Source organism: Coptis chinensis, chromosome 1 (genome assembly GCF_015680905.1).
Source record: "Coptis chinensis isolate HL-2020 chromosome 1, ASM1568090v1, whole genome shotgun sequence".
Lineage (NCBI taxonomy): Eukaryota > Viridiplantae > Streptophyta > Magnoliopsida > Ranunculales > Ranunculaceae > Coptis > Coptis chinensis.
Genome location: NC_141456.1, coordinates 13,266,636 through 13,410,814, shown reverse-complemented (window position 1 = coordinate 13,410,814; position 144,179 = coordinate 13,266,636). Strand labels below are relative to the sequence as shown.

Sequence of the window (144,179 nt, the reverse complement as noted above, 5' to 3'; positions counted from 1 at the left end):
TTCTGTCTCTAATTATCATTTCTCCCTGTGGCAGCTGCCTACTTATCCTGCTGCGATTTTCCTTGGTGATAGTGATGGGGAAGGAATGAGCCTTGTATTATACTTCAAAGTTTCTGAGACCTTCGATAAAGAAATCTCCCCTTCTTTTCAGGAAAGCATAAAGGTATGGTAATGGGGGGAATGTTTCTTCAGTACGATGTGATTTTTCTATCTCATAAGTGCCACTGTTCTTATTTCATTTGATACTAAAAGGCATGGATAATGGCTACTCATAGTTGTCTGTTGTTCTCATTGAAATGTTTGCCTAGTATGTTGACGGAAGGGTCATAACATGGGAAGGATGCCTATTATCCACATTGCATCTGAGTAGGCTCTTCACTGTTTTTGCCCCCCCTGTATGTAATGTAAAATACTAGACAGCCAACTGCAGCTTCAAAATATCTAAATTATTTTTCGTAACTGTGCTTTGGAATCTGTAGAAATGAGTGCAAGCAGAAATAATCTTTGTTAAAGGTAGAGGGATTGTAAAATGGTCAGCCAGGATGAAGAAAAGATAGGAAGAAGCGAAGATATGTTAAAACATTTTTGCTTCATAAAATATAATAGCTATTACCTTAGAAGGTTTCCACACTCCATGTCGACCCTGGTATGGAAATCCGTCATCCAAGCGTACAAGTCATATTGTGGGCCCAAATGACCAATATTACTTATTCATTTTCTATTTTTACTTATCTCCTTTTATTTATATTCATCCCAATTCTTCGTTTTAAGCATAAGAGTTTACTTGATCTTTTCAAGTTCAGATCTTATGATTTGTCAATTATTCTAATTTGTGGTTATCTGCAACAGAGACTGGTGGAGGATGACACAGAAAAGGTTAAAGGTTTCGCAATGGACTCCACTGTTCCTTTTAGAGAAAGACTGAAAATTATGGCCTCAGTGGTTAACCCAGAGGGCCTTCACTTGAGCTCTGCAGAAAAGAAGCTGCTAAACGCGTACAATGAAAAGCCTGTGCTCTCTCGCCCACAACACAATTTTTATAAGGTAAACACAGAAGTTACCAGTTGTTTATTACTATTGTTTTTTTTCAAACTATCATTCTAGCTTATTTAAATTTGAAAAGAAATAAGTAGTTATTAATTGGAATTCCTAAGGGAATTATTCTCTCTGGAGTTGATATTTAACTATTTAAGATATCCTTGTCATATGGCACTTCATTCTTTTCCAGTAGTTGTTTACCATTGATCGCGTGCAATAGACGAATCCTGATTTTCATTACATTATATTTCTTGAAGGGAACCAATTACTTTGAGATTGACCTCGACATACACCGGTTCAGCTACATATCAAGGAAGGGATTTGAAGCATTTCGGGACCGTTTGAAAAACGGGATACTTGATCTTGGTCTAACCATTCAGGTATAACCTTCTTTTCAAGTTCTACTTTTCACAAAATGAAAATAGAAATTAGACCAGCTCTCTCAAATGTTGGCTAAAGCTATCATTAGATAGTGGAGTAATGCCCGGCTGCCAGCAAGGCTGGAGGGTATGTTGGCTGACAAGTTAGGGACTGGTTTTGTAGATGCATGTAAGCTTTAGTGGGCATTTAGGATAACCAAATGTCTGCCTGAGTGTGCAATTAACTTTGATCAGTACTGTGGTTAACAGGCACAGAAACAGGAAGAATTGCCGGAGCAAGTCTTATGCGGCCTTAGATTGAACAAGATTGATTTTGTTAACCATGGCCAGATACCCACGATCGTAACCGTTGATGATGATTGATTCAGACAGAGGGATCTGCCTCTATCACGTGGAACATTAATCTGAAAAGAATGGTTCCCGTTAACTTTGACGCTTCCATAAAGATTAAATTATTATAAGAAGTTACGGATATCGGTTCTGTACTTGTCTTGATTCATTAACCACCATAGTTTATGAAGAAGTTTACATATATAGTTATCTAGATAAACCTTTCCTCTACATATCCATAACTCCATAAGTTGGTTTGAGACACTGAGTTATAACTTATAAGGGTGTCTGAAGAAACCAACAGAGGATCAGAATAAGTACCCACCAAAGGTTCTGTTGCTTCCAACATGATCAGATCAGTTGAGAAGTACATATCCAGAATTTAACTGAAAGTTTCTTTTTCCTATGAAGGTAATTTTTTTGCAGCAATACATAGATTCCAGAGGGTATTTTTCTACCTTTCCTTTTACTACTGCACCGCTATATTGTGAACAAAAACCAAAAAAGTACATGAACTAATACTAAAGATTAACTGGTACTTATGCGCTTCCTTTTCCTATCTTTGATGGAGTTCTAGTTCGCTGCTTCTTCTCCCATTGTCCTTGTGTGCTCGCCCATAGCCTTTAGTGTGCATGAAAGTGGTTTATGTTGTAAGCAGATAGAAGAAAACAATAGAAGACAAGGACAGAATAACATATAATAACCAAGGCGCGGATTAGGCTGTCCTTAAGGAAAGATTTCGCCCCTTCCAATGGTGCAGAAAGGCAACAGTGGCGTCTTCTTCACAGGATTCAATGGTTAACAGCAGCCTGACTTTACTCTTCTTCACAGGATTCAATGGTTAACAGCAGCCTGACTTTACTCTCTCTGGCAACTGACAGTAAGAATAGAAGAAGAAGAATAAGACAAGTACTGGTTTCTGTATAGGGTGGATAGAAGGTTGTCAATTTCTCTCTCTCTATGCGTCTGGTCTGTAATGGATTTGCTGGTGTACTCGAGTTCTAGACACAGCAGTGTTTATATATAGAGGCATCAGGCAATTGGTAAGCCACTACCCACTAGACAAGCCCAAGCCCAAGCCCAAACCCGACAATAAGCCCAAGCCTGAAAGCCAAACCGGGCGCGGGACTTCGGGTTTTGGGGTGAGTCCTCCCTCCTAACACAAAAGCCTTTGTACCCTAAGGGCACGCCCTTATGATAGAGGAATTTCTCATATACCTCACTTGCTAGTGGTGGTTCACCAATGTGGGGCTAAACACAATGCACTAAAGTGGAGAGAACACACATAGTTCATCTCCTCCACTTTGCACACACACACAAGTATTTTGAAATACTCTTGGAGATTCCAACAATTTAAGCCTGTATGTCCGCTTCACTTTGATGGTCGGCTAGAAAACAAGGATCATAGATTATGTCGTGCCAAAACTTGCAGACACACCTACTCCGAGAGAGTGAAGCGGTGGGTAGTTTCGAGAGTATTTTTTTAACTGTTTCTCAAGGTAAATTCTCCATCTTCACTATCAAGATTTATTGTGTTTTGCTTAAATAAATTATATCTACTGTATATGATTTTCTCTCTCCTATGTGGCACTTTAATATGAAAGTTAGTTTTTTCTGACACTCTAATATGAAATATAGTATTTTCTAATAGCCTATAATCCTACATACATGTAACCTCTTTGGAGAGTTTGAATGTATTTCTAATTCTTATAAAATTGCTAAAAAATAGGTGATTTATAAAAGGAAAATTACTATTATAGCATCTTTAGGAGAGCAACCAAAAAAACACCAAAATTTTGAACAAAAAAAACACCAAACCAAAAAAACACCAAGCAACTTTAGGAGCAATATAAAAAAAACACCAAGCAACTACGCGGTTTTGCCAAAACCACGCCATATAGCCCACGCGGTTTTGGTAAAACCACACCACTAAAGCCCAACTAACAGGCCCAAGGTCACGCGGTTTTGAGAAAACCGCGCCATGTATCGCACATAAACTTTTTTTTTTTTTTTTCAATTTTTGGCGCGGTTTTGTGAAAACTGCGCCATATAAGCCCAAGCCCACGCGGTGTTGGCAAAACCGCGTGAGTGATTTGATACAGCACCAAACCTGGAACCAAATATTGGTCGATTTGGTGTTTGGTTTTTTTTTTGGTGTTTTCATCAACATGTAGTTCTCCTAAAGTTGAAAAAACACCAAAGAGAATTTGGTGTTTGATGCTAGGTTGATATCACTGCTAAAGATGCTCTTACGAATCAAACACTTTTAGTGTTCCAATTCTTATATATTTGATCAAATAAAAAAAAATTGCTAAAAAATATGTGATTTGTAGAAACTAATTCCCTATTATAAATCATACAATTTTAGTGTCTATAATAAAACACCAGCTTATTTCAAATATCCTTAACACGGCCTCAAAACATAGTTAAAAACAATTATACAAAAAATAGCATCACAAAATATATAATAGAAAATGAAAAAAAAAAATAATAACGGCAAAGTAATAATGACAAATATTTTAAAAAATATATAATACTGAATGAAGCTAACGTCAAAAAACAATTAATGGGGAACCAAAAACTGGATGCAAATGCATCGAACTAACCTCAAATAATATTTAACGGGGAATCGAAAACTAGATGCAAATGCAAGCATTAAACTAATCTTAAAAAGTAATTAAAAAAAATTGGAATATAGATACTGTATTAAACTAACCTCAAATAATAATTAACGGAAAATCAAAACTTAGATGCAAATACATCAAACTAACGAACGTAAAAAAATAATTGTCGGAAAATCGGAAATTGGATGCAAATGCATTGAACTAACCCTAAAAGATTAAATTAACGAGAAATTGGAAACTGAATGCAACTGCATTGAACTAACATCAAAGAAAAATTAATTATAAATTGAAAACATTATGCAAATGCGTGGAACTAATCTTAAAAAATAATTAACGGGAAATCGGAAACCGGATGCAACTGCACTGAACTAATCTCAAAAAATAAACTAGATGCAAATGCATTGAACTAACATCAAGAAATAATTAACGGGAAATCGAAAACTGGATGCAAATTCATTGAACTAACCTTAAACAATAATTAACAGGAAATCGGAAACCAGATGCAAATATAACTTTATCAAATAATAAACGAGAAATCGGAAATCGGAAACTGGATGCAAATACATTAAACTAATCTCACAGAATAATTAACGGGAAATCATAAACTGGATGCAAATGCATTGAACTGACCTCAAAGAACAATTAACAGGAAATTGGAAATTGGATGCAAAAGTATTGAATTAACCGAAAAAAATAATTAACGAGAAATCAGAAACTAGATGCAACTGCATTTAACTGATCTCAAAAAATAAATAACGGGAATTGGAAATTAGATGCAACTGCATTGAACTAACATCAAAATATAAATAACAAAAAATCAGAAACTGAATAAAAATGCATCGAACTAACCTCAAAACATAGTTGGGTTATATGTTGTATGAATGTCTCGATAAGTATAGTTTTGCATTTAAAATGGTGTTTATCTTATCTCTTTCCTTATGATGGGGAACTCCTTGCTATTCAAATAACTTTAATATATATGAACTTCACCTTATTAGGCAGTCTCACAAAACTTTAATCAAACTTCTTTTAATAAACAACAAAATGAAGTTGAAAGGTTTTATCAAAGGCGAGTTCTTTTTTTTTAATGGAAAGTGAGGTTTTCACGTTATAAGAAATTTGGTTGAGTGATCAATATAATATTAATATATAATAGTTATGCATATTTGCAAATATTTTTCAGAATAATTAATATAACAACACTCGTTCGTAGATTATCTTTGAAGATTCCACATAGTGAGTCATGCATAATTTAAAAAATAATTAATGAGAAATCGAAAACTGAATAATCTTCGATGATCCCACATAGTAAATCAAACCTAATTTACTTTTTATGTCATGTTTGCAAGGACACTACAGATGGATCAATAGAAGTTGGTATTACACACCACATTGGATAATTATAAGAAAATCGAAAACTAGATTCAAATACATAACTGAGCTCAAAGAGTAATTAATTAACGGGAAATCGAAAATTTTATGCAAATGCAATAAACTAAACTCTAAAAGTAATTAACTAGAAATCAGAAACTGAATGCAATTGCATTAAACTAATGTCAGATAATAACTAACGGGATATTTGAAATTGGATACAAATTCTTGAAAAATATTTAACGGGAAATCGAAAAGGGTATGCAAATACATAAAACAAACCTCAGATAATAATTAATGGGAAACCGGAAACTTGATGCAAATGCATTGAACTAAACTCAAAAAATAATTAATATAAAATCAAAAACCGAATGCAACTGCATTGAACTAACCTCATGGAATAATTGGTGGGAAATCGGAAACTAAATGCAAATGTATTGAAATAATCTTAGAGAATAATTAACGGAAAATCAGAAACCGGATATAATTGCATCGAACTAACCTCAAAGCATAAATAATCATAAACTAGATGCAGATCTATTGAACTAACCTTAAAGAGTTATTAATGGGAAATTGGAAACAAGATCCAAATGCAATGAACTAATCTCAAAGACTAATTAACGAAACATTGAAAAATGGATGAAACTGCACTGAACTAACCTAAATGAATAATTAAGGGAAAATTATAAATTTGATGTAACTGCATTGAACTAACCTAAAAAAAAATTAATGGGAAATCGAAAACTTGATGCAAATGCATTGAACTAACCTCAAAGAATAATTAAAATAAAATCGGAAATTGGATGCAACTGCATTGAACTAACTTCAAAGAATAATTAACGGAAAACCAAAAACTGGATCCAACTGCATTAAACTAAAATAAGAGATTAACTAACGAGAAATCAGAAATTGGATGCAAATGCATTGAAATAACCTCAAAAAATAGTTAACTGAAATCGAAGTCTTTATTGAATAATAGCGATGAAAAGAATAATAATAAAGCTTTTGGTGGATGTAATTGCATCGCACTAACCTCAAAGCATAAATGTCCATTTTTTTAGCCTTCTCACATGAGTAATTACGAGTAATTAGGAACCCAAAACGAAAGTGAGTTTATAAAAACAGACTCTTACATGTATGCAAATTGTATAGAAATTGTAAACTATTGAACTAACCTAGAAAAACAATTAATCGCAAATCAGAAACTGAATGCAGATGTATTAAACTAACATCAAAGAATAATTAACGGGAGATTGGAACCTGGATACAAATGCAATGAACTAATCTCAAATACTAATTAACGAAACATCGAAAACTGGATGCAACTGTACTGAATTAACTTTAATGAATAACTAACGATAAATCATAAAGTGGATGCATTTGCACTGAACTAACCTCAAATAATAATTAACGAGAAATCAGAAACTTGATGCAACTTTGAACTAACCTCAAAGACTAATTAATGAGAAATTGGAAAATGGATGCAACGTACTACATTAAACTAACCTCAAAGAATAATTAATGGAAAATCAGAAACTTGGTGCAAATGCATTGAACTAATAATCCTAAAATATATGCGTATTATATATATGGAGAATAATTATCTCGACAAATATAGTTTTGCATTAAGTAGTGTTTATCATAATTCTATTATCATGATTGGGAATGCTTTGTTATTAAAAGTAGGGCATAGACAAATAATTATATTATGGTTTCAATATTATCTTCGCCACATTGAGCATTCTCATAAAAACTTCATCAAACTTCTATTGTTAAACCTAACAATAAAGAAGTGAACATGAGTTTTAGAAAAAGGTTTGATGCTTTATGCTTTTTTATAGAGAGTGGTGCAAGAAATTTAAATGAGTAATTAATATAATTTTCATATCTCATAGCTATGCATAGTTGCTAATATTTTTTAGAATAATTTAATATAATGACACCTGTTCGTAGGACACGTTTATGTGATAAATCTTTTCAAGTGGGAGTAGTGTATTCTTTGAGGATATAGAAACAATCAATCTGTTTTAGTGATTTGTACACATTAATAAAACGTAAACCGAAGGTGATGATTTCATTCTTTGAATCACCGAATGTAAATCTAATAAAACTATTATACAAGCTAGATCGAGTTTAAGATAATTTTATTTAAAAATTACAGATTAATATCCTAAACCACAAAGTGAAGAGGCTATCTCAATTTGATCCCTTAGTTTCCAAATACTTATGCACCATAATCGCTGCTCATTAACGTATTTCGGTTTATTTTCAATAAAAATATATTCTGATTCAAAAATTTGCCACTAAATCACCATAAATCTAAGAAAATTATTATACAAGCTAGATCGAGTTTAAGATAATTCTATTTGAAAATTTCAGATTAATATCCTAAACCACAAAGTGAAATGGCTATCTCAATTTGATCCCTTAGTTTCGAAGTCCTTATGCACCATAATCGCTGCTCATTAACGTATTTCGGTTTATTTTCAATAAAAATATATTCTGATTCAAAAATTTGCAGCTAAATCACCATAAACCTAAGAAAACTATTATACAAGCTAGATCGAGTTTAAGATAATTCTATTTCAAAATTATGGATTAATATCCCAAACCACAAAGTGAAGAGACTATTTCAATTTGATTCCTTAGTTCCCAAGTACTTATGCACCATAATCGCTACTCATTAATGTATTTCAGTTTATTTTCATTAAAAATATATTCTGATTCGAAAAATTGTGTGAGACATTTTGTAAAGCCTTTTCAGCACACAAAATATTTTGTAAAAAGTAATTTCCTATTACGAATCAAACACTTTTAGTGTTCCAATTCTTATATATTTGATCAAATAAAAAAAATTGTAAAAAAATAGGTGATTTGTAGAAACTAATTTTCTATTACAAATCATACAATTTTAGTGTCTATGATAAAACACCGACTTATTTTGAATATATCCTTAACACGACCTCAAAACATAGTTAAAAATAATTATACAAAAAATAACATCACAAAATATATAATAGAAAATGAAAAAAAAATAACGTCAAAGCAATATTGACAAATATTTTAATATATATATAATACTGATTGAAACTATCGTAAAAAAACAATTAATAGGGAACTGAAAACTGGATGCAAATGCATCGAACTAACCTCAAATAATATTTAACGGAAAATCGAAAACTAGATGTAAATGCAAGCATTAAACTAATTTTAAAAAGTAATTAATAGAAAATCGGAATATGGATAGAACTGTATTAAACTAACCTCAAAGAATAATTAACGGAAAATTAAAACTTGGATGCAAATATATCAAACTAACATCAAAAAATAATTGTCGAAAAATCAAAAACTAGATGCAAATGCATTGAGCTAACCTTTAAAGATTAAATTAACGGAAAATCAGAAACTGGATGCAACTGCATTGAACTAACTTCAAAGAAAAATTGATTATAAATTTGAAACATAATGCAAATACGTGGAACTAATCTTAAAAAATAATTAACGGGAAATCGGAAACCGGATGCAACTGCACTGAACTAATCTCAAAAAATAAACTGGATGCAAAACCTCAAGAAATAATTAACGAGAAATCGGAAACTAAATGCAAACTCATTGAACTAACCTCAAACAATAATTAACGGGAAATCGAAAACTGGATGCAATTGCATTGAATTGATCTTCAAAAAATAAATAACGGGAATTGAAAATTGGATGCAACTGCATTGAACTAATCTAAAAATATAAATAACGGAAAATCAGAAACTGGATGCAAATGCATTGAACTAACCTCAAAACAAAGTTGAGTTATATGTTGTGGGAATGTCTCGATAAGTATAGTTTTGCATTTAAAATGTTATTTATCTTATCTCTTTTCGTATGATTGGGAACTTCTTGCTATTCAAGTAGCTTCAATATATATATAAACTTCGCCTTATTAGGAAATCTCACAAAACTTCAATCAAACTTATATTATTAAACCTAACAATAAAAAGAAGTCGATGAGTTTTATCAAGGTTTGATGCTTCCTTTTTGTAGAGAGTGGTGCAAAAAATTTAAATGAGTAATTAATATAATTTTCATATCTCATAGCTATGCATAATTGCTAATATTTTTTAGGATAATTTAATATAAGGGCACCCATTCGTAGGACACGTTCATGTGATAAATCTTTTCAAGTGGGAGTAATGTATTATTTGAGAATATGGAAATAATCAATCTGTTTTAGTGATTTGTATACATTAGTACGTAAGCTGAATGGTGATGGTTTACTGCTAAATCACCATAAATCTAATAAAACTATTATACAAGCTAGCTAGATCGAGTTTAAGATAATTTCATTTGAAAATTACGGATTAATATTCTAAACCACAAAGTGAAGAGGCTATCTCAATTTGATCTCTTAGTTTCCAAATATTTATGCACCATAATCGCGCGCTGCTCATTAACGTATTTCGGTTTATTTTCAATAAAAATATATTCTGATTCGAAAATTTGCCGCTAAATCACCATAAATCTAATAAAACTATTATACAAGCTAGATCGAGTTTAAGATAATTCTATTTGAAAATTACGGCGACAAATTTTAGAATTAGAATATATTTTTATTGAAAATAAACCAAAATACGTTAATGAGCAGCGATTATGGTGCATAAATACTTGGAAAGTGAATATGCTATCTCAATTTGATCCCTTAGTTTCCAAGTACTTATGCACCATAATCGCTGGTCATTAACGTATTTCGATTTATTTTCAATAAAAATATATTCTTATTCGAAAATTTGTGTGAGACATTGTGATGGTAGGATAAGGGGACCCTGGAAATCAGCGGACGGCGGCACCCAGGTCAGCATAAGATACATAGCCGCGGTTCACAGGATCGAGATGAGACATCTGTCGCTGTACGGAAACCCTACACGTGGAAAGAAGAGGACCGCGAGATGGATGAACAGGTGGAAGGCTAGGATTGAGAGAGGGAAAGATATAAAGGAAAAGAAGGGAGAGAGAAAAAGGGGAGGGGTTCCAAGAGAGGAGACCAAAGAAAGAGAGAGGCGACCCAAAGAGAGAGAGAGGAATAGTGTTAGGAGTTGTAATAGTGTTTGAGAAATAGTGAACTTTAGTCTGAACTGTATTTGGGGGTGAAACATTTGGCACCGTCTGTGGGGAAGAGAGTATAGAAATGGCACCAAAGAAGGCAGCGGGTAGACCAAGGAAGGTGAGGGCTCAAGAGCAGATGCCGAAGGCAGGGGAAGAGCGAGAGGAGGAACGGGCAGCGGAAGAAACATGGCTGATGCGAGAGGAGATTTGAGAGGCTGAGGGAGGAGAACGAGGAGTTGAGAAGAGAAAGAGAAAGGGTGGAGGAAGAGATCGGGGAAGAGATAAGTGAGGAGTCGGAGAGCGAGAAAGCGGTTGACGAGGAGGGACCAGGACCAACTCTGGTGGAGAACCCAGTGACCAGGTTAACAATGGAGCAAGTCCAGGAAATGAGAAGCAACAACTGGGAGGCAAATCTTTAGCAGACAAAGACTCAAATGGGCGCGGCCAGTCAGGTGGTGGCGGGGCTGAATCGCAACCCACTGGCGGATGCGATATGGACTTCGGAGATACCAAAACTTTTCAATCAGCCAAGGTTCGAGAGATACGATGGAACAGGAGACCCAGCAGATCACATTCATCACTTCAGGCAGCAGATGCCTATTTGGCAAGAGGCGAGGTACGATGGGCTGCGGTGTATGATATTCCCGGCCAGCTTGAAGAGGGGAGCTTAAGACTGGTATTATCGGTTACCTTCGAAGAGCATAACTAATTTCCAAGAATTGGAACAGGCGTTTGTAGATCACTTTATACATCAGAAAAGGCGGGTGGTGGATATCGCGGCCTTGTTCAATGTTAGACAAAGGTCTGCGAAGTCTGTCAGGGAGTATCTGTGTCGATTCAAGGCCGAGACATTAAAGGTGGAGAATTTGGATGAAAGGACGGCAGTGATAGCGTTCGAAAGAGGTCTGCGACCCGTTGCAAAAAATGAGATTGCGACCTTGCACGAGTTATATCCGCGGGTAGAGAAGTATATTAGATATGAAGACACCATGCAAGAGGAATCTAAGAGGGGAGCCAAGGCAGTGTCATCGATAAAGAAAGGCGGGGACCGCAAAAGATAGAGGCATGGGATAAAGGTAGCGAGCGGTACCGCGGACATTCATCGTGTCCGAAAAGGAGTAGAGAAGTAGCGCGAAGAGAACAAAGGGAGAGGAAGCCATACCGCGAGCTGGAACACGCACCTTTAAAAAGGCCGTTGAGTGAGATACTGCCATTGATAAAAAAAGTACAAGGTACGAGGGTCCGCGAACCGTCCCTGCTGAAATGCCAAATAAGCCGTAATGTGAGTATCACTAGGTACGCAATCATGAAACCAATGATTGTTATGCATTGAAATGGTTGGTCCAGAGGTTGATAGAGAAGAGAATGATGAGGGAATGTATAGCAGAACCCCAAATGGGGAGCCGGGGCCAGCTCTAGGGAGAATATTGGAAACCATAAATGTTATTTTCAGCGGAGAAGTTCTGAGCAGTGTTTAGAAAACCGGACCAGACCGGTGGTTGAACCGGGGTCCGACCAGAACCGGTAAATTTTCGGTTCGGTTCAGTTAAAACTTGAGTTTATGGTTGGACCCTCAGTCTAACCTTAAACCGTGGTTAAACCGGCAAACCGATTGAACCGGTTCAGTTCTTAACCGGATCACCCTTATATATATATATATATATTTTATATAAAAATTGATAATGTGATAATGTGGAGAGTTGAACCTAACACCTAAACAAGAAAATCCAAACTCCAAACCAACATACTACTATGTATTTCTTGTATAAGAAATTTATTTTGATATATAATACCAATTAATATTGAATTAAAACATGTATTTATTCATTTTATTATTGTAATTATTAAAAAATTTGCTATATAAACATCAATCGGTCCGACCGAGTCGAACTATGGTTGAACCATTTTAACAAAAAATCGGTTCGATTACCGGTTTGGTTTCAAAACATTGGTTCTAAGTCACAATGCCCATAGAGATAAGATAAGGAGAACAGCGAGTATTCAGCAGGTCAACGAGTCGCCCAGAGGACAGCGATACAGTGCAAAGTCAATGAGCGAGGAAGACAAGATTACATTCTCCAGGGCAGATCTCCGAGCCGTCGATACCCCACATGAAGATGCGTTGGTCATTCCAGTGGCGATGGGTAATTACATGGTCAAAAGGGTACTGATTGATTGTGGCAGCGCAGTGGACTTGCTGTTTAGGGGAGTGTTGGAGGAGATGAGGATTGATCCGGGGCAACTAAGGCCGCCGTGGTCCAGCTTGTATGGGTTTAATGGGAGCATCACGGAGCCTATATATGGGAGAACTTCTATTACTAGTGATGATAGGGCCCGTGATGGTGTTCTCAAGATTTATGGTGGTTGATTCCAACTCCCAATATAACGCAATCCTGGGGAGGAGATGGATACACGAAATGAAGGTGGTGCCTTCGACCTATTATCAAGTTATTCGATTCCCCACCCCAACAGGAATGTACGAGGTCCGCGGAGATCAGGTGGCATTGAAGAACAAATACCGTGATTACGATTAAAAGGATGTTCCGCTGCCCCGAGGCTTAACCAAATAACCCCAAGCAAAGGCAAGCATATCAATTATAATGCGGGGCAGTGGAAGGGGCGGAGGAAGCCGTGGTGGGCCCAAAGACTTTGGATGAACTGGAAGTAGTAAATTTGGGAAAGGGCAAAGAAGAGAAGTTTACATCGGTTGGGTCTAATCTGATGGAGGAGTGGAAGGATGCAAAACCAGTGAGACAGAAGATGATCGGGGGAGTGAGACCTAAGTACGCGGAAGGAATCCGGGAGGAGGTTGCCAGGCTGAAGGGAGTGGGAATCATAAGGGAGGTGGAGTTCATGGACTGGCTATCCAATATAGTCACGGTCCCAAAGAAAAACGACAAGGTGCGAATGTGTGTCGACTTCACGGACGTAAATTTGGAGTGTCCCAAGGACAGTTATCCTATGCCGCGAGTAGATGAGTTGGTGGACAAGATGACGGGGTTCAGAATGTTCTCATTTATGGATGCATCCATGGGATACAACCAGGTTGCTATGTATGGACCTGATCAGGAAAAGACATCCTTCGTAGTGGAAGGGGGTACTTACTGCTATACAAGAATGTCGTTCGGGTTAAAGAACGCAAGATCCACTTTCCAACGGTTGGGGGAGAAAATATTCGAAAGTAAAATTCGAAAGAGCATTGAGATATACATAGATGATATGGTGGAGAAAAGCATGTCAAAGGAAGAGCATCTGGAGGGGTGAGGGAAACATTCAGGATACTGCGAGCCCACAATTTGAAACTCAACCTAGAGAAGTGCACATTCGGAGTCACCACGGGAAAATTTCTGGGGTATATAGTCACACAGCGGGAAATAGAGGCAAATCCCAAACAGATAAGGTCATTGGTGGAGATGCCGTCGCCGCAGACGGTGAAAAAGGTGTAGCGGTTGGCTGGAAGAGTCGCGGCCTTAACAGATTCATTTCAAAATCATCTGACAAATGTAGGCCGCTGTATAGGCTACTGAGAAACACCACAGATTTTGCATGGACAACGGAATGTGAAGGAGCATTTCAGGAGTTAAAAAGGTATATGGGGGAAGCACCTCTGTTGTCGCGGCCCAAATTAGGAGAGAAGCTATATTTGTATCTGGGGGTCACGGATTATGCAATCAGCTCGGTCCTCATTCGCGTTGTGGATAAAGTGGAAAAACCAGTGTACTTCCAAAGTAAGACTTTGTTAGATGTGGAGACTAGATACAGCCGAGTGGAGAAATATGCTATTGCCTTGATATTCTCAGCCCTGAAGTTGAAACCGTATTTCGAAGCCCACGTAGTGATCGTGGTGACGAATTTGCCCCTTAAACAAGCTCTGAGGGCGGAGAAGTCAGGAAGAATGCTGAAATGGGTCGTGATGTTGAGTTCATATGAGATCCAATATCAGATTAGAACGGCAGAGAAAGATCAGGCCGTGGGAGAGTTTTTGGCAAAGTTCCCGGCGGAGGATCCTACATGGGGGGAGGAGATGGTTTTGGAGCCTGAGCGAGAAAAGGAACTAGATCGCCTAAACCCATGGGATGAGAGGAATGGTTGGAGGATATTCGCGGATGGCTCAGCAACGGATGCAGGCAGTGAAATAGGCGTGGTGCTGGTTACGCCAGATAACAATAGACTCAAACAGACAATGAAGTTGGGATTCGCAGCGTCAAACAATGAGGCAGTGATTGCTGGCATAAGGATGGCTGAGAGCTTAGGCGTGAAGGAACTTATTGTTTACTCCGACTTAAATTTAGTGGTATGCCAAGCAAATGGAGGGTTCACGGCAAGATGCCCCAGAATGGCAAAGTATTTGGGAATCTTACGCAGTTGGGCGGCGAAATTCACACAGATTCGATTTGTTCATTTGAATCGTGGGGAGAATCGCCACGCAGATGCTCTGGCCTATGTGGCCGCAACCATTCCAGGATCCGAGGAGAGGGCCATCGAAGTGAGGAAATTGGATAGACCGAGTACCGAGGAGTCTTTGGAGATACTGAATACCGCGGGGGAGGACGAAGGTTGGATGGAGCCCTTCAAGCAGTTCTTGTCAAGGTGTGAGGTGATGGACCCAAGAGAGAAACGAAGACTGGAACAGGCATCCCAGAGGTATACGCTGATAGGAGGGGAATTGTACAGAAATAATTTCAATGGACCTTTATTGAAATGTTTGGGACCGAGGCTAGCGCAAGAGGTGCTCGGGGAGCTACACGGGGGAGATTGTGGGAGCCATTCAGCGGGTAAGACAATGGTACACCGGTTGTTAATGCAAGGATACTTCTGGCCCCACATGAAAAGAGACCCTGTGGAGTTTGCCAAAAAATGTGAGAAATGTCAGAGATTTTCTCAACTGATATTTGCCCCAGCAGAGCCGCTGCACAATGTGTCTAGTCCATGGCCATTCGCGATGTGGGCCCTCAATATAGTGGGACCGCTGCCCATGGCCAGAGGTAAGAGGAGATTCATGTTGGCCGCAACCCACTACTTTACAAAGTGGATTGAGGCCGTGCCGCTGCAACAGGTGAAGGAGGTACAAGTGGTCAAATTCTTGTGGGAGAACATTATATGTCGGTTTGGGTTGCCCTATGCTATTATCGCGGACAATGGAACCCAGTTCACGGGATCGAAAGTGAAGAAGTTTTTGCAAGCCTATCATGTTAAGCAGGGGTTCTCGGCCTCATACAACCCCGAGGGCAATAGACAGGTTGAGTCTTCCAACAAAATCATACTTAACAATCTCAAGAGGAAACTGGAAGACAAGAAGGGGTCGTGGGCCGACGAATTAAACCATATGTTGTGGGCCTATCGGACTACACCGCAGACCACTACCAAGGAGACTCCCTTTTCGTTGGCATATGGTGTAAAGGCTGTGATACCTTCAGAAATGGTGGCGGCGACCACTCAAACTCGAGCTGTCGAGGATGGATCAAACTGGGGAATCCTGTCCAGGGACATAAATTTGGCTGAAGAGAGAAGAGATACCGCACGCATTAAACTGGAAGAGTATCATCGCCGCCTTCAAAGGCAGTACAACAAGAGGGTGAGACTGAGGAGATTCAAGGTAGGAGATCGGGTGCTCCGCCGAGTGATCCCCAACACAAAGAAAATGAGCGAGGGGAAATTGGGTCCAATTTGGGAGGGACCCTACACTGTGGTTGACGTGGGAGGGACATGCACCTACAGGTTACAAACCTTGGAAGGGAAAATGGTGGAGAGACCGTGGAATGTAAGGTTGTTGAAAAAGTTTCATGAATGAATGTAATGGGAGAAGCTGTCAGCTGCATGAGCTATTTGTATATATATAAAACCATAGCACTTTTGGGATGGATAATGTTACATGAACTTTGCTTGTCCTTCAGAGTGAAGGAAATGGAAGGGAGGAGCCATTCACAGACAAGAGGTCCGAGCTCAACTGGGGCAAAATGAGTTGCCCCATGGCGGATATGAGGTCATAGGCAAGTGGAGGCGAAGGGGTTTCCACCTGTCGCGGACAAGGGGTCCGACCTGAGTAAGGAGAAGGAGTGGAGCCCCGGCATAGGCAGGGGCAATCAAATCACCGAGTCAAGAGAGGGAAGGCAAATCGAGTTGCTCCCAGTAGGAGAGGCAAAAATATAAACATGAGTTTCACTGCTAATTGAGCCCATAAACAGATAAAGCATAGACGACAACATATTGGACAAGTAGATAACACAACCATCACATTCAGTCCTCCGTAACATCAGGAGGGGAATTAAAACAAAATATAGCATAATCAGTGTGGCAAAAACATCAACAAATGAAACCAAGAAAGGACATAACAAAACAACTCCCAACACAAGGGACACTTAAACATTCTCACGAATCACTGCATTAGCGGCCTCCTCAATTACTGCATCCGCAGCCACGTCAATGGCCCTAGGGACCAAGTCAGTTACCTCAGCTACCTCAGAAGCGGGTTCCATGGGCGCCACCGCGACCTCAGACACAGGGGCAGCGACAGGTGCTTCAGGAAGGAGGTGGCCTTCTTTGATAAGCATGTCATGCTCCTCCTTGACCTTCTTGGCCACCCTCTTGTCGCTTGGGCCCGAAATTGATCCTGGAGCGCATCCATGTCAGATTCATGTTGTTTGAGGAGACGATCGCCCCCGGTGCTACGGGAGAGATCGCGATGGCTGCATTATGCTGCGATAAGAGGGTTTCGCGCTGATGACTCAAGCGGTCATTAACCTTATCCATGTAAGCAAGGTGGGAGGCCTCAGCAGTCTTGAGCTCGTCCTGGGTTCTGAGCTTATCTAGTTCTGCGACACTATTTTGTTGTTCAAGACGGGCGGCTTCTTTATCCAGCTGTTCAATTTTGGACCTTGCGCCAAAGAAGCCGCGGATCATGTAGGAGACGTCCAAGCTCATCTAAGAGAGAGAACAAGAGTCAGGTTACTTGGAAAAGAAGAGGGGAGATACATAATGCGAGGGAAAGGGTACCTTCTCCCAGCTAGTGTAGAACGAAGTTCAATGACTATCAAAGGAGCCCCTTTCAGCATACAGATATCTTTGGGGAGGTGGGACCCATAGAACAGGGAGGAAGCCACTCCAGGGTTGTCCAAGGCCGAATTGTTGATGTTGATGGTGCGATTCCGGACCTTGAGCGGCGGGCGAGGGGGTGGATTGTGGTGACCCCTTTGCCCCGTCGGGAGCCACCTCCTTCCCAGCCGCTGCGGCGAGGGGGGGGCAGTAGGTAGGGAAGTAGACAAATTGGCTGGAGTCTCATCAGACACAGAAGTCCGCGGACGCTTAGAGGCCAGGCCAGGAGACGAGCGGGCGACCGTGGAGGGAGCCACTTCGGTGACAGATCCTCATCCGAGTCACTGTCAAAGAGCATGCACTTGTTAGCACCCATATCGGAGTGGGGGGAAGTTGCAGAGGGAGAATGAGGGGATAGGTATTGATCTTCCCAAGTGGTCAGGGATTGGTAAGAGGGACGGACTGCAGAATGAGAAGGGGAGTTGTTAGACGGAGGTGGGGGACGGCGGAAAGGTATTGGGTGGTGTGGAGATTTCTTGGGGTGGTGTCTTTTCCGGGGAGGCGGGGAGTTCCGCGGCTTTCTCTCCTTGGGGTGAGGGGGACGGAAAAAAGGGGCACTATACCCTCCAATAACCTTCAATTGGGGGTCCGACAGTAGTGGAGTGGTTGTGGTAGGATCAATTCCAAGAACCGCAGACTGAGAGGGTCCAAGATCGCGGAGCTTCTGGAAAATTGTGGAGGAGATGTGGTCGTAGGGTCGCGACTTCGAGTCCGGTCGCCAACCTGTAGAAAAGAAGTGCAAGATTAGATGAGGAACCATTGAAGGATAAATAAAAGGGGTACTCACCATCGAAGGAAAGCGGATGAGATAAAGTAAGATTGGGCCGGAAGGAAGATCTGCGGATAGGAAGTTTCCGGAGATGTACAACAGATAGTGGTGCCACACCTTGTCTGATGAGGTGACACAGAGGACAAAATGTTGCTTCCTAGGGTGGACACAGAAAGAATGGTAGCCCACGCTGACATCCTTTGTGCTCTTTTTGATGTAAAAGTGGGCAGTCATGTCACGAACCGTTATCTTGGGGATTCTAGATTGGTTGTAATGGTTCGTGGAATACATAACCCTCCAGAAATTGCCAATGCCTTGGCAAAAGGGGATGTTAAAATGGTTACACACCTCGACGTCAAGACGGGTGAGGGGTAAGCGGAGGCCGGCAACAATCTGCCCTACCGTGGCCACGAGACACCCTGGTTTGTAAGGAACTAAGTAAGGAAAGTAAGTTAGGTCAGGCACATGCTCTAAAATGACATCAGCAGGTATACCGTACGCCGCCTTAACAACTTCTAGGTTAGGTCTACGGCTGCGCGGGGGAGGCGGCGGAAGGGCAAAGGGATGCCTGGAAGTGGATGGAGCCTCGGTCGGATCTAGGGGAGGGGAAGGGGAAACACCGCGGGAAGGGGAGGAGGAAGAGGCGTTGGATTTGGAATCCGACATTGAAGAAAGGAGTCAAGGAAGAATACACACCGTCACGACAATTGGAGATGGGGAAATCTTTAGTTCAAAGGAGAAATGCACAAAACAACAAGTAAAGGGAAATAATGGGAGAAGAAGACCAACATGAGGAAGGGGGAAGAGCAGTGGGTACAAGAGCTCGGGCGTAAGAAAAAGAAACAAAGCACAACCACACACTTGATCGGAGTAGACAAAAGGAGGAGAGGGGTGAGTGGTGGTGAGAATAAATCTAGAGGAGAGTGAGAAACTAAATGAGCAAGAAAGAGAATCGAGCGGGCTTTTATAAGAGGGAAGGGTAGAAGCGTAATCTGGGAGGAGCTGAAATCGAGGAGACACCAAAAAAGCCAGCCCGGGGATGACGCGTGGATACATGAGAATCGAAGGAAAGTAGGCCACAGTCACGTGGGGGGCGCGTGAATCTAGCGGTACAAGGGTGGTGGAAGGCCCCGACTAGATAATGGAACCCGCCGGACTCTCGAGCCCCCGATCGTGTAACAATCGCGGACTCGAGAGGGGGCATCTGTGGTGGTAGGATAAGGGGATCCTGGAAATCAGCGGACGGCGGCACCCAGGTCAGCATAAGATACATAGCCGTGGTTCACAGGATCGAGATGGGACATCTATCGCGGTACGGAAACCCTACACATAGAAAGAAGAAGACCGCGAGATGGATGGACAGGTGGAAGGCTAGGATTGAGAGAGGGAAAGATATAAAGGAAAAGAAGGGAGAGAGAAAAAGGGGAGGGGTTCCAAGAAAGGAGACCAAAGAAAGAGGGAGGCAACCCAAAGAGAGAGAGAGGAATAGTGTTAGGAGTTGTAATAGTGTTTGAGAAATAGTGAACGTTAGTCTGAACTGTATTTGGGGGGTGAAACAGACATTTTATAAAGCCTTTTCAACACACAAAATATTTAATAGATCCCGGGCGTATGCCCGAGTCCAAAATCTAGTTATTATTAAGGTAAAAGACTTGGAAAAGGAATAGAGTCTTTGTTTAATTGGAATTAAGATTTCCAATTGCGTAAGAGATTAGAGATCACACGTGTTTTCACCGCAAATGCAACTGCACTGAACTAATCTAAAAAAATAAACTAGATGCAAAACCTCAATAAATAATTAACGGGAAATTGGAAACTGGATGCAAACTCATTGAACTAACCTCAAACAATAATTAACGGAAAATCAGAAACTATATGCAAATGCAATTTTATCAAATAACAAACGAAAAATCAAAAACTTGATGCAAATGCATTAAACTAATCTCACAGAATAATTAACGGGAAATCAGAAACTGGATGCAAATGCATTGAACTGACCTCAAATAACAATTAATAGGAAATTGAAAATTGGATACAAATGTATTGAAGTAACCGAAAAGAATAATTAACGAAAAATCAGAAACTGGATACAACTGCATTGAACGATCTCAAAAAATAAATAACGAAAATTAAAAATTAGATGCAACTGCATTGAACTAACCTCAAAATATAAATAACAAAAAATTAGAAACTGGATGCAAATGCATTAAACTAACCTCAAAACATAGTTGAGTTATATGTTGTGGGAATGTCTTGATAAGTATAGTTTTGCATTTAAAATGGTGTTTATCTTATCTCTTTCCGTATAATTGAGAACTCTTTGCTATTCAAGTAGCTTCAATATATATGAACTTCGCCTTATTAGGCAATCTCACAAAACTTTAATCAAACATTTATTATTAAACAATAAAATGAAGTTGAAGGGTTTTATCAAAGGCGAAGTTATTTTTTTTAATGGTGAGTGAGGTTCTCACGTTATAAGAAATTTGATTAAGTGATCAATATAATATTAATATATAATAGTTCTGGATATTTGCAAATATTTTTTAGAATAATTAATATAACAACACCCGTTCGAAGATAATCTTTGAAGATTCCACATAATGAGTCATGCATAATTTATAGAATAATTAACAGGAAATCGGGAACAGGATAATCTTCGATGATCCCACATAGTAAATTAAACATAATTTACTTTTTATGTCATGTTTGCAAGGACACTACAGATGGATCAGTAGAAGTTGGTATTACACACCACATTGGATAATTATAAGGAAATCGGAAACTGGATTCAAATACATAACTAAGCTCAAAGAGTAACTAACGGAAAATCAGGAACTTTATGCAAATTGCATTATACTAACGACAGATAATAACTAACGGGAAATTAGAAATTGGATGCAAATTCTTAAAAAATATTTAACAAAAAATCGGAAATGGTATACAAATACATCAAACAAACCTTAAATAATAATTAATGGGAAACTGAAAACTGGATGCAAATGCATTGAACTTAACTTAAAAAATAATTAACAGAAAATCAAAAATCGGAAATGGTATACAAATACATCAAACAAACCTTAAATAATAATTAATGGGAAACTGAAAACTGGATGCAAATGCATTGAACTTAACTTAAAAAATAATTAACGGAAAACCAAAAACTGGATGCAACTGCATTAAACTAAAATAAGAGATTATTAACTAACGGGAAATCAGAAATTGGATGCAAATACATTGAAATAACTTCAAAAAATAATTAACTAGAAATCGAAAATCGGATGTCCTCAAAGCATAAATGTCCACTTTTTTAGCCTTCTCACATGAGTAATTACGAGTAATTAGGAACCCAAAACGAAATTGAGTTTATAAAAATAGACTTTTACATGTATGCAAACTGTATAGAAAATTGTAAACTATCGAACTAACCCAGAAAAACAATTAACGGGAAATCAGAAATTGGATGCAGATGTATTGAACTAACCTCAAAGAGTAATCCTCAAATAATAATTAACAAAAAATCGGAAACTTGATGCAACTGCATTGAACTAACCTCGATCAAAGAATAATTAATGAGAAATTAGAAACTGGATGCAATGTACTATATTAAACTAACATCAAAGAATAATTAATTGAAAATCAGAAACTTGATGCAAATGCATTGAACTGATAACCCTAAAACATATTTGTATTATATGTATGGGGAATATATGTCTCGACAAATATAGTTTTTCATTTTAAGTATTGTTTATTATAATTCTTTTATTATGATTGGGAATGCCTTGCTATTCAAGTAGCTTAAATATTATTTTCGCCACATTGGGCATTCTCACAAAATTTCAATCAAACTTATATTATTAAACCTAACAATAAAAAGAAGTCGATGAGTTTTATCAAAGTTTGGTGCTTTCTTTTTATAGAGAGTGGTGCAAGAAATTTAAATGAGTAATTAATATAATTTTCATATCTCATAGCTATGCATAGTTGTTAATATTTTTTAGAATAATTTAATATAACGACGACACACGTTTCATAGGACACGTTCATGTGATAAATCTTTTCAAGTGGGAGTGGTGTATTCTTTGAGGATATGAAAACAATCAATCTGTTTTAGTGATTTGTACATATTAGTACGTAAGCCGAACGGTGATGATTTACCGCTAAATCACAATAAATCTAATAAAACTATTATACAAGCTAGATCGAGTTGAAGATAATTCTATTTGAAAATTATGGATTAATATTCTAAACCACAAAGTCAAGAGGCTATCTCAATTTGATCCCTTAGCTTCCAAGTACTTATGCACCATAATCGTTGCTCATTAACGTATTTCAGTTTATTTTCAATAAAAATATATTATAATTCAAAAATTTGCCTCTAAATCACCATAAATCTAAGAAAACTATTATACAAGTTAGATCGAGTTTAAGATAATTCTATTTGAAAATTTCAGATTAATATCCTAAACCACAAAGTGAAGGCTATCTTAATTTGATCCCTTAGTTTCCAAGTACTTATGCACTATAATCGTTGGTCATTAGCGTATTTCGGTTTATTTTCAATAGAAATATATTCTGATTCAAAAATTTGCCGCTAAATCACCGTAAGTCTAAGAAAACTATTATACAAGCTAGATCGAGTTTAAAATAATTTTATTTGAAAATTATGGATTAATATCCTAAACCACAAAGTGAAGAGGCTATCTCAATTTGATCTCTTAGTTTCCAAGTACTTATGCACCATAATTGTTGGTTATTAACGTATTTCGGTTTATTTTCAATAAAAACATATTCTGATTCGAAAATTTGTGTGAGACATTTTGTAAAGCCTTTTCAGCACACAAAATATTTAATAGATCCTGGGCGTATGCTCGGGTCCAAAATCTAGTCACATCTCTATATTAAAGCAGAGTACATATTATGTGGACAATCTCTTTCTTAGGTGGCGCATTCTTGAGACATAGGTATGCCACGTGGGCATTCTTAACTAATCATAAGAAGTTTCCTAATACAACATGAACTCTTAATCTTAAGAAGTTTCATAATACAACACAACTTTAATAAGTCAATCAATATTTGACAAAGAAATTTTATATGACTCAAATAAGAACACATTACTAAATCAACTCAAAAAACATATGTTAATGATTATCAGTCATTGAATTCCTCTCAAAAATTAAGGGGATGCGAATTTTAGAAATAATTCCGGCCATATGGGCTGGTCTAAAACCTTGTTAATATTAAAGCTCCACCACAAGGGGTATTTTTCTAGCTCTTTTAAAATTTCACGTCATCAACTTCTATTAAAATGGGAATTTCTCTTCTATTGAAAAAGAAATATATAGCACTCCTAATTAAAACGGGAATCCTTCTCCTATTAAAAATGGAAATCACACTTCTAAATTAAAACGGGATCCCTCATCCAATTAAAAAATGGAAATCATTATCTTATTATAATGGGAATTTTTCTCTGAAAAAAAATCTAACACTTCTAATTAAAACGGGAGTCCTTCTCCTATTAAAAACAGAAATCACACTTCTAAATTAAAATGGGATCCCTCCTCCAATTAAAAACCGGAAATCAATCTCCTATTATAATGAGAATTCTTCTCCTATTGAAAAAGAAAAATCTAGCACTCCTAATTAAAACGAGAATCTTTCTCCATTTAAAAACGGGAATTACACTTCTAAATTAAAATGGGGTTCCTCCTCCAATTAAAAAATGGGTTTTTAAAACTTAATTAAAATAATTTATTGATAAATTAAAATGACCACAAGAGGTATTTTTCTAGCTCTCTTAAAATTTCACGTCATTAACTCCTATTAAAACGAGAATTCATTTTCTATTGAAAATAAAAATTTTAGCACTTCTAATTAAAACGAAAATCATTCTCTTATTATAATGGGAATTCCTCTCTTATTGAAAAAGAAAAATCTAACACTTCTAATTAAAATAGGAATCACACTTCTAAATTAAAACGGGATTCCTCATCCAACTAAAAAACGGGTTTTTAAAACTTAATTAAAATAATTTATTAAGAAATTAAACTGGTTTTAAAGACTTGATCAAAACAATTTGTTAGGAAATTAAAATTGGTTAGCGGCGAAAACAAGAATCACAATTTGTTAGAAAATTGCTATATGTATAGTTATGATTATTGGGCAAGTTTTTAAAAAGTCGGTGCGTATGCACGGATCTACTTTTTAATATTAATATTAAATCTCCCACAAGTGGTATTTTTCTAGCTCTTTTAAAATTCTACGTCATCAACTCCTATTAAAATGGGAATTTCTCTCCTATTGAAAGAGGAAAATCTAGCACTTCTAATTAAAATATGAATCCTTATTCTATTAAAAATGGAAATCACATTTCTAAATTAATAAGGGGTCCCTCTCTCAATTAAAAAATGGGTTTTTAAAACTTAATTAAAACAATTTGTTGAGAAATTAAAATAAGTTTTTAAGACTTGATTAAAATAATTTGTTGGAAAATTAAAAGATTAGCGACGAAAACAGGAATCACGGTTTGTTATGATTGTTGAGCAAGTTTTAAAAAGAGCCGGTGCGTATGCAAGAGTCTACTTTATAGTTTTAATAATAAACCTCCTACAAAATGATATTTTTATAGCTCTCTTAAAATCTCACGTCATCAACTCCTATTAAAACAGGAATTCCTCTTCTATTGAATTTTTTTTTATAGCACTTCTAATTGAAACGGGAATCTTTCTCCTATTACAATGGGAATTTTTTTGTAATGCCCGTATTTAAAATACATATTTATTAATTAATTAAATTATTTATTTAAAAATCAGCTGGATTGGATTTGGATATGTGGGCCTGGTTTCTGGGCCCGAGTCTGTATTGGGCTTGGGTTTCAGACCCAAGTATATAAACACATTTTTCTAGAGAATAGGGTTTTGAAGATAATAAAAATAATGAAAATGGAGGCAGAGCTAGAAGCTCGTTTGCTGGAGGGTGGAGCGTGACAATTCGGGCTAGGAGGATTCGTCGAGCTGTTAATAAAGGTGAGTAGCTATTTTGCTATTTCACCGGATTTATAGTTGTCGCATATCGGTATACTGTTTAATGTTTATGTTTTTTATACTGTTCATTATATTGTTTTGATTCGTCGCCGAAGTCGAAGTTAAAACCCCGAAAGTGAAACTTCGGAGTTGATATAGAACTGTCGAAGTTATGAACAAAGCGTTCATGGAGGTATGACCATGAAACGACCGCCTTTGATTAGGTTGTTTTGTTTTGTGGGATCGGTTGTGGGGTTAGTGCGATTGCCATTGGTGGTGATTGAGGTCGTCATGGAAATTTGACCGTGAAGTTTGTTGAGGGAGGCCCAAGGAAAATCGCTTCGCTTTAAAATCACCGATAATAGTTTATGCAACTATTATTGTTGATTTTCGTTTTTTATTGTGGATGATGGGGTTAAGTATTGGAGATTGGTGGTGGTTGTTGGGATGGGTTGTGGAAAGCGGCGTCTTTGTCGTCATGGGTGTTGGAAAGGGCTGTTGAAGCTCGAAGCTCCATTAATGGCGGTTCGACCAAACCTCCGCCAGTAAAACAGTTTGAACTGTTTTTGGTTGATTTGTGAGTTGTTGATGTATGTGTGAATGTTGGAATTTGATGGGGGCTGTTTGAGAGCTTAGAGAAGCCATTAATGGCGGTCACGATTTTCAGATCTAGATTTAGAAAGAGTGTTGATTGTATGATTTTCGGTTTTGGCTTTTGTTAAAGTTTAAAGGGTTTTCATGAGGAGGGAAACCGACTTGATGAAATGGGAGATGGTGGTGGCCGGAAATTTGGGCTGCTGGTGGTGGAGGAAAATTGGAGAAGATGAACAGTAACCCATTTCGGGTTTGGGCTTGGTTCTTTGGGCCCGATTTTAGTTGTGATTAGTTGGTTTGTTAGCTGGGCCGAAATGTTTAAGTTTTTGGGCCCGGTTTGTTTTAGTTGTTTGGGCCAACCTTTTATTTGTTTTGTTTGGGCTCTTTTAGTTTAAGTTGTTTTAGACCGGACCACATTAGTTATTTTTGGACCGAACCACTTAACTGTTTTGGGCCAGTTTCTAATAGTGCTTGGGGCCAGTCCATAGGACTTAAAATAGATCTATATGGGTCTTTCAACTTTTGGACTTTCGGGTTATAAGGTTTGGGCTTGGCCAGTTGGGTCCGAACCATTACCTTGGTCATGAGCCTATGAGCTATGCACCTTTGACCTTAGCCATGAACCATGGCTATGACCCTGAACTTGTCGAACATGGAAACGACAGTTTGATTTTGACAATGACAGTTTGACTTCGACTATGACGTGTTGACTTTGACTTTGACCATGACGTGTATACTTTGACTTTGACCGTTTTGACTTTGGAATGTTGAATTTTTCCCGTTTTTCACATATTTAAGAATATGGACAAATATAATAATAAAATATTATCGAACATCATATAACGTTGTTTGTCATTATCGAATTAAGATTTGACGTGAGTAGTGTGTAAAGCTTATATATATTGGGCTTTGATTTTGATTTGGATCGCCGTTTAATCATTTGCATTATATGTTGTAAATTGTATGGACAAATCAAATGCTAAAATGCTGTGGAAGCTTGTATAAATTTGGTGGTCATTATCTAATTAAGATCTGGCGTTGATATTGTGACATTATATAATATGTTGGGATATATATATATATAATACAATATGTTTAGGAGAAATAAATGTATAAACACTCCATTATTATATATGTGAGATGCTACTATGAGGTAGTATATGATTGGTGAATATTTTGCCTACGGGATTGTGGCTTAGTGCAATAATATATTGGCACGTGAAAGAATGAAAATGGTTATGAGATATATTCGAGACATTTCTAAATATTGTGGCTTAGTGCAATAATGTATTTGACATGCACGTGATATAGTGAAACGTTTATGAGTCATAAATGTATGACCTGAATAAATTACGTGAACGAAAATCCTAGAACCCGACTACCACAACTCATGTGATCCGCCCTGTGTGGGGATTTGATATATAAGATGTTGTATATATATGAGATGTTGATTGACCCATGTGTTGGGCAATCGTATTTGAATAGTGGCTTGATATATAAGATGTTGATATATAAGATGTTGTATATATATGAGATGTTGATTGACCCATGTGTTGGGCAATCGGCAAAGTGGCTTGATATAAGATGTTGGCTTTGATATATAAGATGTTGATATATAAGATGTTGTATATATATGAGATGTTGATTGACCCATGTGTTGGGCAATCGAAAGCGAATAATAGTGGCTTGATTATTCCGTTCGCAAATTAGAACGAGATCGCCAATATTTTATGCCGAATAGTGGCATTACTTATATAATTGCTTCCGTGAGGTGTGAGGATTTACGGTGTCGCGGCATCCCGCCGTGGTGGTTACGCGACGGAGTGGTTCATTATGTAAGGGGAGGCATGTGGATGTACATGTTCGGCGTTGGGTAGCGATTGTGGTAGCCAGGGAAACTAGGTAAGACATAGATACGACGTGATTTTAGGGACACACAAAAAAAGTATTAATTAATATAATTATGGTAATATGTTGGTAAATGATATATCTCTAGATAGATGATTGTATATGTTTGAATTGGCTGGTTAGTAGTTTAATCAGAACCTAAGGCGCCTCGTGGAGGAACTAAATGTCTTTTTATTATGCGTATGGTATGTTGTATTAGTTGTTGGAAGTTAAGGCGCCTCAGTGGAGGAACTACCTGCCTAGATTGTTGTACTTAAGGATGTTGTATTAGTTGTTGAAAGTTACGGCGCCTCGGGGAAGGAACTAACTGTCGTATGGATGGTGTACATATATGTATAATTATATTTTAGATTTTAGAGCTACTCACACCAAAGATTTTTATAATGTTGACCCGATTTGCATGTTTGCTTATCGGGTGTGTTCATTAAATGAACACAGTTGATAAGTCTTGACAGGTTTAATGTTGAAGAAGATTGGTTGCTGCTTGTGGTTTGCGTTAGCATTGCATTTCAAGATAGGTTTTTGTTTTCCCTTAAGGTGATATAGATTTTCAGTTGAGGAAATATTATTTGTATTTTCATTTGTAATTTTAAATAAGGAGTTATTGAAAAGAGATTTGTAACCTTATCTTATTTGTAAATTTTTGTAATGAAGAGAACATTTGTTTAATTGAAATTTTTATTGGTTTTTAATTATCCGTATATTTAAAACTGTTTATGTGTTTTTGAAAGTTGAAAGTGCGTCACACTTCGGAAATCGAAGAGTCGGGGACAAATAATGTTTTTCCGAATTCTGTCGAAATTCGGGGTGTGACATTTTTCCTATTGAAAAAGAAAAATTTAACACTTATAATTAAAACGAAAATCCTTCCCCTATTAAAAATGAGAATCACACTTCTAAATTAAAATGGGATCCCCCCAATTAAAAAACGGGTTTTCACTTTCGTAAATATACCCAATGTAGTGAGCCTCAAAGTTGAAAACAGTTGAAAGGTATATTAAAGAGTTTATACTATAGATATCTAAAATAATCATACCATTAGGCTGTGATTTGAGCAGGATTTATACTGCTTGAACTGTGTTGTGGGAGGTATTGTTTTTGTGCACGATAGCATCAGTTTTTGATGAAAAAACTTGATTACACTTGGAATTAGGACATATAAGAGCAACATGAACACGGTCATAGAAACCGTTAACTCTTTCTGGTTTCTTAATGCAGTTTAATTTGGATGCGTACACTCAATAACAATTACTTTCTTCTGTTCCTGTTCTTTCTTCTTCTCTTTGCTAGCTACTTCTCTCTTTAAATCTCTATCTAAGGCATTACTCCTTTCCCATTAACCTTGACAATACAAATAGTTAGCACTCTAGTATCTCTATTGGGATATACAAATATATGTAACAATTAATATAAACGATACCTGACGACATTGGTGAATAATCCAATCACTTCAATTTCAAACCTAAACAAACAAAAGATTAAACACAGGTAATCCAATGCCCCATGTCTAGAAAACTTAATTAAAACAATTTGTTGAGAAATTAAAACGGGTTTTTAATACTTGATTAAAATAATTTGTTATAAAATAAAAACAGATTAACGACAAAAACATAAATCACGATTTGTTAGAAAATTTCTACAGGTATAGTTATGATTATTGAGCAAGTTTTAAAAAAAAAAAAGTCGGTGTGTAGCACAATTTGTTGAGAAATTAAAACTGGTTTTTAAGACATGATTAAAACAATTTGTTAGAAAATTAAAACGGGTTAGCGACGAAAACAAGAATTACGATTTGTTATAAATTTTCTATGTATATGTATAGTTATGATTGTTGAGTAAGTTTTAAAACGGGTCATACTTTATAGGGAAAAATAAATCAAACAAATGATTTAGAGGTCAAACACACTACAAATTGCATCGTTAGCCCCTTCTGAGAGGGCAAAACCAATCCTCCAAAATAATTTTTTTTTCGTGGAAATTTTATTGATAATAATAACGAATTTTACAAATAATTAGAATAAGCACGTTGATGATAAATAAAAAATGTTTGTGCTAGTAAATGATCGTCACAATTTTTTCGAGCTCGTCACATTTTATAATTGCAACTCTTTGACATTCATTTTTTATCAGAAATTGTGTCACATCATATATGTCGGTAATAAAAACCATCGCATTGTTATCCTTAATAGTTTTTTTAAGTTTGTTCGATGTACTTAAAAACAATAATGTTTGTCATCTTAAATCTCGTCCTATTTTCAAAATTATTATAATTATGTTTTTTCTATTCGAAAAACAATAATAATAATGAAAAAGGTTTTAATTTAAGTTAAAAGAAATTGAGAGAAAACAATATGATAATAGAATATTTGTGATAGTTTCCGCAACAATTTTAAACAATTACTAGTTCTGACGGCTAAAAGACATCGAGCAAACTTAAAAAAACTATTAAAGATAACAATGCGACGACTTTTATTATGATGTGACACAATTCTCTCAAAAAAATGAATGTCAAAGAGTTGCAATTATAAAATATGACGAGTTCGAAAAAACTGTGACGATATAGTAACACAAATTTTGGCAAAAACCAAAGTTCCAAATTAAATATGTAATGAATTAATTGGTCTTTTTCACATGAATCAAAAAAATTTGAGTTTGTATTTTGAACCAAAAAACTTTGATTTATTACTAGTACAAAACATTTTTTATTTGTCATCAACATGCTTGATTTTAGAATTTAAACAATTTACCGATGATTGATGTATTCATGGGCTTAAAACATTTTCTATTGACTTTCACCCTTTTTAGGTTTGACCTTGTATCTTAGTTGTGAATAATGAGTTGTTTATTTAAATGGCATCTGCGGTTACTTGATTAAATGTGCTGTTAGTGCTGATTATTGCGTTATATTGGTTTTTAAATTGGTTTATAATCCCTTTCAATTGGTCTACTCATTGTAAAGAATCCCTGTTTTCCAAATCGTTATTTCATCCATTAATAATGTTTTTTATTGGTCTCATATTTCTAAAGTATCCATGTGAGGTTTTCTTTTAAGTAGTTAGTTGACTTAGTTCAATCTTTCATTCCCCTCTCAGTGATTGGTTGTACATTAGAATCGGCCTTCATATTAATGCCTTGTGAGGTTTCTTCTTGGTAATTGGTTCTATCCTTCATCATTGGTCATTTGGCTGTACATTAGAATTCTCACCAATGAATTCTGCATTTTAGATGTATCTCTCATGTGACTTTGGGGACTTGTCAGCTTGTCAGAACTTGAGTTTGATTGAAGAAATGGATCGCCTGCTAGTAAAGTTTGTAGGTTTTTTCCATTAATAATAGCATCATCAACGCATTGTTATTTTTCATTTTCAATGTGACAATTGACAATTTTTATAGTAATTTTCGTCACCAACGCGTTGTCAAATGATCGTTTTGATTTTAAAAATTGTTAAAATTGGAGCTAAATTGGTGAAGAATATAGAAATGGTGTGCATGGGAAAACTTGATCCGTCCAAGAGTAGAAATTGTGTGCACGGGACAACTTGACCCGTCCAAGAGTGGGACAGGTCTACTTTAGCCGTCCAATATTTTTTTGTTTATTTTTAATAAAAAATGAAAATGGTTCGATTTTGTACCATTGGAATTAACGGCTATATTTAGTTCCGTTGGACTTGGCCTATATATATTGTATATATGTTTAACTCATTTTTCACCAATTCACTTCATCTCTTCTTCCTTCTTTTATTTTTCACAAAAATCACAAAATGTCTTCACAAAGGTCTAGAGGTAGAGGAAATAGAGGTGGTAGAAATAGTGAAAATAAAAGCCAATAAAACAACCAACATATCTATGTTCAAGGTCGTTCAAAAAATTTCACAACTGTTGAAGATGAAATTTTATGTCATAGTTGGATTTTTATTTCAGAAGATGCAGTTGTTGGAACGGGCCAAAATAGACATATTTTTTTTTGAGAAAATTGTTGATGAAATGAACAAGCGTATGAGCCAACTTGGTGATGCAGGGCAACCACGAATTGGTGGATCGGTTCAAGTGCGTTTTCACATCATCCAACATGCGGTAAGTTTATTTCAAGGTTATTGTGATCAACAATTGAGAATGAATGCTAGTGGTACTAATGCGGATCATACAATGTCACGAGCTCGTACTATTTTTTTAACTGTTCAAAATGAACATTTTAAATTTGAGCATTGTTATTGGATTTTAATTTTAAGTCCAAAATGGAATCATTTCTATCAAGCTAGAAGTGATAGTAGTTCAAAAAAATAGAGAACCACTTCTAGTAGTGATGTTAGTAGTGGCATCAGTGGTGGATCAATCGCTAACAATATTGGAATAGCCAATATTTCGTTAGATGAAGAAAGTCAACCATTGAGGGAAGTGCCCGGATCAGAAAAACGGCCAAAGAGAAGAAAGTTTAAGAAAAGAGATGCTGATGAAGTTGCGCACCAAATGACACAAACTCTGGAGGAGGTCAGAAACAATCAACTTACAACTGCAAAATATCTGCAAGAACAAACAGAGCTAAAATGACAAATGTTCCTCTCAATGAAAAAGGAAAAAGAAGACGAAATATTGAGGCTTGAAGCATAGAAAGAACAAAATATCATGATGCTTGATCTAAGCAAGTTTAGCGGTATTCAACTGACATTTTGGGAAGCTAAGCAAGTAGCTATCTATCGTAAGTGGGTTGAACAAGAACAAGGTATTCTTGCTGCTCCTTCTATTCCTAATTATCCAACCTCTTCTACTCCATACATTCCAACCCCTCATAGTCCATACATTCCAACCCATCATTCTCAACAATTTGGGTTTTCTTCTTCTTCTGAATCAACAAACAAGCTAGTCGGGCCTCTGGGTAATGCGATTCACCACTCTCCCAATCCATTTATGAGGGATGAAAATGAAGAATATGAAAATGATGATTTTTAGTTATAACGTTTTTAATTCCAAGTATGTTGTAACATTTTTAATTTCAAGTATGTTGTAACATTTTTAATTTCAAGTATGTGCAAATCTTATTCAACAAATCACAATCTTATTTAAACAAAACAAACTTGATAAAAGTACATTTAACATAAAATACATAAAGTACACTTAAAAAACACAGTTAACAGAAAATTCAACTAAGACAAATCAAACTTAAACAAACTTGATGAAAGTACAGTTAACAGAAAATAAAGAAAGCACATTTAAAAAACACAGTTAACAAACTTAAACAAACTTATTAGTTGTTCCTTTGGTTGTGGCGTGCACCATAACGTGCCCAATGATGTTCAACCAGATCATTCTTCAATTGTTGATTAGTAGCTCTACAATGAATACTTAATGTTCGCTATCATGTTTTGCACAAACAAATGGTCATTACTCTGGATCTTAACTTCATGCCGCAACCGTTCATCTGATGAAGGTGGTTTCCACTTTGGAAGTTGTACATTACGTTCATTATCAACAATCATGTTATGAAGTATAATACATGTCTTCATTATACGGGATAGAGCTCCTCTGTCCCACTGTCGAGCAGGCCTGCTAACAATTGCAAATCTAGCCTGTAAAACACCAAAACCATGTTCCACATCTTTACAAGCTGCTTCTTGCGCTTTTGCAAAGTTAGTATCCATAGGAGTAGCAGGAGATAAGATTGTTTGAATCAGTGTAGCCCATGGTCGATATATTCCATCAGTAAGGTAGTAGCCCATGTTGTAAGGATTATTATTAACTTGATAAACACAAGCTGGAGCTGTTCCTCTGACTAAATTATCAAATAAATGAGAATTATCTAACACATTAAGATCATTACACGATCCAGCCATTCCAAAGTATGCGTGCCAAAACCATAACTCCTGATCTACAACTGCTTCCAAAATCACAGTCACTTTTCTAGCATGACCCAAATGAGTTCCATGCCACACAGTTGGACAATTTTTCATACCCAGTGCATACAATCTAAACTACCTAACATATTCTAATAAAATTCCTTATTTGCGTGCAAAAAAAAACTACCTAACATATTTGGCCAACTGCGTTCTTCACCTACTGCAAGCAAACGTGTTACATCTTCTTCAGTTGGGCTTCTTAGGTACTGTTCTTCAAAACAGTTGACAACTGCATTGCAGAAATGATGAATTGATTCTCGGGCCGTATTCTCAGCAAGTTTTATCCAGTGATCCATTGAATCAGCTGGACAACCATAAGCAAGCATCTGTATTGTAGCTGTCATTTTTACCAAACCCGAAACCCAGGCAAACCAAGAGCATCACAATAAGGCTTAAAATATGGATCAAAATTAGTGACAACTTCCAATATATTGTTAAAAAGTGGTCTTATCATACTCTAAACCTCTTTTTAATTTAAACTTACTTGCTTTTATAAGTTGGTCTATCAGCAAAATAATCAGCCACCAACCGTTCATGCGCACCAATACGATCGCGGTTAGTGTATTATCTACCATCAACAGATACACCCCATTTTGGTACACATAAAGCGTTGAAAGCCGGAATCATTGACGCCACTACAACTGCATCACTTTGCATTTGTTGAACGATTGCGGTATTTTTATCATCGTCGTCGAAAATTAGTTCACTTAATCTTTCGCACCAATTGCTATTATGACTACTAGAATCCATGACAAATTATAAAAAATTTGATTGATGAGAGTATATGAAGAAATGATGGATGCTTCACCTGTGATTCATCTGTGATATATAGCGTGGAAAGTGGAGGGAAACGATGGGCGCGAAATGGGTTGGCGCTATAAAAATGGAGGAAATTGATGGACGGGACAACTTGTGCCGTTTATAAAAGAATCATGTCTGGACGGGACAACTTTAGCCGTGTGAAATGGAAACAAGAATTTTTCTTATTTCGCGTTGGTACTTGATTCGTTTTTGACTATTTTGATTTCCTAAAAACGCTGATGTGTCACAGTGGAAAATAACAATGTGTTGATGATGCTCTAAGTCCTCTTTTCAGTTTATATGAACTTCTGGTCATGGTATAAGACTTGGGACACTTTTATTTATGGAATTTTCTGTCGCTGTGAAGTTCAAAATGCATCTTTTGTCGAAGTTGCTATCTTTATTTTCAGTGTTTCTACAGGTTATTGAGGACTTAGTAGCAAGCAATGACAGGTTGACAGCCCCGCCCAAACCCAAATTGACATCAATGAACTGGCACCACATAAGAACAGTAATCGAAATTATTTATTTTGCGATAATCTGCAATCTAAAGTCTAAACATCCTCCAACCGTGATATTGAATGGTCACCTATCACCGATGAGTGATGACTGAACAGATTTGGAACATCCCTTCTTTACAAAGGCTCACTTAACATTCCTTCTTTGGAAGCTCTTCTGAATCGCCTGTCCTTGCAATCATATATTTAAACACTTTGATCTTCTGCCATTGCATTCTAGGAGTCGATATTTCGTAACAATATCAGCTTTTCTATCAAAACGTGTCGTCTAGTTAGGTTGCACGGAAGCAACACTTCTGTAGCATCTCTCTCCACTGTCCTCACTCCCTCCAGTCCCCACACTTGAGAAGCAAAAGCTCATTTTTTTTACCATAGCAGCAGAACATAATGCATTAATGCACTAGAGAAGTTCCAAAAAGACCAAAGTAAGTTCTCTTTGTTGACAATTTTTGTGTATGGAACAATGGGCACTGTTTTATTTTTCATTTATTTAACTAGGATATCTTTTTTTCTTTCAGAAAAATGGAAGCAGCACTAAAAGAAAAGAGGTTGGCAGAAACACTAGTGAAAATAAAAGATTACAATGGAGCTAGAACAAAATTACTGAAAGCCCAAAAACTATTTCCAAAACTTGATTATATTACTGACATGATCAAAGTTTGTAACATATTATGTGCTGCTAATGTTCATGGTTGTTTTAAGGATTGGTACTGCATTCTTGAGATAAGTCTTGATGCTGATGAGTCTCGAATTCGGTCCAAGTATAAAATGTTAGTTAAGTCTTTGGAACGGATAAGGAATGTGTTTCCGGGTACTGATTCTGCACTCACTGTTGTTAAAAATGCGTTTGATGTGCTTTGTGATAAGAAAAAACGACTTATATTTGACTCTGAGAGAGAGCGTGCTTGCAACCCTTTGTGTATTGTGGAAGGTTTTATGCGGAATGCTGTAGCTGAAAGGGAAGTGGGTTTGGAGAGAGTGGAGAGGAAGAAAAGGGATATCGTTCATGAACTGAATCAGGTAAGTTGTGGTAAGAAGCTTTATTCTAACCATTATGACTTTGGTAATAATAGAAAGGCTGAGTGGTTTGCGGTAGGACAGATTTGGGCTGCTTATGATGAGGAAAGAATGCCTAGATGCTATGCTCGAATTGATAAAGTTGGACATTCGCCTTTTAGATTGGGTGTTACATGGTTGAAACCCGCCCCCGGTACAGACAATGAGAAAAGATGGTGTGAAGCGGGATTGCCAGTTGTTTGTGGGGCTTTTGATCTGAAAAGAAGTAATACCGTGGTGTGCCAACCGACTGTGTTTTCACATTTGGTTTCTCAGGTTCAGCGCTTAAATTTTGAGCAAGTTGAAATTTGCCCAAAAAAGGGAGAAGTTTGGGCACTTTTTAAAGATTGGAGACCATTTGATTGGTGTTCTAACCCCCAAAAAAGGGAAGGATGTGGACATGTGATGGTAGAAATCCTTGTGGGTTACTCAAAGGAGGCAGACATCACTGTTGCACCTTTGGCAAAGGTAGCCGGATTTAGAAGTGTTTTTAAAAGGTCCATGGACGTAGATGGTGGTTCTACTTTTACTATTCCTGCAATTTACTTGCTGAGATTTTCTCATAGCGTGCCAGCGTTTAGATTCAAGGATGGAGAGATAGCCGGAGTTTCAAACGGGATGTTGGAACTGGATCCGTTGGCTGTGCCTAATGATTTGGTTGAAAGTATGGCTAAACCATCGGGGAAAACAAATTCTAGCTGCTCTTCTAGTTTTAGTGACCATCCCGGTCCAGTTTCTTCTTCCATCATTTTGGATCCAGAGAACAGATCAATGGAGGGTAAATGGTGCAGAAAAGATTTTTCCTCAGGTCAGGTATGGGCTGTATATGATGGGTCAGATTCCATGCCTCGGCGTTATGTCCTTGTAAACAGTGTAATTTCTGCGGTTGGAGTTTCTGTGACGTTTTTGGAGCCTCATCCAGTGCTCTATGATGAGATACATTGGGTAGAAGAGAATCTACCCTTTGTCTGTGGATTATTCAGAACTGGGAAAACCACAGTTAACTTGGGAATGTCACAATTCTCGCATTTAGTAGAGTATGAATGGAGCAAAACGGATTCTTTCTACAAAATTTACCCAAAGAAAGGTGAAGTTTGGGCCATGTATAAGAACTGGAAACACATATGGAAGAGTTGTGATTATAATTGTCATCAGTGCCAGGTTGTTGAAGTCCTTTCAGATATTTCTGAAGGCACTGAAATGAAGATAACCAGTCTGGGTGAGGTGGACTGTTGTAACACTTTCTTTCAGAGGCAATACTGTGACGGTTTTGAGTTGATTCGCACCATTCCGAAGAGGGAGATGCTTAGTTTCTCACACCAGATACCATGTTTTAATGTGCCAGGTATCGAAAGCTATGGTATCCCTGAAGGCTCTTTGCACTTAGAACCTGATGCATTACCTCCCAGACTTGCTGTTTAGCTCGTGTAAGAAAGTCTTCAGGTGCAAGTCTGACCTTGTATTGGTCTTGTTTTATATCAAATGTGAATGTACTCCCTATACTTTAAATATAACTCATGTAAACTCTTTTGACATAAACGTGTATGCGTGAACTATAACTTTTATAGTGTCTTTATTCCTTTTCGTTGATACATACTATTTGTAAGTAGAAATAATTTATACAGTTGAATGACAAAATGATATTGCATTGCCAAACCATTAGTTCTGATACGAGAAACACAACTACAATGATGACGCTTTTAGCACCACTCCTTTGTTACGTTTCCGTTCCATTCATAAGTTCTAGTATTGATTAGTACATATTTGAAATGTCTTATGTATATAAAGCACTCATTCGGGATCCTCCAATCTTAGAATGTTCACAAGAAATTGCTTATGAGGAATAGGAGGGGGATGCCACGAGTTGATGGATTGGAAGGAGACAAGGCGAGGTAGGGTGATGAACAAAGCAGGAGGCTTGTCAATAGTGCTTCAATGGTCGTTGGTGGTCCAGGCTTCGTGGAATGTGTTAGGGTTCTATCAGTTTTTCTTTTTTGCTTTTTCGGCTTTCACATTTTTTCCCCTGTTTTTTGATTGTGTAAGGAATTGTTCTAGTAGGGTATTTGGGTGTATGGGTGTCTTGGGTATCGAGTCCTGGTGGGTATTAGCTGCTGGCTAATTTTAGGTGTTGATGTAATTTCTTAACTATATCAATATTGAATTTTACGGAAAAAAAAAAAAAATAAAAAATAATAATAATAATTTGGTTTGCTTTTCTGATTGAAAGTTACATTGGAGATAGTAATAAAATAGTAATAGCGCTGCTAGTGCCTAGGTCTTAAGTGCTTAAGCCATTATGTTTTGGTAAATTCAGTTTTGGCTGCTTATCATCAATCAAGTCTTCCCCTTCCATATGGTAGGAAACTCCAAATTGAGTTTTACCTGGTTTAAAACAGTCCCATGGATGATGAGAAGAGATGGTGTGAGGCAGGTTTTCGGGTTGCTTGTGGCTTATTTGAGCTGAATCAAAAGATGAATGAAGAGAAATACGCAGAACAAATGTACTTTTATAGACATGTTTTTGGGTTCAGGATGTAAGCGTAACAGACAACACTTTGAGATTTACCCGAATAAAGGGGAAGTTTGGGCAGTGTTGGGGGATTGGAAGTTAGTTAAGTGGTCGTCAATAGAGTTTGTTAAACTGTAATCGATTTTGAAATGTTTTGGCTATCTCATTCAGTGAAGTACTGGAGTAGCTAGAATCAGTACTTATACAGGATTAGTCCCAAGAAAGGAAATTTGAGCTATATACACAAATTGAAATAAGAACTGGAAGCAGTTGACTATAACAACGACCAATATCTGGTTTTTGAGATCCTCGAAGAGTTCTCTGAAGCAAGTAGGATGTGAGTTGCCTGATTGGTTGAGGTTAGGTTGTATGACCTTCCAAAGACATTATTGACATGGCAGCTTTGAGTTGCCAGTGCAGATCTAAAAGTAGAGAGTCAAGCACTGTATCACATTGTGGTTGTTAGTTTGTTCTAAAGCCTCTCTACTTTACTGTTCCAAAATAAGCGCATTCCAGAATTTACTGTTCCAGGAATCAAGTGCTACTGCATTCCAGATAGCTCGATACGCTGGAAGGTTTTGCATTGCCCAAGGTCAAGGAACTTATTTTCTTTCTTTCTTTCTTGCTGCCAAGGATTTCAATTATGATTGGGTGTAAGACCATACACTTATTATGATCACAGTAATTTGCTGTACTTCGCTGCTGTTTTGTTAGTAACAAACTAACAACCACGATGTGGTACAGTGCTTGGCTCATCCTTTGTACTTGCGAAGAGTTCTATTGCAATGCACTTCAAAGTAAAGGCATTCTTGGTTTACCGAGTTCTATGGGTGGATTTGTTGCATAAATGCTTATTTAGATATCAGATATTTGTACTATCGAGGAAAAAGATATCAGATATTTGTATCTATCTCATAGGGATTTTGTCAGTTTTCATTGCTTTCATGATTTAAGTACATTTTTCCTTTTTGTTTTGGTTGATCTGTCCCTAATCGACTTTTATCCTTTTTACTGTTTTTACGTTCAACCTTGTAGTTTAATTGTTTGAGAAATGAATAAGTTTTGAAAATGCATCTGCACACTTTATTAGTTATGTCGGTAGTATTGATTGTATTTAGTTTCCTTTAGCTAGGTTCTTAAATTGGGAAATGATAGCCACACTCATTTGGTCAGGTAGTCAGTGAATGCCTTTTCTTTTGGACTTCGATATCTATTTTTTCATGCATGTCCTATGTGTAATAACATGGCATAGTTGTTTGAGAGTGCATTGTTGGTGACTTGGTGCCTCTAATTTTCGTTCCACTAGTGATGCTTAATTCTGTTAGTATTCATTCTTCTGTGCACATTTGTCTTGATCTGTTATCTTCCTTGTGAGGTTTTCTTGTAAGTACTTGATTCAATCCTTTACCCACCCCGCCATATGTATGTATATATATTTATACATACACTGTACATCTGTGGAAATAAGTTCTTTCATTTGTGTATGTGACTGTTATTGGTTGTACATTGGCGTTAGCATTCTTGTTGAAGTATTTTTGGTTGTTTTGTTTAACAGCTGGCCCACACGGCCACACCTCTCTCTCTCTCTCTCTCCTCTCTCAAATTTTCTTTTGTATTACCTATTTGTTAGAAAAAGTTCTGTGACTTTGTGGACTTGTCAGACGTCAGCACTTAATTTTGTATCAGGGATTGCCTGCCTGTTAGTATCTAGGTTTTTCCATTAGTAGGAGCCTCTTTTAGCCTTTTAGTTTATAGAATTTTGTCTGATCATGTTTATCAAAAAGTTTATGAATAAGATGCATATTTATCAAAAAAAAGAATTTTGTCTGATCATGTTTTAGCTGACAAAATCAATTTCTCAATCATGCTTTCCTTGAGGTAAGTTTAAACTTGGGTTGCATCTATGGGGAGGGTTTTGTTTAATTTCCCCTCTTCTCTCCCTCTGAAGTTCAGAGTGCTTGTTGAATTGAGTCTACATATTACTAAGGACTCTCTCTCTCTCTCTCTCTATCGAATAAGAGATGGGAAAGTTTTAGTCAGTTATTGTCCACTACATAGACGGCTGGGTTTGATGAGCCAATCTAATTTATAGCTTTTCGAAGTGCTGTATCTTTGTTTTTTGCTGACAAGATTGTTCATGTAGTTGCTTGGCCTCAACATTATCCAAACCACTACTACTTTTGATTATTGTAATTATATATTGATTTTTTGCTTTATATCAGCTCTATAAGGTAGTTTTTTTTCCTTTGGTTTAGAATAACATTATTTTATCATTAATGAATTAATGAAGCCCCATTATGATTTATTTTCTTCCTTTTGTGTTATCCATTTCTTGATGTGTTGATTTTTAGTAATATTGAGGATTAAGTTATTAGATAAATCTGATAAACCTAGTAATAACTTAAGTTTAATGATACCCAGTCTCACTGTACATGCCATATCATTTAATCTTGCTTGGTTACATAGGCGCTAATTTTTTAACACGCTTTGTAATGAAAAATCTGCTGTTCTAACTAAACAGATATTGGTCCTGCATCATTGTTAATATCAAACACTAGTTTTTCCATCTTACATCAAGTTCCTCAAGGTCATATTGGGGTTTATTGGAGAGGTGGTGCTCTTCTAAACGCCATTACTGTTCCAGGTATAACCATGATATATTCCAGCTAGGTTTCTAGATAGCTTGGGCTTATCTGCCCATTGGATTTAGATTTACGTCATTTATTTATTTCCATTTTTTGCAGGCTTCCACACAAACCTTACACTTAGGACTCGATTTGAGCCTATGCAGATGAAGTTTTCAGAGGAGGTCCGTTAGATTATGGACATGAAAGATGACATTCGTAATATCACTGTTATTGCCCATGTAGATCATGGTAACACATATTTTGTGTGTGTGTGCTGTTTTTAGAATCTCCAAACCTAGTTTTGATTTTGATATGTATATTCAACAAGTATATGTTGAATGCTTTCAGGTAAAACACTTGTTGGTTCGGCTGGTGGTCAGGATACATCTAGGGATGTTAGGGTGACTCTTACCCGGGCAGATCAGGCCGAACATCGTACGACAACCAAGGCTACTGCCTTTTCTTTCAATTATGAGTTATCCGACAAATCTAGATATCTGATCAATCTGATTGATTCGCCTGATCACATCGATTTCTCCTCGGAGGTTTCAGCTGCATTTCGTATGACAGATGGAGCGCTTTTGGTAGTAGATGGTATCGAGGGTGTCTGCATGCAGACTGAAACTGTTCTTTGTCAATCCCTTGGAGAACTGGTAGTTCCTGTGTTGGACATAAACAAGATGGACCATTTTATTGTCGATCTACAGCTTGATGGCGAGGAGGCATACCAAATGATCCAAAACTCCATCATGGATGCCAATGTAATAATGGCTACCAATGAAAGTCAACTTGATGGTGATTCATTGTTTTGTCCTGAAAAAGGATCCATTGCCTTCTGTTCGGGTCTGCATGGCTGGGCATGTACGCTTGCTGACTTTGCACAAATGTATGCTGTAAGATTTGGTAATGACAAGTCGGTACTGGTCAAAAGGCTATGGGGTGAAATTTTTTTCAACTCTCGTACCAAAAAGTGGACGACTACAAACACTGGTACTGATACCTGCAAGCGTGGTTTTGTCCAGTTTGTCTATGATCCAATCAAGAAAATTATTAATTCCTGTCTGAATGACCAGAAGGATGATCTGTGGGATTTGTTGGACAAGCTCAACATCACCATGAAGGAAGATGAGAAGGATCAGCTGCATGGGATCGATTTAATGTTGTGTGTCATGCGTACTTGGCTCCCTGCTAGTACTGCTTTACTGAAAATGATGATACATCACCTCCCCTCTCCTTCTAAGGCTCAGCAGTACTGAGTTGGAAGTTTGTACATGGGCGAGGATAATGACCATTATGCTAATGCAATCAGGAGCTGTGATCCAAATGGACCCCTCATGCTGTATGTGCCAAAGTTGATCCCTGCATCTGACAAGGGTGGCTTCTTTGCTATCGGGCGCATTTTTTCTGGAAGGGTTACAACTGGAATGAAGGTTAGAATCATGGGTCCGGATTATGTGGTCGGCCAGGAGAGAGATGTGTTCACAGCGAGTGTTCAAAGAACAGCTATATGGATAGGTAAGGAGCTGGAATTTGTGGACAATGTCCCTTGCGGGAACCTAGTTGGGATGGTTGGATTGGACAAGTTTATAATGAAAAATGTGACTCTGACAAATGACATTGAACAAATGGCATTTCCATTCTGACCACTGAAATTTGCTGTTTCACATTTTCTTGAACGTGCCCCAAATCTCTCTTTTTGTGAAACTGTGCTCCAACAGTCATTGCGTACTGTAATAGGAAGGTCTGTAAATGGGAGTGTCAGGGGCTTATGAAAGAAACACCATTAGATATGAAGCTCGTACAAGCCATAGAAGAAGGGCGTATAGGTCCTGGGCTAAATCATAAGGAATGCAGCAGGATTTTAACTGATGAGTTTAGCTGGGATTCAGATACTGCAAAGAGGAACTTGTGTTTTGGTCCAGAGACCACTGGTCCTAATATGTTGTTACTAGATGGTTTGAATGGTCACAAAAAAAGGAGTTCATACTTTCGGAAGAATATTACGCTTCGATATTTTGGGCCTTTGTGGCGGCTTTCCAGGAAGCTTCCAAGGAAGGTGTATTGGTGAGGGAGAACATGAGAGGCATTTGCTTTGAGTTGATGGACGTGGTACTTCCAGCTCGCCCCAAATACAGAGGAAACAATCAGATTGTATTTGCAGCAAAAGCAGCAATTTATGCTGCCCAAAGGACTGCAGCACCATGGCTATTGGAGCCTAGTTACATGGTTCATATCCAGGCTTCTGAGGAGGCCCTTGGTGCCATTGCTATTCTTCTGGGTAAGAAGCATGGTAAGATCAGGGAGTCGATGCTGAGTCAAAATTGCCAAACCTATAGCATTAGAGCAGTTCTACCCGGTAGAGAGTACTATGAGTTCTGTGGTGCACTAAGCACAGCAACTTCTGGAAGGGCCTTCCTCCTGCAGTGCGCGTTTTATCAGTGGGAGCCAGTAAAATCTGATCCATTGGAGGTTGGGTCTCCTGCATGGGGTCTGGTGCGAGCAATCCGTGCGAGGCAGGGCTTGAAGGATCCTCTCTTGGAATTTGAGAACACGCCCTACGGGGAGTATTTTGCTCTGGATATGCGGGCATTCTTCTAGTGATCTGAAAGACAATCAGCATGCAAGTAATTTTCCTTCACTTGACGATTAAGCTATTGCTGTCAAGTAAGCTCATATTAGATTATCATTAAGAATCAGAGCTCCACTATCAAGTGCAAACTACTATATATATTTTGCACTATCTGAAATATTGTGTAAATAAGAACCTTATCTCTTTTGTTTACCGTAACTTTTGATAGGTTCACTGTACCTTCTAAGTAGACACTAGCTCCAACTAAGACTAGTTTTGCTACCTGGAGAAAAATAATTTAGAAACTTAACAAGCACAAACTTAAGTTTTACTACATATAATTACGTACTTTTACGTTTGCTTGTTCTTCGCCATCCCAGAACTCTGGTACAGAGTAGGGGGTTTAGGAATTAGTGGCAATGTGGCATTGTTCCCCAATGTGACTGGTCTTCTCAAAGTATAGAAGGTTTTGAATCTGTTTGGCAATCAAAAGATGTGACATACGTGAGTAGTCTATTTAATTTGTTGGAACTCTTAACACTTTTGCCAGCTTAGAAGACAACATTAGGATCTCCAAACAAAAAATGTTCCACAAAATGCAGGAAGGGTTTATGATACATGTCAGTCAGTCAGTCAGTCACAATTTTGTATGCATTTACCACAAAGACACTTGGTTGTGTGTCTTTACTCAAATTATATAGTTCATTAAATATTAGTTCATGGAAAGTAACGCATCTTGCCCTAAAATGTTTGACGCATCAATGGTTTCATGTTTGCAGTATAAAATTAGTGATAGAGACTGTAAGTAAACACTCACAAAATTTTGAGATGTAAAGCATTAGATGGGACTTGAGAGGATGCAATACATTTGGTGATGCACCAAGCATACGTAAATTAGAATATTATGCCAACAATCCCAAGCCTAGAAACTGGATTGACATGTTCCTAATCTGGGCAGAAGATGCATATGAGCATATGAGGATCTGAACAGCAGAGGAATTTACTGTCTTATTCTCTTGTATGAAATCTGGTTAACCAGGAATTCAATTAAATTTGAAAAGAGTGTCTTCGATCTGAGACACAGAATATTTGGCACATCAACATGGAAGCATTCAAACCAGTAACACAATCTCTTCAAGTTGCTATGCCCTCTGCAATAGCTAGTACTTCTGAAGATATTGCTTCTGACATCTGGTCATATTTCTCTTTTGATGCTGCATATGACAGGTGTACATCAAAAGGTGCAGCTGGAGTGGTTTATAAGAATGCAGATGGTAATGTACTAGGAGCTGGATTTACAAGATTCAAGGCCAGCAGTGTGAACCAGGCTGAGCTACTAGCAGCAGAATTAGCAGTCAACCTTATTACAAAAATCTCTCCTTCTGCAGCAATTCTACAAGGAGATAACAGAGTAGTCATTAAAGCTTTGGAGGAGGAAGAAGACACTTTAGATTGGAACTTTACTTCTGTTCTGAGAAACATTAAAGCTTGTTTCATCTGTAAGTGGATTAGTGGAACTGGAAAACGGAGAGGCACATTCTGTAGCCCAATTTCTTAGGTTGTAATCCTGAATATTTTGAAGTTTAATATATGGCAGATGAAAGTATCGGAAAAAAAAAAGGGATTACAGACGTTAGCCAGAAACCAATTCAGAAAATAGAGATTATAAATGTGGAGATAAACTTCTTGTTGGTGGTAACTGGCAAGTTGGATTGCCTGCAGGAAACCAGCTAGTACAGTAAGTAGATGCTAAGAGAGAACAAGATGCTGAGAGATGCCAAAAAACGATTGTATTCAGAAGAATCAAAGTTGTTTATAGTTGAGAATTAGCACTTCAACAGTATATTTACCTTCTATATTGCACCATTGTTGATATGTTAATTCCTTGATGATTAGATGTGCTTGGTTTAAAGGGAAGATCCTCACGATAGGAAACATGTCTCTATCCTTCCAGATTCATAGGATATTTACCTTCAGATTTTATTTTATTTTAATTTATTTTGTGATATGGGTGTATGTTTCCTATATAAACTCTAATTTGTTTTGGGAAATTATCAGAATTAGGAAGGATTTCGGATATAGTAGTCCACACATAGCACTCCTGCCTCGTAAAACTATAAATATAGCATCCCATTACCAGTTCACTAAGTAACGCCTACTGCTTGAATTCACACGTTGAAGACTTCCAGTACTCCAACACAATAAAGAGAAATAACATTATTTCTCCTCTAATGGCAGATTGGTCTAGTATTCCAGAAGAATCCTGTATCTTGTCTGCAAACGACTTGATACGTTTGTGGAGTACTTGCAGTGTCGCATGGTTTGCAAGTCGTGGAGATGCGTTTCTTACAACTATCCACTACCACAACTTCCACTGCTCATGCTACCCCCAAAAAAAACCACATCAACATGTTTTCATTCCTTAATTTCTTGGTCACACCAAAGGATTCCTTAATTACCATACGTGGTTTATTACTCCAACACTACTCCAATACATAATTGCTACTTGGTAGAATGGTTGCTACAGGTTATTCGACATGGAGGCGGATATGGATTTCGTGGAGAAGGATCAAAGAGCAACTATACTACTTGGCAAGAAAAGTTCCACCATACGTGGTTTATTACTCCAACACTACTCCAATACATAATTGCTACTTGGTAGAATTAAATTTCCACCTTTTTAAATTTGATTTTTTTAGTAAGTGTGGGATAATGTGAATAGCTTAGGGCAACATGCCTTGTTCTTGGGTCTTAATGCCTCAGTAGCTGTATTGGCTTCTGACTCAACGATATTTAAACGGAATTGCATCTATTTTCACTGAGTGGAACTAAAGTCGACATCTAAAGCCCTTTGGACATGGGAGTTTTTAGTTTGGAAGACGGAAAAGTTCGACATTTTTCCACCAACTTCACTTCTGCTTCTCCTTGTTCACCCCCTGTTTGGATTATATTTCAAATGGGCTGATTGTTATCATTTTTGGGACCTCATTGTTGAAGTGGATTGCATCACAAAGAAATGAATCAACAACGGCTAAATCAATGTGGGCCTCTAATATATTCAAGTGATGTTCATGGTTTAATTATTCTTAGTAAGCCATGTTTAAACAAAAATGAGTAAATCCCGTTTTTAGTTTTTATCATATTTGAAAGTGTCTCGAAGTCCAGTTTATATATGGTTGCAGGGTTAAAAAAATGTGTTTTTAGTGTTTTAGAAGGTTTCAAGATGCTTTGAAGGAGTTCTCCGTATAATTCTAACAAAGCATATTAGAATTCCTAAATATTTCCTAGAGCTGTAAAACTAAGACTTACACAACTCAAGATGAATGACAATTACAAAAGTAACATGATAACCCATTGATCATTTAGTACATAATCGCTTCGTTTTCCCATTTTCAACTTTTTTCTGGTTCCCCAATTCCCTTCTAATCATCATTTTTTTTGGTTTAATCTCACTCACACTCTCACCCAATTTCCTTCTAATCATCATTGGATTTCCGCATATAGCGTTTAGTGATACACAACTCTTCATGTGCCCAACTGCTTCAAGCCTTGATATGTTTCCATGATCTTTGATGACCTTTAAACTTCCGGTGTTTGGATCATAAGAAAGAAGAACCACCCCACTGCGCCAAAGCAAGACTTCACCATCTTTGGTAAGAGCTAAAGGTTTATAGCCTCCACCACATTTTATGGTGTGTTCCTTGGTCCAATATGAGTTCTCCTTCATCATCCAAATTTCAAGACTTCCATTAGAACAATAATGATTCACACAAAGACAACCTCCTAACTGCACTAATTCATAGTTAACTTTACAAGGTGTAACACAAGATGGTGATGGAACCACTCGAAACTCTTCACTTGCCAAATCAAACGCGACTATTCTGCAGCAGTAATCTACATAACTGCCTACACCATTCGGCTCAGTTAGCCAATGAAGAGCTCCATTCACCACAACTCCCGAAGAATTATACCACCTTAGAAAGAACGGGGCATTTCCTTTACTCCTCCACTCAGTATCCTTACCGAGCGTGTACACATGTACCGGCCATTGGTTTAATTTATCACGAAACAATATTCTAACAGCCTTGTACTGATTACTAGAACCATCATAACCAAATCCTCTTACCATAGGTGGTCTAGGATCCAAGTCATGTTCAGAATCACTAATCTTTGGAAGTTTGATGCATTCACGCGTAAATGGATTGCATACATAGCTAGGATTATTACTAATATCGTTAGATATACACATCAAACCATTGCAAGAACCAACAATAGCTCGTTGAGTGCAAGTGAACTTAATTGGGCATCCACTAATTTTTGTTAACTTGTAAACCTTGGCATCATTATATTCTACATAGCAAAGCTCAAAATTCTTCATTAAGAAAATGAAACCCAAATCTTTGTTTTGAGTTTGTAATTGTTGAACATATTTGTGAACAAAGTAAGGGTCATAGGTTATATTATTAGACCATGACTTGCAAACATACCTGCTTTCTGACAGTGAATCAAAGGGTAGTCTTAAAAGTATATCTGATATTGTTTCTGTTGGTAGCTTCTCCATTTCACCCTTCAATTGAAATACAAAGTTAGATAAAATGATGTGTGGAATTTGAGGAACTTACTTAATATATGAAGAGTTGGGAATTGCGTGGTGGACAGTGAGCACGAGTGAGAAGGGGGGAAGAAGGGAAGTTTCCAAGAAACTGCCCATGGAAGTTTTTAAGGAAAGGAAAAGTCTTTATCAACACACAAAATGAACTGAAAATTGTGAACACAATGACGTGGCACTCATCAGGCAGGGGGTGCGTGTGTATTTCTCAAAGAAGTACTGAAAATCAAGGTCTCTCAGCTTGCCACGTCATTGTGTTCACAAATTGTGTTCAAAGTGTGTGTTGATGTAGAAGCACTCGGAAAGGAAATTAGGAATCTTTTATTTTCCTTTTCCTCCTTTTCCTTTTTCTTTATCTTTTTTTTTAGTATCATTTACATTGAACAAAAAAGGTATAAAACTATGCTAATGACTCTTTCATGGACAAATTGTTATCAAATATTGGAATGAGTTATAACTTATAGTTATATGAACTCCACCAACATCTCTGCCAAAAATCAGCTTCTAATTCATTATATTTAGTGGTAGAGTACCTTTCGAGTCTTCATATAACCATCCCCTATAACTATAGCGAAGTAATTTATTTGGATCATTCTGTTTCTTCTAAAACTTTACTTATTCTTGTTGAATTTTATAAAGAGCATAAATATTGTGACTTATTTTTCAATTTTCCATCATATTTTATGTGGATTGGGGACATAACCTTTTTGAAAGGGAAACTGTGGCATTAACTTGTAATGCACGGAGCTATAGTTGCCCTTTGCTGTGAACTGCGTAGAATTGCATAGATTTAAGAAAAAATGTTGCCTCTGTAACAACTTTGTCTTAGTTGAGATTGGGATAGCTCCTGAGAAGTAAGCTTCACAGCTTGCTATATGTGATATGTGCAACCTGATGATCTTTTAACCTTTACATTGCATTATAATGTGTTACATTCATCTTCCCAGAAACAATACTGGTTAAGCCACGACTACATTCTGTTTCCGTTGAAAGTATACATTAAAAAATCCGTGATAAAGCAGACTGAATTCTTCACTCACCAGTGACACTGCTCTTGTTCATCCTTCCCCTTCATCATTATCATGGTAGGGCAACTCTGAAGGTTACTCAAATGTGAAGTTGGTATTTGCATGTTTGCCATAATACTAGTTCTCCATTTAGTTGCTGTGTAGGAAAAGGTCGGGGTTGATGCAGTTCAATCTAGATTCTTTTCCTGGCTGGAAGGATCTGAAGTTAATTGGACTTCTTACCCTGGTCTGTCGGTGAGTACTGTTGAATACATTAGAATACAACATAGCCAAAAGCTATTTTCCGTGCTTTTTGCCTGCCATCACCAATAAAATTTTAGAACACATGCAGCATTGCACAAAACAATCGGTATACGTACTGAAATATGGAATTTGGGATTATTAACACTGAAGTTGAAGTGAGCTAAGAATGTGAAATTGCATCAAGCAATTGATATATGTACTAAAGTATGGAATTTGGGATTAACACTGAAGTTGAAGTGAGCACAAAAAATAGAGAGGCTAAGAAGCCGTCACAATTGGGTGGGTGTCAACCAATAAAAAGGAAACATAAATTAGATGTATATTCCTCTTACCTCTTTGAAACCATGATCTCCGCACTGCTTGACGGATATGGCGCGTTCGTGTCTCTCCAAGAGTTCGTCAATTTTATGTGAATGAGTCAACAATGGCCCTGAGAACTCAACCATGCTTCCTTGATCCTCATAACGCTATCAATATTCAATGAAATGGGATTAGAAATTTAACAGATCAGATGGAATTAAGTTAATTTAACAGTTCTTTTCCATATGATTCAACTGAGAAAGAACTAGCGTACTAGACCTGTTATGTTTCCTGCAAAATAACTAGAATAAGTAGCTTACTGAAAAGAATATGAACAAATCTTATTTTTAACTTGTTGCTGGGAATGACAATTGGTAATTAAAGCTCATTCTACTTAATTGGTTGAGTTAAGACTTATCAGTAGGTGTTTCTGATAGCATCTAGTTGCATTAACTTACCGAATCGTATCTTTTGCTAACTTTGCTTTTTTGAAAATTCTCCGCTGAAAATTCCTGAGAATGGTACATGTCAGATGCATCGAAAGAATCTGGACGCTCATACTGACTCCACTGGTTCCGCAGTGCACGCTTAACATTGTCATATGGGTCTTCGTCTCGAGAGTTGGTACTTGTCCCATCTATGGATTCTCCATTTTCTTGACGTTTTGACTCGGAAACACTTGAGGAATCTAATGCACTAGAAACTTGACTTCTTGAGCTGGATCTACTGTTTGATCTTATGGATGCTGCATCTTCTTTTTGCCTTCTTGCCCATGCAAAGCCACTTGATACTGGGACATCTAGAGGTCCTGAAAAAGGAATGTCCCCTTGAGATGCGTATTTTGTGTGGGAAGCCTCATAAGACATTTCAGTTGATGGTTTGGGAGGTTCATCACTTCGTCTAGCATCAGCTTTTTCTTTTGGCAAATGTATGTTATCCCTATTTAGTTTTCGGGTAAATTGAGTATTGAATTGTTCCTGCAGATATAACCAGCCAAAGAACATAAGTTATGCTTGGCAGTACTGATGATAATTCTTGAAAGAAAGAAGGAAGACACTGAGGATAAACTACAGAGAATCAGAGAGAGACCTTTACTGGGGCAACTGATTTACGAGTTAATACATGTTCCTTAAAAGCTTTACTTGCTTTTGCTGTTTTTCTTGTTGCTTCAGGTCCACGTGTTCTTCCACCATTCTTCTTCCTGAAAAGAACATCCGATCCTGAATAAGTTAAGAATAGTAAAAGTAGAACACTCTGGTTAATTTATTATCGAAAAAAAAAGAACACTCTGGTTAATGGAAAAGAAAAGAAAAAGTAGAACACCCTGAATGTCCTGCTAAAGCTGTCCTGTTTGGGAAACTACCCTAAATTAAAATTGTAAAGCTACCACTGCAGAGCCACATACAGAGCTATAATCATTGACAACGCCTACAAAGCTTGATGCCTTGCCTTAGCCAAAATGAAGTCCTAATTTCACTAAAAAACAACTGGTTATACACTGCTTTAATTATCTGCCTTATTGAAAACAGAATCAGTTTTGTAGTCTGATAAATAAAGTGGCATGACCCTTCAGAATCAGAAGTCCAAATCAACATTTCAAAAGCGCACAGACAAACTTTAATAGTTTTATTAGAAAATTTATAGAGTATGCCCTCATTATTCAGACCCTAAAATATATGCCCCCATTATACTACAAACTCATTGGATATATATACTCTGAAAAGGTTTTATGAGAAAGATTAAAGTTAGTCTACTAAGAATACAAATTTGGTTAGTAACATTTCATTGAACATTTTGGTGGAAGTACTGACCTTCGTGCTTCCTCTCGACTTTTCGCATCTATCTCCTTGTTGGGCGGGTACTTCGGCAAGGTTGCTGGGTCACTTGCATAAGGCTTTGTTGTGAAGTACTGTACATAATACACCAAATATATCAAACTACAAGCTGCAAATTATCTGAGAGAAAAATAATCTCACAGTAGAAATTAAATTTGGACGCTAGAAGAAGTGCAAGTGAAAAGTAGTAGGACAATCAGGAATCTTCTACAACAGTTGCACAAAATTGATTACATCTTCTTGGAGTGGTCGAGTGGATGCATATTAACGGGATGTGGTCTGGATTGGTGAGTAACCATAATGCGAAGGCCACATCATTCTCCATGTTGAGAACTAAATGCTCTAAAAGCTCCAACTTGTAGAGAGAGGCACCGACAATTTATATCAACTGGATCTATCATGGGCTGGAATACCCCCCCTAAGTGGGATCACGGGTCATACACTCAGTAGGCACATGCATAACCACATACTCCAGGCGGCAAAACAAAACAAACATTCCCCTTCAACAACACTGATTTTTTTTCCTTCATCTTTTCTCTCTCTAAATACTGTCATGTTGAGCCAACTTGAAGACCTCCTAGGCAGGAACCTTTATAGTACCACGTTGAGAATAGTTGCTCTAAAAGCTTGAACTTGTTGAGAGATGCACACATTTTATCAACTGGATTGATCATCGGTTGCATCACTCCCTTTAAGCGGGATCATGGGTCATACACTCAATAGGCCCAACCCCTGGGTGGGAACGCACACACCAGAAAACACTACATAACCCCCAGTATTTATGTTGACACCACATTTTTGCAGTCAACATTTAAACATGGATACACATAGTGAAACTTCCAGGTGACATATAAGTAATATACATTGAATAATACAGCACGTACAGGTGCAGATATGACAACTAAGTAATAGATAAGTACATCATTGAAATACAGTACAACTAAGATATGACAACTGAGTGTAGTTGACGCTTGAACATCATCATCAGAGCCTTAAGGTAAATGTTCATGGTATGCTATACACACTTGGATTTAGATTTCTTTAGTTGAACAAAATAAAAATAAATTATTAAGGTGATGGTTAATGAATGAATATAATGTTACATGTAATATCCTCATCTTGCTGGCACTCCTAAGGTGCACGGAAATGGCTACTTATTTGTTTTATGGTTTGCTTTTCAGAATGCTAAAATCAAGGAAATCTACTACTTTTTTTCAAAGAAGAGTTTTAGTTACCTCAGATGCAAGAGCAGAGGAGGCTGTGCCACGTTTATATGGTTCCACAGAGAGAAGAGTTTCAATCAAATTTAATGCAGTTGTCGGAAATGCTTTACATGTCTCGTAAAGAGAAGTCTCATAAGGATGCTGGGGTTTGAATATAGTTGCATGAGGCAGTTTAGATTTCTTCCAATACTCATCAGGTGGGGAACCACAAAGCTTGAAGATTTTGTGTAATTGCTCAACCTGTAGATATGGAAAAACATCTCTTACGGGAGAAACAAAGGAAGAGGGAATGGAGTTCTCAGCAGTTACGGAGATAATCAGAGATAATTAAACAAAATCCGAAATCAGATTGTAGTTCTCCTGTTGACAGAAAGAATAATATTTTATTACCATACTACTAGTTTCCGTGTTACCCTCAAATGTTATATAGTTTCAACTGTTAGTCATCAAAGCTTTCGTTATAGATACATCCCCAGTTATAGTCCTCGTATAGATAAAGCTTTCGGTCTAACTAGTGATAACTTATTAAATCTTAGTTCATAGTTGATAGTTCATTTTCATCTTTGAGTTTATACAAATATACTAATATAGGTATGAGGCAGGAGAGTGCTGTATTATATGGAAAATGATACCTGGAAGTAAATACGAATTAAGACATTTTCATAGGTAAATTATATAATATGAGTTGAACAAATGAGCGGTGGAGCAAATTAATGTCAACTCTGCACTATGGATCCCAAATTTCCATTTCCTAACTCCTTCAAGTATATGACTAGCATCACATTAGGCAATACTGCATAATTAGGTAGATAAAAAATATGAAGAAAACTGTAACTTAAATTGACTGTGTAATTTGGACAGGTTGATTACCTCAGTTCTTCCTTGAAGGATAGGCTTTCCCTGAAAAAGTTCTGCAAACACGCAGCCAACACTCCACAAATCAACGGCTGCTCCATAATCAGTAGACCCAAGGAGGAGTTCAGGAGGACGGTACCAAAGAGTCACAACTCGACTAGTCAGTGGTTGCCTTTGTCCAGAGCTGAAGAAATTTGCCAGACCAAAGTCGGCCATTTTTAGAACTCCTTCGTTGTTAACTAGAAGATTAGAACCTTTAATGTCCCGATGCATTACACCCCGTGAATGGCAATGCTCAACTCCAGATAATAACTGGTGCACATAGCATTTCACCTAGAAAATAAAAGCAGGTTGGACCTTAATCTGTGCCAAGGTGATTTGGCCTTGATCTCAATTGAAGAACACAACCACTTGCAATTAATAAGAGGAAACAAAGTTCAACTACATCAATCCTGAATATGTAACTCCACCAGTTGCAATTTTGAAAAACAAAAAGACAAATATAAACACATTCTGCTCATTATGCTTGCATAACTCAAATATGACAGAACATGGACAGTATCATGTGACGACCTTGAGGCTGCTACTCATTTATGGCATAATATTTTCATGTTTCTATCAATTTTTTTGAATATTTAAATAACTAACCTGGGACTCGGTAAACTTGATGTCAGGGGAAGATGTTAATCCAGCAAGATCATGCTCCATGTACTCGAATACAAGGTATATACTACAGGATAATCGCGAAGTGATTAATCCTTCCAACTTCACAATGTTTGGATGGTCTAATCTGCGAAGAATCGTTATTTCTCGTGCCATAAACCTCACACTCTCTGGGTCAAAATTGTCGAATCGAACCTTCTTTAGAGCAACAATCTTTCCAGTATCGAGATCTCTGGCTCGGAACACACTGCTATATGTTCCTTGTCCAATCTACAAATACAAATCACATAGAATAAGATACTAGACACAGCTATAGCTTTTCGAGGAGAAAAAGGGTTTTTAAATAGAGCTTTTCTTACCTAGTGACACCAGGAAATAAGAAAGAAAAGTAAATCTTAAAACTCAAACGCATAAGTTTAAGGAAAATAACTATAAACAATAGTAGGCTAGAGCATAAAAGAAAGAAAGGCACTGTAAGCTTCCAGTCTTCTAAGCGAGCATCTCATTGCCTGCTCAGTAATACTACAAAAATGATATGAATGAAGATATACTGAATAGTTGCCTTTATACGTCGCTGACATATATAAGCATGCATTTTATTTTATTTTTTAATGTTTTTAGGTGAAATTTCCTGTTTAGCACAGAAAGCATAATTAAATCACGTGTGATATAACTCCTAATCATCACCACCAAATTTCCAGTAGCAACTTTATCTTCTGTACAATAGAAATTAGCACTGGCCAAACACATCTCCTGAACCTGTGTCATTTCTGTTATATGGACATACTATGCAAAATGCATATCGTACATTGAGTAAAAATCCAAGAAAGAGGACATATAACACAGCTAAAACCCATAAACATCACAAATTGTACATAGAAAAAGTTTTAGTCAGTTTCTTAAAACTCGTGGGAAAAGACTACCATATCTTTCTCCAGTTAGTTTACTCCTGCAAATGAAAACTCTTCAACATAGGTTTGACCTTCCAAACCAGTAGGTAAGCAACATAGAGAAAACCATAGTTACCTGACTTGTATAATTCCATGTGCAAATCTTTCACAAGTTTATGAATGACAGCATAAAGTGTAATTTTATAGTACAATCACTGGAAACAATACAACATCATAGATGTAAAATTGTAAATATAAAAACTTGATCACATTTACAAATTTGCATATAAACATAAGAAGCTTTTTACACCAAAAATTTCTTAGACCAACTAACCGAAATAAGCTTAATTTCACTGAGTTAGAATATTAGGTGAAATAAATAGTATTTTTTTCTTATGAAACTTGAAACAACAAAAGGCCAATGCAGCATTTAAAGCATTTCCAAATCAATACCAAAAGTCAAATAAAATTGTAAAAACCAAATTAGGAAAAATTGTAAACTACATTATACCTTCTCCAATTTCTCAAAAGAATCAGCTCTAAGAGGAATCCATCCTCGAATGGCTTCACCAGCAACAGCACTCAACCAAGGAGGCCAGCCAGCAGCAACTTGTTCACCTTCAACATATTTCTGCAAATTCCCCAACCTCAAACTAAATGAATCTCCCCCACCATTAGAACTACCCCTCCTAGACTCTTCAAATTCGCTTCTACCTGACTCCACCTTCTTCTTCTCACATTCAGCTCTATATCGAAGCGATGTAACCGATAACTCTGTCCCATTATCATGAAACACACCAGAGTAATCTATAGTAGGCGTTACCGCCACCGCCTGCTTCGAAGAAACGCACCCACCCATTGTTATTTATCAAAACATTGAGTAGTACATTCCTCGAAATGGCGCAAAATGAATTAACCAAGTTTAGATAAACAGCTAAAACCTGTGTTTCTTTCTTTTATGCTCCTCTTTTTTTTCTGGATTTTTTTGTTAGCGAGATTTGCGGAGAATGAAAGATAGAAGATATTAATGGGTAGGAAAATTAAGCATTTGTAACAAAACATTGCGTAATCTACGCATGAGATGAAAATAAATGAGAGAATGACTCGTGGGGTCACCATTGTTCCACCTTTTGTTTGTAAAAAAGAGCCAAAAATTTTATTCTTTCTTAATTCTTATTGTATTATTATGGATATATTAACTGTCATTTTCTATTAATTCTCTTATCTTTTGTTTTTTGCTGCATTGCCATGCTGTTTCTTATTGCTATTGCAATGTATAGGTTAGTTGGGTGGTTGGATGTTGTTGACAATTTAGGTTTTAAATATTATTCTAGTTCACATAGTGTGATCGATAACTAAATAAGAAAATGAGCAAAAGAACAACAGCAGATGGACTTAATCAAACAAGGCTTTTAAGTCAAAAGAGTTGATTAAAGAAAGAAGGTGAGAGAGAAAGAGTGGGAAATCTCATCACTCACTATGACCTTTTCCTTTTCATACATCTAGCTACTTCATTATAACATGACCCACTTAGCTATATTGTAAGACGGACATAAGTTTATATCTTCATCAGTACGCATTTTCTTTACCCATTTGAGAAGCTCCTTAACGTTTTATGGTTAGATCTGCACTTTCTAGCTTAGATTTCAATTTTTACCATTTATAAATATCTTCCTTCAATGCGTCAAACAGTATAGAATGACACGTTTTATGAAACATTGCATGTCCTCTTTAAAGCTCTCTATGTTTTGGTACCTTTTTCCTACATTTCTCTGCTTCTATCAGTTTTCTTCTCGTGTGCAGATATAAATGTTCTTATTTATTTTTTTGCTCACAGGCATCTCATCCAAAGATGTTGAAGGCTTTGACATGTATAGATTGTTTATCCAAAAACAAATAAAAAAAAAGAGAGAGAGAGAGCAACTAGTTTCAGTATTTTGGTTTCGTACCTATCATATCATTGTATTTACGTTAGCAAGAAAATTTATGTTAGTTGTGCATTCCTATTATTTATTTTCCACTGCTCGATCTTTCATTATATAGACTACTAATAAGCTATAATGACTGCCTCCCACGATCCATTAGGGATCATGTCGTAGTAAAAGTGCACTCAATTGCAGTACTCCTTCACACACTAAAAAACACAAAAGAGCTTTCCACTTATTTACAGTAGTCTGTTTTACTAACAGTAAAACTCAATCTCTCTTTATGCTCATTACATTTTAGGGTTAACTAGTATTACCCCCCACTAGATGAGCCAATTAGGATTCCCCCACTAGAGGGCCAATTAGGGTCTTTCCCCTAAACACACATTTAATTTGGATTGACCGTTAAATTTCAAGTCAAACAACTGAAAAATTACACAAATATTCTCATTATTTTCAAAAAACAAATGTTCAATTTTAATTAGGTGGGGACAATTGTATTATTTTTAGCCATTTGACTTAAAAGTTAACAGTCAAATCAAATTGACCGTGTGTGTGGGGGGGGGGAGGCAAACCCTAATTTCCCTAGTGGAGGGGGATCCTAATTGGCTCATATAGTGAAAAAATAAAAAAAATAAAAAAAATAAAAAAAAAAAAAAAAAATAAATATTAGGTACAGCTTAAAATAGAGGATTTGGTTCCACATCATATGGTTGCTGGGGATGACAATTTAGTATGTTGTCGCCCATTTTGCCTCCAATTTTGATACAAGAATACAAGTTTTATTTGAATATATTCCACCTCTACCAAAACCAATAATACCAATTCAAAACATTAGCTTTACCAGAAAAACAGTTTAAAACTTTAAATTTTGGCACATTATTGTTTAGAGTTTACCCGTATAGGATTAGGATGTGGGCACTGGGCATCCAACAATTTCACTGTAGATACTAAGGGATACATATAGTAGATATTGGACCACTAAATTCGTCATTTATATTCATTAGAAAAAGACGTTACATACAGAGTGGGTTACACTGGTAAGGAAGGACGGAACCATTCATATATATAATGATATAAAAAGTATATATTAAGTGCATTACATCGGTCATGTGCAAAAAGGAACACCCTCGGATTCTTCCTACTTCGAATGGTAGTAGGCATGAACAAAAAATCAATCACAATCCATGCATATATAGGTGCGGCAAAAATTAAAGAAAAACTTAGCTGTTTAAATCCCAATTTGGATTTCCTACATTTTACTAACTAAAAGAGGTCAAACTAAGTCATTAATTAAGCAGCTTTTCAAAACATGATATTTAAAAGTAGTTACACTGTTACACATCTTTCCCATATCAAAACCTAGGCTAATTATTCAATCTTATCTTGACAATCAGATTTAGAAAATGGTTTTGGTCCATGACAATAATTTCCTTAGAAAAGTTAAAACATCTGCTCCATGGAGGTTGTTATTGCACATGAATGTTCCCAGAAAATAAAAGAAAGACATGTATAATGCGGTAATGCTTATGTTTGTCGTTTTTTATCCCCGAAGGAATCATGCCAAATTTTTGAATTTTGATATCCCACATTATTTTTATTTATGCCTTTTTAGTTCCCCATCCATATCTAAACAAAAGTCTATATCATATGTTATGCCTATTTCCTCCCTAAAATGATAGGATAAATTGATGATTGCTTTGTATTCGAAAAATTGCTGAACTCCAACATCTAGTATAATCTGAAGGGACATATATGGTGGGCTTTTTCCAACTGAAATTTTGGCATGGACTCTTCTTTAACTAACAAACTTTTTCTTTTCGACCAAACTAAAAGACTGGTAGGTTAGATCTTAGGTCTTTTTGGGCTGTAATCCTTGTTGCGTTATTGAAGCAATTAATTCATCTTTGACTTAGTAGTCTTTTTTGTCTCAAAACTCAAAAGCCTTTCTCTTCACGAGTTTTGTTTGGTTGCAAGATCAGTTACATACTTACATCTCACTTTGAAAATTAACCAAAAACACGCAGACACACATCAAGAATTTGGAACATGGTCCAGCCATGCATCATGTATAATGTTTTCCAGAATTTGCTCTATATATTGTAGTTTATACAACCGTTAATTTTGCTCATCCGAAAAATTATGTATAATGTGCATGAGAATGAGACTACCATTGCAAGACAAATTAATTTGTATTTCATTGAAGAACATGCACTAGTGCTAGTCGACATGGTGAAGTCATTTCTCAATAACGTTCAGTTGTGATAGACCAAAAAAACATAGTAGTATGGAAGAATGAAGTTCTACTGTCGTACTATAGTGTGTTTCTTATAAAACTCAAATCGAAAAAAAGTTGGTGTCACTAAAGGCTCACAGAAGTTGTGTACTAAATGATCGTTCAGTCAAATTAAGTTGTTGAAATTTATATACCCTTCATTCAACTGAACAAATTTCTGATTCAGCAAAACTTTTTTCTAAAACAAAATTATTTTATGAAGTATATGTTCCATATTGCCAAGCTACACGTCTTAGCTAATCAAGCAACACTCCACATTACTGCGAACCAATTGGAATGGAGCATTTTTTAATCACGACTCATGAGAATCGAGCACACACAACAGTTCCAAAGCTTACAATGTACGTTGGCAAGGTGAGAAAACTCACCATGACCATTTTGGGTTTGGGTTTAGAAAGACGACAGATGCAAGTATCCTAGGCCCAAACGTTATGATATTTACTTATTTAGTGGGGTGTGGGCCGGAGCATAAAATTCTTAAAATTTTCTATGGGCCTTTCTAATTTCTATGCACTGTGGGCAGGAAATAGTTCTGGAACGAGAAACGAGTAGGGCACGGAATCGGGTTGGGTAGACCTGAATCCGACCCGACCCGATTACCGAATACATTGGGTTCGGGTCGATTTTCATATCTATTTATGTATTCGGGTATGTTGGGTTCGGGTTCGAGTTCAGATATAATTTTTGGGTTTTTTTTTTTTAATTTTTAGTGTTATCTGATCGGGTTAGTCGGGTTCGGATATTAAATTTCGGATATAATCGGGTTCGGGTTCAGATATTGTGAAATTATTCGGATTCGGATTCGGATATAGCCATATCCGACCCGAACCCGACACCTACCCTAGAAACGAGCTACGATAAAGCGACAATAATTTAGTTTCTCCAAATACAAATTATGTTTGAGAAAAATTAGCTGCAGGAGATTTTCAATACTAGTGGCTGACATAATTTACCAATTTATAGAGAGAACGTGTACTTTCACTGCATTTTTTATTTTCGATAAATATAATTTCATTACTTTTTAAAGTAAGTTCCTTAATATTTTGTTACTGATCTAGAAAGTGCATGTGTTAAGCGAAAAAATGACACGTTGCCATTCAAAAGGGTTGAAGCGTAAATGTCCTTCCATTGATTAATAGTAATGAAGACTAAAATTTCTATGGGCCTTTCTAATTTCTATGCACTGTGGGTAGGAAATAGTTATGGAACGAGAAACGAGTAGAGCAGGGAATCGGGTCGGGTAGACCTGAATCCGATCTGACCCGATTATCGAATACATCGGGTTCGGGTCGATTTTCATATCTGTTTATGTATTCGGGTTGGATTCGGGTATTTCGGATTCGGATATAATTTTTGGGGTTTTTTTTGAATTTTTAGTGTTATCTGATCGGGTTAGTTGGGTTCGGATATTAAATTTCGAATATAATCGGGTTCGGGTTCGGATACTATGAAATTATCGGATTCGGATTCGGATATAGCCATATCCGACCCGAACCCGACATAATCCCTGCCCTACCCTAGAAACAAGCTACGATAAAGCGACAATAATTTAGTTTCTCCAAGTACAAATTCTGTTTGAGAAAAATTAGCTGCAGGAGATTTTCAATACTAGTGGCTGATATAATTTACCAATTTATAGAGAGAACGTGTACTTTCACTACATTTTTTATTTTCAATAAATATAATTTCATTACTTTTTAAAGTAAGTTCCTTAATATTTTGTTACTAATTTAGAAAGTGCTTTAGGCGAAAAATAAAATAAAAATGACACGTTGCCATTCAAAAGGGTTGAAGCGTAAATGTCTTTCCATTGATTAATAGTAATGAAGACTAATTATTGAGTGGATTGGGATAGAGAGAGAAAGTATATATTAAGAAAAAAAATAATGTTGAATATTTTGGGAATATTTATCTTTTTAAGATTTTGTGATTAGTATTATTTTATTAAATTTTAAGGAAAGAGATTAAAAATCAATATGTAGTAGAGTATATTTGGACAGAATGATAAAAAAGAAGTAAAATGGCTAATAGCCTAATGTCACTTGTCAACTGAAACACACATTATACAATTACTATCTTTCGAACCCGTCATACGAACGGGTGCCGTTATAAAAGTATTAGCAACTATGCATAACTATGAGATATGAATATTATATTGACCACTCATCCAAATTTCTTGCAATGTGAAAATCCCCCTTTCAATAGAAAGAAAGAACCCACTATTGATAAAACTCTTCGACTTTTTGTTGTTGTTTAATTAGTAATATAAGTTTGATTGAAGTTTTGGGAGAATGCCCAAGGAGGCGAAGATCACATTGACGCTAATTGAATAGCAAAACATTACGATAAACACCATTTTAAATGCAAACTATACTTGTCAAGACATTCCTATTATATATGATACAACTATGTTTTGAGGTTAGTAATACCAAATTCTATTAATCTTTCTATTGTTTCCTTGCAAACATGGCTTTAAAAAATATCATATAAGTACATGATTCACAATGTTGGATCATAAAAAAAATTCTAGTCAATTATTCTTTAAGGTTAGTTCATTACATTTTCATCCTGCTTTGGATTTTCCGTTAATTATTCTTTGAGGTTAGTTCAATACATTTACATCATGTTGCCAATTCCCCGTTAATTTTTTAGGATAGTTCGATTCATTTGTATCTAGTTTCTAATTCTCTGTTAAATATTCTTTGAGATTAGTTCGATGCATCTAGTTTCCGATTTCTTATTAATTATTCATTAAGGTTAGTTCCATGCAATTGCGTATAGTTTGTGATTTTCCGTTAATTATGCTTTGAAGTTAGTTTGATGCATTTGCATACAATTTTTTTATTTTTCTTTAATTATTCTTTGAGGTTAAATTGATGCATTCACATGAAGTTTCTAATTTCTCGTTAATTATTCTTTGAAGTTAGTTCAATGCAGTTACACCTAGTTTTTTATTTCTCGTTAATCATTCTTTTATATTTGTTCAATGCAGTTACATCCATTTAATTTTTTGATTTCTCGTTAATTATTTTTTGAGGTTAGTTAGTTGCATTTGCATACAGTTTGTAATTTCCCATTAGTTATTCAAGATTTCAAAGTGGTGTGTAATACCAACTTCTATTAAGTCTTCTGTAGTTTCTTTGCAAACTTGACATAAAAAAAAAAATTATACATGATTCACTAAGTATGATCATCAAAGAATATCTACTTTTTTATTTTTTGTTAATTATTCTTTTAGGTTAGTACAATGTTTTAGCATCCAGTTTTCGATCTCCCGTTAATTATTCTTTGTTATTAGTTCCATGCAATTGCGTCAAGTTTCCAATATCCAATTAATTATTTTTTGAGGTTAGCTCGATGCAATTGCATCAAGTTTTTGATTTCCTGTTAATTATTCTTTGAAGTTAGTTCAATGCTGTTGTATCTAGCTAGTTTCCAATTTCACGTTAATTATCCTTTAAGATTAGTTCAATGCATTTACATCTTGTTGCCGATTTTTGTTAACTATTCTTTGAGGTTAGTTCTATTCATTTGCATCCAATTTTCAATTTTACGTTAATTATTTTTTAGGTTAGTTCGATGCAGTTCCAACCACTTTTTGATTTTCTGTTAATTATTCTTCGAGGTTAGTTCAATGCATTTTTATCCAGTTTTTGATTTCCCATTAATTATTTTATAAGGATATTTCAATACAGCTGCATCCAGTTTCTGATTTCTTGTTAATTATTTTGTGAGGTTAGTTCAATACATTTGTGCGCATCCAGTTTCTGATTTTCCATTAATTGTTTTTTGAGGTTAAGTCCAAGCAGTTGGGTCCAGTTTCTGATTTGGCATTAATTATGCTTTTAGTTTAGTTCGATGCGTTTGCTTTTAGTTTTCGATTTCTTATTAATTATTCTTAGAGGTTAGATCAATGCATTCACATCCAATTTCTGATTTCCCATTAATTATTCTTTGAAGTTAGTTCAATGCAGTTGCATCACCTATGTCTTAGCTTGCTCATGCATTGATGATAGAGTGATCTTCCAAGAAACCATCCCCTTTCTCACTGATCCAAAATAAAACCCCACCTTACACACAAATCTAAACATTCTTAGAGCATTATGTGATGGTTCTCTTTTTGGTCTAATATTTTAATAGGTTATGGACTATCACTACATAATAACATATGATTAGTATTGATAGTCTATACAGTACAAAGAGATTTGGGCCTTCTATAGATTTGAGAATAATGATGTTTCGTATTTTACCTAATATATATGTTTTGCAAGGTCTACATGTCTTAGAACTTATCATTTTCTCATAACAATCATTAGTTATTTTCATTATTATCGTGTCTGGTTGTCATCATATAAAAACACGTGATTGACATTTTCCCTTGACATTGAGGATATAAAACATGATATTGCTGCTGAAAATATAAGTATTAGGACAGTTAAATCACCATGTCACAAACATGATTATCTACCTTAATTATTGAACTCGGCCTTAATATGTAAATAGTGAACACTGTCCGGGTTAAATGTCTCTCCAACATACTACTTGACTTCTGTAACCGTATTACCTATTACTGTTATAACTTAAAAGTTGAGTACTCGAAACTCGTTTATAATTGATCCAACTTTGTTAACAATTTTTAGTGCAAAAAAAAAAAAAAAAAATCTTGTAACTCTATGATATAGGGGTTTTGTTTCTTTTGGGGTTATTTTTTAAGTGGGTTTTCTAGGGTTTATCCAGCTAAAATTTCTAATTTAAAAGAAAAATTAAGAAAGAGTGTTTTTGTGGGACTCTTTGTTGAACCCCCATTACATGAATAATGGAAACTCCTAATTTGGATTTTTTTTTTTTTTTTTTTTTTTTTTTTTTTTAATTAGTATTAGAGTTTACAAAAAAATTGGAAACTCAGTGAAGCATTTAAAAATAGAGCCAAGAGGGTATAGCTATAATGTATATCTAAAAATAAGGAGTGTTTCTAGGGAGTTTCTAGTCCAATTCAAGGACTCTCTCATTCTCACAACTTTTCTTTCTATTCTATCGCAAATTATGATTTTGTTCAATTTGGCAACATAATAATTCCACGAAACTTCGTAATAATTAAATTATGTTAAAAAAAAAAGGTCATAATAATTTTGTTCACAAAAGAGCTCATTGGCTATACCATATGACAAAACTGGACAGAAGTTTGGGCTCGAGAAAATTGGGACGTTCCTAGAATTACGAGATAATATTTCGTAATTCATTATATAAAGGGTGATCTTGGACACACCCATAAAAACAATCCCGTACCCCAACTTTGAAATAAATAAATAAAATTGTTCAAGAGGCATTTAGGTTCCTAAATTACCCTTTCTTTTATTAAGTATATTCAAGACAAAACAAAACAAGTGTTTATCCTTCCAGCCAAACACAAACCATTCGCACTTTTTTTTTTTTTTTTTTTTTTCTGTCGCTTTTTTTCTCCCCCTTTACAAAAGGAATTAAAAATGATAAAATTGTAGAATTTGGGAAAACAAATAAGTCTTCCTCCTCATCTCACTCATCAGCCATTAATGCAATTTTTTTTTCTCATTGCAGCTTCTTGATGTCTTTCTCATTTTTCGCTTGAGAAATTTCCAATTGGATATATTTCTACTAAACTCTTTTAACTGTTCTAGAAGAAGTAATTGCAATAAGAAAAAAAAAATCAAATTTGAAGCAACTTCTAGAAGAGGAAAAAGGCAATTTGTTTTTTGGGCATTCTTTTATCTTTATTCGAAATTATTTTATTGTGCAGTGTGCTGCACTAACACAAAGATTCTTCAAGGTTTAGAGTATTACTTTCAATTTTTTTTATTTGTTGTTTCCTTTTGGAATGGATCTCTTGTTTTTTTTGTTTTTTTTATCCTTATTGGAAATATCTCAAATTAATTTGGGAGATATTATTGGATTGAAGCTATTATTGGGGTATGACAAAAACTTGTTATTATGCAGAATATATTGATGAGAAGCTTTACAAAGTAACAAAAATTAGTCACCGCCCAATTAAGAACAATAATTACTATCACCATGCTATTGTAGGTTCGTGTAATGGTTTGATATGTATATCAGACCACATCACCAATGATCCTGTCTCTGTGTGCAATCCTACGACTCGTGAATGCATCAATCTTCCAAAATTTAATGATTTTGAATATATAGATATATATATATATATATATATATATATATATATATATATATATATATATATATATATAGAGAGAGAGAGAGAGAGAGAGAGAGAGAGAGAGAGAGAGAGAGAGAGAGAGAGAGAGAGAGAGAGAGAGAGAGAGAGAGAGAGAGAGAGAGGATTTACCATGGCGGAATGAGGTGGTTCTTGTTTCTTATGACCCGAGTAGTAGCATGTTTTTTTTTTTTTGAAACATTTAGGGGTTAGGCCGACCCCAACCTGCAATCAAACATTCATTTAACTCTTTGATACAAGGTGCCTTTAGCATCTTCCTCTACTATTACATTCAAATCTTTCATAAGAGGTGGAGTGCTAAAGGAAGTAGAGTGAGAACTAGATACATTTGATAGAACCTGATGTTCGTTCCTAGATCCCAATCTTGCTAGAAGGTCTGCCGCCCTATTCATTTCTCTGAAGACATGGGATATTTTGACAATGTCAAACTGAGCCATCAATTTCTTAATGGAGCTGAGGATGTCAAGCGTACCAAGGGCAACACCTTTTCGCTTATGATTTGGACTACTCTAAGGGAGTCAGATTCCACCATCATTTTTGTACAATTCATAAAATGCCCTGCCATCAAGCTAGACTCGATACCTTTCAATTCTTGCACTATAACAGATCGACTTTTTACAGTTCTTATAAAGATTAGGATTACTGTACCTTCCATGATTTCTTAAGGTACCTCCATACCCTTCACCTTTTGGTGTAACTGAGCCATCTGCATTTACCTTAACCGTACCTTCAGGTGGGGTGGTCCACTTGCAGATGATAGGAGTGCGTTGCTGAATTTGAATTTGCATACCTAGAGCAGTAAGCATATGATTGGTTTTGGAGATTCATCAACTTTCTTTATATGTCTTAGAAAATAGAGAAGAATTCTCTTCCTGATATCATTTCCCACTGCTGAAGCTGAGTGTTCTGCTTGAATCTTCGACTATTATGCTCATTCCATAATCCATATATGGCTGCACAAGTCATGGCTCTGGTAATGTCGCTAGCAGTTGTGTTGGTTCTCGTTCTGCGCAAGATCATATACCATTCACTTGTGGATGCTTGGACAGAGGGGTAGAAACCTAGTGCTTTCTTGATATATGACCATACTTCTTTTGAATAGGGGTAGTTGAAGAATAAGTTCTTAGAGTTTTCCGGGCCGGAATTGCAGAGGCAGCACTTTGAATGATTAATAATCTTCCTTTTCATGAGTCTATCTTGAGTGGAGAGACAACCTGCAAATAATTGCCATGCGACAAATGAGTGCTTTAGTATGTTTAGCTTTCCCCATACTAACTTGTACCATTTGACTTTTTCCCTCATCCTCCTTCATGCTACATAAGCTGACTTGGTGGTGAATTTGCCAAAACTGGTTTTAGCCCACACTACTAAGTCTTGGTCGAGATTGGTTTTGATTTCAGTGTTTATAAAATGCTCTCCTTCAGGGCTCCATCAGGTAAGTTGTGAACTAGTGCATTCCATCTCCCATTACTGATAAGGTGACTTATTGTAGCATCATCAGGTAGATGTAGGGAAGCTTGAGCTTACACATTTAAGAGAAGGGGCTGGTCCTGTAACCAAGGGTCATGCCAAAGCTTTGTTGCTTCACCGTTGACAATCAAATGCTTGATGAATATTCTGGCAATCTTTCTGGCCTTGAGAATGTTCCTCCAAACCCATGAGCTGTCATTGGGTATCTTCATGGTCCATAAATTTTTATTCTTGATTTGGTATTCCCAGATCCATTTGGTCCACAGAGTATCTTCTTTACTTGCGACTTTAAAAATCAAACCGCAGTATGCAGCTTTGTTCCATACTCTTGGGTCAATGATCGACAAGCCACCTTCCTCTTTGCTCAGTCTTAGAGTCTCATGGTTTGCCTTGTGCATCTTTCTTTCCATAGTAGCTCCAGTCCATAGGAATCTATTACTGAGCTTCGCAACTTTATCTAGGATGCCAACTGGGAGGATGAAGGTTCTGGCCCAATAAATATGAAAAGAGGATAGAATATATTGGATGAGCTGTAACCTTCCTGCATAGGTTAGTGATCTATTCTTCCAATTAGTCATTCTATTGGTGATCATCTCAAGCAGAGGCAGGCAGTCCTTGGTACCAATTCTTGAAGAGGAGAGAGGCAACCCCAAATATTTTATTGGTGGGGTTACAAGATTGACATCCAGAATATGAGCAAGAGCTTGACTATCATCTTGTGACATGCTGCCTGTGAGCATAGATATCTTCATGGTGTTAACTTGCAGGCTAGTGGTGAGGGAAGTGAAAGATTTTAATACTTCCTTAATAGCCAAAATGGACCTTGCTTCTCCTTTACAAAAGAGGAGAACATCATCTGCAAAGCTAAGATGTGTAATTTTTAGCCTGCTGCACTTTGAGTGAGGTGAGAAGTGCTTGTTGCTGAGCCCTAGCTTAAGAAGTCCTCCCAAGATTTCCATAACCAACACAAACAAATAAGGGGACAGTGGATCTCCTTGCCTCAACCCCTTTTACCTTCAAAGTATCCTTGCGGAGTTCCATTAATAAGGATTGAGAAGGATGGAGTGGTGTAGCACATAGATAGTCATGTAATGAATCTTGGTGGAAACTTGAATCTTCTGAGCACCTTGACCAGTGTATCCCAACTCACAGTATCAAAAGCTTTCTGAAGATCAACTTTTATAGTGCATCTCTGAGCTCCATGCTTTCTTGTATATCCTCTGAGTATCTCATGGGCTAGTAAAAGATTGTCTTGAATGCTTCTTCCAGGGATGAATGTTGACTGGTTCATGCTTATCCATTGTGCAATGTGGGGCTTTAACCTGTTACTAAGAATCTTGGCAATACATTTGTAAGTCACATTACAGCATACTATAGGCATATATTCATCGACTCTTGAAACAACAGGTTTTTTTGGGATTAAGCATAGAAAGGTAGAGTTAGTTCCTTTATTAATCTTATTAAAAGCAAAAACAGATTTAATTGCTCTAATAAAATCACCTCCCAGGCTCCCACTGTGTTCCAGGTTGTTTTGAAGAAGAAAGCATTATATCCATCTAGTCCTGGTGCTTTTGAGTCCTCCATAGAAAATAAAGCCTCTTTGATTTCTGATGATGTGACTTCCTCGATCAGTTTTGCAGCTGTGAGGTTGTCCACCACACTACGCATTGGGAGTTCATCTAATAGTTCTTCTTGGCAGGTGATAGGGGAGGAAGAGCCTATCGAATCTTTATAGTACTTGATAAAAGTGTCTGCCACTTCAGCTTGCCCCTCCTTTTTTGTTCTATTTTGATCATGAACAGACCAAATAATGTTTCTATTCTTCTTCTCTCTGATGGCATGGTGGAAGAAGGCATTTCCCTTGTCACTATAATCGAGCCATTCATTATCAGATCTTTGCTTCAAGTCCATGTATTCCATCTCTATGAAGTTGCATAGTTCTTCTCTTGATATTTTTTCTTCACTGCATAAGAGAGGGTTCTGTGGATTGCGTTGCATTTCTTTTTGGATTCTGACAAGGTTTTCTCTTGCTACTTCTGTTCTGATATGGATATCTGATAAGTATGCTCTAGCCCAACCCCTTAATTTAGATTTGAGAGTCTTGAGCTTATATACTAGAACATAGAGGGGGACATCCCACTACTTCAACTTCCCAGACTTGCTGTACCACACTGCTTTGAAGTCTTTGTGGAGAGACCAATAATTTGAAAATCTAAAGGGGTAGCACCCTCTCTCATGGTCAAGTAGGTGGATGAGCATAGGAGAGTGATCCGAGATGCCTTGAATGAGGAATTCAGCAAAAGAGTTTGAGAAGAGGGTAGACCAGCTGGCGTTCACTAAGATTCGATCAATTTTGGACCATTTCCTATTTACACCATCTCTGTAGTTGGTCCAGGTGAAGAAGCAGCCTGAGGCTCTGAGATCGTATAGTCCCGTGTCTGCAAGACATTCTGCAAAAGGTGTTGTTTCTCTTGCTAACGCTGGTTCTCCTACTCTTTCATGAGATAGTAGAACATTATTAAAGTCGCCTAGTACACACCATGGACCAATAATCCTTTAATGTAGATTGCTCAAGTCCATCCATAGGCATAGTCGGTCGTGTGGACTGTTGCTAGCATATACTAAGGTAAGGTGAGCACTTAGAGAGTTTTGGTGAAAAGTCACCTGGCAGTGCAAAAACTGAGCAGTTTCGTGAAGCTTTGTAACCTTCATATAGTTGTTATCCCATAGTAGCCATATCCTTCCATTAGGATTGCTTGCATAGTTATTCATAAACCCCCATCCTGATGTGCATAACCCACTGATCTGCGCACTCTTCACTTCCTTTACTTTGGTTTCTAATAGTCCCAAAAAACACAGTTTATTCTCCCTGATGAACTTGTTTATTTCTTTAGCTTTTTTGAGGTCATTAAGGCCTCTTATGTTCCAAGTACAGAGCTTGGTCATCATGCTAAAGGATTGGTTATGTTCCTTGACCCCTTGGGTCTGCCTCTAATCTTTTTCTGAGTTATAGGAGCTGGTGAAGTAGCCGCTTCTTCTGCTGCTCTTTTCTGGGCTCTTGTTTTGACTTTGAGTACTACTTCTCTCATAGTCTCATGATCATGGAAGTAATCTGTTGGCTCCCCTTCAGAGATGTCATCTTCTAGTTCTTCTTCACTGTCAGCTAGGAGTTGAAAATAGTTGTACTCCTGGAGATATTGTTCCTTTTCGTTTAACTTCCTTAAGGTCAGAGCATCATCAGTTCTGCACGTCTTTGGGGATGGGAGGAAGCTTTGAATAGACAAGAGTTGTTCGGCTGGCCTAGTGGCCAGATCATTTCCTACTGAATGATAGCTTTCAGAGTTCAATGGGTCTAGAGAACTATTTTCATCACATTCAACATATTGCGATCCTTCTTCACTGGATGTATCCTCTTCAACTGCCACCCCTTCATTGATTGTTGCATTGATTGTTTCTGTGACTTTCTCCTTTGTATTTAAGTTATCCTTTACTTTCCATACTTGTTTGGGTTTTGCTGGGAAACTGTTGGCTTTATGCCCATAAAGCTTGCAGTTTGAACATGATACTGGGATCCAAGGGTATTCCAGTTAGAGATCTATAACTTTTTCTCCCATTTTGACTGGGATAGAGGTTTTGAAAGAGTAGTCTACAGGAACTACTACACAGATTTTAGCAAAAGATAACCGAGTTCTGGCCCGAGTAGCTTCATCCATGTTCAGGGGTTCACCAATTAGACTTGCTACATACCCCAGCCCTTCATCAGTCCAGAGTTCCTTTGGGAGATCCATTAGTTTAACCTAGATTGGTAAACTAGAGATTTTGTTTCGATGCACTTCCATTTCTGGAGACCATTGCCTCACCACAAACAGTCGACCAGCAATAAAGATAGGGTCAGCTTCTAAAACTTGTTTCCTATCTTCATCCACATTAAACTTGAAGTAGAAAAGTTGTTTGTCAGTAGAGATGGTATAGCTGCCCTTAATCTTCCATTGCTTAGCAAGAGAGTCACGAACTAGGGGAAAAGGCAGTCTCTTTTCTACAAAGAACCCACGACATATTCACTCCATGAAGAGATACCCTTATTCAGAATATCCGTTGGGATTTCAGCAATGTCATCAACAGAATTTGTTACAAACTTTTTCAAGCTTGTATTTCCTGTTCTAGTACTTCCACTAAACAGAGAGCTCCAAGAAAGACGAGCCGCTACGCTGTTCGAGGCCATGGGGGAAGGAGAAGAGGAAGACGATTGGGCCTTGGAAGGATCTACTAGCCCAACTTTCCAGAACTCACATTGTTGAACAATGGAGGATTTTACCTGAAATGGTTGGGGGTTTGAGGCTGAGGAGATGAGTGTTTCTCACCTAAATTTTTTTAACTAAAAGCGGGAAGGAAATAGAGTACTGGATCGAGAATAGAACAGAGTTAAGATAAGCTTAAGTTACTCCTTTTTTCCCTCTCAAGGTCCCCATTTTTGTAAGATAAGCTTATTATTAGTTTGATATCTGCTTGTGTAGTAGCATGTTTAAAGACATCAAAGATAATGGAAAGGTAAAAAGGCTTGAAGCAGTTGCTCATATAAATAGTTGTGCATCACTAAAGGCAATCCGCGAAGATCCATCAATGATCCCAAGGGAATTGGGGAGTAACAAGAAAGGAAAAGAAAACCCAGTTTTGTTTTTAAAGTGTTTAAGTTTAAAGATCTCGGTGTATCACTATTATTTGCAAAAGTCAAACTCTGATTTTTTTCTCTTCTAATTAATTTAATCTCGTTTGTTCAATAACGCGTCTTTGATAATCAAACAACAGTCCCTATTGCTGCAAACCCAGTTTAACACCATCCTGCTATATCTCCGCGCTTAGTCATGAACAAGTTCATCACTTCTTTGCAAGTTGAGAGTATTTAAGCATTGGTTGCAAGCTTCATCTATGGGAAGAAAGTAGGTTAAGCATCTTGATGGCTACATTAAGGACTCAATGGGATTGACATTTGCTTGCATCCATTGTTGTAGCTTCTTCTAAGACTTTGAGAAAACCCAAAGGAACATTTTGAAAGATCATCCGCCTTGGTTAAACAATTTGCAAAATGAAGTAGTTGTGATATACTTCTATTGTAATGTTATGCTTTGAATATTCAATTGTGATCAGGCTTGAAAGTGATGGATGTCGAACTTTCCTCTAATGACTTTACTCTTAGAGAAGGCATGTAAATTCCTATGTTTTAATGATACAGTTAGGGGTTTGCCTTAACGCCAAAATCTATTAAAAAACACACACACACAAACAAAATCTATTAAAAAAAATACACACACACTGCCCACTTCAACTATATCATATACCAATGTTAATTAGAGACTATCTAACTTTCTACCAACTCCTAATGACATTGTTAAGCAAATTATTAAGTAAACATTACTAAGAGTGTTCTCTCCAATATCTGTCTTAGCTATTCTATATATCTTATTACAACATTCCTCTGAATGATTTTGTTAATGAAACTTTTTGTCTTTATTCCTACTTGTTGGACATAAACAGCATAAGTGCAAAACTGGCCTCAAGTTTGGATTACTACCCTACTATTAACTTTGCAAAAACGGACACTACTTGTTTGCGTTGAAATTAAAGTACTTACCATTAATTTAGATTTTAGGCTTAATTTGATATAGTATGTGGTGATTGGTGATCTTTGCCTTTAGGCACTAATGCCTCGGTTACTCGGTGCATGGCGATGCTTGGATTGGAGATTTGAAAATGCAGGCTGGGCAGGCTCGGGTTAGCTCCATCCATGACTAGTCCGCCGCACTATACTAGACTACAGTTTCTAGAGTTTGAGCTTGTTCATTGCCAATTTGTCGTTGATGAACACATAAAATTCGTTCATCTTCAAATTTTGTCACTCTTTGAGATTTTGAACTCTGGACTAGCACATATCACTTTCTTATAAGCATTCCTCAATTGAAACGTGCAATTTTAGTGCTCAACAAGTTTGAGGATTTTGCTTGTGAAGCCATCGTGGTGACATGCATTCCTTTTGTGTGTAGATGGTATATGGATGATGTAGATGGATGATGATCGTTGAACAAATAGAAGTGTATCAATTAAAACCTAATTATTCCTCAATAAGTAAAGGATGAGTAGGGTATCGTTCCACTTTTAAGTGTATGTTATGTGAATGACAGGACTGGAAAGGGGGTTTGAGGGATTAAAAACTATGATTTTAGAGATTTTAGATTCTAATGCTAAACTAAACTAAATTAACTAAACTATTGAGAATTTATAAGAGAGGGAATTCAAGAGATTAGAATCCACCAATATTTTTTTTATCTATGACCTTCTGCTTCATGGTTGTTCTTACAAGTAGACTACAATTAAGCAATTGAGCGAGTGTTGATGCCTTCTTGGACGAAACATCGTTAACAATTAACTCTACTTAAGGTTGTTCATATATTTATGCTATTAAAATTTTCTTTATTTTTATGTAAGCTCGGGTAGGCATTCAATGTATTACTAAGAGCAACATCAAGGAGTACTTCCTAATAGGGTGGTCATTCAATGAATCACCACTTAAGTCAAACACAAAGAATACTTTTCCTAGGTAGCCACTCCCTGAGCTACCCCTTCTAAGGTAACATAAAAAATACTTCCCTAACTCTAAAAAATTATACTACTAGAAGAAAAGTAAAGAACACTAGCATGATATTAATATTGCAAAACATAAACCATATTCTATATATACTTCCATCCCCAGCCTGGTGTGGGTAATGGAACTAATAACTAAAAACATAAAGAACTAACCTGATTGAAGAACATCATGAACTAGAAGAATCATTAAATCTTAAGCATCGGCTTCATCTCCTCCCTTGAAGGAGAAGATTAGTCTTCCATAAAGAAGGAAAAATACGAAGAACGATAAGAAGAAGAGTCGAAGAACATAAGACTAGAAAGACTAATTTATTAAGACTCGACTAGTTAAAACCGAATCTTTTATTATTAATCTCTTTCTGCCTCAAATTATGGAGACAAGAGTATAAGTGAATTGGCAAATTACATAAAGCATTTATGTCTTCTATTTATAGGGGTTACAATGAGTTCTAGAAGCATTCCAAACCGCCATTTGTTTCCTAATACAAATCAACTTATTTCAATTCAGAGTCCAACTTCTTCTCCAAAACTGAGAAGGAAGTAGCTACATTGTTGTTTTATCGTCGGACCTTACGATCCTTATAATGCAGGCAAGGATCGTCGCCCCATCGCTGAAATCTATTTTTCCTCTTTTGCTCTATTCTTCTATCCTCTTTTGCAGGCTTTGGTCCAAACAACGAATCCTTTGGCCTTGGGCTTCAAAATAGACTTTAAAATAGGTCCAAGTCACATATTTAATAGCTTCAATTCCTTGGCATTCTTCATGATTGTCCACGGGCTTCCCATGTGATCCTTAATGCTCTGAATTGCTCCGTTTTACCCCTTTTTCTCTAATATTCCACAAAAAACTCTTTTTTTTGTAGAATCATAAAACATAACTTACAAACACTATTTGTCCACTAAGATAAACACTATTAGTCCACTAAGATGGCTAAACAAGAGACATAATTGAGGGTTAAATTGCACTTTTTGAACACTTGTCAAGTGGCCTATTTGTGAGAAGATTCTCAATGCAGGCAAGTTGCAATGGAGAAGCTAGCTCCAGAAACATGATCAGATATACTCTTAAGACTACCAGTAGACTCAATCTCAGAAAGCCGGTATGTTTGCAAGTCATGGTCCAAAATGATCTATGACCCTTACTTTGTGAACAAACATCTTCAATTGATACAAACTGAAAACAGAGATTTGGGTTTCATTATTCTGATCAAGACAGAAGTACATAGTGACTCTGAGCTTTATTATGCTGAATATGATGATGAGAAGCTTTCCACTATAAGAAAGGTGAACAGCCGCCCATTTAAGTTTAATAAATATTTTCTCAAGGTCGTCAGTTCATGCAATGGATTGATTTGTATATCTGGCCATTGGTGCACTGATCCTATCTATGTGTGCAATCCGATGACGGGCCAGTGCATCACTCTTCCAGAATTTAGTAATGAAGATCCTGCAGTTTTTTCGGCAAGGGGACTTGGTTATCATGTAACTAATGAATAAAAGGTAGTTGCAAGGCTATCCGCGAAAATAGCTAAAGAAAGGAAATAAACGAAGGCCATAAGGTATCGGATTAGATTATTTTGTAACTCATCGTACGTTCAATGTTCTTGTGTTATCTTTATGTCTCTAGTCTCTACTGAGGAGTCCAAAATGCCTAAACCTGATTGGTTGGACAGGCTGGGATAGCTTGCATTTGGGACAGAGAAACCGGACTCGATTTGGTTGTGTGTCAATATATATTTTCTGCCATTATTGTTAGAAACTTTCCTTCCAAGTTTTGTCCGCTTCCCCTCTGAGTTGTAATTCGATTCAGTTTCCAATTCCACTTTCTAGATCTCTATATATATGGGATATGGGTCACTACTCAAAAATATTTTGCTCTCTTTCTCTCTCTCTTCCATAAAAATACGTCTGCAACATCTATTCAATTACTAGCCGCAAACACTATAGATAAGGATCATGGAGTTTAGCACGAAGAAAGAAGAAGAAGTGAAGGGGAAGCTTGGACGTGGGGCTTACCTTCCGCCGTTTAAATTTGCGCAAACGCTGATTGAGGATAAAAGTAGTACAGAATATCAAAGATTGACGTGGGATGCTCTTCGCAAGAGCATCAATGGGCTCGTAAATAAGATTAATTCAGGTAACTTTAAAAATGTAGTTTATGAACTTTTTGAGGAGAATCTTATTCGAGGAAGAGGTTTATTTTGCAGATCAATTATCAAGGCGCAAAAAGCATCCCCGAGTTTTACTAGATTGTTTGCTGCGTTAGTTGCAGTTGTTAATACTAAGTTTCCAGAAGTGGGTGCACTTGTTTTGAAAAGAACTGTGTGGCAGCTCCAGACAGCGTATGAGAGAAGCGATAGGCCCAAATTACTTGCTCACGAGATTGTTGCCCTGGAATGGCTTACTGTGCTATTGGAAAACCCAACAGATGACAGCGTCGAAGTAGCTGTTGGATTTGTCACCGAGTGTGGCTCCCTTCTGCAAGACCTTTCACCCAAAGCGCTTGCCGGTATCTTTGAGTTTTTTCGTGGAATTCTATATAAAGGCGAGATTCATAATAGGGTCATGTTCTTGATTGAGGATCTGTTTGCAATTAGAAAAGCCAAGTTTAAGGGTTACCCTGCTGTTCGCTCTGAATTGTATCTTGTTGATCAGGAAGATAAGGTAACACACGAGATATCAGTTGTAGATAAGATAAACGACCCAGAGACATCTCTGGATATTTTCAAGGCGGATTCACGTTTCTTAGAAAATGAGAAACGTTTTGAGGAGATAAAAAGAAACATCCTTGGCAATAAATCATCGTCTAAGGGTGAAGCTGAAGACTTGGAAGATGAAGAATCTGATGAAGAGGAAGATGAAAAGATGGACGTACACGATGAAACGGAGACTGAACGTGTAAATTTTGCGGCGTGCAATTTATCTGACGATCATGTCATGCGTCAACTTCGAGGAAACTGGGCACAAACTATTGCAGATTACGCTGCCAGGGCAAGAGATGGAATTATGCATCATGCTCCTGGAGTGTTGCAGTCAAGAGCAGACATATCTAGCCTATTATGGTCTCTTGGGGCAGCGTTTATGCATGATCAACAAAATCCACCAGCAAAACTTTGAGACGTGCTTTGTCAAGCAGTATGCATCAATTCATCAACTCGAAACCAATAAGGTGCGTAATGTAGCAAGGTTCTTCGCTCATCTTCTTACCACCGATTCATTGCCTTGGCAGGTATTGTCATATATACGTTTGACAGAGGAGGATACTACATCATCGTCACGTATATTCATCAAATTTTTTTTCCGGGAACTTGTGGAGCAACTAGGCATGCAATTGTTGAATGAAAGACTCAAAGTTCCAGAAATGCTGGGTTCGTTTGAATCAATTTTTCCCAAGGACAATCCTAGAAATACTAGGTTTGCAATTAACTACTTTACTACTATTGGCCTTGGTGGTATCACAGAAGAACTGAGAGAATACTTGAAACACATGCCACGGCTCATCATGCAACAAAAGACAGTAAAAGAGTCTTCTGAAAGCACTGAACAAAACGACAGAAAGAGGAAGCGGAAGGTTTAGATTTGGATAATGTATATATGCTCATGTGTAATTTATGTCGAATGTAATGGTGGGAAAGTCAATTCTAGTGTCGAATGCAATAAATCTATTCTCATATAATATCTAGTATTTGCTTCATTGTTCACCCTTTGCATATGCAATTTTTTATGGAAAGATATATATGCATTGATCTAAGCATCAAAATCAAATAATGAAATAATTCAATCATCTTCTGGTTTTAATGTTGATTACAATCTCGAACACATGCTACCGAAGATTACATCTCAACAGTAAATCCAAACTCGACTTGATGATTTTGAGGTTATTTGCTTCCTACTGCATATTGTGCAACGGACGGTACCCCCAGAAAGGCCAAGGAGAACACAAGTAATTGCTGGTGAAGATTTTCAAACGAGTAAACCTCAAGACAAGTACTTAACCGAGTACAGCAGCTTGGGCAATCAAGGATACGACATAGGCGATCAATAGGCATATAACCAATAAATTACATTTTATAACTTCACTAGGATTTTAGTGCCAATCAACACACATTCAGAATTTCTGAGCACGTATATATTATTTTCCAATTATTGATAATATATGAGCTAAACAAATACGCCTTGTGAAAACATCTAATTCTTGACTTCCAAATATGAAGGGTACATCTATATGAAACATCTATTCCGACCACTCATGTACAAAAATAATGTACAAAGAACAGAATCTTACTCTTGGTACATGTATGAATTCGCAAATAACAACATGCTAAACTAGTTTACAGATCCCAAACATGGGCGACCAATTGTGGTTGTTCCATCCAGACAACCCTTTCTTTTCTGATCGGTAACGTTCTGAAAATATTCAACTGTTGTGGACTTGTGGATTTCCAAATAGTCCATTTGATCCCTCCACTCCCCCACGATCACAAACTCAAAATGAACCTTACCTCAATATTATGGCACAGATATAACAAAGGATTTACATATTTTGCCTGCTGTTCTCCAAAAGTTACAGGGCATTCAGTATAATACCAGAAATTAAGTAACTTGTTCTTCTTTGAATCTCAGAAGTGATACAGGCTGTTGATCGCTGCCTCCAATCTTCTTAACTAGGGCATGCTTTTCAGCTACAGCATTGTGTGGTTTTATCTGGGGCATGTTACTATGGCTGCTGCTCTTACCTTGTGGAACGTCGTGATTGTGTTTGCCCTCATATGTGGTTATGACAGCTTTAGGGTCTGTTGCAGCTCTCTCAACATGCTTACGAACATTACATCCTGAGTTTGTGCATTTATAATAGCTCCTGTAGATGTTAATCAGATACATCAGCATTCCCTCATAATAATGCAGCTTGGATGCACAGCTTAAAGCAACACTAACAAGACTTCAGAGACACTATAGTAACTTGCAGACTGTTAACTCAGAATTTGAAGTAAATGACAATATGACATGCTTAGAAAACCATGAACTGGGGCCAAATAAAATGGTACGATAATTGGAATCCGTTGCAACACCAGTTCACCACTCAAATAGAGTGAAAGCTGTCTTATCGTGGTCCATTTGGCATGTCTTTGCTTGGATTGGTAGTACCATAATACATATTTTTTAACTACGGAAAATAAAGTGATAGAATAACCATTGAACAGAAATTCTTATAAAATTGTTTCAGAGACGTCAATGAGAAATTTTTTAATTATACTAGTTAGATAACAAAAATTGATTTGACATTTTGAAATTTAAAAATCACAATGAGTATGAGCATCAAAAAAGACAAATCTTTGTATAGTACCAACAGGCTACAGTAAGGTGCAATAACAAACACAAACAAGCTTTACATTTTGAGATTTCAGGGGTGGCATTTTCTTTTTTAACACCATAATCCAAAATTATTACAATATGCAATTTACAAGAAGCAACCTTGGTGGAATTTCATTCGGAAAAGATACCAGTCAAACACAGTCACAGCTAGGGGTGTCAAAATGACCCTCAAGCCCTTAGCCCGCCCACCCCATGGTTCGAAAAAAGCCTGCAAATTAAGGCCCTCACACATCCGTGGGCTGGGCCGGGGCAGCCCTCAAGCCTTTGAGGGGAGGGTAAAGGCCTAGACTTTGAAGCTTAAGTTTGTCAACCTTATCATTTCATCCTGATATTTTATCAAATGAATCTAGTTGATCTTATTGATAGGTGCAATTTTAACAAGCTTTTAGTAGTTAATCATGATGGAAGTACAACTTTATCATTTTCATTTTCTTTTAATTCATTTTGTTAATTAAATGTATATATAATACCCAACCCTCAAGCCCTCTCGGCTCTCTAGAAGGTTGAGGGGTGGGTAAGGGCTTCAAAATTTAAGCATTGGCCTGGCCTGGCTCGGTATTAGAGTAGGGCCGGCCCGGCCCTCAAAGCGTGAGGGCTTCGTTGTTTTAGGGCTGAGCTGTCCCGGCCCATTTGACACCCCTAGTCACGGCTATTGTGGTCTGTGGCCAGGATCTGTATATATACGGTATAGCAGTCAATACTTGTGAAACAAGACTTGAGACAAGGTATCATTTTTACTAATATGTTTACCACAAAGTTCCTGAAGCCTCAACTTGAAGAGTTCTCTTCATGAGGAAAAGCAAAGGTCTCCAAGAGATTTGACAAGTAACTGCTTGCCAGCAGTATTACCAGACAACATACAATTGTGCATGTATGACTGTGAAGGATTAACAAGTACATGACTACTATAGACGGCATAATTGAGAAAGTTGAATAGTAAATGTATTAGGCAGAAATGAAACTGAATATAAAATGACCACAGAAAATCACTGGACATATTGAATGAGATGAAAATTGTGCACATACATTAAATGGTTGGCAGTTTTTTTTTTTTTTTTGTGAGCAAATGGTTGGCAGTTGGATGTTGGGAGGAGGTGTTTGTAAGTTAAACGGCTTGAATGCCTATCAAATGGCAGAAACTTCAACATATAATAAGAAGTGTTATCCCAATTCTGATACAAGAGATCTAGCTTTAAATCGACTTCTACAATAATTATGAATGAAATGTGTTGAATAATTAAGGCTTACACTTCTATTTTACTTTTCAAGCATTGTTAACTTGTATGGTTTGTTTTGGTAGATATCAACTTGTACGATACTGACATAGTTCATAACTTGTAGGTTTTCCACGTAACTAAATGGTGAAAATATCTTCTTGCTACTAGCAGATAACAGGGAAAAGAATAACAACCTTGGATGAGGATTCCCTTTAACAACTTTCTGCCCATACTTCCGCCACCTGTATCCATCATCTAAAAGATCAACCTCACTTGTTGTCTGCACAATAATCCTTGGTTCTGTGACTGCTCTGTGTGACGAAGCCGGCTCAGATACCCTGACTTCTGTAATTCTGCCATGCAAAAGATGCTTTGTGAATAGACAAAATACAGAGAAGAATCTATTGATTAGGCAAATTTCCTGTCATTAGGTAGAAAACTTACCGTCTCTTGGGCTCAGGTTGATCTTGATCTTCTTCTTCTACTCTAGTTTCGCCATCACCCACTTCCTCCCCATCACTTGAGCCAGATAACTGTTCATGTGTTGCTTGGCTAGATTCCTGATCCCTCCTAGACTTTGAAACAGAAGGTGCAGTTTCACCTAATCTTCCCATATTCCCACCGTTCTGGATCCCCATTTCAGGGTTTCCGGGTAGACTGGGTTTTCCATTTGAATGTCCACCATCTTTTGCACGCTTGACGTGTTGAGGTGGCTGATGACTGTGCTGACCCTTGTAGATAATCTCAGTTACATGGCCATCAAGAGAACGCTCAACCTTTTTCTTCACAGGACAATTTGGATGGGTACATTTGTAGTAGCTTCTAGGAAATTCACTACCTTTCACCTGCTTTTGCCCATATTTCCGCCAATTATAGCCATCATCTGCAGGTTTATCAACAACGAGCGGAGGAAGTTGAGATCTCTGGTCGGAATAAGAGACAATTGATGATTCTACTATTTTACTATTAGGGTCTGGCATCTGCACTGAGGAAGTTGCATAGGCTGGCTGCAGGCCCACTGAAGTTGCTGGAGGAGCTAATATTGAAGATGGATATCCATTGGGCATGTGAAATGGAGATTGTGACTGCGCTGCTTGAGCTGTAACTTGTGCCAGAGCCTGTTGGTGGGACATTCCAAATGGGCCCTATACAAACAGAAGCAGCAATAACTTAGCAACCATTACATTAGGATTTTGATTTGCATAAACAAGAGTAAAAGGCGACACAATTAATGGTATCATCAGGAAATATGGACAAGGAAAAGATCACGACTGACTAAACAATACCAAAAACTATTGAATCAATAGAGAGTGAAATCTTTCTCAGTTTCTTGGCCTACATGACAAAAGGATAAAACATGTATTTAAAATAGACACAAAAACTGTAATATGGGATGAGCGGACTATAGCCCATGGAAGAAGTGACCCAAATAATGAATAGATGAATGATGGCAAGGTGAACCAAGTAAGTGTTCCATATATGGAATCAGGGAGCACCATGACGCTTGGTGCAATCACACAATTCCAACTAAAGTGCAGAACATCAACCAATTAATGCTAAAACTTAGCCAATAGTGCAAAAACCAATTCTGCTAAGAAGATAGTATTTATTGATCTACCTTCCCATCATCCGTTGTAACTTTGATCACTTGGCTCCAAACCATATCCAAAATCTATACGCTACCAAAAAAGTCAATATGAGAAAGTCCCAAGTAACATGGACACTTCATATGATTTAAAAAAAAGTGTCTGACACACGGACACTTGTGCTGGACACAGGCATGTTGTGCATACGATTTCACCCTTCTATATGATAAAAGACTAGAGAAAATATTTATTAACATAATTACAACTCCATGATATGCCACTTCCAAAGCTATATATTTGTAAGGACGATATGTAAGGTCTTGAGTGCAAGAATTAGTTGTGTAACTAAAGAATAGTAATAGTTTTCTTTTGAATTAGTTGTGTCCCCTTGTCCTACTTCATATAGGTCGTCGTGTTGGACACTCTGTATCCGTTTCGGACACCGACACGTGTATCGCCAATGTGACTTACCGAGAAACCAATTAATATGACTCAGATATGTCGCATGCATTAAGCAGAATTCAACCTATTAAAAATATCAAACGCGATCCGCCACAAGCACTGCCGATACGTTTTCGTCCTTTGTCTAATCATTTACTGTACATGACTCTTTCTTTTCTAATGCTTCCTAACATGACAGGGAACAAAAAGTGATGGAGAGAATGACGGGTTAAGAATGAAAAAAGAGAGAAATGAGACAAGGGTGGTCTCATGTGAGTAAATTGACTTCCATGGGAAAAGGGTGGGAAAAGGATTCACCTGTGCTGGTGGAAAATTGGTTTTTCAGCGACACTGGCTTGATAAACTAGTATACTGCATTGCTGTGGGGGTGTGAGAGGAGAGTGAAGGAGGGCGATGGAGAGAGAGAGGGAAGGTGAGAGAGTGAGGACAGACAGACAAAAACCTACCAAACTATATTTTGAACCACGTACCCCCCACCCCTCGCTGAAACGTTCGCTCTGCTCACTTGATTATTTATATTAACTAAACATATAAAGAAAAATCTGCGGAATGTTTTATTTCCACATGGTGATTAAAATCGAGGCACTTGAGTTGTCTAGTTCAGATGTGTAAATGTGTAATATCATCACCATAAACATGTCTTAACTCCACTTGGGAAATTCTTCTTTTCTGTAATTCAGAAAAGAGTTGAACTTAACAAAGCTGGCAATTAGAGCCTCGAGGTTACATAAAGGACATTTTTAAAATAGTAAGACACTCTATATACTTCTCGAGTAGAAACGCACACATCAAAACTATCAAATGACACCCGTTTAGCCATAGGTAAGCTGTGCATTGGTTTTTGCTACTTCAAGGCTACAATTACCAACACTCCAATTACATTACATTATACAACTCCACGCTTCAATTATCAAACAAACTCTCTCTTCGTTCACTGCACGCTATTGCTTTAGTTATATTAATATGTGTCACAATAGTACACTAAAAAATTTCAAAACTAAACAATGGGCACATTAAATTCAATTAAAGAACGAAACTTTGCTCAATTCCAGCCAAAGGGTATACTCTAAACACAACATTTCAACAAATTTCATACTAAAAAAATTAATTCCAGCTTACCTGACCAGGCGTAAAGAACGTAGGCGAATCAAGCAAACTAGTAGGACTTAACCCAGGTGGAATAGTAAACATATTATTATTTGATTGCCCAGTACCACCAACAACCAAATTACTCAACGGCTTATTCTGCTTAACAAACCTGAAATCATTTTTATTCCCATCCTTAAATTCTTCTTCTTTCAAATTCTCTGATGATTCGAAACTGAATTGTTGTTGTTGTTGTCTTTTATTACCTATTACTGCTGCAACAGGTGAACCCATAGCACCGGCTAATAATTGTGAAAAAGATCTGTATTCTGAGTCTGGATCATTTTCTGAGAAAAAACTTGATACTAATGTCATTGGACCTGGGCTTAAACCTGCCCCTCCTGTAAACAAATTTTCCACCGTACTTCTCGCTGGTAGTGCAATTGTTGGCCGTGTTCGTTTTCCATCATTATTTTCCCCCATGAACAAAATATATCCTTTTTTTTTTTCGTTTCGTCGAAAATATTTACAAGGTTTGAGGTTTGAGGTTTGAGGTTTGGTTTTATGTTGTTTGTTTGTGAGGAGATCTGGAAATGAGTGAAAAAAAAGTCCACGGCCGTGAGAAAGAAAAATAAAAATTGATGATGTGTTTTATCTGGAAAAAATAGGGGGATTGTTTTTTAATGGACGAAATTAGCCTCGGCGACTTTTGGAAATTACTTAATTTAGGATTAGGTAAGTCTACGTGATGGTTATAGTTAGGGATAATATAATGTGGGTCTATTATGGAATTTTAAACATTGTCGACGATAAAATTAACGTGTAGTTTAATGTCGTAAATAAGTGACAGCAATAGATAATGAAGCAAGCCAACAAGAGATGTGTTTTCTTGGCTAGTTTAATTTCGTGTGCAGTACAACCAGACGACTATAAAGAGATACAGGTAGGCATTGTTAGTTAGGTGAATTTGACCTGGATTGCGTGCAACTGCGGCAGTGACTCGTGGGGACCAAATGCAAACAAACGCCATCGGAAGAACATTGCGTTCATTGGATTGGGATTATATTTTTAAAGTGGAAAAAATCACTACGTTACTGCAGATTTGGACATGTTACGCAAATAAATGCATTGTCGATCTTTTTCATGTGGTTTATGATGGATGGAAGTGTAACTATTAACTAGATTTGTATTCAATCTTGTCTATAATATTAATCTATTTTTTTTAACAATATTTGGTAACATACATATTGTTGGGAAATAGGTTTTGGAATGTGATTATAAGCCGCTTACTTGGATGAAGACATCCTGTCATCTAGCTCTGTATGAATGTTAAAATTCTAATGAAGTTGCATTTCTATCCGGAAAAAAGGGAAGATGATAAAGAACAATAATTCAGTTGACACTTGACACCCTACTTGCTGATATTCTATTTTGTGTGCATCTGTGCATTACTAGACCTCGAAAGCGTGTTTCCTTTTTATTTGTAAAAAGAAATAAAAAGGTTAGGCTTGTACATGTTAGTTTTCTCAACCATATCATGTCCTGCATGTTTTCATGTTATACCAAACGTATCTCATCCAACTGCTCAGAATGGGCAAACAATATAAAATGCTTAAAGAAGACAATAGTTGTACAATATAAAATGCTTAAAGAAGACAATAGTTGTATGATTGTTGTCTATCCAGAAAATAGTTAAGTAAATTATCACTTGCACCACCAGTACACCCCCAGCTTAGTTTGGAATATTAAAGGTGCAGCCGGCCATGAAATTCCACACAATTTTGCCACAGCAGAAAAAAACACGGGTTTTTGGGCAAGTGATAGTCAACTTTTGAGATGAAATCTCACTTTTCGCTTTCGATGAATCAAATGCTGTGTTTTATGTCTCTTCGTCAAAAATTAGATTGTGGATGGATGGTTATTCTAAACGTTCCATGTATTCTTTAAACATGGAGTAACTCTCAAGGACAAAAATGTCGAAAAAGTAATTCTCAAAGATACATTTTTATTTTTGCAACTCTCAAGAACCGGATAGATGAAATGTCAAGTATACTCCTGACGCGAAATAATTAACGACCCGGCCCAGATGAAACGACCTAGTGTATTTAGTTCTGAATGTTCACAGTCATTGGATATGAATATTGATTGGGTATGAACATTCAATGTTCATAGTCTTTTAGGTATGAACATTCGATGTTCATAGTCCTTGGATATAAATATTCAATGTTCATAGTCCTTGGGTATAAATATTGATTGAGTATGAACATTCAATGTTCATAGTCCTTTGGGTATGAACATTCGATATTCATAGTCCTTTGGGTATGAACATTCGATATTCATAGTCTTTGGTTTTTTGGGTATAAACATTCAATGTTCATACATCAATATATGTATAAAGATACATTCATTTTTATTTTGATATGAACAATCATTGTTTCATACATCAGTGAAAGATATCAACACTCATTGTTATATAAGTAAAACAAAAATGGTAAAATTAGAAAATATTTATTTTAAATTCGGACCATTTGTGTTTGAGGGTTATTTTCACGAAAGGGTATAACTGACATTTTAAAAAAATAAAATGGCGGAGCCAACTTATTTTGTTCTTGAAGGTCACTAAATTTAAAATCGTGGGTCCGTGAGTAGGAATTACTATAATTTGTCCTTGTGAATTACTTACCAAAAACTGTGTCCTCTAAACTTTATTTTCTCTAAAATTAGGTGTTAGACCCAATTTATTGTTCTTTAAAATCAACAAATCTTACTGTCAATGTCTCAATGATCGTATACTAATTCAATCAACAGTACACACTTTAATTTGTGGAGTCAATTAACACTACCATAGAAATGTATAGGACAGCTGGACAGTTATCTTTCTTCCGTCGAAGACAGGATTGAATTGGTATGCTAACCAGGAAGGGTGTAAGTCGAAATTTTAACATTCCACAGCCGATTTCGTGCGTTAGCTACCAGTTTCTGGTAGTAGACGAGGACCGAAAATGCATACGCAAGTAAGTACCCGGATAAAAGAAACCGTCTAGCATTTCTCGTAATGGAAAGTCAGAAACCTCTCAACCTTCCCAACATCCCCGGTCTCTATTCCGTATTATTTTGAGGAGGCAAAACCATAGTTATCAATTCGGCAAAAATTTGATGCGGAAAATATTTGAATAAAAATTTATTTTTTCAATTCGGATTATAAAAAGCGGAAACAGCAAAAATTTGGTTTGTAAGTAATTTGAGTATAATACGAAACTAAAAATACAAAAAAATACGAGAAAATTTGACAACATAATTAACAGACTTTTAGTGAAAATACAAATAATTCAAGAATTAATGATTTCTAACCGAATTAACAAATTATTCCCGTATCATTGAAAAATACAATCTTTTTAAACGTTTTCCGAATTAAAGCCGAATTGCTAACTATGGGCAAAACCACTGGTCCAAATAAGAAAGAGAACAGTAAGAAAGTCTGAATGGTTACTCAATCTGAATGTTAACGCTACAGCAGAGTATACGAGATACAAGATGCTAATTCAACAGTGTGGATTCTATATTTTACAACAATTAATGACATGGATACAAGATGCCTCTTTCGTCCATCCTCGGGAAAATATTACAATAACACATCCAGCAAACTATTAAGAGGAAAATAATCCCGTTTGGCAGCGTCTAATGTAAAATCTACGCAACGGCTCATACTTGCCTGCTATGATGCCTCATATGGCATTTTACAAGCAGCCATGGGGTTCTTCGACTTGTACTGGCCAAGCATTTCAGCAAGGGTTCTGCAACGGCATTGGTTACCTGGCCGAATGACATCCCCATAAACGGCCATTTCAATAATGTCCAGCTCCTTGTCTGCATGAAAACAATTAGAGTTAGCTTTTCATCTCATATCAGCTTAATCAAAGGTCTTCCACGAATTAGGGAGTACAAGAGGAAAACAAATCCTAAATACATGAAAATATTTTGGAGAACAGAATTTGTAGCTGTTTTGTCTGTCTTTTTTATTTCCCCTGGGTGGTCCGGGGAGATCCTGAATTCCTGACCATATCCAGGACATTCATAAAAAGTCTTCTAGATGAACCAATATCAGATCATTTACTCATTTAAAAGTAAAACTACCTCAAACATGAATGGCAATTGAAAGACTCAAAATCCCTTAGCCTCTTTAAACTAGTAACCAACAAAGTTATTGAGAGTAAACCAACAGAAAAATTGAAGTTGCGAACAGTATGTCAAGGTTGGCATGACACCACATGTGGGCAAGAAAGCCCATGTCAAAAAACAACCAATATGAGTTTCCTGTTTTATGTTTCTCATAGTACAATCCCCAAAAGGCAAAAATCATTGTTGTTGGCTTTGTAATAAGAAACAGGTACAAGTACATGGAATGACAGAAAATCATACTAGTGACACGGAAGTGGACTTCATCTTATATGAGTCATAAAACAAAATTTACCAACCATATAAAATGTACAGTGAAGTACAAGAGTGTACATGCATTGTATATGAAAAAAAGAAACCATAAATTCATGCTATGACTCAATTATGGGATATATGATCAATATAGATATGGCTTACAATCACAAATAAAAGCAACAATAAGACAACTTTCCCACTAAACAATAGTGTATGACCTACAACAAATATCCTATAGACGATTATTAATTTTATCTCTGGGACAAACCTTTCCACTCTACTACAGATGCCGTCCCCACTTAAGCCACCCCTCACTAGATGGTTTGGATGAGACCTAACCAATGTGGAAGTGTAACCTCATGTCCTCATTGAAGAACCTTCATTTCTTTTGAGTTGGTCGCCTCTAAAGTAAAATTTTGGGTACAAACCAACCTTGTATGAAATGTTGTCAGGGGTGTGGTGAGGCAGAAGGCACTAGGCTTCCCTTGGGTAGCCGCGGCCTTTGACAACATAACTTGTATCACATATTTACATCTTTGCTCCTTATATGCATAAACCTCTTTGTTAGTGGATCCAATCTACTGCGTCTACATAAGATGCGGATTATTCACCAAATTCACTCAAGCCTGGGAACTCAGCTTCTGACTTGATAAGTATCTCAAGAGCTTTGAGAAGGTTGTGAGATAAGAACAGAAAACCAGGTTGGACTACTTTTTTAACTTTTAAAAAAATGAAAAGAAAATGGCTGATGAAGCAAGGCATTAGTTTTCCAACATTTCATCCTACTGCCAGACATTAAAATGGTCAAAGATGATATAATATTCAGTCATTGAATTTCAGGCTATGCTATCACAAGTAAGTCCATCACTGGTCATAATTCTCAAGAATGATGATGTTTCCCACCTTTTTAACATTTAGGCCTTCATGAAACGAATGAATCAATGGGCATTCTTCTTGACCCAAGAAAAAAAAAAAGTCTCAACTTCATATAGAGCTGGTTTCACTATGGCATACATCAAGGGATCAAAATAAAACCTCACAATAATCCTTTCCCTTACCTACAATAAACCTTACGTCTCATCACATTTCACTTCTAATCTAGTGGTTTCTCCAAAAAATCAGACCACTCTTCTGCATTCATAGTTCTCTTAATTTATTTCCAACAGTAGGAACAAAATGTCAACTATCTGCTTGGCCGCTTGGGGCATATAATAAAAACATGTTTTTACAGTTACAAGTCAGATCCACGGCGCCACCATGCCAAGCAAAAGGACCTAATACCGAAACAATAATACCCTTCTCTTGATTCACACTAGTACAAAATGAAGCATTCTCCAGAAATCAACTCACCTAAATTTATCTCTTACTAAGACTACTCTGACATTCCCTTTCAATGTACATTTCCATGTTTTTAACTAGTATACTTGTGCCACTCTACCTAATACAGTAAGTCTTTTGAACCATAAATCACGTTTACATAGTAGCAATATACAAAAGAAAAAGCAAGATACGTACCAGTAAACTTAATATCACAAGAGAAACCCTCCAGCTCAGATTTTTCCACCCATTCTTTATTAGATTTATACCTGTTCACTCTAGTTTGAAGAATTTGACAATTCTCCGCCGTGGATTCTCCACCTGCCCAAACAACCCAACTTTTTTTAACTCTCAAGGCCAAACAAAAAAAATGTTATAATGTAAGTGTTGATGAATATACCTTTCGAGAAAGGAACGATGTGGTCGTATTCAAAACAAAGACAACCTTGGCAATTGCAAAAACGTTTACAAACAATGTTTCCAGCTGCGTCTTTACGCCATCTTTCGGGATGTCGACCTGCCACTATTTCCGCATTTGCCCAACACAACATTTTCGCTTTCACGTCAAAGAATCTCGCCCTCTCTTCTTTCTTGTTACCATTACTACTACTACTACTACTACTACGAGATCGAGTGGGAGCAGCACTCATTTCTTGTTTCTCTCTCTCTCCGTTTCTACAATAAACTATAAACTGAAATACCGACATCTCACGATTTTTAAGAAGATTCTGTTTTGGTTTCTGATATTCCATATATATCACGAAATACTTAATCGTTGAGAAATTCTCTTATTATATGTCCATTTATTAGATTAGATAGATTAAGTAATGACTGATGAAACTGACAGTCCATACGCAACCTTAAACGTATGTTGATCTCTATCTAGGCTCAGATCAATCCAAACTATTCCTGGTTGTGACTTGTGAGTCGTAGGGTTGTTTGTTTTTTTTTGGTTTCTTAAACTTAAGTTTTAATATTATAGGTTCAAAACTTGTTTTTTTTTTTGAAGTAGTTTAAATAGATTTTTAATTCGTTCAAGACCAAAATTTCTTCTCGAATCTTTGAATTTAATACTTGAAACAAGAAAGTCCCTTCTTGCCTTTTTCTTAAGAACCCATCTATCTAACTTTCCTACCTTGATTTTTATGGCTTCAAAATAAGTTATTCAAAATTTGATGTTGGCGTCGGGTTTTTTCATTTTTGGGTGAATGATATCCACTTTGTTAAAAATAGAATTACATATATATATTATTCTGAAAATAAACAAAATATGAAAATAAACTGTTAAAATATATTTGTGAAAACATATTTTAAATAAATTTATTTATCATTTACGATAATCCATCTCTTCTCCTCAAAATATAATATATATTTTGTTTAACAAGAAATCAAGTTAGTGTTTAAAATAGATAGCAAGTAAAATTGTCCGAATGATTTATATTCAAACGAGGTTATTCTAACAGAAAACAAACATGTTTTTTGAATTCAAAGAATCAGCATTTAGCATTCGAGGATGAGCCATTCAAAGATTCAAAGATTCAAAGCATTCATCTCCTTGACCCCTACATCTCCTTGTCATGCAATGTAGTTTTTGATATTTATGGATTACCGTGACAAATTGTTACAGTGTTACCTCTTTATACGTTTCACTCAGGACTGGAAATGGACCAGGTAATAAGATCTAAGGAAAGCATTGTCTGTCAAATAGATTGATAATGAGAGCAAAATCACATCAATAGAAGAGCAGTGTGGGTTCTCACATTGCTGCTGAAATTGAAGAAAGAGGCAATTCAATAGCTATACAAATGATAATGTAAAAAATACAATCATAGTTTGGTCTCACATATATAAGTTGTGGAAACGGGCAAACCCTCGGCATCAAATGTGCGAACAAGTTTTGCCTCTTGCCAGGTGAATCCATCCAACAGAACTCTAGATGGAAGGACCTGGATTCTTCCACACTCTTTGCTACATCACAAGGGCAACCAATGTACATGCCTCCAGGTAAGAGGGTCATCTGAAAACCTCCATCGAAAACAACCAGACTATCAGATATGGTACCCGCCCAATGGACATTAGTCGTAACATTGCCTCCACTGGATGTTGTAGTAATATCCTGGATGAGTGTATAAAGTCAGATCTCAACCGAATGAACCTTAGTTATACCAGAATTTTCAAAATAAGAAATGTATTCCACAAAATACGACAGTACTAAAATAACTATATCAACATGCAACTCGCACTGGTATTCATGATCTGACTAGCCTGATTCTAAGTCCACAACTGCTATCGTCAACAACGTTGGACGTTTCCAAAACCGAATCAGAAGAATCATATTTTAGCACTTGATGGAATTTGATTTTAACAGAAAAACTGTTCTGAACACTCTCCCAGTAGGAAACGACTTTCCTTTGGAAAAAAGGAGCCAAGACCATTTTCTTACCAAATCTGCTGTCTAATGCTCACATTGTAGATATTATTTTACTTCACCTCAGCATATACTGTTTTAGATATGAATAATAAATGCCTTCAACTTCTTTACGGACACCCTTACTGTGTGGATAAATAACTTTTAAGCCTAAACTAACAAAATTCTCCAAGAATCGTCAGGAACTAAAACATGGAACGATTACAAACCTGAATCAGTTGATTCTCGTCATCTATTTCAAGTAAAGCAACTGTATCAGCTTCTGCAACTGTAGCTCCATAAACTCCGCTTCTTTTGGTTATGGAATGACCCTCCCACCTTCCGAGGAATGGTGTTATCACACTTGTACTATCCTGAAAAAGAAGAAAGAAACTAAGACGCGCGGCATTGACAGCTATCAACTTCAAAATGTTTTTTCTGTCCCTTGATCCAATAAAATTGGTAAGAAAAAAGTGAGCAGAATATACCATATCAAACTTGATCAAAACAATATTGTGTAGTTAATTTTTGTCAATATCAGAAGGAAGTTTGAACCTTAGAGTCGGTTGAAGGAAGCTGAGGCAAACCGTCTCCTCTTTCTTCAAGAAAGATGAGAACCATTTCAAGAACCCCTCTTGGATCCAGGATATGGAAGGCTCTTGCTCGCATGTCATTCGCACGAGAATAAAGGCAGTTCTCGCAGACAATAGAAGGCCTATGAGAAGGAACCTTCAGGTTTCTGATCAAAAGTTCAAGAAAGTAAATAAGCACTTGTACTCGGCTGAAATCACAAATGTTACAAAATTAACATAAATCTCTTTATTTGTCCCCCCGGAATCCCTGATTAGTGCATGGTTAGTTATGATGTGACCATTAATACCTGGTGGTACAGGTAGTCTATCACTCTATCCTCAACAAGAGATAGTCTTTCAGTTAAGAAGCACTCACTTTGGTGATTCTTCACCCGTATCATCTTCTCCAAGCACCCCTTGCCTCAATACAGCTTCTAGCATTCCAGCTGTTTGGTATCTTAAAGAAAATGCCCTCTCTTTGGGGAAAAAGCCAATCTGTGGACTAACCACAATAGATATTGGAAAGAAAACAATTTAAGCACCGAACAAGAAGTCCCAAAAAAAATTGCCTCTATAGAGATCATCATTGACTATTGTTCAAAAACTTAAGGTGATTATAGTAGTCTCACCTGTTGGTACTTGTCCACAGTAAACATATTGCTCTCTTTTATTTTGTATTCTCCCCATTCTGGCTCAGAATCATATCCCGATACTGAAGTGTTTGATGTAGGTTGTTTTATGTACAGCCTAACACAAGTTTAGCAAACAAAAAAAACAGACATTTATATGCAAAAATCTTCTTCACAATGGCTTTACAGCTTTTATAGCTTGTAGGGTATTAAAAGGTTCAAAAACAATACAGAGTAGTTGAAATCAAGGCTATATTGAACAGCAATAAGAACCACATAGTACATGTCCTCTCAATGGTGTAACCCAAGTCCATCACAGTGTAAAAATTTCTCAAAATCTCATTCTACAACTGTTTATCACTTAGCCAAGAAAAGATGTATATCGGTTAATATTTTGAGAGGTAACATTAACCATATACATCTTCCAAGAATCCTGTTATGTTCTCATCATATCAAGCAAAGTCGCGTCATGGGACAATGCTTGTTCATACTCTAACCATTGAAATTTTAGCATCTTAAGTTCTTAACAGTAATGAAAACAAAGTATCTTGATGGTTCAAATACATCTCAGCAAATAAATTATTTCATAAATAGAAGTAGTGGGCTAGTTGAGTTTATCTAAAACCTCGGGTATCCTCCAACAATAGTATTACAAACATACTGACAACAAATCAATAAAAGAAGTCATTTAACCAACAATGTAGCAGTATCTCATCAAGAAGATGTAAGCTTACGTTTGAATAAGACTTATAAGTTGCTCTTCACCATATGAGCTAGCTGAAAGCTTTGTTCTCACCTCTTGCATTAAATTTCCACGAGCATCAAATTGCTGTAACATTTTTTTTAAGAAAAAAAAAACAGCCAGTTAAAAATCAACAAAAAATAAAATGAAGTACACATATAATATAAATACTTACATAGAATGTTCCATTCCATTTACCCACGTTCACATTAACAAAGCTTTTAAGAGTGTCAATGCTCGTTGACTCTTCATTCCTTCTCTGCTCTTCATCAGTTACAGAAGAAGACGAGTGAACAGCTTGAGTTCTTAAACTATGACACGATGGAACAAGTTGAGGAAATTGGTATGGTCTTAAAAAGCTTAAAGGGTGTTTATGAGTAAGTTTTGAGTTTGGGGTTTTAGATAATGGAGTTAATGGAATGGTAGAAATTGTTGCCATGGCTGCTCATGTGTTTGTAGTTCGGGTGCCTTATCACAGCTTATTAATCCATGTTTTTCGACCGATATTTTTCGATTTTATCCTTTATACATACAAATAACATGGCATTCCGGAGTCACGATATTTACATTCACACACGTGACACTTGTGGACTTGTGGTCAAGTCTCTTCACTAAAAATTAGAATATGCTTCGGAATGAAGGTGTCCAGATTAAATTATCTAAAACTTAGGAACTAGAAATTTGTGATAAATATATACTTTCTGTTTCACAGGGGAGAATATAAATATGCAGTACAACTTCATGTATTGCCATCTTGATTTTCTAATGTCTCGATCGAGGTGCGCACTATTCTCTGTGCATGTTCCTTTTCTTATTGTCCTATGGAGACTATTTTATTTGTGTGCATTGTTTGGAAAACTCACAAAACACTTAAGAGTATCTTTAGAGCATATTTAGCATAGCAACCAAAAAAATACCAAAGTTTTGAACCAAAAAAACACCAAGCAACTTTAGGAGCAACATAAAAAAAAAACACCAAGCAATTACGCGGTTTTGCCAAAACCGCTTATATATAGCTTCACGCAGCGGTTTTGTCAAAACAGCGTGGATTCAGTTAACCGACAGACGGGCCCAAGCCCACGCAGATTTTGGCAAAACCGCGGTGTTGAACAGCGCTGCTTCTTATATAAACAGCTCCAAAGCCGCAGCGGTTGGTCACTTTCACCTCTTCTCACAATTATAAACCCCTTCTTAGTTAAAAAATAAAATAAAACCTACCTAAACTCTTAAAATTTGATATGGATCCTTTTGAACCTTTCGACGGTGATGATTGGCGATTACCGCAGGCGACATTGGCGATGAGGGAGAAGAACCCGAGGAAGTAGAATACGGTGGGGAGAAGAACTTCGAGGATGTCGCGACCGACCGATAGACATCCCTATGTATTGGAGTATCGGATGAGCGACTTGATTGGCAATTTGCCTTTGGAGAAGCACTTGATATGGAAGTTGTGTCTTCTACACGTGATACAAAAACACGTGTCGAGTCGCGATGGCTAATACTCGGGTAATTAATTAGTTTTGATTAAATATTTTGAATATTAATTAGTTGAGTTGGACCAATTAATTATTTATCTTATAATTATTATTTTTTTTTATAATATCGGCATGTTGTTGACTCTACCGAAAGTTAGATCGGCTTTACTTGGTGTTAGAGAGTGGTGGAAGGTTATTAGGAGTTTGGATGAGTTTGTACATATTAGAGATAGTATTTTGTATACACCTTTGGGTATTTTGATTGATCGCGGATTATGAGAAGGTTGATTGGGCAGTGGTCATAGCTTTAGTAGAAAGATGGTGGAGTAGAACTCATACATTTCATTTTCTTTGTGCGGAGTTAGGGTTCACACCACTAGACTTCACTATGATTTCTGGGTTGAGTATCGGTATAGGCCAACCGATACTTTTTCATACAAATTATGAGAATATGGATAGTATGCTTATGAGTTTTCCTCGTTTGGGTGCGGATGCTTATGATTCTTCTGGAATTAAGCTATCTCATATTAAGACTGCATATATGGAACCCTCTTGCATCGATACATAAACGGCGAGAGTTAGCTTTGATCGTTCTCACCAGGGTAGTGAGGGTGTTGATCGGTATGTTAGGGCTTTTTTTATGTTTTTTATTGGGCATGTTTTGTTTCCCAATGGTCATTCTACGGTACGACTTGGATATTATGCTTATGTATCTGATTTGCATACTATAAGAGATTATGACCTGGGTAGCTCGGTATATGCCACATTGATATCGTTAGATAAAGCTTCACGGACATTTGGAAGTAGAAGTCCTCGATTGCGGGATTCACGGGACTTTTAGAGATTTGGTTTTATGAATACTTTCGATGTCTTTGTCCTAACATAGACATGATTCGATACTCGCGCCCTAGATTTGCTAGTTGGTTGGGGCCTCACTTGACTTAATGAATGAAGCGATTAGGAATAATATCCGTATGGCTCGTGCTTTCGATTGATATTAGATCATTGTCATCTATCGAGTAGAGACCTTGGCGTTTGTCTCTTTTGCCTTTGACGATCGGTTATGCAAGCATGCTTGTGTGTTGTCACGTCCACGAGTTGTTTTTGCCGCCGACGCGGTCGGGTTTGGTACTATGGCGACAAATGTTGGAGGCAGATGACTAGACGTTATGGAGTTCCATGTGCTCCCATGCCAGATGTTAGTGGTGCAAAGTCGTGGGGTAGAATTCAAGTTCATGAAGTTCATGCCGGTGGTGGTGGTCTTGGCGGATCGTCTTCTTTTTGTTGTTGAAGCGGCATGGCACCGATATTATAGACGGTGGAACCGTGTTTCCATGGATCCGTTGTTGCCTCCTGTTGGTCGGGCTAGCAACTTCGAGTTTGTGGGCTTGGAAGGGATGAGACGTGAGCTACGTATTCCTCATCCGCCACAGCCTGTTTACAACCCACAACCTCTCGAATGCATATCATCCGGCTCCACCGTAATGCGCAAGTAATCCTCGGATGTTTGCCGGTGTGTGGACTCGATGGGGAGCCTACTTATATTTCCATTCTTAGGTGCCTCATGCTCATTTCTCGAAGTTAGAGTCGCATATTGATCGGTATACCATGGTGAGTTTAATTGTTTTATTTATCTTCTTCATTATATATATAATATGTACTCACACTGTATTTTCTTAGATTTTTAGGCTAAGGTTCTAGAAATATATGAGAACCAGGTTCTTATGTTTGATGGGATGAGGGGCGCCTGTATCATTATAGCCAAGAAAGAGATGAGGCATATTCTCATACATATCGACAATCCGGCGCGGCGTATGTGAGACTTCGAAAGCGTATGAGGATATGCAACAAGTGTACACGCAGCAACATCAGGGATATGAGGAACTTCAGGCTGAAGTAGTTAACCTCCGTGCAGACAGAGAAGATCATAATTATCATATTAGGAACTTAGAGGAGCAGCTTCGGAACGTCCAAATAGAGAGAGGAGATGGATCGAGTGGTAAGGGGCGAAGAAGAAAGCTAAATAAATTTGATGTAATATGATAGGTTTTGGATTATTTTGGATATTATATGATTATATCATAATCATAGATTTTTGACTGCATAATCATAATCATAGGTTTTAATTTCTTTAATTTTTTCGATTTTGAATTACAATTTTAATTTCTTCAATTGCCACAATTGTTAATTTCTTAACTTCTATGCACAACTCATAATTTTTCAAGTTCTATGCACCACAGTTCTAATTTTCAGAAAAAACGCACGCGGTTTTGGCAAAACCGCGCCCATTGAAGCCCAAGCCCATGCGGTTTTGCCAAAACCGCGCCATAGATGCCCATTTAGCAGCCAAAGCCCACACGGGGTTGGAAAAACCGCGCGGTTTTGGCAAAACCGCGTGAGTGATTTGATACAACACCAAACCTGGAACCAAATATTGGTCGATTTGGTGTTTGGTTTGGTGTTTTCATCAACATGTAGTTCTCCTGAAGTTGAAAAAACACCAAATCCTGAAGTTGAGAATTTGGTGTTTGATGCTAGGTTGATATCACTGCTAAAGATGCTCTTAGGAGAGCAACCAAAAAAACACCAAAATTTTGAACCAAACCAAAAAAAATCAACCATCTTTAAGAGCAACATCAAATTTTCGACATCAAATGACGCAATTTTGGATAAACCGCGCCATATAGTCCACGCGGATTTCCCAATACCGCGCCAATGAAGCTCATCTTAAAACTTCAAGCCTACGTGGTTTTTCAAAAACCGCGCGATCAACTTTCTTATTTTTTTTCTTTCCCAATCTCTCGCGTGGTTTTGGCAAAACCGCGTGATTGAAGTCCACAATCTAGCCCAAGCCCACGCGGTGTTGACAAAACCGTGCGGTTTTAGAAAAATCGTGTGAGTGATTTGATACAGCACCAAAGCTATAACCAAATATTAGCCGATTTGGTGTTTGGTTTGGTGTTTTCATGTGACTCTCCTGAAGTTGAATAAACACCAAATTGTTGATGTTTGAAATTGAATTTGGAAATTTGGTGTTTGATGCTAGGTTGGTATCACTCCTAAAGATGCTCTTAGAGGCGAAACTGATTGGGGAAACACTAAATGTAAAAAATGTTGGTGTTATATACTATTTTCTCAAGTAAGGTAGACATGACTAAGGAAAAAAAACAAAAAAAAAAAAAAATCTTGGTTATATGTACTATTAGCAGTAAAGCACCAACTAACTTTTTTACACTTTTTCATCGGGAACAATAGAGAGTGGATATTTATGGACTCTACAATAATTTACAATTGGAGTAGTAAAATCCTAATGGCACCTAGGTGGCGCCTATGTGGAGGTGTAATTTTACACCCCCCATTAGAGATGCCCTAAGGCACTTATGTACAAAGAAGGCAACACATCACCAACCACTAAACTTAGGAGGACAAAAAGAGAATGCTCTTTCGAAAAGTAGTTCATTTACCAAATCAATCTTAATGAAATGAGGCCATGGTTCGGAATTTTAGAAATCTTGGAATTCCTGTAACTCCAAAAATAGCCAATTTTTCGGGCAATTTCCACAGTACTACAGTAGTTTGAAATCGTTGAATTTCAATGTGGATTACATAGCAAATTAGATTTCAATTTTAAACACACCTTATGAAATTTGAAGACCCCACCAAAGGAGGCTCAAGACAATCGGAAGTCGTAGGCAAAATTCGAATACCACTGGGTGAGAGGCGTTTTTTTGTTGGAGAACCCGAGGGAAACAAATGGCTATCTAATGCTATTTCCTAGTTTCCAATGTATGCTAGCAACTCTAAAATAAGGGCCTGAAGTGGGCTTAAAAGAAAGCATTGGGCTAAACTAGATAACTGCTAAGCAATGGGAGCATGAGCGGAGGGTGGAGAAGAGAGAGAGAGAGATGGGTTTGTGGTGGGGAGAGAGAGAGAGAGAGTTAGGGTTTGGTTGAGAGGGAGAGGGAGAGGGAGAGGAAACGAAGGAGGGAGAGGGAAAGAGAGAGAGATAGGTGAGGACATACAGACATAAACCTACCAATTCAAACAACCTTTTGTCCCACGTACCCCCACTCTTTTTAAAAACGTTCGCTCCGCTCACTTGATTATATTAGCCATACAGCCCGACCTGTGGTCAGGTCGGGCCTGCTATTTTTTAAACCCATCATGTGGGTCTATTACTTTTAATTGGGCTTTTATGTTATTCAATTTATATTTAACTTTAACAGGCTGGTCGTTTTTTTTTTTGGGCTTTAAGCCTTAGTCCAATTTTATTTGTATGTTATTATGGTTATTACCAAGTGTTACGATTATCACTACTTGTTTTGCATCTGTAATAGAAGATATAACGTGTACACATTTTGGAGAAATGTTTTTGACGATGTCACTAGTAGAAAAAAGGATTTTTGTAACTGTTTTAAAATGTTATTTGTGAATGCTTTGTTTGAAACGGTCACAAATGGCAGAAAAGGGTTTTTGTGACATTGTTTTAAAAAGTTTTTAGTGATGTGCATTTTCGAAACAGTCAAAAATGGTTTTTGTTACACCCCGAATTTCGACAGAATTCGGAAAAACAATATTTGTTCCCGACTCTTCGATCTCCGAGGTGTGACGCACTCTCAACTCCCAAAAACCCATAAACAGTTTAAATATGCGGATAATTAAAAACCAATAAAATTTTTAACTTAAATAAAAGTCCTCTTCATTACAAAAATTTACAAATGAAAATGTAAATAACCTTATCTCAACTGAAAATCTATATCCCCTCAAAGGAAAACAAAGCCTATCTTGAAATGCGATGCTAACGCCAACCACAAGCAGCAACCAATCTTCTTCAATACTAAACCTGTCAAAACTTATCAACTATGTTCATTTAATGAACACACCCGATAAGCAAACATGCAAATCGGGTCAGCATTATAAAAATGCTGGTGTGAGTAGCTCTAAGATACAACATATACTTATACCAAATATATACACAATCCATACGCCAGTTAGTTTCTCCATCGAGGCGCCTTAACTTTCAACGACTAATATAACATCCTTAAGTAAAATAATTAAGGCAGGTAGTTCCTCCACTGAGGCGCTTTAACTTCCCACTAACCACACAACAAACTATACGTATCATAAATAAGGCATGTAGTTCCTCCATCGAGGCGCCTTAGATTCTAACTAAACAAAATAACCAACCAAACATATTATATCCGTACCGCAGTTCATTCTCAATAACAGAGTGGGTCGTCTCTACCCAAGTAATTAGTTTGACCCACCCTTCTGCAAAACCATATACAATCATCTATCTAAAGATACATCAGTAACCCACATATTACCATAATTATATTATTTAAGGCTTTCTTTGCGTGTCCCTAAAATTCACGTCGTATCTATGTCTTACCTAATTTCCCTGGCTACCATAATCGCTTCCCAACGCCGAACATGTACATCCACATGCCTCCCCTTACATAATGAACCACCGGTATGCGTAACTACCTCGGCGGGATGCCGCACACCAGGTAACCCTCACACGGAAGCCATTATGTAAGTACTGCCACTATTCGGCATAAAATATCGCGCGTCTCGTTCTATTTTGTAAACGGAATAATCAAGTCACTATTCGGCTACGCCAGAAGAGCCATTCAGCTTTACTGAAACACTAGAAGGGCCAATCACATTACTTACGCCAGAAGGGCCATTCAGATTCATTGAAACGCCAGAAGGGCCAATCACATTACTTACGCCCGAAGGCCATTCAGATTCACTGAAACGCCAGAAGAGCCAATCATATCACATACACCCACACAGGGCAAATCACATGAGTTGTGGTAGTCAGGTTCTAGGATTTTCGTTACGTAATTTATTCAGGTGTCATACATTTATGACTCATAATAATTCCACTATATCACGTGCAGGTCAAATACCTTATTGCACTATGCCACAATATTTATAAATATCTTAATTATATCTCGTAACCACTTTTTCATTTTTCGTCGCCAATATATTATTGCACTAAGCCATAATCCCGTAGGAAAATATCCACACATACTATACTACCTCATAGATAAAATAATAGAGTGTCTATACATTTATTTCTCCAAAACTATTGCCTTTAATATATATATCCCAACATATTATATATTGTCACAATATCAACGTCAAATCTTAATTAGATAATGACAACCAAATTCATACAAGCTTCCACAGCATTTTAGCATTTGATTTGTCCATACAATTTACAACATAAAACGTAGCACAATTACACAGTCCATAGTCCACAATCAAAGCCCAATATTTATATGCTTTACACACTACTCACGTCAAATCTTAATTAGATAATGACAAACAAAGTTATATAATTTTCGACAATATTTTATTACTATATTTGTCCATATTCTTAAATATGTGAAAAACTGGAAAAAAAATCAACATTCCACAGTCAACGGTCAAAGTTAACGGTCAATGGTGAACGGTCAAAGTCAAAGTCAAAACATCATGGTCAAAGTCAAACTGTCATTGTCAAAGTCAAAGTCAATGGTTAATGGTCAAAGTCAAACTATCGTTTCCATGTTCGACAGGTTCAGGGTCATAGCCATGGTTCATGGCTAAGGTCAAAGGTGCATGGTTCCTGGGCTCAAGGCTAAGGTCATGGTTCGGACCCAACTAGCCAAGCCCCAAACCCAAACCTTAGAACCCGGCCCCAAAAGTCTAACCCAACTTATTATTCAACCTGACCCAATTGGGGACATAAGGACCAACCCACATAAATTAGAAACCGGCCCAAAAACTAATTTGGAAAAGGCCCAAACAAAATAAATAGAACTGGCCCAAAACAGTTAAGTAGTTCGGCCCAAAGAAAGAAAATTTGAACTGGCCCAAAAACTTTGAACTGAAACCGGCCCAACCAACTTAAACTAAACTGGCCCAAACTAAACCAAATAAAATCGGGCCCAACAACTAAAATAGGATCGGGCCTAAACAAAACTGACCCACTTGGTCCCGACCCAAGCCCAAGCCCAAGTCGTCATCTCCCTCAGCTGCTCCAGCACCAGCAGCCACCACCAGGTTCTCCTCCTCCTCCTCCACTCATTCCCCATCGATTTTGATCCTTGGAAAACCCCCCACGACTTTAACTCCTACTAACACCGATTTTGGCAATGGTCGAGATCACTCTCCAGCGGATCTCGGATCATTATGCCGTTGCTCGAGCTCCCCGCGTCCCTCATCCCTCCATCAAACCTCAACCACCAAACATCATCCCCAATCTCGGTTAAACCCAAAAATGACCCAACCACCGGCGCCATTAACCCCTCCAAGCTTTGGCAGCACCTTACCACCCATCGAAAACACCACTAACCAATCCCACAATCAAAAAGCAAAACCCAACATACAACATCAAGATCCAACTAATACATTTCCAAATCATAGACTGGCGATTTTATTTGGGCCGCCATTAACGACCTCTTTAGAGCTCCAACAATTCAATAAATTTTAGTAATTAAGAACAAACAAAACGCAGAATACTCTAAGTTTTCTTTACCATCTGACGCATACAAACGCGAGAATAACAACGATTGGAATGAGAAGTAAAACGGCAACACACATCAGAATACAAGAAAGTTAAAGTTATTCCCGTGTATCGACTAAAAATGAAAACTAAACTACTCACTATAACAGTTTATATGGATAGTAAATTCGTAAATTCTAAACAGACAAAAATCATAGTTCTAGTAGTGGTGAGAGTTAACTCTACTCACTTGTCTTAATGTACTTCTACTTAATCCTCCTAGTCCAAATCGTCTGGCCCACCCTCCAAAGAACGAAGTTTCTAGCTCTGCCTCTATTTTTATTATTTTTTATTAGGAACCCTATTCTCAGTAACAATGTGAATATATCTTTGGGTCAAACCCAAAATTTCAATCTGACTTCGGCCCAAAACCAGGGCCCACGTATCCCAAATCCAATCCAACATATTTTTAAATAAATAATTAAATAAATAAATAAATAAATACGTATTTTAAATACGGGCGTTACAATTTTTTTTTTCTAAAGAAGGTGTATATGTGTAGAGAACTATTTGATACTATTTTACTAAAATAGTTACATATTGACCATTTGACCCAATATTTAACCCAACTAGTTTTTGGTCCAGTGTGCCCACAACTCCACTAAAAAACAACTAATTTTGAAACCCGACACAGCCACGTTCACTCTCACCTCCCTCTGTCTCCCACTAACTTTGGATTCGAAAACTTTTGTTGTGTCATAAAATGTTGTGAATTTGTAAACTGTGACAATTTTTGTTTCGAAAAGTTTTCCAACCCGCTCAAAATTTCAGGTTATCTCTCGCCCATTAAAAGAAAAGAAAAAGAAAAAGAAAAACCCTAGGCTACTATTACTCACTGTCGCACTCTCTTCCCCACTGAACCGCCCTTTCTTCTTGCCTCCACCACCAATTATTAAATCACTTCAAGTTGAGATTTTTTTTTTATTAGATCTCAAGTCTCACTCACTTGGCATCTCGAGCTCGATTTCTAACGGTAAGAAATCTGATCCATTTCTATCTACTAAATAACTGATGAACAACAAGTATGTTCAGAAATGCAATATTGATGTTGAAATATGACTTTTTTTTTTTTTTTTTAAAATCGATTGGCATTGGCCGATGGTGTGGAGGTTTGTTTTGGATGGATTTGATGCAATGGAGAGATTGCGTTAATTGGGAGTTTAGGGCGGTTATTGGATTTGGATCGCTTCTAATTCGCTCACTTATCTCTCTCTATCTGTGTACTTGCTATTGGTTTCTACTTTTTTTTGTTTATCAAACAGAATGTGTGCATTGTACCTTGTGCCTTGTGATGGCCTCCAACTCTATTTTCACTAGTAGAAGTAGCTTCTTCTGTCTGAGTTATTCATGTTACAATCTTATTGGGGCTTATTTCAATTCAGTTCGATCCACTCTTACGTAAAATCCTTTTGTTCTTTTTGGAATCTTATGAACATGTTAGTAGACTAATATTAGTCAACCATTCAAATTAGATGTCATAGCATTCAACTTTTAGGCCAATGTATATGATATTGTAGCCTTTAGAAATGTATGTGTCTATTTTAGTATGTTTGTTCCATTTGCATGATGATTTTGACATTGTAGACATTGTCTTCTTTGTAAAATTCCAATGACATGGTATACACTTTTTCAGGTGAAAGTATTTAAGAAGCCCCATTGCCTGCACAACTTCGTGCAAGCTACATTTAATGCCTTTTCAACGGAGAAAGTCAAAGGCAAGTCCTATATTGTGTGACTTACTTTTGTCTAATTTTATAGTTAAACATATCATACTCATGCAACTATTAAGTTATATATTGATCATTGTTTGTTCACCATGTCTCAACTAGTTTCAAATATAATCCTTTCTTTACTTGCTACTTATATGGTTGTTAATTATTTTGCAACATCACTATATGTTGAGAAGTTTCACTTACACGTATCATTAATTAGTTGTTGTCATTATATATAGATGGGTAAATGTACCATTTCTGGAAAAGCACGTGCAAATTGGAATGACTCCCTTGATGCATGTGATATTTTTGGATGTGGTGGTTAAGTAGACTTTAGATAGTAATCTCACCGAAAATGGGTTCACCAAAGTCGGTGGGAATAATTTGAAGGCAAAATACAAAGTTGCAAATGACCTTACTATTTTATTTGGCTTTGGTTGGCATCAAATTACTTGTTGTTCACCGCTAGCAATGTTGTTTGGGATGAATACTTGAAGGTACCTATTGCTTATTGAAAGGAGTCACGGAGGAAGAAGCAAGGCGAATAGGTTTAGAGCTCTCCGTCTCTCTCATTCTCCCCCTTTAATATCCATTAATTGTTTTTCAATTTCAATAATATAGCATGCTTGGGTTGTTAGGGTTTAGAATTGGGGTTTCAAGGGTTTAGTTTCCGATAAAAATGGTATATTTTAAATTCCACGTTGCTATACATATTACAATTTTTTTCCAACTTCCAAATTTCTCTTCACATCAATTCGGGTATTTCCAGTTATCTTTACTCGACACGGAATAAATTCGGGTATATCTATAGTGGGAAACTTCAATTGGTGCCAAACTTAGCTGCACAATCAACCAATGTGTATAGTGTCGGTAAGATAATTGTTGTTTGTATTACAAACTATAACATAAGATAGGGTTGAAGAATTGCATAGCTAGAAAACTTCTTCAGAAGCAAAACTGGAATTCTTATGTCTTAGTTCACCGGTGTTCATGTGGTATGAATATTCCTTTTGCATATATTATGTTGTCGTTTGAATTGCCATGGTAGTGTTTTTCGTGAGTAAAATAAAAAAAATGTCATTGTGTAAAATAGAGATATATAAATTGTTATATTTAGATGCTACCTAAGTCCTAGTGATATGAAGTAGGTGATGGTGATGTGAAGTAGGTGATGGTCTCCTGGATTCTAGCTTAAGCTCTTATGTTATTTTGTTTAGGGTCAGGGAAGTAAAGAAGGAATCTACTTCTGTTGCTTGTAGTTTCATGGTTGTGCTCTTTGAACAAGGACTTGAATTTGGTCCTTTATGAATATCAGGTGCTTCTTAATTACTAGGTACTTTTTTTTCCAATAATTCTTTTGTATATCTACTATACTTGCCTATATGATGGTTATTTTCTTTTGTTTTCATGTTTATATGATGATTCTAATGTAGAATGTTTCTTATATTTCAGTGGATATCATCACCAAGTTGATGTTATTAGTCTCTATTTGAAAGGCTGATATTTGGTAATGTTACTAGCAAAAGTGATAGTAGTTGTGTTTAGTAGTGTGCGCAAGGCAGAAAGTTTGAGTTGTGTTCAAGCTGGGATTTCGCTACCTACACGAAAACATTACCCCGTCGAGTCTACATTCAAGTGAACCAAGTTTCATTACTTGTCAATGTTTGTGCTAAAAGCTACAAAACTAACAAGTTAGACTGTTCAAACTGAAATTTTTATCGTTCATATACTTACACTGATAGTGAATTTTCGTAGTTTACTTTTCAACTCTTAGGCACTTAAAATTGATTAAAGTGTATATAACACCCCGTGTTTTTATTTAATATTTTCCTAGTACAATAAATAATAATAATAATAAATAATAATAATAATAATAATAATAATAATAAGAGATAAAATAAAATAAAATGATAAATATTAGAAAGAGATGAGGTAAAGAGGATAAACCCCATTCCCTATTTGAAGGGGTTTTTGAAAAAAAAAAAGTGTTTACACATGAGTTTACATGGAGAGTTTTAAATAGTGGAGAGAGAGAGTTTTACTCAAAGAAGAAAATGGAGGTTTCTTATTGGGGATTTGTTGGCAACAGGAGCGTATCACAAGTGAGTAGTCTAAGTCTTTTTATTTTTTTTAAGATTAATATTTTAGTTGATTGATTAGTATATATTTTTTTCTCAAATGCGAAATCCATCCGTTTCTTTTCTCTCTGACATTTATTTCTTCAACTTTCGGAAACTAAAGCTCAAAAGAATCTTCATTCCCTCAAACGAAAAATTTAGGAATGAAGTTCGAATTCAAGGATATATCTGTTTATGAGGTGTAGTATAAGTTATAGATCTCATTTGAACAATGGGAATTAAGGATACAACAAAGATGAGTGAGGGTGCAAAATTTCAGCTGGGGACGGTTGGGCTTTGAGTCTCTTAGTTGTTTCGTCGGCCTTGATTGTCATTTGTAATAAAGCGCTTATTAGCACTCTCGGCTTCCATTTCGGTGAGTATTTAGTTTGTCGAGTTTTGCATTGGTAGATCTGTTGAGTTCGACGTAGAGATAGTTATTACACCACACTTGTGTCAATCTAGCTAGATTTAGTATACATATGCTTACTGTTAAGGTTGTTACAAAATTTGGAATGAGTATTGGCATTTGTCAAAACTAGTTTTTATAATATTTAGTATTACTTCCCCATCGCTAGAACATTCCTCTACTCATGGTAATGAATGAAATGTGATTCGGTTGAAGTCAGAAAATCAATTTACTAATTTAGAGATACTTTGGTCAACAACTTGAAACTTGTGACATGATATATATCATAATTGGACTGCACAAAACGTAGTAAGTTGATTATAGATACGTTGAAGAAATTGTATCTTGAGTTGTCACCCTGCATTATATATATCACTAGCGCATGCTTAATACTTTGTATGGACAGAGAAGAAGGAGACCATGATCCGGTGCTCCAGAACTAAAGTTGTGTTTAAAATGGGTTTTGGGTGAGAGTTTGTTTTGGGCCGAATTTGTGCTTGGTTTGGAATCGAGTTTTCACCTAGTTAGGGTCAGATTCAAACTCTCACCAAAACATGAAAGAGTGAGTTTTTTTAGTCTTCTTTCCAACCCAATTGGACTCGACGCATTCCGAGGTCTGTAGAGACAGCTATGATGTCGGGAAGTTTGGTTGACATAAAACAATCGTCGTTAAGAAATCAGTTTCTATGCATTGTGTTCAAGTCCAGTTTTAATTTAGTTAGAGTTTGAACTAGATTTTTATGAAAACATGAAAAAATAAGATTTGGAAGTCTTTTTTCTATTCCAATTGGCCTCATCGCATTCTGAGACCTGTAGAATTAATTATAGTGTTTGGAAGTTTGCCGTGCAGAAAAAAAAAGGTCGAGGAAATCAGTTTACGTAGTAACCGTTCGAGCCTAGTTTTCGAACATTTAGAATGAGATTAAGTATTTTTGTAAAACATAAGAAAGTAATTTCTGTATGTTAGATTTTCAATGCAAAAAGCCTCGATGCATTTGGACACCTATGGAAAGCATTGTGTCATTCGGAAGATAGTCCGTCAGAAATCTAGTTTGCTGAAAATTAGGATTTTTACTATTTTCGACCTAAGTTTTCTTCTAGATGGGCTGAGGTTGGGACTTTGAGTTCTACATGAAAAAGTAGGTCTACATACCCTAGTTTCTAAATATTTAAATTACATGTCATTTGGATGAATGTAGGAAAAACTATAGCATTGACTATGTGGCTGATAAAAACTACGAAGGCTTGATTCCAATCTTGAAAGATTTGGATACGTAGATAGCTTTGAGTAAAAGTGCAACCACTATATTATATATTAGTTATTAGTTATTAGTTATTAGTTATTGTGATAACTATGTGTGAACAATGTTAGTACTTAATTGTGTACGTGATTGTGGTTGTTTAAAATGTATTCACGAGACAATTAACTAATGTGTTATTTCTGATTGAACCTTTTGATATATATGATTTATATAATTGATAATGAGGTGAGTTGATTAGTTATTTTGTTTGGAATATTTAGTAATGATTATATTGTTTGAGACGATGTTTGTTTTGTAATGAAAATATTATAATAAATGAGAACTCTTGAGTGTTAAAAATCTGGTGTAAAAGTGTCCGGTGAAAATTTAATGTGTCGCCCACATCTATAGATCTCTCCACGCCTCTTTGATGAAAAGAAAAGAAATGAAATATTTATAACTAATGATGTCATGTGAAAAGCTGCCTTAGAGAGGAACTAATGCATTAAGCCTTGTGGGCGTATTCATTGAATGTCTTGGGAATGTAGGTGGGTATTCCTTGAATGTGAAGGGAATGACTCAAAGTATTCATTGAATGTGCCATGAATGACTGTTAGTGTTATGATAGGTATTCCTTGAATGTGGCGAAGAATGACTAAGGTATTTATTGAATGTCTTTATGAATGACTGTTAGTATTATGATGGGTATTCTTGAATGTGGGGAATGAAGGTATTCATGAATGTGCCATGAATGACCCGAGATTTTGTTATGCCCAAAGGAGGCTTTGTGATTATGTGTATAGAAAGCCCAGAGATGGCTGTGACTCACAAGTTACGAGTTTACAAGATGAAAGTATGTTTCCTGGAGGCGATATCCCGCTTGGGACATATGTCTTGTAGTGGTACTAGGTGTAAGTGAGGCACACGAATATGTGTGATTTGGAAAATGTGTGTAGTGCAAATCGTGGAGTGGGAACTAAAGGTTGGGCTGTATCTTTTAATAAATGAGTCAACAAGATAATTAATATAGCAAAGTAAAAATATTGATTTTACGTGTGATGGAGTTATTGCATATAATGTATATGAGTTATTATGAGAAATATATACGTGGTTTGTATGAGTTGATACTCACAAGGGATGAATGTACTCCTTGGGTATGATATTTCCTCATTCTCATAAGTAGACGAGTGGTTTTTAAGTAAAAGTATATGAATTGTGTGATGTTATGGATGTGAAGTGTGATTGTGAATAATATTAGTATATGATTGTGATTTTTATGTGACTGCAAAATGACTATAACTTGATATATTAGTACGAAAATATTAATGACTTGTGATAGTCTGAGATCTATGGTTATGCACGCAGAAACTTTATGACATAATGATGTCATATGAATGACTACCCTTGATATATGTATTATGATAAGTGGTATTTTGAATACGCGAGGCGCACTGACGGGTTATATCAATTAGACTTAAATGTCTTAAATGAGGTTTGGTTATGAATCGAAATTTGACTGGCTGAGATAAATCATTTTATTGTGATGTTTAACTCTATTTTGCAGGAGGGTATGATCTATTAATCTTTTCTACAGGGACGTAAATATCCTACCCTAAGACGACATGTTGGCTTAAAAGTAAGGTATACTAAACTCATATTTAATTAGGTTATCATATGTGTATTTAATAAATGGAATGTAAGTGGTATTTATGTTGTGAGTACTGTTATATGAAATTCTTGGAATTTGTATATTGGGGGTGAAATCTTACTTGGGAAGAAACTACACTCTGTTTTAGAAAACGGAACTATATTGTCTTCCAAGTTGAAATGGTTGGTAATGTTATATTTATTAATTTGAAAGATTATTATATATATTTTATATTTTCTCTTTCATGCAAAGAAATTCAATTTGTCGAATCCAAGTATTTGCTTTGTTTTGCAATGTGGGTGTGTTCTTGGGAACATAGATGGTGGAGTGCAGTGGATAAGGACACGTGATTTGGAGTTGCTCTTGGAGTCTTCTAGTGTAAGATTTTCTGAAGGGTGCGGTTTTGTTTTGAGACAGATGTAATAGAATTGGTTAGTTTCTTTGTAGTTTAATAATGTGATTTAAGGATTGTTCCTTTTCGTTTTCTTTTGATTTCAGTTTTGTAAATATCGTGGTTGATAATGGGTTATTAGGGTTTCGTTTCATTCCTGGATTTTCAGAAGATGGAATAGGGTGTGGATAATTCCTTATTTTTAATTTTATGGAAATTTGGGGTGTGACAGTGTACATATACATTTTGTTTCATCTCCTAAGGGTAGGCTAAAGCATTGGCAGTATGTTTATTTATTTATATATAGGAGCTTTGTACCTGGTTGTAAGTGTTTGAGTTATTCACAAAGGGTTTGAGTTGTACATGTGTTCCCCAAGAACAATTAATGGGTATTGGACTTAAGTCTATCTTGGTTTAACTTAACAATGGACAAATTGTTTGTTTGCGATATCAGAGTTTCTTATAAGATGCTTATAATGACTTGTAGCTTGTTTCAAATAGTTTCGGTCGACTTACCCCTTAGATATTGTAATGACTCGGAATTTCACTAAGGGTAATTTAGTCATTTTATATGTTAGTTCAGTGCTACTATAGAATAATTGATGTGGGTGACGAGTGTTGGTATCTATTTTATTTAAGTATTCTAGTAATTACAAATTTTGGTATGGGTATTTGACGCGGTAATTTCCAAAGTTAATGTAAATTTATTGTTTGTAACCATTAAAATGGAACCGGTCAATTACTAGATATATGGCGGGGTTTTAACGTTTATCATTGGTGGAGTTTTAACATTTATTATTGGCGGCCTTTGAGGATTATGGGCTTTTCATTTATGGTTATTTTTATATTGGGCCTGTGTATTGTATTGGGCTTGTTATTATGTTGGGCCGTTATATTATATTGGGAATGCTTTATTTTTTTGGGCCTAGCTATATCGGGTGAGTTGGGCATGGGCTACTAATAAGGCTTTAGCCTTCAACTATGGGATAGACACAAAGTGATGAGGGGGAGGGGTCTGTTTTATTAGTTAGCCACGTATGGATGGCTTCTGGAGAGGGGGGATAAACCTTAAGGTGCTAGGTGGCAGACAGGAGAGGTGTCCTTGAGGTTCGGTTCCTTTTATTACGAGCGAAAAAGGAAAACTCGACACAAAACTATAGGGGGAAAGCTTGGATAGATCGATAAGGCGACTTCGTGACTTTTGATGAGTTTTGGGTGGAAGTTTCCCTTGCTGTTCTCCAGGCTAAATATTTGAGGAACAGTTGGGTGGGGGCGTGGCATACATGAATAACACCTACCACTCCCAATTCAAGGTTTACCTGGTCTTCGAAACACTTTCAGGAAGGTAAACGGTAAGGTGTCCATACACCAGGTACAAACAGTTAGACTGGGTTTCTCTTTGTGTTGGCTTTTAATAACTTGCTATTTGTGGCAAGGAGTATATACTTGAGTCTATATACTTTGGTGGATTATTCATATAGTAGATTAAGCCCAAGGGTGCGCTAGTAACTTATAGATCGAACCCAAAGAATTAAACGATATATATATATAAATATTAAAATAATATAGGGCCATATTTCTAAAAGGCGGCCACTTTCCAAGCCGCGTGCCGGGCCGCATTCAAGTCACTCGCCAGACCATTACATGCCTCTTCCAGGCCGCATTCAAGTCACTCGCTAGACCATTACATGCCTCTTCCAGGCCACATCCAAGTCACTCATGCCATTTGCTAGGGACAACGCTAGGCCACGCGTAATTTGTTGTTTGTTTTTCTCGCGTAATTATATTTTTGGCTAGTGATAAGTATTAAATTGGAACTTACTCCAACTCACACTTAAATCAATTACCTTACTCTCAATTTATGTTGAAATATAGTTTGAGTAAAGGAAATGTCCCATGCCTAACATTGAAGCACTTGTTCACAACTTAACTAGACTACTCAAGAGAAATCTTAAATGAGAGAAGGCTTTAGGTAGAAGTTTTACATTACACTTACTTTAAATTCACTTTCAAATTATAATAACAAATTTATTCTAAAATTACTTAGAGAAGATAGAATAGAGAGAAAGTTGTGGAGAGTTATATGTGGAGGATTAACTCCACTCATGCAAGGATAACTACCATTTTTAATCAATTCATTACAATAACTATAATCATTATTGGGTTTATAGACAAACAAAGAATAATACCAAGTTTAATCCCTAATAGATTTATCTTATCTCTAAGATAACCTACTAGCATGAGGACTTATTATTGTACTCTATCTCTATAATACCCTAACAAGCTTGTGAAAAATTAAAGTAATGAAAGACTCAATTAAATTAATGGAGCTTCTCCTCACATCATCAACCCTCCACAAAGGAGGATTTTAGCTCATGATCCTAGGACCTATGAACTACTTACAAGAGATACTTAAGAAGAACTAGAGATTGAGAAGAAGAAGAAGAAGAAGAAGACCACAAATCACAAGTAAATTGACAAGTTTATTTAGAGCACCACCCCTCCTATTTATAGTTTCAAAAGAGTGAAATGGGTGGCCAAGATTACATCTTACATTTTCAATCTAAAGGTTATAAATTAATCTACTTTTATAATGGAATTTATTTAATCTAAGTGGAGAAAGTGGGTGAATAATAATTCTCATTGCAAGATAAATAATTAGGAGTGATTTGTGCATGTATTAAGTGGAGAAAGTGGGTGATTACATAAGCTTTCACTTAATGACATCATGCTGAATAGTAATTGAATTTTTACTTTGTCTTGGTTCGGACCTGTTTTAATTCCTAGTCTAGTAAATTGATAGAACATATATACCATTGTGTAGAGCTTGTCGCGCTGATCGTTTTGACAGGTCACACGCCCAAAACGGAGTTCGGAGTCAAAAGATATGATTTTCCTCAAGTTTAGTTAACTTTTTTCAAGATTTGACCGTGGTTGACCGGAATTGACTATTTTGACCGGGCTTAATGGGCTTGATTTAAGCTTCCAATGGGCTTCTTTTGGACTTGGTAAAAAGGTTTTGTTTCCAATTAGCATATTCACCTTGTTTCCATGCCAAAATGCCGGTTTTGTTGAAATTTCATCGTTTACGTATCGAAACCTGCAAAAGCATGGAAATACAATTAATTTGCATACATTTATTACACACATAATTAACCAATATGTAATGTCTCTACAGGGTTTATATTACAGTTTTGGGTACTTATCAGCTAGTTCAAATAAAAATAAGTTAATATTCTTTTATTGGTATTGAGAGTTGTTTGTTTGATTGAGTATTTGGGGAAATCTTGAAGATTAGAAGTGAAGTGACGTACATGTAGAATACCGATTCAAGGTTAAGAATCGATTAGTGGACGTTACATGATTAGAACATGAGTGAGGAACCCATACCACCTTCCTTATCGGAAATGGCTTAATCCATTCCTATAGAAACACCTTATCAATAGGAGAACTACGACTGGCTTCATCCCAAAAGGGTACGTAGGCAGCTACATGGCTCAGCCGCTTCCATAGGAAAACCCCTACCCCTTGTACAAAGAAGTCTAGTGTCTAACCTGTTTTAGTATTGATAAATTTTGGTTAAATTATATTCGTACGTGTTGGGCATGATTTAAATCTGTTGGTAATATTGATTAACATTGCCTGCTAACGTGTTTAATGAAATTCTGATAATTGATACACTTACAAGTATTTCATAAGAACACGGTAAGTGGTATTAAGCAGCTAAAGGTATGTGTTAACTTTGTCTTTTGTTTTCAATTTCATTTCAAGTTGATTATTATATATTGACTACGTATCTAATGTTGAGCGTTGGAGTATCTTCACAGGGATGAACATGTGCTTCCATAAGACAAGAAAAGGCGTACGGGGAAGTTAAGAACAATTTAACGTGAATGAAGCGCAGTTTGAGTGATACAACGGTTCCTTCACCTATTTATTTTAATTTCAAATTTATTCCTTCTAAGTGTGTGTTGTAATAAATTATTATTTCTTTACTGCCTTTAAAAATGAATCCATATTAGAATGCCTCCATTAGGTAGAAATTATGACGTTGATGAATGTTTCAAGTGTGAAAGACCGATCTAGAGTAAGAGATTGGTTTCGGGGCGCTGCAGCTACTTGATTTAACTGACATTTGTTGAGATGGTTAAGTAGCCGGTGCCACGAATCAATATATCTTTTAGTAGTTGGGTTACGGCTGAGGTCTTTTATATATTAAATGGAAGTATATTATTTGAATTTCAGGTTATTACAGGTTTTAAATTTATGAAATGTTGAAAATATAGAGAAAATTCTGTCAAAATTTCTTTGAACGCAATGTTCAAAAGGTGTTTTATATTTTAGTTCTAGTTTGACTCATGTGAGTCGAACCCGCTCACGTACGTCTTGGTTTATTAGACGGTTGAATATTTGGATCGAGCTCTTTTATCTAAATATTCAATTGTCTGAAAAATTCGGGGCGCTACAGATATATTAATAGTTGCAATTCTGCTTATTCACATAGGTATTTATGATCTTGAGTTAACTATTTTGCATTCAACTATCATACCTACTAATGATTTACTTTAAATCCTTAAGAAATATATATCTTATATATAATTTGTGCATGCCTAGATTACTTGGTTACCTTGTATAGCGGTGCATGTACTGGCTATTTTATATCAAGTTATATGGAGTGTCACCACCTCTTTTCAATTGCAGGATTCAAATGGGCTAGTGTGTTAAAAGATGTGAGATAGGATTTTGGGGTTCCTTTGGAGGAATGAATGCTACCAGTTGGGAAAGCGTTGTGGATTTGTCCAATTTGTTCATATATGGGTGATCGACTTTGACGAGATTAGGTTATTTTTTCATTTGGATTTGGATTAGGCTGATTATATTTATATGCATTAGATGGGAAATGTGTTATTTATTTCATTACGTTTTACAATTAAGTACAAATATATATTGGTTATCCAAGGGGATTGGAATGTTAAGTTTCAATGAAATTAACAATATATGTGAGTGTTACTTGAAATTTAATGGATAATATTTAGGTATGTAGTTTATTCAGGTGTGTAGTTTATTGCAGGTCCCCAATTTTGTGAGTTTTCATATATATATATATATATATATATATATATATATATATATATATATATATATATATATATATATATATATATCGGTTTTGTCTAGGGTGCCACTCTTAGAGTGCCACCCTTATCTCACTCTTCATTAGAGCCGTCCGATCGAGCCCTCTAGATCTCAAGATCTAATTCACCAAATTTACCGATATTTACCGATATTTGATATTTCATCCTCTTCTAAAAAAAAAAAAAAAATCTTTCACCAAAGAGTTCAAACCGATCTAACAAAAAAAAAAAACCGAAATTAAATTTCTCTCTCTCTCGATTTCGCTCTCTCGGCTTCTTCTTTCTCATCATTTGGCAATTAGGTTTCTTCACTTGGTTTCTTCTTCTTCTCGGGTATCATTTGGCACTTCAACTATAGTCCACATTTGGTTATGGTGCTTGCCTATTAATAATGCTTTAATTGACACTTGGATTGTCATTATACCATAAAACCTTGAATTTTGATTTAATTTAGGTTGCTATGATTATAGTTATGATTAATACCCTCGTTTAAAAGGCTGGCGACAATTTCGTGGACTCGTCGTGATTTTTTGAGTTTTGAACTCGGCCAGATTCTCGTCGAGTTTTGAACTCGGTCAGATTCGTCGGATGAAACTGCCCGAGGAGTTCGGTGAACTCTGCCGGGAGTTTTGAACTCTGTCGTGATACGTAGGATGAAACTCGTCGGAGTTCGGTGAACTCTGTCGGGAGTTCGGTGAACTCTCTGTCGAGTTTTGAACTCGTCAGATTACGTCGCCGATGAAACTCGTGGGAGTTCGGTGAACTCGTAAAGTATTCTTCATGCCGTATTACGTAGAAGTTGTGGTGAACTGTCGTATTCTTCATGTAAATTGATTCGTCGTGAGTTTTGAACTCGTCGAGGAGTTCGGTGAACTCTATCAGAGTTTTGAACTCTTTCAGAGTTTTGAACTCTGTCAGAGTTCGTTGAAGTAGCATATTCGGTGAACTCTGTCAGGGTTTTGAACTCTGTCGTATTCTGTCAGAGTTCAAAACTCTTTCGGAGTTGGTGAACTCGCCGTATTCTTCATGCCGTGATGCGCCGAAGTTTTGAACTCTGTCAGAGTTCGGTGAACTCTATCAAAGTTTTGAACTCTTTCAGAGTTTTGAACTCTGTCGAAGTTAGTTGAAGTAACATATTCGGTGAACTCGCCGAGTTTTTTTGAACTCTGTCGTGATACGTCGAGTTCAAAACTCTTTCGAGTTCGGTGAACTCTGTCGTATTCTTCATGCCGTATTCTATCGAGTTTTGAACTCGCGAGTTTTGAACTCTATCAAAGTTTTGAACTCTTTGAGTTTTGAACTCTGTCGAGTTCGTTGAAATAGCATATTATTGAACTTGCCGTGAGTTTTGAACTCGCCGATTCTCATAGTCGAGTTCAAAACTCTTTTCGAGTTCGGTGAACTCTGCCATTATTCTTCATGCCCAGATTCTATCGAGTTTTGAACTCGTGGGAGTTCGTGAACTCTATCGAGTTTTGAACTCTTTCGAGTTTTGAACTCACGGGAGTTCGTTGAAGTAGCATATTCGGTGAACTGCCTTTGAGTTTTGAATAATAAAATGATTCGTCCGAGTTCAAAACTCTTTCGAGTTCGTGAACTCTTTCGTGATTATTCTTCATGCCGTGATTCTATCGAGTTTTGAACTTCCGGGAGTTCGGTGAACTCTATCAAAGTTTTGAACTGTCAGATTCGACATCGGAGTTGTTCGTGAACTCTGTCATTATTCTTCATGTCGATTCTCGTCGGGAGTTTTGAACTCGTCGAGTTCCGTGAACTCTATCGAGTTTTGAACTCTCGAAGTTCGTTGAAGTAGCATATTCGGTGAACTCGCCGAGGTTTTGAACTCGTCGTGATGCAGTCGAGTTCAAAACTCTTCGAGTTCGGTGAACTTCTGATTCTTCATGCCCGATTCTCGTCAGAGTTTTTGAACTCGTCGAGTTGGTGAAGTATCATATTCGGTGAACTTTGACGGCTGCCGCCGAGTTTTGAACTGTCATATTCTTCATGTGATATTGATGGCCGAGTTGGGTGAACTAACATATTGGTGAACTTTGTCGAGTTTTGAACTCTGTCGAGTTCGGTGAACTAGCATATTCGGTGAACTCGTCCGGAGTTTTGAACTTGATGAGTTCGATTAATAACATATTTGGTTAACGGTTGCCGAGTTTAGATGTTTTAAGTTATTTAATGTTTATGTACATTGGGATTTTTACCGTTTAAGTTATTTATATTTTTAATTTTTCGATTTATAGAAATGGAGCAGAGACATCAATCAATATCGAAGAAGGCGTAGTTGGGTCTTCGCCTACTAAAGCCCCCGTTCAAGGCACGCAAACATTAGCTCCCTTATATAGGAATGACTTTTACAAGTATTGGCGAGGCAAAGACTTATTACAAAAGTATGGTCAACAAGAGGGATTTGAGACTCGTGTTAAGGACGACTTCTAAGCAACAAAATCGGTGGATTTGGTTAGTGGTTGTTCTTGGTTTGCTCGCGTGAAGGGTTAAGACTCTAAGAGAGATGAAGTCAGATCAAAAATACATCAACTATCGGTGTGGTTGCCAAGCTAGAATTACAGTATTAAAAAAGAATGCATGAAGAGATATATGAGGTCGGTACGTTGCTCATAATGACCATAGTCCGCGGTCCCGCGAGTGTGACCCCATCGAAGAAGAATTTGCATGAAAACTAACAAACATATGCCCGGCGTGAAGTGCTTAACCGAGATATTTAGTGATATGATTTTATCTTGTTGGGGAAAGTGGCATCCATTTTCCATGGAGAGGAAGTTGGGTTTTACACGAAAAGATTGTTGGAACCATTATTATGGTTTGACGGAAAAGATGCCTAAAGAAGGTGATCAACTGCCGTCTTTGCAATATTTTATCGAGAAGAGTCTTTGAGGATCCCGGTTCTATTACGCTATTGATTTAGATGAAAATGGGACTTGCGGTGAACTTTTTACGGGTTCATGGGAGGTCTCGATGCGGTATGAATATTTAGGAGATGTTGTGTCTTTTGATACCACATATCGTACCAATGCATATTCCATGCCTTTTGCCCTTTTATCGAGTCAACCATCATTATCGGTCGATTCGGTTTGTTCAAGATTGTTATGATGAGACGAAGATACATTCATATGGCTATTTAAAGCGGCTTGCGACCGCCATGGGTGATGTCGTCGCCTAACCGCAATCATCGACCGGGATAGGCGATGATGGCAGCCATTGCCAAAGTGTTTCCTAATACTCGTCATCAATTCTTGTCTTTGGCATATTATGCAGAAATTCAAGAGAAGATGTCATTTACCAAATTTGAGACATTGGTGGCGAGTTGAAGAACACTATTTCTTTTTAGTATAGGATTGTTGATTTTGAGAAGATGGTGTACAATCATTGAGAAGTATGAGTTGTCTGAAAATCCTTGGTTGTGAGAGATATATCAATGCGGGAGAAATGGGTTCCTTGTTATCTCGGTGGCACCTTTTTTCTTTGGTATGCACACGACCGGGAAGTGAATCGATGAATGCTCATTATGACCGGTTTGTCAATTCGGCGACTCGCTTATGCGGTTTGTACATGGTAATGAAGTCTTTGACTTTGCTTGCTAGGAAAGAAAGATCGATTACGAAAGCATAGTTCACGGTTATGCCTAACGATGCTTTCATTATGCATGCGCATGAAGGAGTCTATAACGATCTCAATATTCAATAAATTTAAAGAGCAACTAGAAAAGGCAAAGATGGAGTACAAAATTGATGGGAACAAATTGTGGTATGGAACCGAAGCTACATGGTGAAATGGAGACCCATTTGAAGAATTGATTTGGAGTGAGTTTAGATAGAGGAACCTTAGAGGCTGCGAATGCAAGTACTTTCGGTTTATGGGTTTGCTTTGTGGTCATATCTTAAAAGGTTTTATGCGATCTGAGATTGAAGAGATTCAAACCATTTTAGATTGGCGGTGGATGCAAAAGTCTAACACTTATAGGCGGAGTTTGATTTTGGATTTGTGGTGGGGAATGTCTCAAATGAACCTTTGAGAGTGGCTCATTCTATCAAGGTTGCTTCTCGAGTGAAACTACGATCGTCGCATACTTTTGAGGGTTATTCATATTTTATTGAAAAGATTGGTGAAATGGCTATTGAAATTTCAAAGTTTAATGAGACTTCCTACAAAGGAGACCTTGAAGAAGTTGCGAGCCTCGATTCTGAGCCTCCGGTTACCAAAGCCTCGATTCTTGAGCCTCGATTCGAGAGCCCGATACCTTCCGGTTAATACATCACGAGTTTTTTATTTGAATGTTTAATTTGATATAAATTTAGTGTTTAATTCGATTGTTTAATTTGATATAAATATTTATTTTAATTCGGTCTTTATTTCAGCTATTGATTTTGAATCAACATTTCTCAAACAAAAGGGAGGGGAAGAAGAAAGCGGATAGATAAATCCCCCAAAGAGATAGCCCTAAACAATTCGGGAAGAAAGTGTCACGGATGTGGATGATTGCTAACCATGACTTCGAGAAATTGTCAGGAAAAAAATATCGTGTAACATGGATTGTAAGTATAGATTTATTCAAAACTCTTTGATTCTAAATGTTCACTAGTTCTAATGATATTTTTATCTGTGGCGTCATGGACTTCATTGATGTCCGGACTTGTTAATAGTGGTTTAGATATGGCACCTTGTTAGAGTTTTATCAAGTGTTGTTAAGTTGAACTCAGGTCGAGGGTTGTGTTCTATTGCATCATTATGTCCATTGGATAGTATCTAATGTTGTCTGTTAGGCTCTAGATATGAAACATCATAATGATATGAGCCCGGTTTTTTTTTGATAACTTCTTTCTCCTTTTTATTTTCAAATTTTAATATTCTTTGGTTTAGGTTACATTTGGGGAGTTTAATTAGACTGAGTTCTAATCTCATTGATATTGTAGAAAAAGAAGTATGGCTCAAGGAGAAATGGAGAATCACGGAGGCAAAGCTTTGCTTTAGGTAAAAATCTTGCCTTCTCCTCATGATTCGTTTCCACCCCCTCGACTTTGCATCAATCGATCTTGATGCCAATCTTTTATTAATGAATTCATCACATGAACAAGGTTGATAATGCCCCGTAATCCCTATACATCACTGCCACTCACGCTTTAATCACCCGCAGATTGTGGGCAGAAAGCATATATGGAAACATACATCCACGTGAGAAATAATTCAGTTATAAGACCATCGAATCGACGGGATTACAAAATGTAAGGAAGAATTGTACTTCCATTATTTCAAAGTAAAACATGAGTCCACAAAACTGAAGTAAAAGTCGGATTATCATATTTTACATATTGATCAAGAACATAAAACCATATGGAGGTATCGGGTTACAAATGTCTTAACCCCTTTTCTTTGGTAATTTACGAAAAGATAATCTTTGACAAAAACGAAAATAATGACTTCGACAAAGACCTCTATCACACAACCTTTTCCCTACCACCTTACAACTTTCATCATGCTATTATACACGTCGCGAGCACCCCAGCCTGTGCAACATCGCGATCAATTTCATCACCGCCCTCCATTTCGAGCTACAAACAAAGATAACATAAAATTCAAATTTCAAATGCAAAATCATGATTTCTAAGATTTTCATATATATGCCATTGTCCAAAATATCAAACTCATAGTTTGGGAAATTACCGCTCATGAGAAGTGGCGGTTTCACATTGAGAGTAGACTAACTACACTCTAGACCCCAAATACATTAAGTAATTGTCGCATCATGAGAAACACCATTTACATGACCTAATCAAGACTTAACACTATCATATTTAAGTGACTGCAATGACAATTTGCCAAACTAGCTATGTTTTCTAAGACCCTAGCAAGTCCTCAAACTTTGTCGTTATATGTCTACTAAGAAAAGATCCAACTAATGTGCTTAAAGGTGCTAAGTTCCTCCTTTTAAGCATAAAACACTATTGTTGATGCCATTGAACAGCCGGTGTCTATTTCAAACTCAAAAGTGGTGGTGGACACACAAAAAACAAGATATATGGCCACAAGCTGCAATCCTATGCTCAACACACCAAAAAACAAGATATATGGCCACTAAACCCTAAACCCTAAACTAACCAAACTCAACATACCTAAATCCTATGCTCCTTCAATTTATATCGTCCGCCAATGAACTTGCACTGGTCAAATTGTATGCCTCCATGAACTCGTTTTGTGCATCCTCCGAATCGCAGCCCCACCCAATTGCGGGCCTTGATTGAGCAAAGCGAAATTTCATCGACGACGGGTGCTGTCAAAATTAAAACACAAAACTACATTAGTATATACATTTACATTTATAAAATACCAAAACAAAACAAAACAAAACAAAAATTAACGCTGTAAGATATTAACTCACCGGATTATGATATGGAAGACTCAGTAGGGGAGTAGTGACTAAGATGATCGTGGTTTATCATTCTACGACTATTGTTTATGACTATTGTTTCTACTAACAATCCCCAACTCACGGAATGTTCTACTAACACACTCCCATGGATAAGACGGAATGGGTCCGTTGTTCAGAAGTTGAATCAAGTGATTCTCGCCAATTACTCCAAAGGGAAGACGCAATATTAAATTTTACATCATACCCAAGGCCCGAAGTAGTTCGTCGAGCTCTTTGGTTTTGGGGATCCGAGGGTACAAACCGCATATGACCTAACCGACGACAACCCTCGCAGAACATTGTAATCGCTTTCGACATTATCAAGAAAGCATATAAATCCCTCGAAAATGCTATTTCATCCACCGCCGTAGTAGCTCGGACTTCAACATAGGGATACCATTCAACCCTCAAATAGCATATGATCGAGGAAATTAATCATTAATCACATACTAATAATATTAATTAATAAATAAAACTATTTACATACAAAAATACTTTACATCGGTACAAGTCATATTATCAATGGTGGCTCGGTATACTTCAATGCCGGTGTTGTGCTAGCATAAAAAGATTGAGTAATCGAGTACCTATTAGCAGGACATGCTCAAATGATAGTCCTCATTTGGGTATGGCCCTAACACGGGAAGTACTCATAAATCCATGCCTACATTAATATAGACACCGAAGTTAATATTGTAATAGATAGATAAAATTGACATTGAAAAGAAAACAAAAAACTAATACCAATAGGGAGAGTGAAATAGCCCTCAAAAACACCCCTTCACCTTGGCACTTGTGGCAGTCCCAAGACCCCCGCATAAGTAAGCCAAGAAGGTCGCACCCCACGCCAGTAGTCTCGATCTCGCAAATTTCGAAAGCCTCGGATAACAAACGGAACTAGCCGTTCAGTGCGGTTTCGGTAAAGGCGTACATCCAAAGAAAAATAAATGATAAGCTCTCACAAAGAACCGCCTCTTTTGGGTTGACGCTTCTTCACAACAACCCCATTTTCATCACGTAAAATCTTCATCTCTTACCTTCCCAAAGAAATCGCTTCATCAAGAAATCCATCCTAACTTTGGAAGTGAACTTATTGGATTTCATCTCCAAGATCTATCTTATCCATGGGTATGCCAAGATTTTGTGGAGAAGTCTTTTTGTTCGTTTCCAAGGTCAAATCGTCCCCTGCCAACGCTTTGCCTCGATCGAACTCCTAAGAGTTGGGAAACATCGCCCAACGGATTGTCATCTCGCCCCCACGGCATATGAAAACGTGTTGGTCTCTCGATGCCACCTCTCCACAAACGCCAGAGACCAACGGTGATCCCCGATGCTCAGATACACCTAAGACCGTGAGCACATAAGCCCGGTCCTTTGAAGCTCCACGCGAAAAGTAGAAGCGATTCAACACTCTCTCCTCGATATCCCATTGTACCAACTTGTTGAGGTGCCCATGGCACTTCAACACCCCTCGGGCCCGCCTAAAACAACAAAAAACTTAGTATTAATGTATGCACAAGTTTCAGAATACAAAATTTAAATACTAATAGACACTATATGATAATATTACCTGCCCCTCCCAAACATCAACAAGGAAGCTCACGGCACTGCAGATAGTCATACAATAGATGTGACACACGAGGCCACCTCCATAAACACCTCTCTCCGAACTCCAAGTCATTGTTGGACTTTCTCACAATATTCACCGGAGGTACAGTGGCTGTGGACTTCTGGGGACTTCCTCGCCATCATCCTCCTCCTCCTCCTCATCCTCCGCCCCTCCTCATCCTCCTCGTCATCAACACCTTCGTCATCTTCTTCATCATCACCTACAGCTACACTCTTCCCACGATCCATATTTACATCATCTACATCTACATCTTCATCTTCATCTAAATCTAAATCTAAATCTACATCTACATCTACATCTAAATCTACATCACTCATAATTGTTTGCTTTCTTCTCTTTTGATTTCCTAACTCTACACCACTTTACTACATTCTGGGGATCATCCGCTTTCCGATCCCCCTCGGACTGATGCCGAGGTAGTTGTTGTTCTTTCTCTTTTTCTCTCTCCCTCCCCAACTACTACTCCCCCACCTAACAACTTCTTAGCACCCGTGGAAAACACTTTTTTTTGCATTCTTCACATTCAGATTCTTTGTTCGAGGCATTGCTACAAAATAAATAGGAGTTAAAAATAAGACATTCAACTAATTCAAATTGTTGCAATACCAACGTGAAAAACAAATAACGAAATAGCGTGTGTGCATGCCAATCTATATCTAAGGTGTGCATGTATTTCTAGGCCATTTACCCGAGCTTGCTTGGCTTTTCAAAATGGATTGAAGGGATAGACCTTCTTCCTTCGTTAATCTTAGGTGTTTTTTGTTTAGTTGAGGAGGACTATAATGCAAAATGATCAAAATGATCACTGGAAAGGGAGGAGAAAACAATTCAAATGGATAGCATGCGAAAAAATGATCTACTATTATTATAAGAGGGGGGCCCTCTCTCTTAAGATTATAGCATCGCTTCGAATGGACGTAACGACAAGAGCTTGATTCCGACTCACTTCTACGCTTTGGATATGTCGGCAAGTCCAATACGGACAAAAAAAGAAAGAAGTTGGACCCCAAAGACTACCATTTTGCATTTCATCTCAAGAAAGATGAAATAAGCATTTACCTTTTTTGCTTTGGCAAAGACTACTTTTCATGGTAGACTTTTCTAGCTTTATTGTGGCTCTAAGCCTACCACTTTGAAAAACCTAACCTTCGCTCGATCAGAGCTAACCCCTTTGATATGAAAGTTTTCCAACCCACCCGAGAGAGGAGCTAGGAACCTAAGGAAATAAATTCGAATTGGCTCTACATCATCCGGAACTAAATAAGCTTCGGTCTTAATTTCAATTTAATCCGCGACATAGAATTAGAACCGGCTATCCCATGATCGCGGATTTGATCATCATTATTATGGAGAAACCACGCTTTATGACGAAAAGGGGAGCATTATGTCCCATCAATACACCACCAAGGCTCTAATTCTAATAAAGGGTGCTATGGAAGAAATTAGGCACTAAACCGAGGTTTAGCGGTGCTTATCACTCAAGACGCCGGACTCCATTCGCCGGTTTATCGGAAGATATTCTCAAAAGCTTAGTGCAAGTGCTCCACTACACGAAAGCATTCCCTTACTCTGCAGAGCTTTCTCAAGAAAAGGAAATAACTACGACGGATAATCTTCGTTCGGACTACACGCCAGCCTTTTTCACCAAGAGCTTGTTCGGACACTCTGGCATAAGGGAAGTACTTTGGAATGATTTGATTGGGACGCTTAGTGAGTTAATGAGCACCGTTTGCATGGTTCCATCAACGCTTTTCTTGTGTGTTCTGAATCAATTCATAATCTATAAAGCTATAAAGAAGAGATGCCCCGTGAGAAGACTCTGTGCCACCGGCTAACAACAAAAGGCTAAGGATACCCATTTAGTTGTTTGTTCTTATGCCGACTAAAGCCAGTCACCACAGCTTGAATCTCCTAGAAATCCCCACTCGTAGCCCCCTTGACTTGGGTGTGTTAAGCATACATCGGTTTCTTACCAAAGCCTTGGTTGGCTCAACTTTTCTCTATCTCTAATTGCTAGACCAAAATCCCCACTTAAGCCCCCTAGAATCTTGCTTCGGGCTGCCCTCTAGAGAAGTCGCTTTTAAACCCCATCCCCTATAAGAGGTCGAATTGCTTATACAAACTAACCCCGCTACCTCTCAAAGAAATTGAGTAATTTAACATTTTCGGATCCCATATCGAGGAAGTGAGCCAAAATGAGCCATCAATACAAAGATAGAATATATAGGACTTTTTTCTTTTTAGCTTAGCCACGCCGAACGGATCAATCCACTTTAGCTCAAAACTCTAATAGAGTTCAAAACTCGACAGAAGTTCACCAATATGTTAATTCACGAACCCGACATGAGTTCAAAAACTCGGATTAATTCACCGAACTCGACGGAATTTAAAACTCGACAGAAGTTCAAAACTTCTACGTAATTCACCAACTTCTAAGAATTTAGAACTTCGACAGAGTTCAAAACTCGACAGAGTTCAAAACTCGACAGATTCAAAACTCGATTGTAATTAAACTCGATGAATTTAGAACTTCGACAAAGTTCAAAACTCGACAATTTAAAACCGGACGAAGTTCACCTAACTTCGGCCGATGTAATTTAGAACTCGGTAATTCAAAACTCCGGATGCATTCACGAACTCGTGATCTACTTGCATAAAGTGCTTAGTAGAGTCCTTGCCTTGCTTGCTTCGGGTATCCCTAAGAAAGACGATATCAACAAAGGTGAGATCGATTGATTGAATTAATCAAATAATTCAATTAATTAGGGCTTGCTTCGAATGAGCTTATCGGGTCTTATCGCTGTTTGGTCCCCTCACGCCCGGGTGGGAGGTAATGTCGAGCTCTCTCCTAATCGAAGGAGTAGCTAGCAGTTGCTTTGCTATGCCGTGGTTTTTACGATTGTAGCCGGGTTGGGTTTAGAATGAATAGCAAAGCGGAATGAATCAAACAAATTTCGGGCGAAGAAGGCCCTCGACCGAGGTTGAGTTTGAAGTTCGATTGATAAAACATACGGGCATAGGATGGATAGGCCTCAACCGAAGACAAAATGCAAAAGCCCATTCTCGTGACGCCAAGGTAGGGGTTCAGATCTCATCATGCCTTGTTGCTTACTTTAACCGACCCCCACCACACGCCCTCATTCTCGCTGTTGCTTGCCACTCCACTACTTCTCAGCGTGATTAGAAGCTATTCAAACTATTGAACTAGCTCCTCGCTTAAGATCTCAAAGTAGCCTCACACATAGTAAGTCCTTTTGCCTATCCGCTAAGCTTAAGGTCACTTTGCTTTTTTTGAGCTAGCGACCTATCCTATAGCAGCCGGTAGGTAGGTCCTTCCTTTTAGTACTCCAGTTTGCAATTGAATTGGAGACACTTTGACTTGCAGATGAGGGAGTCTAATTTGGCACTTTCAGATTCGGGTTGGGAACTAGACCGCCCAAGGAAATGAAGTCCGGTCCAGGATCGGTATTACTACATGGCGGAAGACTCGAAAGTGAGTATAGTCGGATGCAGGAAGCCAGACCATGAGCTTCACAAGTCCTATGCTTCGGTGCCAAGGTATCTCAAAACTAGAAGTAAAACTACTCCTCAAAACTAACGGATTGTGAGCAAGCCTAAGCCGATAGCTCTGCGGGCTCATGCTTCTTTCTCGGACCACCGTTATCATTCCGATTCCGCAAAGATCCGTAGTTTCCTCCTCCAGACTAGCGTAGGCCACTTCAAGCCTTCGAAATGAGAAAGTGCACTCTGAAGAAGCAATGGAAGGCGGACCCCCGCCTACTTCAAGCTCCACAGCCCAAGCTCACACCACTAGGCCCCTTCTCTCTAAGGCTGGCTCAACGGAATCGATAGTCTAGTCCTCTACGGAATGAAATGCATATTCAACTAGAAAATCATCCGCATCAAAAACACGATATCCTTCCTACCCCCGACCCCCTAAAGGTTCATTCCCCATACGAATTGGATCTGGTCAAGAGACTGAAAAGCAAACTTCCTTTAAGCCCCTCTAGCCGGTTTGTCGGGTTGGCTCTTAACCAACTATGGCTTTGAAGCCTACTTATTTATCTCCCAACCTAGTAAACTCAAGACGCCATTAGCTTCTTAATAGGTTCCACACCGACTCGACTCCGTTTGCTTGTAATGGCCCCCTTTACTCGCCCCTATTGTTTTCTAAGCCTCGTTTGCTTGGGCTAGTGTAGTTTCTTCTCGGAATCTATATTAGGTTGGTTTGCATATGGTTGAGATCCCATCCGTAGTTTTCTAGGTGTAGGGCCGGCTTCAAAGCCTCCGTTTGCTCCCTCTTATGCCTTCTTTGCCTATTGCCTCGCATCGAGTCCCTTCCCTCTCTTCCCAAGCTTCTTTTTTTATGCCACAAAGACTCCTAAAGTAGAAACAGATTCTTGTATAGCGATTGCTATTTTTACTTGAGTCAATTCGCGTGTTTTTTTAAACCCGCCGGTGAGATACGTGCAAGATCATTATATCATAAGAGAAGAAAGAAAGGAGTAGGTTCTACCACCCTTAGTCTTCCTGTTGCTATATTTACATACTATTTCCTCATCCCGCTATTCCTGACTTTAGGAAGGAATGGGCTGCCGAAGGGGAAGGGTAAAGATCCTCCCTCCATTTGCATATATAGGATAAATGACCCCAGCTACCACTGATCGAACCCGGCGATGGCATTGATCTGAACACCTTTACCTTGGTGGGATAAGATCTAGGGAACCTTAGAAAGGTCTCCGTTTACATGATCAGTAATATAATGAATGAATCATAGAAAAGATTAAAGAATGAATTATACTCTTCTGTCCAACAGCGAACCGCGGACGCTAAAGGAAAGGCATTGGAACTCTGACAGAATTTAGAACTCTGACAGAATTTAAAACTCTGACAGAGTTCAAAACTCTGACAGAGTTCACCGAACTCTGACAGAAACCTCAACAAAGTCCTAAGAATTGTATTATTATTAATTGTATGGGCTTAAACATGCAGTTAAACTTATCCATCTACTTCTTTACCAAAAAAATATCAATCATCTTAATACCTTGATTTTAACTAATCATTGTTTCTCACGACTCCTTCCACGGTAGGATTGTGTAGTTTGTTGAGTAGTACCAACTACTAACTGGGTCCTATGTATGGAATTCGATTGGAGGATGTATTCTTAATATTGAAACGAAATGTCGTTGGATGGCAGAGTTAAGGCTTAGCCATAATTATCAATTTATAATAGATAATGTGAAGATGAGTATAGCATTAGTGACGAAAGTGATGAAGCGTTACAAACCTTAACATTTTTCTTTCTCTTTCACCTAACAAAACAAAAAATCCAAAAGCAAAGGAAGAAAATAAAATGCAGCAAATTGGTTAGCATTCATAATATACTTTCATTTTAAAATTTGTCTTAGTAGTAGAGGAGTTTACAATGCAAAATCCTCTCGCGATAACTTCTTCTTCGTTACGCTAAATTATTAATTCAAAATCAATAATGAAAATAACCATGATTTATTCTCTCTAATAGTAACTTAACTCAACATCTATTTTTAGCTAAACTGTGTTTACTCTTTTTGTATCTTGTCATGTAATTCATCAACAGGGAAAGTACAAAATGGGTGTCTAGAATTCAAAAGAATTGAATCAAACATAACATTATATATATATAAAAAAAAAGATAGAAAGATAGAACAGTTACCTGAAACAGAGCTATATATTTATTTTGAATCAATAAGCAAAAGATCTCGGTCGATATGGCCTCAAATAAAAATCTAGTGATATCAACAGGAGAGACAATAAGTTCATAACTTCATTGTTTGATTTAATGATTTATTTATTTTGAACTTGGATAAACATAACATTGATGTCTATGTCTCCATTTCTATAAATCGAAAAAATTAAAAATATAAATAACTTAAACAGTCAAAAATCCCAATGTACATAAACAGTGTAAATAACTTAAACATCGAAACTCTGACAGAGTTAACCAAATATGCTACTTCACCGAACTCTGTCAGAGTTCAAAACTCTGACAGAATTCAAAACTCTGACAGAATTCAGAACTCTGATAGAGTTCAAAACTCTGACATAATTCAAAACTCGACAGACATTAATTCAACGAACTCGACAGAATTTAGAACTCGACAATTCATCGAACTCCGAGTTCAAAAAGTTCAAAATTCACTGAACTCAATCAAATTTAGAACTTAGAACTCGACGAGTTCAAAACTCGACGAGTTCAAAACTCGACAGAAGTTCACCGAACTCGATTTAATTTAGAACTCGGACAGAGTTCAAAACTCGATTTAATTCAAAACTCGACGAGAATTCACGAACTCGACGTAATTTAGAACTCATTGAATTCACCGAACTCGACGGACGAGTTCAAAACTCATGACAGTGTTTTGAACTCGACAGAATTTAGAACTCGACAGAATTCAAAAACTCGACAGTTCAAAACTCGAGAATTCAAAACTCGGCAGAGTTCAAAACTCGGAATTCAAATTTAGAACTCGACAGAGTTCAAAACTCGACAGAGTTCAAAACTCGACTCGAGAATTTAGAACTCGACAGAGTTAGAACTCGACAGAGTTCAAAACTCCCGAAGCCGACTTCCCGAACATTTAGAACTCTCCGAGAGAGTTCAAAAACTCGACAGAATTCAAAAACTCGACAGAATTCACGAACTCCACGTAATTTAGAACTCGACATTCACCGAACTTCGGCCGAGTTCATCAAATATGCTAACACCTAATTAAACACATTTAGCTCCTTGAAGCGCTAAGCATGAGAGTAGCTGCGACAATTAGCCAGCTTAAAAGCGACTCTAAAGCTAATACAAATAGGGGTGGTGTCGAGTATTCAAGGATATTGGATAGGTTAGTTGTTGCTTCTAGTCATATTGCATTTGGATCTTCCAAATAATACAGTAAGCAAAATGCTCGAATCCAATATTTCTATCAGTTATTAGTTGTTGCTTCTAGTCATGTGACATAGATGCAAGTTAAATCACATCCACTTCATAAGTAAATTTACATTCTTAAAACAAAAAAGAATATTACTGGTTTAATTTTATTACGAATAAGGTTCAGTTTAATATAAGTTAAAGATATATGAAATGCTATCAGAAAAAGGAAGTATCATGCCGCTTCTAACCTTTTGATTTCAACGCGAGCGTACTGAGCCACCAAATATACCGCTGCAACAAAAAATAACCTTTTTAGAACCTAACAACATAAACGGAAAACAGATCTAAATTAGATGTGGTGAATTAGACCAGTAAGTTCACATACCGCAGCAAAAGAAGAGATGGAAATCAAATCTGACAAAGCAATATATGGTTGTTTTTGTAGATCGCTCAGATTAGTCGATCCCTCTCTTTTTTTGGTTAGATCGGTCTCTTGGTCTTAATTTTTGGTTAGATCGGTTTGAACTCTTTGGTAAAGATCGGTTTTTTTTTTTTTTTTTTTTAGAGAAGAGGATGAAATATCGAAATATCGGTAAATATCGGTAAATTTGGTGAATTAGATCTTGAGATCTAGAGGGCTCGATCGGACGGCTCTAATGAAGAGTGAGATAAGGGTGGCACTCTAAGAGTGGCACCCTAGACAAACCCTATATATATATATATATATATATATATATATATATATATATATATATATATATATATATATATATATATATATATATATATATATATATATATGGGGCAGGCTAGGTAGACATGAGAATTCAAAACAAAGATCCAAACAAAGAATTCAAGCCCGTTGGATCATAACCGATCGATCAAGATGAAAATGTGATATTTCGAATTTGTTTCACAAAATACGATATTTTACCTCACAAAATACGAGGGTTTCCAAATTTCCTCCCATCAAACAACAAACTACGATCACGAGGGTTTTGAAAATTCATAAAAACAACAAATCATCAACAAAATCAAAACCACCAAAATCAAACCCAAAATTCAAAACCCAAAAACCCAAAAACCCAAATTTCATGGGCGATCCAATTCATCATCATAAACACACTGTGTTGAAGACTACAACCCTTTTCTAAATATGGCAATTTTTTGTTTTTTTCTACCCATGAATGGTTTTTTTGTGGTAGTTCACTTTCTATGTTGGTGTTTGATCAAGTTTTGTTGTTGGTGCAGGGAAGTCTCTGATGTCTATAAAAGCTTCATTTAGTAATGTAGTAAACGCCCCACGGATGGGATGATGTGCACAATGGATATCACCGCTCATGGCGTGGTGTTTCTTGTGATACCCACATCTTCTCTGTTGTTTCATCGTAAGATTTGTTTTATCCATTCTTATTAACTTCTCGTACTTGTTTCTCGCTCTAGGTCTTTTTTGCCCCTTGGTGTAAGAAGAATGTTGGTTATTTTTTCTCCGATGTAGGAATCATGTCAAATTTGAATTTGGGTGGCTAAATTTCTCCTTCCATTGGTGATCCGAGGAACTTACATTCCATGTATGTAACCCCTAACCTTGTATCATTTTAAAGTTGTAGCAAAGTGTGAAGTTTGATTATTGTTGTTTTTGGTGTGCAGTGATTTGAAGGGGAATCACTTGATCGGGCAAATTCCGATGAAATAGGCAACCGTGGTGATCTAAGAACTCAGAATCCCTCAACACCTCGGGTGGTTTGAAAATTTTAAATTCGCAATAAAAAGGAAAATTAGAATTTTGTATTCATTACATTTGCCTAACGCCTTCTATTACTTGGGATCCCTATATGTGGGGTTAATCAGGATTTATCCGGGAATTTGCTCTATGGAGATATTCCTTTTCGATATCCAAGCTTAAAGCGGCTTGAGGAAGTGTAAGTTACAAATCCACCCCGTCCATACTTAATGTAGCTTTTAGTGTGTTTATGATGATATTATACATGGATTTTGTTATCGCTATATCGTTTTCATTATCGTTATTATTATTTTTGTTATTATTGGTATTGTTATTATTCTTATTGCTATTTTCTCGTGTTGTTGTAGTTAGGAATGATGATGAATTGGGGATAAAGGTGCTTAGTTTTGTTGGGGTAACTGTATTGTTTTTAGTGGTTGGATAAAGGTGCTTGGCATGGAAAGGCTAAAAGCAAAGTTAGTGATTGGTCAGTACTAAATGGCAGCTCAAGACTACTCCTTTAGAGATGTTGTACTAAGAAGTCCGCTTTTTGTTTAGTTCAATTAGTTATTACCGCTGTGATTGGTTTGTGGATGAAGTTTAGATTTTTCAATTTTCTTATATGTTAGAAAGATGGATGGTCCGTGTACAAAACCGGTGGTTGCTTCATAGATGGATGGTCCGTACAAAATTGTGATTGGTTGTACTAAAGATGGATGGTCTTTTGATATCTTCAATTTTCTCATTTTTCAATTTTCTTATATGTTAGGCCCTAGCTTAGTTTTTGGTTGCTTCAACTTTGATGGACTTGGGTCTTCTTGGCTAGGCCAAAAAAGGAATTGTCCTGCTCTTTAAAGGCTAGCTTAAATCCTTATGCCTTTTCAAACTCGATGTAATTGTTAAAGGCCCAGTTCAAAGTGGGGCCGTCTGAGTTTTGTATGATGTGTTTGTATCTTTGCAAGTTTTGGTGCAAGTTTTGTATCTGCATAGATCATTATTTTTAGTCTTGAGATATAGGTCCAAGCCCATTTCAAATTTCAATAAGCTAAAACCGATCAAATGGAGTTCACGAGAATATAGAGACTAGAACCTCGACGAACAAGTTCTCGTCGTAACATAGCATATTGGTTTCGAACTGCATATGAGAAGCTATTGGTTTTTGCATATTGGTACTAGAAACTGATCATAACAAGTTCTGTGAGAGAAAATTTCGAACTGCCCATATTGGTTTTTGTTGTATATCGAATTTTGGTTATTTCTGTCAGAGTTTATTTCGAACTTCAATGAATCTGTGATGGCTCTAAGCGCCTATTTCTCACGCCTTACATTATTGGGTTTAAATTTGTCTCAAATCTAGTAATCCAAGATTTAGCTGCAGCTTGACACATATCAATCCACCATCAAAGCAATTCAAACTGGGAATACACATTAACAGATTGGCAATCCACGATTTGAACAAAAGAAAATGGTACACTAAAGCAAGAAAAGAAACAGAAATGTCAGAAAAAAAAATCCTCAACATTAACAACCAATCTGCTGAAAGTTTACAAGAACGATACTCCAAAATTCACCAATGCAAGAAATCCCACACTCCAAAATTCACCAATGCAAAAAAATGAGTGAAACAACAAAAAAATGAGTGAAACAACAAAGAATTATTTGACAATCATCTTCAAGATCAACAAGGAATCTGATCAATGAACCATCTGATTATACTAATTGGTAGCTTAATGAGAGACACAAAGAAAAATTCGCCAATCCAAAGACAACAAAGAACAACATGGGCACAAGCAACTAATGAATCTGTGATGGCTCTAAGCACCAAAGAGAATACTCAAGGGTACGCTGTTTACTTGATTAATAGATTACCCACTAGAAAAGTGATTTGGCACCAAACCAGACTACCATCTGTTACCCATGCTGCTGCTACATCTATGCCACGCCCGACCGGCTCCTTCATCCGCTATTGATCCCGGCTCCTTCTATAGCAGGTGCACTACCGCCTTCACCACTGCCTTCGTTTTCTCGATTGAGATACCTTTACTCGTCTTTCTTCTTTGGGGCAGTCTTCCTTGAGGTGTCCCGCTTCTACCAAACGAGACATAGATTTTCGATATGCAAAAGTACAACCATACAGCTCCCATACGACTTTCTCGATATGCAAACACTCAAGGTCTCTAAGCACGAGAATGTATTCATGCCAAATACAGTTATGATGTTGTCTTTAATGGAGCCGCTTCCTTGTGTTCGGAAGTACCCACAGTTTTTTGCGTTCTTTCCGGTTATTGTTGTTACAAACTAATCGAACTCCTTTGGCAATGTGGGCATACGCCTGAAATATAACAAGGCTGTCAAAACCAAACTACAATCCCACAGTTTCAAGATGAGTAAAGAAATTAGCTAAGCACTCACATTCAATAAAGAAATTAGCTTTGCATACTCCTTTCGGATATTCCCAAGTGCACACAGGGAACTTAATGCCTCCCCTCGAAATTCAAACGTCACCAAAGACTGGAGATCAGGAAAATCTGATATTTTTGATGTATGATGCTTCTCAAGTACAAGAACCCGCCAACAAATTATAACCGGGTTAAACTAACTCTGGGAAAAACAAATTACCTTGAAATTATTTGGCAAGCCAGATCTACATCGATTTTAAACTAGCTAAACCATCCGAATATCATGTAGATCTACATCAAATGCATATAATAAATACACTTGAAAAAAAAACAAATAACAAGAAGCAGAAATAGTGTGTCACAAGATCGAACTAAAAACGATAAATTGTTACCAGATAAATTAAGAATCAAGCACCCAGATGATTTGTTTTGGGTTTGAATTTTGGGTTTTGGGTGGTTTTGATTTTGTTGATGATTTTGGGTTTGATTTTGGGTTTTTCGGTGGTTTGATTTTGTTGTTGATGATTTCGTGGTTTTGATTTTGAATTTTTGTTTGTTGATGATCGTAGTTTGTTGTTTGGTGTTTAGAAATTTCAAACCCAAACCCTTCGTAAAAAAGAAGAACGTAAAACCAGATTCGGAAATATCGCATTTTCATCTTGATCCGACGCCTATGATCTAACGGCTTGAATTCTTTGTTTGGATGTTGTTTTTGAATTCTGGCTGCCTACCTAGCTTTGTCCCTATATATATATATATATATATATATATATATATATATATATATATATATATATATATATATATATATATATATATATATACTACGCTTTTACCCAAACCGAAATCATGACTAATTGATACTTTTTTTATGAGTTTATGACTGCTCAAAAAGATGAATGCATAAACAGTTTATTTAAAACCATCACAAATGATATAATTTGTTTGCACGGTTTTTGAGCAGCTTGTTACTTTTTTTTTTATGGTTTTATGAATGTTAAAAAGGATGATTGCATAACCGTTTATTTAAAACCGTCACAAATGATATGATTTGTTGTGACGATTTTTGAGCAGTTGTTACCGTTTTGTATAGTAGAAAGAGACTAGTCTGGAACAAATATTTGTTACAGTTTTGGGGCAAAAATAAATGACTCCCATTCCATCACGGTTTTGGAAAAAAAAAAAAAAAAAAAACAGTAACAAAAGAACTGTTTTTAATAGTGATATAAAAACCTTTTTTGTTGTTGTGTGTTTTGAGTAAAATACCTTCCATTATCTTATCCCCCATTTTTTATCTGTTTATTATTAAGTGATTCTGACCCAGATATTGTTGCGTTAAGTTTATGTAAATGTTACTCTCATGAAATGTAATAGCAGCTTCTGTTTGGAGTTGGTTTTTGTACTGCATCTTCAATCTGTCCCGGTTATTAGCTGGTTGCTTGGGAAGTTTTGTCAAGGTACCGGTTCTTGGCTCAGTTCCAAAGGAAGTTCTTTTCCATCATACATTAAATTAGTCCGTGATGCTATATCTACGTCTAGAGATAAGGAGCGGAGGGAAAAAAAGGTTAGGTATAACTTTACCCTCTAGTTTAACTGTCAGGTATAACTTTTTTTTTGTCAAAGTTTAACTTGGCTTTCAATTAACTTGTTTTCTTCTTTTGTTCCATTTTTGTTCCATTGCAGGGAGGACCATTACTTATACTTGGATTATGCCTTCCTAAATGTCTTAAATGTCTTCAGCCATTACTTCCTGTTTTCCTTCAAGTTTGAGGAGATTCTCGTTTGGGACTTAATAAAGATTAACCTTTATCCTATATATACTTGACAACCCACTGCTGAGAGAGACACATTCATAATCTTTGCTTTTGAGATTGTTAATACGATTAATGAAGGTGTCCAGTGATCTACTGGTCAAGACTTGGGAGGCTGGGGCCAAGTTATTGGGTTTGGTTCCCACCTTCACCAGGGAAAATGGAATATAAGGGATTAGGACTAAAGTTTTAAGTATAATAAGAGGATAAATATGTGGAAGCAGCTATCAATAAAGTTAAATTGCTTTGAAAAGATTTTAGCAAGTTAGCGGTAAATTCTTGTATACGTTAAGATATTTCAGTGTATACAATATGTAATTTCAGTGCATACAATCTTCAATTTCTTCTAGAGGTGTCATTTTAGATGGTAAAATATATTTTTTGTGTATATTTTGGGGAGAAAACTCTAATTGCCTATCTAGTGGGGGAGACCCTAATTGCCCATCTAGTAGGGTAACACTAACTAACCCTACTATTTAAATGTGTCATTAGAAAGTCAGAAACATATTATTATTCAATACAATCTGTGGAAATTTCATTTAAACGGTAGCATTGTGCCATTGTGTACTTGTGCAGTTGTGCCAACTAAATTATTGGGGGCCTTAGACTGAGTAGCTTGTTGCTGCATTACAGTCCTATAGAATTGATGAATATGAGTTTTGTGTGAACTGGTACAGATTGAATGAAACTAACACTCTACCTTTTAATTGTAATGGTAAGCTTATGCAGACACTTTTAGAGTGGGAATATGTTCTTATGCAGGATACCTTCTAATTATTATGCTTCAATATGCTCGTTGTTAGGCAAAATAATTTAGTTTGTTAAGAAAACTAAGAGGCAAAATTAGGGAGTTGGCTCTTCATTTTTCATCCTTCAAACCCCATTCGATATATGCTAATCACTAACTGGTGCGTTTTGCACTTTTGCCTGTTTTGTTGAATTTAAAACCTTGTTATTAATATTCTTCAATAGAATTATAGAACGCATTAAACACTCGCCAACTTCCTCAAAAATACTCGGCTAACATTCAATCTCCAACTTAAGACCAAAGTCCAGAAGATAATGTATAAGTAAGACGGATCCATGCACCCACATGGCCACATGCCAATATGGAACTAATATTACTATGTATAGATAAGACATGTGTTCTTCTTCTTCTTCAACAACAACACCAACACACCAACGGCTATACGACTTTGCAAAAATAGCTCTCATCAAAATCTTCACTTCCCCATACGCAACAGTTTGAATTGTGACTTGTATTGTGGAACTGGAGTTGACATAGATAAGTATGACGAAGCTCAAATTGGTCATTACATTGGCATAGGTACACTATATACTATTACTAACTCACTCATTCAAATGCTCTTCATATTAACTCAGTAATGACCTTTTTCTTTCATTGTTTGAGTTTATGTAGATGTTTCTACTTCTGGGATTGTTGAAGCTAGAGAGAAGTGGGATGAAAGTCAGAGAAAATCATGAACATCCTATTTTTGTGAAGTTGATCCATGCATGGTATGGTAAAATTTTAACTATTTGATTAGTTTTTAAATTTGAGAGACACCCTTTGTTTAGTTTGATGTGTTTTTTTAGGAAAATTTAAAATCTTTGTTGGAGGATAAAGGTGTTCCAGCTTATATTGTTTGTTGTTTGCAACACTTACAGGTTCAAGTATTGATATTTTTGTGGGTTTTTTTTTGTATTTTTTGTTGATATTGTGTGTGTACAGTATAGAAGTGAATTGTTGTATGTTTGCAGTTGTGTTTTGGGACCGAAGAGAGAGCAAGGAGTTTTCTGAATAATGTGTCGGCTATGTTGAGACCAGGAGGTTTTTTTTTGGTATTACTCCTGACTCATCTACCATATGGTATGAATTTTTAATCCTTGCTGAACCATACACACATGATTGCATTTTTAGATAGTATTTTTAAAGTGATTTTTTATTACTCTAAAAAGTGCTACACTGCCGAGAAAATCAGCCCCGGATTTCCCCACTGATTGTAGGTCTTAGGGAATTAGAAGGAATTGACGTCTCTCTAGGCTTTAGTATGAGGGTGGGAATGAAAAGACGAAGAGCTAATTGGCTATAGTTACACAGATAAGGGTGGGAATGAGGAGGCCAGGCCAGGGACGACTGTATAACTGCTTATCTTGTGAGACTGAAGGGTCTCTAGCTCTCTCCTTCGGAGTAAAGGACTTTTTGCTTTGGTTGTCTTCTTTTTGTGGGTTGTACTTAGGCATAAGGGGAATTTTTATTTATTTTTTCCATTTAGTGTCTTACTGATGGACCTAGAATTTATTTAATGAACCTTAACCGGAGATGATTGCTTCTTTTGGAAGAGGCTAAATAGGGAATTAGATTGGTTGACTGATTGCTTCTTTTGGAAGAGGCTAAATAGGGGATTAGATTGGTTGACTGGGTGGTGTAGGTTATTCTCTACTAAATTATACAATCTTAGAAACCTATACAACTATGTAAGAGTGTTCTGTTGTTGTTGATCCTAAGGTCATGTAAATATTGGGATTGCATATAATAAAGCTCTTAATTTTGTGATAAAACTCGTTTCTGTATAACAAATTAGATTGACTTAAAAAAAATGCAATTCCATAAAAAGCTAAGGTACGATAAACCTGGACAAATAGCAGCTAGGCGGTTGAGCTGATTTAAGGAACCTCTCTGATCAAGCTCTATCATTCTATCAACAGCAAATCTGAAGCAATCAGGAGGGACACTTGGCACAGATGATTAAAAATATGAACTGCAGATGATTGTTTATTTTGGAATAGGCAAAATAGGGGGTTAGGTAACTTATCATCTACTAAGATTATATATTACACTCTGTCAAATTTATCAGGTGTAGCTGAAGCAGTTTTCCTCTGGTTAGAAGCAGCTTGCCTCTAAGGTGTGGCTTGTAGAACTACTGCAGGCTTTGTGATTTGAGTTATTGGTACTTGGACCACTTCTGGAGATTGGCTAGTAGCAACTAGTCTTGTACAAGTTGCAAAAAAGAAAACAATCATGGCATCTTCTTAAAAGACGAAATTGTTAAGAGATGTTTATGTTGCTGAAAAGAGAGACAATATAAATGTTGCTGAAAGGTCTCAATTTGAAATTGTACTATTTGAAGTATTACATTTTTTTTTTTTTATGAAGATTCAAACTTGAAGGCAATATATTTTCTTTGGAGTTTGAGAAAGAGTTTTAGATTTAGTTTGTTTTTTTAGAGAAAGTGTTTCACGGGGTTGGGACTTTGTTTTGTATTTTTGGGTTTTTAATTACTGAATTATTCACTCCCGAAGAATTTGAATTTGGTCAAATTGGCGTGTATTTGGTTTTTTAAATGTGTGAAAATACCAAAACGGTTTTTAATAAATTACAAAATATACTAATAATAAGATTAATTTAGTAATCAAACAATTAATTATTTTAAAAGTAGGGAATTTTTTAAAAATATTGTTGATGTGGTGTGGCTCTGTGTGAGCATACAGGGAGAAACCGATATTAATATAGACTAGCTTTCGAACCCGTCCTGCGAACGGCTGTCGTTATATTAAATTATTCTAAATAATATTAGCAACTATGCACAGCTATGAGATATGGAAATTATATTAATCACTCATTCAATTTTCTTGCGTCACTCTCTATAAAAAGAAAGTACCAAATCTTGATAAAAGCCATCGATATATTTTTGTTATTAGGTTATTTAATAATAGAAGTTTTATTGAAATTTTGTGAGAATGCCCAATGTGGCGAAGATGATATTGAAGCTACTTGAATAGCAAAACATTTCCAATCATAATAAAAGAATTGTAATAAACACTACTTAAAATGCAAAACTATACTTATTGAGACATTATATTCTCCCTACATATAATACAACTATGTTTCGGGGTTAGTTCAATGCATTTGCATCAAGTTTTCGATTTTATGTTAATTATTCTTTGATGCTAGTTCAATGTAGTTGCATCTAGTTTTTGATTTCCCATTAATTATTCTTTGAGGTTAATTCAATGTAATTGTATCAATTTTTTATTTCCCGTTAATTATTAATTAAGGTTAATTCAAGATCTGATTGCATCTAGTTTTCATTGTTTCATTAATCACTCTTTGAGGTTAATTCAATGTAGTTGTATCAAGTTTCTGATTTCTCGTTAATTATTCATTAAGGTTAATTCAGTGCAGTTGCATCTAGTTTTCAATGTTTCGTTAATTACTCTTTGAGATTAGTTCATTGCATTTGCATCCATGTTTCAATTTCCCGTTAATTACTTTTTGAGGTTAGTTCAATACATCTGCAAACAGGTTTCGATTTCCCATTAATTATTTCTCGAGGTTAGTTCACATCTAGCTTCCAATTTTTGGTTATTTATGCTTTGAGGGTAGTTCGATGTAGTTACATCCGGTTTCCGATTTCCAATTAACTATTCTTTGAGGTTATTTCAATACATTTGCATCTAGTTCCCGATTTTTCGTTAAATATTCATCAAAGATATTGTATCCAATTTCTGATTTCTCGGCTTATTAGTTAATCTATGATTTTAGTTTAATGCAGTTGCATTCAATTTCCGATTTTCCGTTAATTATTCTTTGAGGTTAGTTCAATGCAGTTGCATCCAATTTTCGATTTCCCGTTAATTGTTCTTTGAGGTTAGTTCAATGCATTTACGGCAAGTTTTTGATCTCCTGTTAATTAGTTTTTTGAGGTTTATTTGTTCAATGCAGTTGTATCAAATTTATGATTTCCCGTTAATTATTCATTGAGGTTAGTTCAGTGTAGTTGCATCCATTTTTCGATATTTCGTTAATTAGTCTTTAGATTAGTTTATTACATTTGCATCTAGTTTCCAATTTCTCATTAATAACTCTTTGAGGTTAGTTCAATAAATCTGCATCTAGTTTATAATTTCTTATTATTTATCCTTTGAGGTTAGTTCGATGTAATTTCATCCCGGTTTCTGATTTCCCGTTAACTATTCTTTGAGGTTATTTCAATGCATTTGTATCTAGTTTTTGATTTCCCGCCAATTATTCTATGAGGTTAGTTCAATGCAGTTGCATTCAGTTTTTGATTTCCTGTTAATTATTTTTTTAGGTTAATTCAATGAATTTGCATCCAGTTTCCGATTCCCTGTTAATTATTATTTGAGATTTGTTTGATGCATTTTTGCATACTGTTTCTGATTTCTCGTTAAATATTTTTCAAGAATTTGCATCCAATTTCTAATTTTCCATTAGTTATTCTTTGACGTTAGTTTAATGCAGTTGCAGTCAGTTTCTGATTTCTAATTAATTACTTTTTAAGTTTCGTTTATTGTATTTGCATAAAGTTTCTGATTTTCCGTTAATTACTCTTTGAGCTCAGTTCAATGTATTTGAATCCAATTTTTCAATTTTCTTTTAACTATCCAATGTGGTGTATAATATCAACTTTCTACTGATCCATCTGTAGTGTCTTTGCAAACATGACATAAAAATAAATTATGCTTGATTTACTATATGGGATCATCAAAGATTATCCATTTCTCGATTTTCTGTTAATTATTTTTTTAATTACACCTGACTCACTATGTGGGATCTTCAAAGATTATCTACGAACGGGTCCTGTCACATTAATTATTCTGAAAAATGCATGCAACTATATATGCAGAACTATTATATATAAATATTGTATTGATCACTTATCCAAATTTCTTATAACATGAAACCCCCACGTAATATCTAGTAAAAAAAAAATAACTCGCCATTGATAAAATCTTTCAACTTCATTTTGTTATTTAATAATAGAAGTTTGATTGAAGGTTTGTGAGATTGTCTAATAAGACGAAGTTCATATTGAAGTTACTCGAATAGCAAGGTGTTCCCAATCATAAGAAAAAAGATAAGATAAACACCGTTTTAAATGCAAAACTGTATATACTTATCGAGACATTCCCACAACATATAACACAACTATATTTTGAGGTTAGTTCAATGTATTTGCATCCAGTTTCTGATTTTATGTTATTTATTTTTTGAGGTTAGCTAGTTCAATGCATTTGCATCCAGTTTCCGATTTCTTGTTAATTATTCTTTGCAGTTAGTTCAATGCATTTACATCCAATTTCCAATTTCCTGTTAATTGTTATTTGAGGCCAGTTCAATGCATTTGCAACCAGTTTTCGATTTCCCGTTAATCATTCTTTGAGATTAGTTTAATACATTTGCATCCAGTTTCCGATTTCTCATTTATTATTTGATGAGGTTGCATTTGCATCTACTTTATGATTTTCGGTTAATTATTGTTTGAGGTTAGTTCAATGAATTTGCATCATATCTAGTTTTTGATTTGTCGTTAATTATTTCTTGAGGTTAGTTCAATGCATTTGCATTCAATTTATTTTTTAAAATTAGTTCAGTGTAGTTGCATCCGGTTTCCGATTTCCCGTTAATTATTTTTTAAGATTAGTTTCAGGCATTTGCATCCTGTTTCCAATTTATAGTTAATTTTTTTTTTACGTTAGTTCAATACAGTTGCATCCATTTTCCGATTTCCCATTAATTTAATCTCTGAGAGTTAGTTCAATGCATTTGTATCCAGTTTCCGATTTCCTGACAATTATTTTTTGATGTTAGTTCGATGTATTTATATCCAAGTTTTAATTTCCCGTTAATTATTCTTTGAGATTAGTTTAATGCAGTTGTATCCATATTTCGATTGTCCATTAATTACTTTTTAAGATTAGTTTAATACTTGTATGTGCATCCAATTTTTGATTTTCCGTTAAATATTATTTGAGGTTAGTCCGTTTATATCTAGTTTTATATTTTCCGTTAATTGTTCTTTGACGTTAGTTTCATGCAGTATTATATATATTTTAAAATATTTGTCATTATTGGTTTTCCGTTATTTTTTTTCATTTTCTATTATATATTTTGTGATGTTATTTTTTGTATAATTTAGTTTTCCACATGTAATTTGTTTTAGTTTGGTTTGGTATATAATTTATTTAAGCCCAACATCCACTTTAACTAAATCAATAGTTATATAATTTATTTAAGTCAACGTCCACTTTAATTGAATCTCATTATTACGCTAAAATTGAAAATTATAAAATTCAAAAATTTAATTGGAATATGTCGTAATTATTGTTGATGGAATTGTAGTTTTTGAAATTCTTAACTATGACTAAATGTCTAAATCCCACCGTGGATGATACATCAAATTGATCTAACTTTATTTGTTAGGCCTATATATATATTGCATATAATACAATTTTATTTGTTTTGGGTGTACACCCGTACTGTTACTTATTTTATGATTAGTTTAATTTTTTTTTTCCTTTTTTCTCATTCACGTGTGGTTAACAAATGCATAAAGTAAATGTTCAAGCAACTCCAT

General features: G+C 36.6%; 9 protein-coding genes, 3 long non-coding RNA genes and 2 pseudogenes across 19 annotated transcripts in view; 7 read left to right on the top strand and 7 right to left on the bottom strand.

Moving 5' to 3' along the window:
* The window catches only part of LOC147522288 (uncharacterized), a 6,570-nt gene extending 4,671 nt beyond the window's left edge, over nt 1-1,899 (top strand). The window contains exons 8-11 of the mRNA XM_086592491.1: nt 35-163; nt 850-1,044; nt 1,296-1,418; nt 1,668-1,899. Coding sequence (XP_086448617.1) covers nt 35-163; nt 850-1,044; nt 1,296-1,418; nt 1,668-1,781 — 561 coding nt within the window. The 3' untranslated portion in view covers nt 1,782-1,899. The remainder of the gene's footprint in view (nt 1-34; nt 164-849; nt 1,045-1,295; nt 1,419-1,667) is intronic.
* Nucleotides 1,900-14,429: 12,530 nt separating this feature from the next.
* Nucleotides 14,430-16,628, top strand: LOC147522287 (uncharacterized). The gene has a single exon (XM_086567460.1). The coding sequence runs from the start codon at nt 14,430-14,432 to the stop codon at nt 16,626-16,628; it is 2,199 nt and encodes a 732-aa protein (XP_086423586.1).
* Nucleotides 16,629-33,549: 16,921 nt separating this feature from the next.
* LOC147522286 (uncharacterized) lies at nt 33,550-34,457 on the bottom strand. The gene is made up of 2 exons (XM_086567454.1): nt 34,241-34,457; nt 33,550-33,989 (listed from the first exon to the last, which is right to left on the bottom strand). Exons 1-2 carry the CDS (start codon nt 34,455-34,457, stop codon nt 33,550-33,552), a joined length of 657 nt encoding a protein of 218 aa, XP_086423580.1.
* An 890-nt stretch (nt 34,458-35,347) lies between these two features.
* Nucleotides 35,348-38,080, top strand: LOC147522285 (uncharacterized). The gene is made up of 2 exons (XM_086592459.1): nt 35,348-35,857; nt 35,951-38,080. Exon 2 carries the CDS (start codon nt 35,955-35,957, stop codon nt 37,908-37,910), a length of 1,956 nt encoding a protein of 651 aa, XP_086448585.1. The 5' UTR covers nt 35,348-35,857; nt 35,951-35,954; the 3' UTR covers nt 37,911-38,080.
* Nucleotides 38,081-41,782: 3,702 nt separating this feature from the next.
* On the top strand, nt 41,783-45,585 carry LOC147522284 (elongation factor 2-like; annotated as a pseudogene). The gene is made up of 4 exons (XR_015212924.1): nt 41,783-41,873; nt 41,973-43,588; nt 43,621-44,248; nt 45,421-45,585. The product of XR_015212924.1 is annotated as an elongation factor 2-like (transcript).
* Nucleotides 45,586-47,439: 1,854 nt separating this feature from the next.
* Nucleotides 47,440-48,927, bottom strand: LOC147522283 (F-box protein At3g07870-like). Its single transcript, XM_086592470.1, has one exon. It carries the CDS (start codon nt 48,752-48,754, stop codon nt 47,552-47,554), a length of 1,203 nt encoding a protein of 400 aa, XP_086448596.1. The 5' UTR covers nt 48,755-48,927; the 3' UTR covers nt 47,440-47,551.
* Nucleotides 48,928-49,697: 770 nt separating this feature from the next.
* Nucleotides 49,698-56,988, bottom strand: IBS1 (Protein kinase superfamily protein). The gene is given in 10 exon segments (XM_086592445.1): nt 49,698-50,126; nt 50,406-50,448; nt 50,451-50,540; nt 50,832-51,350; nt 51,463-51,574; nt 52,185-52,282; nt 53,444-53,671; nt 54,302-54,619; nt 54,935-55,219; nt 56,351-56,988. Coding segments are annotated over 10 exon segments (2,061 nt in total). The 5' UTR covers nt 56,699-56,988; the 3' UTR covers nt 49,698-50,106.
* Nucleotides 56,989-75,433: 18,445 nt separating this feature from the next.
* On the top strand, nt 75,434-77,775 carry LOC147522281 (pre-mRNA-splicing factor CWC22-like; annotated as a pseudogene). The gene is made up of 2 exons (XR_015212916.1): nt 75,434-77,527; nt 77,622-77,775. The product of XR_015212916.1 is annotated as a pre-mRNA-splicing factor CWC22-like (transcript).
* Nucleotides 77,776-78,568: 793 nt separating this feature from the next.
* Nucleotides 78,569-84,745, bottom strand: LOC147522280 (putative WRKY transcription factor 4). 2 transcript variants are annotated; one of them, XM_086592422.1, is made up of 5 exons: nt 84,150-84,745; nt 82,601-82,654; nt 81,427-82,127; nt 81,177-81,335; nt 78,569-79,250 (listed from the first exon to the last, which is right to left on the bottom strand). In XM_086592422.1, exons 1-5 carry the CDS (start codon nt 84,597-84,599, stop codon nt 78,986-78,988), a joined length of 1,629 nt encoding a protein of 542 aa, XP_086448548.1. In that variant the 5' UTR covers nt 84,600-84,745; the 3' UTR covers nt 78,569-78,985. The 2 variants fall into 2 exon arrangements, with proteins under 2 accessions (XP_086448548.1, XP_086448541.1); XM_086592415.1 differs by lacking the exon at nt 82,601-82,654.
* A 2,838-nt stretch (nt 84,746-87,583) lies between these two features.
* On the bottom strand, nt 87,584-90,705 carry LOC147522279 (HNH endonuclease domain-containing protein). Its single transcript, XM_086592406.1, has 3 exons — nt 90,265-90,705; nt 90,063-90,185; nt 87,584-87,983 (listed from the first exon to the last, which is right to left on the bottom strand). Exons 1-3 carry the CDS (start codon nt 90,614-90,616, stop codon nt 87,832-87,834), a joined length of 627 nt encoding a protein of 208 aa, XP_086448532.1. The 5' UTR covers nt 90,617-90,705; the 3' UTR covers nt 87,584-87,831.
* Nucleotides 90,706-91,426: 721 nt separating this feature from the next.
* LOC147522278 (glutamate NMDA receptor subunit epsilon-1, putative (DUF3598)) lies at nt 91,427-94,712 on the bottom strand. Of its 2 annotated transcripts, XM_086592391.1 has the most exons (8): nt 94,390-94,712; nt 94,207-94,301; nt 93,473-93,590; nt 93,220-93,338; nt 92,827-93,010; nt 92,502-92,645; nt 91,708-91,980; nt 91,427-91,631 (listed from the first exon to the last, which is right to left on the bottom strand). In XM_086592391.1, the coding sequence occupies exons 1-8, from the start codon at nt 94,651-94,653 to the stop codon at nt 91,515-91,517; spliced, it is 1,314 nt and encodes a 437-aa protein (XP_086448517.1). In that variant the 5' UTR covers nt 94,654-94,712; the 3' UTR covers nt 91,427-91,514. The 2 variants fall into 2 exon arrangements, with proteins under 2 accessions (XP_086448517.1, XP_086448524.1); XM_086592398.1 differs by lacking the exon at nt 93,473-93,590 and having other exon boundaries at nt 93,220-93,345; nt 94,390-94,693.
* A 9,295-nt stretch (nt 94,713-104,007) lies between these two features.
* On the top strand, nt 104,008-137,185 carry LOC147522276 (uncharacterized). 4 transcript variants are annotated; one of them, XR_015212893.1, is made up of 8 exons: nt 104,008-104,220; nt 104,881-104,962; nt 105,457-105,507; nt 106,177-106,292; nt 106,412-106,650; nt 115,467-115,606; nt 136,364-136,555; nt 136,670-137,185. It is a non-coding gene; the product is annotated as an uncharacterized LOC147522276 (long non-coding RNA). The 4 variants fall into 4 exon arrangements; XR_015212891.1 differs by lacking the exons at nt 115,467-115,606; nt 136,364-136,555; nt 136,670-137,185 and adding exons at nt 110,291-110,362; nt 110,694-111,003; XR_015212890.1 differs by lacking the exons at nt 115,467-115,606; nt 136,364-136,555; nt 136,670-137,185 and adding exons at nt 110,291-110,367; nt 110,694-111,003.
* On the bottom strand, nt 129,705-131,359 carry LOC147522277 (uncharacterized). Its single transcript, XR_015195222.1, has 3 exons — nt 131,250-131,359; nt 131,113-131,155; nt 129,705-129,728 (listed from the first exon to the last, which is right to left on the bottom strand). It is a non-coding gene; the product is annotated as an uncharacterized LOC147522277 (long non-coding RNA).
* Nucleotides 137,186-137,705: 520 nt separating the features above from the next.
* LOC147522275 (uncharacterized) lies at nt 137,706-139,990 on the top strand. Its single transcript, XR_015212889.1, has 5 exons — nt 137,706-138,124; nt 138,218-138,315; nt 138,394-138,465; nt 138,559-138,667; nt 139,656-139,990. It is a non-coding gene; the product is annotated as an uncharacterized LOC147522275 (long non-coding RNA).
* The last annotated feature ends 4,189 nt before the right edge of the window (nt 139,991-144,179 follow it).

Excerpts from the sequence above, each read along its gene's own strand:
- LOC147522280 (XM_086592422.1), bottom strand. The coding sequence starts at position 84,599 with ATGGGGGAAAATAATGATGGAAAACGAACACGGCCAACAATTGCACTA. Across the intron at positions 81,336-81,426 it reads CAACCTGAGCCCAAGAGACG|AATTACAGAAGTCAGGGTAT; the intron begins GTAAGTTTTCTA and ends TTTGCATGGCAG. Across the intron at positions 79,251-81,176 it reads AAAGGGAATCCTCATCCAAG|GAGCTATTATAAATGCACAA; the intron begins GTTGTTATTCTT and ends TAACATCTACAG.
- LOC147522286 (XM_086567454.1), bottom strand. The coding sequence starts at position 34,457 with ATGACAGCTACAATACAGATGCTTGCTTATGGTTGTCCAGCTGATTCA. Across the intron at positions 33,990-34,240 it reads CAGTTGGCCAAATATGTTAG|TCAGAGGAACAGCTCCAGCT; the intron begins GTAGTTTTTTTT and ends TTGATAATTTAG.
- LOC147522279 (XM_086592406.1), bottom strand. The coding sequence starts at position 90,616 with ATGGAATATCAGAAACCAAAACAGAATCTTCTTAAAAATCGTGAGATG. Across the intron at positions 90,186-90,264 it reads CATCGTTCCTTTCTCGAAAG|GTGGAGAATCCACGGCGGAG; the intron begins GTATATTCATCA and ends TTGTTTGGGCAG. Across the intron at positions 87,984-90,062 it reads TTGTGATATTAAGTTTACTG|ACAAGGAGCTGGACATTATT; the intron begins GTACGTATCTTG and ends GTTTTCATGCAG.
- LOC147522285 (XM_086592459.1), top strand. The coding sequence starts at position 35,955 with ATGGAAGCAGCACTAAAAGAAAAGAGGTTGGCAGAAACACTAGTGAAA.
- LOC147522283 (XM_086592470.1), bottom strand. The coding sequence starts at position 48,754 with ATGGAGAAGCTACCAACAGAAACAATATCAGATATACTTTTAAGACTA.
- LOC147522278 (XM_086592391.1), bottom strand. The coding sequence starts at position 94,653 with ATGGCAACAATTTCTACCATTCCATTAACTCCATTATCTAAAACCCCA. Across the intron at positions 93,591-94,206 it reads CTTATAAGTCTTATTCAAAC|GCTGTACATAAAACAACCTA; the intron begins GTAAGCTTACAT and ends AACTTGTGTTAG. Across the intron at positions 92,646-92,826 it reads TTCCTTCAACCGACTCTAAG|GATAGTACAAGTGTGATAAC; the intron begins GTTCAAACTTCC and ends CTTCTTTTTCAG.
- LOC147522287 (XM_086567460.1), top strand. The coding sequence starts at position 14,430 with ATGGGGGAAGCACCTCTGTTGTCGCGGCCCAAATTAGGAGAGAAGCTA.